The sequence below is a fragment of the Balaenoptera musculus genome, chromosome 17 (assembly GCF_009873245.2).
Source record: "Balaenoptera musculus isolate JJ_BM4_2016_0621 chromosome 17, mBalMus1.pri.v3, whole genome shotgun sequence".
Taxonomy (NCBI): Eukaryota; Metazoa; Chordata; class Mammalia; order Artiodactyla; family Balaenopteridae; genus Balaenoptera; species Balaenoptera musculus.
This window is the reverse complement of record NC_045801.1, coordinates 7,210,241-7,354,419: the sequence shown is the minus strand read 5'-3', so window position 1 is coordinate 7,354,419 and position 144,179 is coordinate 7,210,241. Positions and strand designations below refer to the sequence as shown.

Below are 144,179 nucleotides of genomic sequence, written 5' to 3'. Positions count from 1 at the left end.
TATCATATTTCATTGCATCTTAAAAAATCTGGGATTTGAGGTAGTTTTTTTAAAGCATTTTGAAGTTTAAAATACGTTATGTACACAAAGCATAAAATGTACGTATAGAGTTGAATAAATTATTGTAAAGTGAGCACCCATGCAATCACCCCTGGGCCAAGACACTGACTCTTCTGCACCCCAGGAGTCCCCTCTATATTCTACCGATGGCCGTGTTCTTGCTGTGTCCTCACATGACACAGAGAGACAGAGAGACAGGGAGAAATCTTTGTTCTCTCCTTATAAGGACACTATCCCATGATGAGGACCCCATCCTCATGACCTCATCTAAATGTAATCACCTCCCAAAGGCCCCATCATATGGTAGTTCTATTTTTAGTTTTTTAAGGCTTCTCTATACTATTCTCCACAGAGGCTGTATCAATTTACATTCCCACCAACAGTGCAAGAGGGTTCCCTTTTCTCCATACCCTTTCCAGCATTTATTGTTTGTAGATTTTCTGATGATGCCCATTCTAACCGCTGTGAGGCGATACCTCATTGTAGTTTTGATTTGCATTTCTCTAATAATTAGTGATGTTGAGCAGCTTTTCATGTGCCTCTTGGCCATCTGCATGTCTTCTTTGGTGAAATGTCTATTTAGGTCTTCCGCCCATTTTTTAATTGGGTTGTTTGCTTTTTTGATATTGAGCTCCATGAGGTCATACAGAGTGAACTAAGTCAGAAAGAGAAAAACAAGTATCGTATATTAACGCATATATGTGGAATCTAGAAAAATGGTACAGATGAACCTATTCACAGGGCAGGAATAGAAACGCAGATGTAGAGAATGGACATGTGGACACAGAGGGGGAAGGGGAGGGTAGGATGAATTGGGAGATTAGGTTTGACATAAATACACTACTATGTGTAAAATAGTGGGAACTTGCTGTATAGCACAGGGAGCTCAGCTCAGTGCTCTGTGATGACCTAGCTGGGTGGGAATGGGGTGGGGGGGAAGGAGGTCCAACAGGGAGGGGATATATGTATACATATAGCTGATTCACTTCACTGTACAGCAGAAACTAACACAACATTGTAAAGCAGTTATACTCCAATAAAAAAAATTTTTTTTTTAAAGTAATCACCTCTCAAGGGCCCCATCTCCAAATACAATCACACTGGGGGTTAAGGTTTCAGCCTATGAATTTTGGGAGACACAATTCAGTCCATAGCTCTGAGCAAAGAGGATAAAGTTTTATAATGACTATTTGGCCATTTGTCCAGCATTCTGCTCCAGTACAGCACCTATGGTAGCAGGAATATGTTCAAAACAAGGTATCCTGCACATAAAAATCTATGTACATTTTGTATGGGTGGAAGCGAGGGAAATGCAAAATTGAGGAGTGTTGAGAAATGAGGGAGAGAGACAGGCAAAAGCCAGTTTGGGGGTGGGGTGGGGGGTCCCGCATTTACAAAACAGTAGGGATTTTATCTCCTGAATGACTGGGAGCATGAAAAAATAGAGTCAATGATATAGTCACACATGCTTGGCTGTTAGCTTTAAGAACTATAAAAATGTTCATCCTAATGATCCCACTTTGGGGAATTTATCCTAAGAAAATAAACCAGAAGATCAAGAGAGGTAGGTACACAAAGACGTTTATCACATTATTTACCATAATAAAAACTGGGAGAAATCCACAAAGGAATACTTAAGTAGTTATTAAGTAAATGTTTGTTGAGTGAACCAATAAATTCTTGCTAATATAAAGTGACAATTAAACCAGCGAAGTCCAGGTTAACAGAATGGAAAAACCTTTGAAGTAGGTCAAATAAACAAAATATAAAATTATAACTACACAATAGTACAACTCTGTAAATACAGTGACAAAAGATGGACAAAACTAGGAGTAAATACAGATAAAGATGACCACAGACTATTTGTTAGGTTGGTGCAATTATGTGCCACCGACGTATCATGTCTACAAAAGATACTGACATTTTACAAATAAAAAACAACCCATCTTGTGAAAGGTAATCTGGTCAGCTTGACTGCAGTCGCAACCTCACAGGGTAGCCTTTGTTTGTAGCCAGCCTGAATAAACACTTGGCTTTCAGTGACACAAGTGAATTGATGAAATACTTGGGGTCAATACAGTGGAAAGAAGGATGTGTTTTATAATGAAGCACAGAACAACGTGGTACCTGGGGAAGCAGGGTAAAGGAGGAAGAGGATTTGAGCTGTTAAATGAACTACATGCTTCAGGACAAATCATCCATTATCTCCCATGAGCAGGATGAGAAATAGGAACCTAAACAGTGTGATGATGGCTGAGCAGAACTGTGCTTATCTTCCCTGGAAACAAATATCGGAAAGAAAGAGAACCAGATACTTAGCACTAGTTAAGACATTACTGGATTGTGCCATTATAGCTCATCGGGTAATACGTTCCCTCAAGGTAGAGCTGCAGAACTTCAGAGCTAGAAAAGGGGTTAGGTGATTCAGCCAAGGTCACACAGTTGATGTTTAACACTGAAATAGAAACACAGCCTCTCTGCTAATGGGTGGGGTTGTGTTCGTGTCTTGCTAGCTGTTTGGCATAAGGTGTCCAGCACTGGAGCTTGCTGGTCGTTGAGTGGAGCTGGGTCATAGCGTTGAGATGAGATCTCTGGGAGAGCTTTTGCCGTTTGATATTATGTGGGGCTGGGAGGTCTCTGGTGGACCAATGTCCTGAACTCGGCTCTCCCACCTCAGAGGCTCAGGCCTGACACCCGGCTGAAGCACCAAGACACTATTTACAATAGCCAGGACATGGAAGCAACCTAAGTGTCCATTGACAGATGAATGGATAAAGAAGATGTGGCATATATATACAATGGAATATTACTCAGCCATAAAAAGAAACGAAATTGAGTTATTTGCAGTGAGGTGGATGGACCTAGAGTCTGTCATACAGAGTGAAGTAAGTCAGAAAGAGAAAAACAGATACTGTATGCTAACACATAGATATGGAATCTAAAAAAAAAAAAAGGTTCTGAAGAACCTGGGGGTAGGACAGGAATAAAGACGTAGACATAGAGAATGGACTTGAGGATACGGGGAGGGGGAGGGGTGGGCTGGGACGAGGTGAGAGAGTGGCATGGACATATATACACTAACAAATGTAGAATGGATGCCTGGTGGGAAGCAGCCGCATAGCACAGGGAGATCAGCTCGGTGCTTTGTGACCACCTAGAGGGGCGGGATAGGGAGGGTGGGAGGGAGACGCAAGAGGGAGGGGATATGGGGATATGGGGATATGTGTATACATATAGCTGATTCACTTTGTTATACAGCAGAAGCTAACGCACCATTGTAGAGCAATTATACTCCAATAAATACATTAAAAAAAATACTTCATAGAAGTAAAAAAAAAAAAAAAAAGAAGAAGATCTTTAAAGGAGTTTTATTAGCTGAACTTGTGGGCATTTTTGGAGCATATTTTTTCTTTAAAAAGATGAACACAAGACAAGGTTTCAGGCAAACAATGAGCAAGAAATTCCCCTTCATCTTGGAAGTTCATTACAAATCCATTGAACACTCTGGAATGTATGGAATCAGAGAGCAAGATCCAGAAAAGTGGCTGAACGGCAAAAATTAGGAATTTGCCCATTGATCAAGGTTTGCCCTATTTCATAGTATCAGGCAAGAGTAAAATTCCAAAGTTGATATGGATGGATTTCAGAATATTTAAGGTTAAATGTAAAGTCTAAGTCAGAGGTTTTATTCTTTGGACTAACTGTGAAGAAACTGATGGAAGATTTTTTTATTATGTTATAAATAGAGTTTTGTTTACTACTCAAAATAAAGTGGTTCTCCTTAAAAAACAAAACAAAAAAACTCCCCTGTGATTCTGAATATATAAACCTTTCAAAATAGATAAAACAGTAAGACATCTATTTTTAATATTTATTACATTTTTTTCTTTTCCATTATAGTTTATTACAAGATACTGAGTATATAGTGCCCTGTGCTATACAGTAGGACCTTGTTGTTTATCTAATTTATTCCCCTCTCCTTTCCCCTTTGGTAACTGTAGGTTTGTTTTCTATGTCTGTGAGTCTGTTTCTGTTTTGTAAATAAGTTAATTAATATTTATTACATTTTAACTCATATTTAAAATCACATTATCTAAAAATATATTAACTAGAAATATTGCTTTTATCCATTTTCACTTTACCTGAAACAATATTTACACTCTACATCAATGTCTCTGGTACTACTAGAGCCACTTTGGAATACAATTTGTCATAAAAAAAGAAAAAAAAAAGAAACACAGGCTTCAGAGTCACAGGGACCGAGTCTCAAACTTCAGAACCACCGCTTTCTCGCTATCTCAATTATGCACTCCCTCAAACTACAACTCCACCACAACATGTCAAGGGCTGTCATCCTCTCCCTACCACCAGTGAAGGGGTCCTCACTGCCAGCTGGCCAGCAAGTGGTCCATCTCTAAAATCCCATTTTATTTTTAATTGATGTCCCGTTGATTTACAATGTTGTGTTAGTTTCTGGTGTACAGCAAAGTGATTCAGTTATGTATGTATTTTTTCAGACTCTTTTCCATTATAGTTCATTACAAGATATTGAATATAGTTCCCTCTGCTATACAGTAGGTCCTTGTTGTTCATTTCACATATAGTAGTTTGTATCTGCTAATCCCAAACTCCTAGTTTATCCCTCCCCTCCACCCCACCCCCCTTTCCCCTTTGAGAACCATAAGGTTGTTTTCTATGTCTGTGAGTCTGTTTCTGTTTTGTAAATAAGTTCCTTCGTATCATTTTTTTGATTCCACATATAGGTGATATCCTATGATATTTGTCTTCCTCTGTCTGGTTTACTTCATTTAGTATGATAATCTCTAGGTCCATCTATGTTTCTGCAAATGGCATTATTTCATTCTTTTTTTTATGGCTAAGTGAAATCCCATTTCAGAGTCGGCTTCCCAGGACCACTTCCAGTACCAAATGCCTCAGGCTGAGATCCCTGCAGACAGACTCTGAGATGCGGAGCTGCATGTTGAAAGTTTGTAAGGAAGGAAGGAACGATGGCAGGAACGGGTGGAGGGAGAAGTTGGGAAAACTGACACTGGCCGTGAATTGGGATGGGATACCGGTGACAGGGGGCATACTCCTGGTATAATATTTCTGGCACTAGAGAGGCATGAGGAAAATGGTAACTAGAAAGACAGTGGAATTGGCTGCTGCAGAGTACCACTGATTTGATGGAAAGAGGATATAGGTTCAGGATGAGATAAGGAGAAGGGCTCCTATTCTGAGGAGTGAATTGCAGCAGACAGGTTGTGGGGCTGAAGGTGCAGTGGCTGCTTCCTGATTATGCTGGTTTCCCCCTCGACCAGGACAGTGGCAACTGAGGCTCTGGAGCCGCCAGCTCCCTTGGCAGCTCAGGTCGGCAGTGTGGCTTTGGTTATTGCTCCTGGAAGCTCATGCCAGATCTATTTCTTTAGCCCTCCCAAAGATTCTGCCAAATGAAGGCTGGTCAATTCCAACCCAAGTCTGTTGGATTTGAAAACCCAAGTTCTGTCCTCAACACCTCGTGGTGACTGGGAGGACTGAGCTTTCATTACCTAAAATGAACTAAGTCAAGGAAAGGACACGTAGTTGGAGGGCGCTGGAGGGGGAAATGTGCTCAGTTGTAGGCACAAGGAACTTGAAATAAGACAGCTGATGGGACCATCTAGCAGAAATTTGAGGGTGAGGGGATTGGCTCTTATTAGAGAGCCTGGGACTAAAAATGTAGATTTTGAATTCTCCTAGAAGTGATGGTTGACAGCTTGGTCCTGGGTATGATTGCCTAGGAAGAGTGTAGGAAGAGAAAAGGGCTGAGAGGAGGACTGTAGGCAAGGAAAAGGATGCAGTGGAAAAAATAAAAGCAGCCATTTGGGGATAAAATACTTGGGTTCAAGTCCTGGCTCCACATCATACTAGCTGTGTGATGTTGGGCAAGTTACTTGACCTCTCTGTGCTCAGTTTAGGAGAGAGCTTTAAGCATCTCACACTCCTGGCTCCAATCTTTGGTTCTGTTTGGAGGAGAGTAGAGAAGTTGCTTGTTGCCTCATATTTGCAAAATGGCTTTTCACGCCTCTGGCCATTGTGTCTTCACATAACTGTGTTCAAGACAGGAAGAAAAGAAAGAGACTGAGTGGGAAAGAGGGCCCTTCTTTAATTTGGAGGCAGCTTTTCTCGATATTCTTCAGCAAATGTGTTCTCAAGTCTCATTGGTCAGGATCAGGTTGCATGGTCACCCTCAGTTGCATGGGAGGCTGGGAACAAGCCAAGTTTATTACTCTCTTGGAGCTTTTTTCTTGCTGGTCTCCTTAGAATGTTCTACCTCCAGACTTTGGAACGGCTTGCTCCCTCATTTCACTTAGGTCTCTGCTCATATCTTATATCTGACCTCCTTAACCTTCTCCATCACTCTCCTTACTCTTAGTATTTTTTTACAGTGTTCATTGATTGATTAATATGTTTATTTATTTAGCTACCTGAATATACGTTTACTAGAATGTAAGCTACACAAGCGCAGGGATTTCGATATACTCACTAGTGCATCCTTTTGCCTACAACGGTGCATGGCACAGAGAAGGTGCCTCTTGTTGAAGGAGTACATAAATGGACGGATGAATGATCTTTGCCAACAGCTGTATGAGTCATTGAGCATATGAGGTGTCACCCCTTTCATGACTGAGGAAACAGTGGCTTGGGAACGTCCAGCAGCTTGTCTAGGCTTTACAGCTAGCTAATCAATCACCCTGTAGATTTCTAGGATTTCCCGCCTATCTGATTCTATTAAACCACACTTAGTCTAAGAGTTAGGAAATCAGGCTTCCTCTCCTGGCTATGTGGACGATTTTCTGTATGACCCTGGGCAAATTAGAAAAGTTGCATTTTCTAAGCCTTGTTATTCCAATCATGTGAATAAAGGCAAGGTTGTTGTTGTGTGGTGGTGTTTTTTTTTAACCTCCAAGGTCCGTACCAGCTTTACCTTAACTTCAATATCAAATAATTCACACTTGTAAGTTAATCGTTGTTGTTATATTTGCTTCCTGCCTTGGAACAGAGAGTGTAATGGATATGTAGGGTGCAGCCCAGGGGTCCCACACTTACCAGCAAAGTCCATGTGGGCCTTTCTTGTTCTCCCTGGCAGGGGACCTGGTCACTCCTGTATTAGCTAGACAGCTGCGGTCCTTGTTCTTGCTAGTTCTTTCATCTTGGGCAAAATGTGGCTTCTCTGAGCTTCAAATCTTTTCTGGGAAGATTAAGTGGGATAACATACATAAGACAGAGTTGAAATTGCTTGTTGCTCGGAAATTGTTAAAATGAATACCGGCCACATAGAGACAAATGGGCCATGATGTTGTTAGGCTTTGATGATTGCTATGTGTACCTCCTATATTGAAAATATTGCTTAACTGTGTTAATATAGTAAACACAGGATCCATGTATTTTTCTGGAAAAATTTTTTAAATGTGCAACCTTGCACAGCTCATTAAAGGCAATTAAGAATACGACCTTGAACGTGGCTCATAAAATCAGCATAGCTTTTGCTGGCCAGGGTGAGGGAAGAGACCAAGTGGCAAGTACCGTGTCGGATGCTTGTAGATACACAATCCCATGTAATGCCCAATAAATATTGCTGACATAGTGAATCCCTGCCCTCCACTGGCAACAGCTCAGACATATCTGATGTGCATTTTTTATTTGTCTGTTCTTGAAAAGAAAGTCTGTTGTTTTGTATGTACTGAAATGAATAGTATTGTGTTATAGATCTCCTTTTGCTTTTACTTTTTATCACTAAGCACTATGCTTATAAGATGGGTCCACGTTCCAGGACAGATGCTTGGCTGTTGCTTGGAATGCTGCATGGAGTTGCAGTGTCCATCCTCATTTTACTCATCCTGCAGTGATGCACCTTGCGAGGGGGATATGGAAGCCCTCAGGCACCGCTGATGGGAAGGAAGGTAAGCCGCTATGGCCATTCTGGAGAACAATCTGGCAGAGTACTGGGTCACATGCCAGTCATACATCCTGTGATGTGGGTAGGTACCATGGAGAAATCTGTTTGTTGCAGTGTTGTTTATGAAATCCAAGAGCTGGAGCTGGGCAGTTGTGTGCTGGAAACTGGTATGCAGCTCACAAGGGACAATTGTTAAATTTTCAGGAATTTGATGAGTTGGTGTCTATATTCAGCCATTATTAAAAATCAAATTATATAAATATTATATGTGTTATGTCTAAATATATATTAAAACCAAAGGTAATAAGTACTTAAAATTCATCACTTCCTAATTTTTTATTATCAGTCACTGTTTGACTATCATCTAGGCCCTAGAGGTGATGACATCTACTGTATGGTAAAAATACTTTATCATATTGTACTCAACTGTCCATCTCTTCCCCTCTCTGTGTTCAGGGACATCACATTGGCAGCTTGAAACTGGCCATTGTGGGAATAATTACACCATGAAAATTAGCAAACGCTAAAACCAGGGTTTTTTTTTTTTTTTTTTGCCCTGAGAGCCATTTGTTAAACATTTACCAGTTCACTGGAGACTGGTATTATCTCTCCTTTCCAAATGAGGAAAATGAGGCTCAGACAGGTTATGAAACTTGCCCCAAATCATACAACTTTTGAGTAGGAGAAATTGGATTCAGACCCAGGTCTGTCTCAGACCTTGTACTATGATGAAAATTAGAAGTGAGTTACACCATTTAGACTATACAATTCTTACCTTATCACCACCAGGGCACTTATATTTTTAGTTTAAAAACAAAACAAAAAAACTACTGGCTGCCAGTATCTGGGTACAGTGCGAAATCAAGAAAAGCAGAGTTTCTAGCAACATGTGCTTTTACCCAGCGAGCGTCATTAACTGCTCACGTGAGAGCTCGGTCCCAAAACACAGGTGCAGTTGCTGACAGTACGGATGAAAAATGAACGAGCTGCTTTTCAGGTTTGTGTTGTGAGGCTGCATAAACTAATCATTCGACACCACAGCTAAGCTATTTTAGGTACTGTTTAACTTTATAGTATTTGTTAAGTAATACTATCTGCACACTGGAGGCCTTGACCCTGTCCTTGCCTGTTGGTGTGTGTTTACATATATGAAAGTTACTTCCTAAATTTTCCTTGGAGAGCAACTTGAAATTTAGCCACATTTTGTTCTCATTGTCAGTATCTATTTCCTCCCTCATTCAGTCATTCAGTTAGCCCTCAAAGAACCTTTATAAAGCCCCTGTTATGTACAAGACACAGGGGAAACAAGGATCAATAAAATATGTCCCTGACCTTCAGAAGCTAACAGTGCAGCATGAAAAACATACATTTTAAACATGGAACTCTGATTAAAGTCCCACAATAAAGGCAAATACAAAGGCTATGAGAATGTCTTAGTCCCTTCGGGCTGCCATAACAAAATACCACAGACTGCTTGTAAGTAACAGACATTTATTTCTCACAGTTCTGGGGGCTGCGAAATCCAAGATCAAAGTGCCGGCATAGCTGGGTTCTGGTGAAGGCCCTCTTCCTGGCGGCAGACTGCTGACTTCTCTCTGTGTCTTCACGTGGTGGAAGGGACAAGCAAGCTCCCTGGTCTCTTTTATAAGGGTACCAATCCCATTTATGAGGGCTCTGCTCTTGTAACCTAATCACCTCCCAAAAGCCCCACTTCCTGTCACCATCACCTTGGGGGTTAGGATTGCAACATAAGAATTTGGGGAGGAGAGCACAAATATTCAGACCATAGCATAGAATAACTAATTTCATAGTATAAACTGAACCTCAGGACAGTATTGGGTCTCTTTGGCCAACGAAATGGTAACTTGGGTCCTGTACCAAAGAAACGAGTATAGAAACATCTAGCTTGAGTGAGGTTACTCTGGCAGAGATTAGACTACGTATTTATCAATTAAGCAAGGGAAGGCGTACAACGCAATGAATATTCGAAGGCACTGGTTAAATTTCTGACTCTGCTGCTTCCTTACTGTGTGACCTTGAACAAGAAGAAATTTCCCCTATCTGGGACTCAAACTCTTCATCTGGTGTATTGGTTAGTTGGCAGGATAACTGCTCTGTGAGGTCATTCTGAGATATAGGTTCCTTCCATCTTGCTGTTCTGGCATTCCTGAGAGTTGCCTTATTTGTTGAAGAAGTGCTGCAGGCATGCCCGTGTTCAGGCCATAGGGAGGTGCACACACCCTATCTGCTTCCATTCCATTGATTACATGCCATACCTGGCTGCAGGGGAGACTTGGGGTACTCTAGGCCCAAGAAAAAGGAAAGAAAGGACTTTGAGAGAACCAGCTGTCAACCACAGCTTGAGACCAGAAAGTTGAGCAAACTATTTCTAACATGACTCAGCTCAACACTTTTATGCATCAAATTCTCTCTGAAATGTGAATATGAGATGAACATTACTTTTTTTTTTTTTTATCATTACATCAGTTCTCAACCTCCCAGACCGCTAAATGGTTAAGTACAAAGATGAACTGAAGTGAGGGCATATAGATACGAAACGACTGGATTTCCTAGGCTGATTTTTTTTTTAAAGTATTTTTAGTAAGGAAAATTTCAAGGGTACACCAAAGTACAGAATATAGTATAACAAATCTCTGTGTACCTACTACTAAGCCTCAACTATTTTCAACTCACAGCCAATTGTGTTTCATGTATACCCCCCAATACCTGGGCATTTCATTTATCCCATTTATATATATCTTAAGCGTATCCTCTATTCTAGACACTGTGTACTACATACATGATTCCACCAGAGCAAGCAGGCTTTCTGGTGCTTCTATAGTAATTGCCATCATTCATTTTGTAAGTTAAGGCATTTAATCTTCCAATAATCCTACGCAATAGATACTACAATTCTGCAGATGAAAGAACTAAAGCACATCCCCCAGTGGGTTAAGCACCAGAGCTGAGATTCAAACCCAGGCAGTCTGGTTTCGGTGGCTGTGCCTTTAGCCATGACACCACAGTGTATCACACAGGAATTTACATTGCTTCACTGGACACTGAACTGCTTATCCAGAGCTTCTGCATTAAAATTGTTCCTGCCCTGCTTTTCCCAAGATCAATGAATAGGACTGTCCTTAAAACACTCTTCGGGTGGTCCACCTTCCCCCAAACAAAATAACAACTTACTCAAAGCCATATTCTAATACATTTGTAATTTTGAAATGTTAGCTTCCTTTTCTTCTTCTTTCCCTTTAACTATTACCCATCACGGTTTCACAAATCTTAAAACTGAGTTTCTCTTAGGGCACGCTATTAAAATAACACATTTATAAGTGTTCTAAACAAGATTATTAATTTTAAAAGTGTTTACACTTATCCAATCTTATCCTAATTAAATAATTTATGTGAAGTGCCTAATACAGTGGCTAGTGGAGTTCACTATAAATATTAATTTCTTCATTTACTCCAATAACCATATAAAGTAGGTTGGACAGGCTCTATTAATCATATTTGACAGATGAAGAAACTGAACTACAAAGAGGTCCTATTGCTCAGCAGTTCGTTAAGATCCCCTCCAACATGAGGTCTCTTGATTCATGAGGTCTCCTGGTTCACATTAGTGCATGTTAATCAAAGCTTGCAATTCTTTGCGTGTATACAGTATTTCTTCCTAGAGAAGGAGTTGGATCGCCCCGCTTGGGCTGTGCTTGACCTGACTGCTGATCTGGAGGAAATAAGGGAGGTAGAGACAAATCTTAGGACAAACATCATCTTGAGGCTCCTGTTGCTGGTGGCGTCTCTGCAGGCAAGGGAGACCACTGTTGGGACTTCCCTGGCGGTCCAGCAGTTAAGACGCTGCACTTCCACTGCAGGGGGTGCGGGTTCGATCCCTGGTCGAGGAACTAAGATCCTGCCTGCCACTTGGCAAGGCCAAAAAATTTAAAAACAGCAAACAAACAAACAACCCCCCCCCAAGAAAACCCCACTGTCCTCTAGGAAGAGGGACGGCACTGCTTCTGGGGTTCAAGGTCCTCAGGTCTGTCCATTCAAATATCCCTATCCCACGTCTCAAGGTCTCCCGTTTCCTTTTCTGGGCCCTGACACTGATATCAGAGACTGTTAAGGCTGTGTTTGTTCTCCTTGGTAACTGTGCTGTACTCACAATTAAACCCCAAGACTGAATTTCAGCCGTCTTCCCGTAGCCGTGGGAAGGAGGGGGACATCTCCACACTGCTGTGGAAGCATTCCCAGTTGCACAGCACTCCTTGAGGTTGAACCAAGTCTGACATTTTCTTCTCCTTTAACAAGACTCCTAAAGACCAGCAGCCAAAGTCAGCCAGTTCTACATTCCTTATAATTAACATTGACCATATTATTTCATGAGTTGCGACTACATAAATCAATGCTTCATCTTCCATCTTCATCATTCCAATTCACTGCTGGTGAAAATCTCAGTAACTGTGATACTGCTGCATGCCGGGGTTAAGATCACCCCACTTATCAACATTAATGGTTTACTTATCACTATCCAATTGGTCCAATACTAGACTCCATCTGGAATGTCTTTTTGTAGAGCTGCTTGTGGTACCAAGTGCCTTAGCCTGGGTTCCCAAAGTAGCAAGGTTCAGAGAAGTACTTGCATGCATGAGTTTATTTTGGAATGTGATTCCAAGAAAAAAGAATGGGGTCTGGGAAGAGTAAAACAAGGAAGGAGGACAATCCAATTCGAGAGTGTTTTATTGAGCTGATCACTGCTGATCAGCTTTATTTTTCTGGGGACCATCTGAGGATTAATGTAGAATCAGCCACTTGAGGGTGATGTGGTGAGTATTTTTCTACTGGTTCTCATCCCCTAGTAGGTAAGTGTTGCCCCTGGGAGTTTATGTGTTAAAATTTCTCACTATGATTGTGGATTTACATATTTCTCCTTGTAGATGTATCAATTTTTGCTTCATGTGTTTTGAAGTCATATTATAAGTAGAATCTAGAATTAGAATATTTTGCTGGTAATTTGGACTTTTTATCTTTATAAAGTGACCTTCTTAGTAATGCTTTTTGCCTTAAATTCTATTTTATGTGATAATACCTACCATGGGATAACTTAATTCCATTATTTCAATCTATTGGTATTCATATGTTGGACTTTAAAAAATTTAGTTTCACAATTCTTATCTTTTAATTGGAGCATTTATTCCATTTACATTTGATCTTAAAGATATATTTTGATTTAAATCCACTCTTATTAAATGTGTTTCCTGTCTGTCTTGCCTATGTCCCTCCACCTCCTGGATTTTTGTATTTTTCAATCATTCCATTTTGGACTCACTATTAGTTGAAAGTAATACATTTTTATCTTTTTAGTGGTCCCATAAAGCAAAACATGCATTGCTGACATATCAGAGTCTAGTGTGAAGTAATACCTTTACTCTCTTCTCAGATGATGTGAGGACTTTAGTACACTTGAACTTCATTTACCTGCTTTGTGATTTGTATGCTAGCATTGCAGTGGATTTTAGTTCTCTCTAAATATTTTTAACTGTACAAGACGTTTACCACTTTCTTTGGTCTTCAATCATTCCTGCATCACTAAACTTCGATCAACTTGAAGATTATCACTAGAATTTCCTTTGTGCAGGTTTACTGGTGATAAACTGTGATTTTACCATCTGAAAATGTCTTTATTTCTTCTTCATAAATATTTTTGTTAAGTGTAGAATTCTTTTTTTTTGGCTGCCCCACGCGGCTTGCAGGATTTCAGTTCCCCTACGAGGGACTGAACCCAGGCCCCAGCAGTGAAAGCTGAGTCCTAACCACTGGACCACTACGGAATTCCAACTTTGGCATTCTTTTAGCCCATTTCATCACTGTCTTTTGGCTTCTCCTATTGCTACTGAGAAGTTTATTTCTCACTTTTTTAAAGGTAAGTGCTCCCACCCACCCCCTTTTTTCTTTTGGTCAGCTTTTAAGATTTTTCTCATTGTCTTTAGTTTTCTACAATTTCAGTATGTTGCAGATTTCCATTTATTTATCTTGCTTGACATGTGTATGGTCTGCCTGAATCTGTGGACTAATGATTCTCTCCATTTCTGGAAAATTCTCAGGTATTACGCCATACAAATTTGACTCCTCCCTATTCTCTCCTCTCCTCTGGGACTCCAATGAAACACACCGCAGGTCTTCTCACTGTATTCCTTAAGGCACTTACTCTCTTCTGTTTATTCCCCACCTCCCATCTGTTTGTCTTTCCGATCTCATTCTGTGTTTCCTTCTAATCTATCTTCTCATTCACCAACTCTCTTAAACTGTGTCTAATCTGCTGCTAAACCCCTCCAATGAATTCTAGAATTCTACTTAGAACATAGTTCACCTGTTTATTGGAGTCTGATAATGTTAATAATGAAGTCTCTGTGGGTCTGTTTTTGTGTTTCTGATTGTATGCAGTACATTGTAACTGCAAATTAATTTGTAGAAATAATTTGATGCATAAGAGGATTTTTGTTTGCTTCTTGTAGACACCTGGGGTACTTACAAATTTCAAGATTTTTTGTGTTCTCAATGACCCATGTGACATGAAGCCTGGCTAAATAGATTGATGAGTGGCTTAATTCTGGTTCCCTCTGGTTCCTAGGATATTAACCTTTTGAGTTACAGACCAAAATGGAGATTTATAGGAAGGTTCCCACCTGGGCAAGTCCTAAACATGGACTTTGTACCCATAGCCCCAAAGTGCCATGAATATGCACCTGTGACTCTTGGCTTCCTCCCTAGTTTGGCAAATTGGAGACAAAAGTGATTGTGGGGAATTCCCTGGTGGTCCATTGGTTAGGAAACCGTGCTTCCACTGCAGGGGGTGCCAGTTCCATCCCTGGTTGGGGGAACTAAGATCCCACATGCCGCGCAGCACGGCCAAAAAAAAAAAAAAAAAAAAGCAGTTGTGGATGCTGGGTTTATCATTCTAAGCTTGTACCTTTTCCTAGCTCTCAGCTGGAAATTCTTCTCTATATTATTAGTTCTTTTTTGACTTAAAGAATTATTTTGGTCCAGGTTTTTTGGTTGTCTTCTGTGGGAAGATTGGTATAAGTCATTGAGTTTTCCATTTACCAGAAGGAGAAAATCCTTCTATTATTATTATCTCCTCCCAGAGCCCATAATGGTTAAAATTCTTTGATAGGATAAAGAACTGTTCTCTATTCTAATAATACATCGAAACATGCATCTTTGATGTTGAGAGTAACAAAGAGAAACGAAAGGAGATTTTATCTTATTCATTTATTTTGGCTGTGCAGCACGCGGCATCTGAGTTCCCCAACCAGGGATCGAACCGGTGCCCCCTACAGTGGAAGCATGGAGTCCTAACCACTGAACCACCAGGGAAGTCCAAAAGGAGATTTTTAGACTCACGTTGTTTTGCCTTCTTTATCATCATAATAAAATAGCAAAAGCTGTGACTTGAATAAAGTATTATGGTTAACAAATATTTTCCAATAAAAATGGTAATCCTTAAACCAACCAGACTTTATTAACACTACCCCCCTTCTTTGCTATGGATAGGTCACACTTCTTGACCTTATTTATATAAATGCTGTTTCCAGCTCTTTTTCAAATTGTTACCTCTAAGTCTTCTTGGGTATGAACACAAGTTCCTCTGTCCATGTATCATCTGACTTAACATGCTCAACACCGTTGTGTGGCATTATAGTACTCATTTTATAGACATGGAAAGTGAGGCTTAAAGAAGCAGACTGCTCTAATACGAGCTCCTGGATCCAAATCCAGTGTTCTTCACACCCTGCCATTTTACCTGTTCACTTTGGGCAAGTCATTTCAAGACCATCCCTCCTCATTTTCTTAGAGCAAAATGTGAAGGTGAGACAATACAACCACTACAGTCCCCCCTCCTGTTCTGACACCTTTTGGAAAAGACTGGGGCTTGTTTAGCTGGTGGACTTTTGCAGCAGTTACATAAGAAGTCTCAGGGAGAAAAGTGGGCTGGACACTCTTTCGGTGGTTGGAATTCTAATCGAAACCTCCTCTCTCTGCTCTGCTGAGGACCACCCTCATATCTTTTGGAGTAATGATGGTTTAACCATTTGCATGTGTTCCACTACACCCATTTGCGGAATGTTTTGACATTTTTTGACGGAGAATAGTATCTACACATCCAGGTAATTACAGCAGCATATGGAGAGGCTTGTGAGTGAGGCGTATGATGAGGCTAATAAATTTCATGTCTTAGAAGCATAAGCTTTTCTTAAGAGAAGAAACAAATGAAGCTCTGCAGAGTGAAATCCTCTTCATCCTTAAAGAAAAATCACGCATGTTCTCACTTGAGGATGTAGTGGAAAGAGTATCTGGAATCAGGAATTCTGGATTTAGTTAAAAGTCCTCTGCTATTAATTAGCTTTGTGACTTTGAGTAAGTCACAGATTTATTTGGATTTTAATTTCCTCCATTGAAAACTGAGGATGAAATGAGATGCCGCAGATGCTTAGTAAACTCATGAATTACTCTTCAAATGTAAATTGTCATCTTTTTATAACATCAATCTAGACACTGAACAGATGAGTGATGGGGCTGAGGGGGTGGGAGGGGTAGCCAGGGATGCAGGTTCGCTCATCTTCTCCAAAGGAAGGGAAGGAAAGAGGTAGAGAGAAGAAATGAACATCTTAGGGCACTTCTTTTGCTTCCTATAGTATATTTACATTTGATATCCAGGTTTCCGACTGCCTCGTCATTGGAACACAGTAAAATATTGGGAAAAAAAATGGAGATTTAAGCCAGATGGAACTGGTCCAACCCCTATCTGTGCCACATGTCGTGTGAGTGAGAAAACTGCCTAACTTCTCCGAGACTGTCTCTGTATCTATAAAATGGGGATAGCCTTTTAGGGTAATCGTGAAGATTTCCTGAGAAACCTTATGAAAAAGTACCTAACAGTGTTTTGGACATTGTAGATGCTCAATAAATTCAAGTTCCATTCTCTCTTTTATAGAGGGGAATTGCTGCATTTACAAATTTAATTGTGTTAACCTTTTATTGAGTGTTCACTGAGGCCCATCAACGGAATTACATACGGAAGGGGAAAACAAGTAGAAAACCTCCATAGAACTTTCTGCTCTGTGATAACTATCTGGGGGAAGTAATGTGCCAATTAGACTAAAACAAGAGGGAAGCTTAAATATTATCTGAGTGATTTTGAAAACTGTGCTATACAATAAAATAATAATATACATTAGGTAACCCAGCTTCCAATTCATGCCATTCCATGTTTCATTGATTCTCATCATCCTCTAGAACTCCAATGGAGAACACTCTTCCTTTCAAGGATATGATTTGCTGTGTAGAAGGAAAAAAAAAAAAAAAAAGCAGGCAAAACGATGTATCACTGGCCTTCTTCCTGCCAGCTTTCAAATGATCCCCATTCAACCTCAGAACAATCCAAAGAGCAGCATCCTTCAGCTGAAATTTCAGCTTAAATGTTTCTATAGCTTCCCAGCTGAACTGTCACGTGTATGCCTTTTAAAAATTAATTATTAAAACCATTTCCATTAGTCTTTTGCTTGGCCTTCATGCAGTCCTTTTTCTTGTGCTGTTTAACAAGTGACGAACCACCATCATTAGCTATAAATACACGGCACCAGATATGGAGAGAAGGTATATGACTCATGCTGGACTGTTCCCTAGGGCTAACCCGGTGATGACTGTATTCTGGGAAGTGGTGTCAGGTCCACTCTTACTCTACACGCAAATTCCAAAGCAGCTGGCCCTATGAGGAGAATTCTCTTGTCAGTTCCTTCTGCTCCCCTGCTTGGTTCAAGGTGCTGGGACGCTTCATTCACTTGGTCTGTTGGTAAATTCCTTCTTCTACCTGTCCGTACTCCTGGCTGTCTGTCCGCCCATCCATCCATCCATCCATCCAGTAAACATTATTCATTACCTTACCAACCACGTGCTAACACAGGAGGCCGAAGATCAAATAAGAATGTGTTCCTGCCCTCAAAAAGAACACACCTGCAGGGGACCTTCCCCGGCGGTCCAGTGGTTAAGACTCTGCCTTCTACTGCAGGGGGCGCGGATTTGATCCCGGTTGGGGAACTAAGATCCCATATGCCATGGGATGTGGCCAAAAATTAAAAAACAAAAAAAACAAAAAACACACCTGAAATGTGGGAGAGTTGGACAAATAAATGAACTGTTACAGTGTAGTAACTTCTATGATAGAGGAATGAAGTGAATGGTCTAGGTGCCCGGACAAGGGTATCAGGGAAGATGTCTAGGAAAAGATCGTATCAAGGATGAGTAAATGCCATTAAAATAAAGATTCAGGAGGGTGGGGGAGCACCCTCAGTAGAAGAACAGCATATGCAGAGGCACAGGGCTGCAAAACAGAAGGACTCTCTGGAGAAGTGGACGTGGTTAAGAATGGCTGGATTGGAGAGTTCGTTGAGGCCAGTGGCCAAAGAGGAGGAGAGTAAGGAAGGGGGCCTTACACTAATGGCGGTCAAGTCGTGCCCTTCCCATGCTGCGAGGGACGACTGGGGAAGCAGCCTAGCAGGTGGGCTCACAGGCGTGTGCCTTAGGTTGGGCTTTGGTGAGAGATTTCTTTTTAAAGAATATGTTCCATTATAAGAAATATTTGAAAACCACTGGTCTAGATAATGAAGCGTCTGTGCTAAGTCAAGGAGTATGATCCTTCTCCTCCAATGTTCAGAAGCTTGAGTGACAGAGACGGTCTCGTTTCTGTCTCATTCCCCACAGGGCAGTGAATCTCAGCAGGAAGGGGTCTCAACAGAAGTTTAGATCAGGGCTTCCCTGGTGGTGCAGTGGTTAAGAATCCGCCTGCTAATGCAGGGGACACGGGTTTGAGCCCTGGTCCGGGAAGATCCCACATGCCGCGGGGCAACTAAGTCCGTGCGCCACAACTACTGAGCCTGCGCTCTAGAGCCCGGGAGCCACAACTACTGAGCCTGCGTGACAAAACTACTGAAGCCCACGTGCCTAGAGCCTGTGCTCCGCAACAAGAGAAGCCACCGCAATGAGAAGCCCACCCACCACAAGGAAGAGTAGCCCCCACTCACCGCAACTAGAGAAAGCCTGTGCAACAACAAAGAGCCAACGCAGCCAAAAATAAATTAATTAATTAAATTAAAAAAAAAAGAAGTTTAGATCATGAAAAACCTATGGGCTGTTTTTAACAATACAAACTACAAGAAGTGAAATCTGACAAAACTGGCTGGTGGAAAAAACAAACAAACAAAAACAACAAAAATAAAGAAAGCTGGCTGGTAGAATATGGGTTAAAATGTTACAAAGCACTGCTGGACAGGTAAACACAGGGCAGGATACACTGTAGGTGAAGGAATCTACTCATTTGGTAACTCACATACTCTCCTGACTCTGGTAACCAGCAGAGAACACGCAGGGTGGGGGAATTTACCATCTATACTTTCATTAATCTGGTCATTAAAAACCTAAAAATTGAGCAGTTACAACACTCACAGTGCCTTATGTCCAAAGTGAGGTTTCCCTTGGCTCCAGATACCACTTTTACTTGGAAAGTCGGGCTACCAGAACATGATTTAGTTCTCTTTAAAAGGCATTGCCAAACAAATGAAAATATATAGATACCTATTTTATAAGCCTTTTTAAAAAATAAATTTATTTATTTTAGGCTGCGTTGGGTCTTCGTTGCGGTGCGTGGGCTTCTCATTGCGGTGGCTTCTCTTGTTGTGGAGCACAGGCTCTAGGCGCATGAGCGTCAGTAGTTGTGGCACGTGGGCTCAGTAGTTGTGGCTTGCGGGCTCAGTAGTTGTGGCTCACGGGCTCTAGAGCACAGGCTCAGTAGTTGTGGTGCATGGGTTTAGTTGCTCCGCAGCATGTGAGATCTTCCCAGACCAGGGCTCGAACCTGTGTCCCCTGCACTGGCAGGCAGGTTCTTAACCACTGCGTCACCAGGGAAGCTCCCCATAAGCCTTTTAAAGTTAGGGGGGAAAGCCTTTAAAACCATATTAGAGCACGTTATGATAAACACCCTATTATCATCTTTGCAGTAGGAATGATGTCAGTGCTGTTGGAACATGAAACTCAACATCTACCATCAAACTCCATATATTTCAAAGTATTCATATATTGGTTATTTTATATTCATGACCCAAAAGGTAGGACACGTGACTGAGGCTCAATACACTCATATAATAAATGCATATAATCAGTGACTCATGCTAAGGGAAAAGGTATAGTATCCAGGTCTACTGAATTCTACCCCAGTGTTTCCAAACCCCAACCCCTGTCCACCCCACATCAATAACTACTTTATAAAGGATTTTTTAAAAGGTACAAACTTTCTGTTATGAGATAAATAAGCACTGGGGATGCAATGTACAGTGTATAGCTAACACTGCTGTATGGTATATTTGAAAGTTGCTAAGACTGTAGATCCTAAAAGTTCTCAAGGAAAAAGCTTGTATTTTTTTGTTTTTTGTATTTATAGCATATGATGGATGTTAACTAAACTTACTGTCGTTATCATTTCACAGTATATGTAAGTCAAGTCATTATGCCGTACATCTTAAACTTATACAGTGCGGGACGTCAATTATACCTCAATAAAACTGGAAGAAAAAATAAATTAAAAATAAAATGACAGACTTAAGCAAACACTCAAGTCAGTTGCCATCTACAAAATGTTTACATGGTTCTCTGATGTGGTGTGTTTACAAAATTATGAGAGTTACAGCATAGGCTCTATCCTGACCTTGAGGCTGGGCCTTGTTCTTGACTTCTGGAAATGAGAAGAATCTTCCGTCATTCCTCCCTGCTGCCTCAGTAACTCTCCCATTTACCCACGCCTATTTCTTGTCCTGGAACCAACTGACCGCAGAGGCAGCACACCCTGTGAGTGTTCTCATCCCAAAGACGCACACTGTTGGGCTCAACTAGGTGGGGAACCCAGTAAGTGGTCACCATAGTTACCACTTTCCCTTGCTGACAGTGTTCATTCTTCTTCACCTTCCTACTTCCAGCTATCCTCCAGGGCCACCTAAAAGTCCTACCTGTTTCGAGAAGCCTCTCCTAACTGCTCCCCTGCCCACACTAGTGTCTTCTTTCACTTATCTCCTCTACTATTGTTTCCCTTCCCCAGACTATTTAACTTTTGGATCCTAGCTTTCTTAGCTTTCTTGTAGGTTGTTTTGTTCTTTTCTCTGCTTAAAATTAATTAATTAATTTTTTAGCTGCATTGGGTCTTCATTGCTGTGTGCGGGATTTCTCTAGTTGCAGCAAGCAGGGGCTACTCTTCGTTGTGGTGCATGGGCTTCTCATTGTGGTGGCTTCTCTTGTTGTGGAGCACGGGCTCTAGGCACGTAGTCTTCAGTAGTTGTGGCACGTAGGCTCAGTAGTTGTGGCTCGTGGGCTCTAGAGTGCAGGCTCAGTAGTTGCGGTGCACGGGTCTAGTTGCTCCGCGGCATGTGGGATCTTCCTGGACCAGGACTCGAACCTGTGTCCCCTGCGTTGGCAGGTGGATTCTTAACCACTGTGCCACCAGGGAAGTCCTTGTAGGTTGCTTTTCGAAATGTGTTTTGAAGCCAGAAACAATGGGTTCAAATGCTAGCTCTGGATCCATTCGATTTTGAGTTAACTTCTCTGGGCCTCAGTTTCCATGTGAGAAACAAGGATAATACCTCGTCAGGCAAATATGAGGACAATTAATATACCAAGTTCTTGGTTCCCCCCCTACACACATAGTAGGTGCTCAATAAATGATGAATTGAAAAGAAGGGCATGAGCTGTGTCTTAGTCTTCTTTCATCTCTCATGTAACCTGGTATGGACTACAAAGACAGAGCTAGGTGAATGTTAATCACTTTGCCTTATTCACAGCTGACAGCTCACCTCTGGTCTCAGGAAACCAAGAAAGCATGTTTTTTTTTTTTCCCCTTCACAATTATAATTAGCCCACATGAGTGTCATCACAGCCAGGGTGATGGTAATACTTTTTTATACGACTCATTTACATAGTATTTTGACATTTATAAAAGGTTTCTTTTTTTTAACATTTATTATCTCATTTGATTCTCCCAGTAACTCCCTGAATGTTGGTAGGGAAGGTATCATTAAATTTTATATACTAGAAATCTGAATTCAGTGTGGTTCACATTAGTACCACTTTACCCTAATTTACAGTTTACAAAGCATTTAAAAAACCATTTTCTTATTTGATGATTACTTAAGATCCTAATAGTACTTAACTTTTTAATACCCTTAAAATCTTCTAGATATCACTGGACACTAAACTTGGCATGATCACTATGACTGCTTCAAAGAGGAAATTTTTCTTTTAAGAAATACAAATTAGGTATATTTCCTCCATTGTAAAGGGTGGATTTAGCAGCTCACCACCAGCATAAAGGAAATTAACCCCTGAGAAGACAATGCTTATAGATTGACAAAATTGAAAAGAGAACTTGATATATCTCTGGAATGTATACCATAGCCCTTATGTCTTTATGAGAATCAATTTTCAAGTTTCCACAGTTCAAAATAACTGACCCTGCCAGCACTAACATACTTCCTACAGAACAGCCTCTTTAAACAAACAAGAATTCAGCATGACCTTGGGCAATTCACCTACCAAGACCTGTTTCTTAACTGAGAACTTGAGGAATTTGAAGCAGCTGAGGTCTTTAGCACAATCATTCTATAATTCCAAGCTGATTTGTGGAAATAAGCCCCAAAAAATTAGTAAAATAAAACCTTTTCATTTGTTTTACGAGACCTATTTTTCCCCCTTGAGTCTCTCTTTTTAAGAATGAAAATCTGACAAATAACTCTTATCTTCCATTCCATTTTTTCCCCAGAGCTCACGACTATCTTAAAGTTCGAGATATCCTCCTTAGTGTTTTTTTAAGGTTTTACATATACATTTACCCATAACAATAGCTTAACTTACATAAATAGTATCATACTGTTTTTTTAATTAATTAATTAATTTATTATTTATTTTTGGCTGTGTTGGGTCTTCGTTTCTGTGAGGGCTTTCTCTAGTTGCGGCAAGCGGGGGCCACTCTTCATCGCGGTGCACGGGCCTCTCTTTGTCGCGGGCTCTCTTGTTGCGGAGCACAGGCTCCAGACGCGCAGGCTCAGTAGTTGTGGCTCACGGGCCTAGTCGCTCCGTGGCATGTGGGATCTTCCCAGACCAGGGCTCGAACCCGTGTCCCCTGCATTGGCAAGCAGATTCTCAACCACTGCGCCACCAGGGAAGCCCGTATCATACTGTTTTATCCTTCTATTACTTTTTTCACTTAAAACAGTTTGAGCTTTATTTATATCGCTATTCATCCATTTTAACTGATATGATTTCAATCTATGAAAATAACATAGGCTATTTATTTCCTACATTTCTGCATGAGTTGGTAAAAGTTTTCTGTAAAGGCCAGCTAGAAAATATTTTAAGCTTCGCAGGACACATATGGTCCCTACTGCATATATTTTTAAAATTAATTAATTTATTTATTTATTTTTGGCTGTGTTGGGTCTTTGTTGCTGCGCGCGGGCTTTCTCTAGTTGCAGTGAGCGGGGGCTACTCTTCGTTGTGGTGTGTGGGTTTCTCATTGTGGTGGCTTCTCTTGCTGAGGAGCACGGGCTCTAGGCGCGCGGGCTTCAGTAGTTGTGGCTCGCGGGCTCTAGAGCACAGGCTCAGTAGTTGTGGTGCACAGGCTTAGTTGCTCTGTGGCATGTGGGATCTTCCAGGACCAGGGCTCGAACCCGTGTCCCCTGCATTGGCAGGCAGATTCTTAACCACTGCACCACCAGGGAAGTCCCTGCATATTAGTTGTGTAAAAAGGAATCCTTTAATTAATGTTGTGTCAAGGTCTCCAAGACCACCCTCTAGTTCAATGACTCACAGAAGTCAGAAAAGTGGTTATGCTGACAGATACAATTTATAGCAAAAAGGTTCAGTTTAAAATCAGCGAACGTAAAAGGCACATAGGGAAGAGTCCAGGAGACCAGGCACAAGCTTCCAGGTGTCCTCTCTGGAGAAGATGCATGGACAGACAGCAGTTAATTCTCCCAGAAATGACGTGGGACAACACACATAGACTCTTGTGAACGAGGGAAGCTCACCTGAGACTTCATGCCCAGGGCTTGCGGTGAGGGTCAGGTCTCACAGGCATGGAGCAGCCGCGTGGCTGACCTTAGTTATTCAGCTTCCAGCTCCTCCAGAGGTCAAACTGATCCTGCGTACTGCAATGCCCCCACCAGAAATCACTGTTAGCATAATCTATCTGATGTGGCTCAAGGCCCCAGGTAAACACAGGCACTCATAGAAGGCAGGATATACCAAGAGCTTAAAGGTTATCTCCCAGGGACTTGGTCAAGGGGCAGACTTATCTTTGGAATGTGCAGGGTTTGAGTAAGCCAGACTTGCTAAGTCCTTCACTGCACACCTGTAAAACCATTCTTAGCTTACAGGCCATAGACTTGATTTGACCGGAGACTCTAGTGCTAGGGTCATGTAAGTTACTTTATTTTCCCCCTGTTGCTTCATACATTGCTGTAAGTAACATCCCTATGGATGTCTTAGTGTATAAATACACAACATATTGTGGGAATAATGACATAGGTAACTTCTCTCAGAAATAAAAACATGAAATTAGAAATATGTGACTCTCTTTAAAAAGGAAATCTATAATGCTTATCACTTGGACTTAAAAATTATGTATTTAGGGCTTCCCTGGTGGCACAGTGGTTAAGAATCTGCCTGCCAATGCAGGGGACACGGGTTCGAGCCCTGGTCCGGGAAGATCCCACATGCCGCGGAGCAACTAAGCCCGTGTGCCACAACTACTGAGCCTGCACTCTGGAGCCTGTGAGCCACAACTACTGACCCTGCTTGCCCCAACTACTGAAGCCCGCGTGCCTAGAGCCCGTGCTCTGCAACAAGAGAAGACACCACAATGAGAAGCCTGTGCACCGCAACGAAGAGCAGCCCCTGCTCACCGCAACTGGAGAAAGCCCGCGCACAGCAACGGAGACCTAGTGCAGCCAAAAAAAATAAACAAATAAAAATAAATAAATAAATTTATAATAAAAAATAAAAAGAAATAAAATAAAAATTATGTATTTAGATGTAGGACTATAAAATCTCAGCCTTTCTTAGTAAGGAAAGTGAATTTACAACTAGTGAACTAAATATAAAATCTGTGTTAGATACTAACAGATTAAAGCAAAGGTCTCAAAGAGATATTAAATTTGAGCATACGTATTTTATCATAAGCAACATGTACGTTGCTCTGTTGTGTTTTTCTGCTATTACATATGAAGGAACTTCTTTTGTCAAATTAATTTGTACACGTATTTTCTCTTAATCTGAACTGTAACCTTCGTCTGAATGAATGTCAAAGTTATGCAATGTCTTACATAATTGTGGAAAGTCAAAGCATGACCAATGTAGGAGACACTGGTAGCTCACAAACTGTATTTATTGTTAATATCTTCAAAGGTAGCTGGATTTAAAACAAAATATTAGACTTTTTTTCTATCAAGAGCTATTTTTTTTTTAATCAATGAAAACATCAGTGTGATTTCCCAGATTTTGGAAAAAGCACTTCAATCTTCTATTTCCCTGCTACAAATGTCTATAACAAGCTTCAAGTGTTCAATAATTTCTAAACCTAAGTATGATGCAGAACTTTAGTGTTGTAAAAAGACTTACATGTGGAACTGTTGTTATAAGCAATGTGTAATTTCAATTTTACTAAAGTAATGAAAAAAAGTTGTGGCTCGCGGGCTCTAGAGTGCAGGCTCAGTAGCTGTGGCGCGCGGGCTTAGTTGCTCCACGGTATGTGAGATCTTCTCAGACCAGGGCTCAAACCCATGTCCCCTGAATTGGCAGGCAGATTCTTAACCACTGTGCCACCAAGGAAGACCCTAAATAGACTGTTCTGAGTGGAAAGGAGCACTACTTATTCTTGCATATTGGTCTTATATCCCCAAACCCTCAACTTTCATATTAGTTATAATACTTTGTAATTTCCCTTGAACTTTCAAATAATTTTCTTGCCCACTAACAGTAATTGTTTCTTACTTTCCAATCCATATGCCTATTTCTTCTTTTAATCTTACTGCACTGGCCAAGGTCTCACTGCAATGTGAAACAGATGCACAATAGCCATCCTTGTCCTACTGCTGACTTTAAAGGAACATCTCTAAAGTTATACCATTAACTCGTCATGCTAAACATGGGTTTTTAGTTATCACTTATCGTACTAAGGAAGCTTCTGTCTATTCATAATCTACCAAGAGGATGTTTCATTTGGTTGATTTTTAAAATGAGTGTTGCATTTTGTTGTTTCCTCCTGCATTCGTTGAGATGATAGTATGGTTTTTCTCTTTAATCTATTAATGTGGCATATTATATGAAAAGATTTTCCAATGCATACCATTCTCCCATTTTGGCAATAAATTTTACTTTGTCACAATGAGTGAATTTTAATTGGTGAATTTGAAATGCTAATATTCAGGCTAGTTCAGCCATGTTCATAAGCGACTGAAGTATAGTATTTTTTCCCTCACATATCCCATTTGACTTTAGTATCATAGTTGAGCTTCCCCCATCCTTCCCCCTTTCTAAAAATTCTCTACTGCAACATTTATAAGGATTGTTTCTTGAAGGTTTAACAGACCACATCATAAGCCATTTAGATCTGGTGGATTACTTGGGAGTACATTTTTAAAAAGATTCAGATTTAGTGTTATTTTATATACACACAACGATCCTCATTTAAAAAATAACTAAAATTTCAAATTTATCCACATAAATTCACAAGTTTTGTCATTAAAAAATCTAGAACTATATCCTTATTCATATCTTATTTCTTTTATGATATTGCTTTTTTTATTGAAGAAAAAATTTTTTGCCAGGGTAGTGATAACCTCTATCTGATCCTATCACCATAGATTAGCTTAAAATCTTCTTCCCTTTATGCTTCTACGTGCTTTAATTGTTGCCTGCCCCAAATCATTAAGATATTCTCCTATGTTTTAATTATTTCTCCTTTCACATTTAGACTATATTCCATATGGAACTGATTTTTCTGCCTTGCGTCTGGAAGGGGTCTAGATAATTTTTTTTTTTCCTCATATGGATATCTGACTCTGCACTATTTATTGAAAAGACCATCTTTTCACCCATTGCAATGATGTCCCTTGGTCATAAATCAGATCATCTATATTTGTGGATTTGTGCCTAGGCTTTCTGTTACATTGGTCTACTTATCTATCCTTATGCCAACCAACTTTACAGTCATAATTATAACTATAGCTTTATAACAGGTCTTAATATCTGTTGGTGAAATATTTTCAGTTTTGTTGTTGTTTGTTTACCTTGGATAGTCTTGTCCTTTGCACTTCTGTCAGTTGATTTCTCAACATCCTGCTGGGATTTTGGTAACTGTGAAGTTAGATAACAAGCCAAACATTTATATCTTTTCAAATTTCTCTCAATATTATGATTTTCTTTCAAAAATTTATTTTTAGGTATTTGATATTTTACACTAGGGTAAATTGTATCATTTTAACAACTTCTATTTCTTTGTTTCTGACATCAATTGGTCTTTGTATATTGACTTTGTATCCAGCGACCTTGATAAATTATTCTGTTCATAGATTCCTTTGAATTTTCTATGCACAATAGCAGTTGTCTATAAAGTGTTATTTCCTCCTTTCAAAACTTAGGCTGTTATTTCAGGCCTCATTTCACTGGCTAGGATCTCAAATATAATGTTAAACAATAGCGGTTATTATTGCTATTAGACTTCAATGAACCAAACTTTTCGCTTTGTTGACTTTCTTTGTTGTACGTTATTTATTTCATTGACCTTAAATCTTTTTTCATTCTTCTTCTTTTTCTAGCTCCCTGAAAATAGTTTAGGTCATTGATTTTCAACCTTTTTTCTTTTCTAATATACACACTTAAGGCTATAAATTTCCCTACATACACTGCTTTAGCTGAAACAAGTTTTAGTATCTTTGTTACTGTTCACTTCAACATATTTTAAAATGTTTTTTTTTTTGATCCAGATACTGTTTTCAAATGTATTACTTAATTTCCAAGCAGTTGGGGTTTCTTTAGCCATCTTTTTGTTACTGGTTTCTAGCTTAATTCCAGTGTTAGGGAATATAGAATGAAGGCTTTTGATCTTTCACAATTTGTAGAGGTTTGTGTTATGACTCAGCATAGGGTCAACTTTGGTAGATGATTCATGTGTACTTGAAGAACTGAATTATGCCTTTTTGATCAAGTGTTCAGCATACATAAACTAGCTGAAGTTTAGTAATGGTATTGTTCAGATCTTCTGTATTCTGATTTTTTTTTTTTTTTTTTTGCTTTTGGTCTGAGTATTCTATCAGCTATTGCAGAAGCTGTGTAAAAGTTACTAACTATAATTAGGGATTTACTTATTTCCCCTCTCCTGTCACTTTTGCTTTATATATTTTACATTTGTCCTAGGAACGAACACATTTAGGATTGTGTGGTTTGTGTGCATTAATTCCTTTACCACTTTAAAATGTCCTTTTTATCTCTAGAGATGCTTCTTGCCTTAAATCTCTGTGCCCGATAAAACTATAGTTACACTGTTTCCATTTGGTTGTTTTATGTGATCTTAGAATTGTGTCTCTTGTAAGAAGTGTGTAGTGGGATATTGATTCAGCTGATAATTTTTCAACTTTAATTCAAGTAATGAATCACTTTACATGTTTGGGTTTATATTTTGCAACTTAAAAATCTGACCTGTTTTATGTTCCCTTTTCCATTCTTGCCTTCTTATATTTTATCCTCTATTAAAGTGTTAGATACACATTCTATTGTTCTTTAGTGCTCAACTCAAGATTATAACATGCCTCCTTGACTTTACAGTCTAATAACAGTATTAATTTTATCACTTACCAATTGCTAGAACCTGATAGCACTAACTCCATTTACTCTCCCTGTGTCTTTTGTTATTGTATGATGCATCTTAATTCTACAGATATTTTAAATCCCCCAGTTTTAGTTATATTTACATTTACACATCTACCATTTCCATTGCTTTTCATTTATTCCCTCATTTCTAGATTTCATCTGGGGTCATTTTGCATCCGCCTGAAGAATATCCTTTAACATTTCTTCCAGTGTATGCCTACTGGTAACAAATTCTTATTTTTCCTGGAAAGTCTTTATTTTGTCATATTTGCAGTGTATCTTGCCCTTGCCTCTTCTTTCTTATCTGGAATGTGAGCACCGCAGCTGCCATCTCTTCACGAGGATGGAAACCACGCACTAAAGATGGTGGGTCATAAGTAAAGAACAGAAAAAGCCTGGAGCCCCACTGATCTTATGGAGCTACTGTACTGGACACCTGGACAGCCAACATGTGAAAGAAAAGTAAACCCTAACAGTTTAAGCACCATTCTTACTTTGGTTCTGTTACAAGACAAATATCATTCCTGATACAATGTCTTTGATCAATTCTGGAAGCTTCTTAGCCACTTATCTCTTCCAATGTAGCTGTTAAGATTATCTGTAATTTACAGTTAAATAATCCAGCATTTGTGGCACGAGTTACTCATGTAAAGTTGTCACGTAGGTCCTGCTAGTATTCTGACCAAGAAAGTACAGTCCAGGATGATCAGCTCACACTCTTAATTAGAGAATCCATAATCCAGAGGCAACTTTCCTAGGTACTGTTGTCTGTCTCTTGACCAACATATAATGCTTTGCTAATTTACATACTAAAGGTCAGAAATTTTTATTGGTGAAATTAGTGGCCTGTTAACTAGAATGATGAACTTCAAAAATTGGCTCCCAATGGTTAAAGGTTTTCAAGATTATGTGGATCGGCTAAAAGTGGAGTTGCACACCCACCCTCCAAGAACAGGACGAAGAATCCAGCTTGGTCTGTAGCCCTTACCCTTTGGGAAGAGGTCCTAATATAATCCCCTGAAAGGTCCTCAGTGTCCAGCCATGAACACAGGTTTTGTTAAGGGTGACAGAATTCTGCTTCTTGAAGGGAACTTTCAGGCAAGGTGGTTAGAGCATCTCAAAGGGCAGAGAACAACTTCCTTAAGCCTGCAGAACAGGCAGTAAGATTTTTTTTCTTTTTTTTTTGCTTACTTAGTATCTGTATTGGTGACAGAAGTTGGTGAGAAACTGCCTTCATTATAACCTGGCTGTTAGGCGGCGATCTGGGGGCAGGAGTGTGTTTGGGGTGGGTGGGTATTCAGTGGGTACTATTATCTACCAAGGGTTGTACACGAATACATTGCCTTAGGTCAGTTCACAATTGCCTCCCCCCACCCCCCGTTCTATTTCCTCCTGCTTAAAACTCCTAAAATATATATGTACACTGGATCTTACTTGTGTGAATCTTTCATTTTTTTTCCATCTCTTTTACGCTGTATTCTAGCTTATTCCTGTCGTTTCAAAAATTATCAAGTGTCTGAAATATATAATAGTTTCTTCCCAGTGACATTAGAAGAGAGGCCCCAAGAGGGCAGAAGTTTGTTTTATTCATTGCTTTACCACCAGCACCTTACTGTGCCCTGCACATTAAGGAGGTGGTCACAATAATTTTTAAGCTAAGCTTGGATACTGTGAGAGCAAGACTGTAACGGACATTTCAGCTCTTTGTCGTGGAAATCTTCCTTTCCCTCCACCTAGTCTTAGGTTCAGAAGCTGCTTTGCAGCCCCCAGGCTGCTGTGCAGAGCTCTGCGCCCCCCTTCCTGAGGCTGCAGTACCTTCTAGGGTCTTGGCTTCCTGCAGAGGTCTCAGTCCCACCTTCCTTGCATTGTCAGGTCATGTCTCACTGTTAAAAGTCCCAGAGTTCCCTGGTGAGGCTCTCAGCCAAGATGATAATCCTGCAGGTCAGAGTTGCTTTCAGTGCCTCCGTTTACTACTTTGGCTTTGTTTTCTCTTCACTTCTGGCACTTGGTATTTCCTTTCTTTTCTTTTGCAGTCAGCTGCGTGTATAGGTTATGTTTTATTTGGCATCTTTCTGAGTTTGGAGCTATGGGATGGTGGTGGTAGCAAGGTTTATGTGAATTCAGTCTGCCACGCCACCAAGATTCCTGGAAACAAACTATGTGAGAAGGTAAAACAATAAACCACCATTTTAAGCCACTGATTTGCAGTTTTCTATTACACTGCAGTAAAATTCAATCACTAATTGATGCACTTTGAAAAGCAGAACAAATGAAGAAAACACAAACAGAGTTGGAAGAAAATGTTTATTTCGTAAAAAGGTATGAAGGTAGAAAACCAGTAAGAACAGGGAAAAGAGAACTTACAAGTGGGGGATTTTGAGTCAACTGGGAAGTGATTTGGACAAAACTTTCATAGGCCACAGAGCTTCATATACCATAACGACTACACTGAAAGGCATCTAATAACCAGCCAATTTTATCTGTGTCAGTACTACTAAGAATAATTCTCTCTACACTTCCACTTTTTCTAAGGAAAATGTAATCAGTGAAGACCTAGTTGGCTTTAATGTTTTCAGTGTGTGTCTCGAGTTATCAAAAATTAACTGTAGGAGAGTAGGATGAAGTAGAGACCTGCATTTTTGTGTTGAGAAAATATTAACCTTTAATTGTGCAACTTAATTCTTGGGTATGCCTTTGCTGTTTGATTTTTGTTTATTCTTCCCTACAACATTAGCATGATGGAAGTATAATTACTTGGTCACCACTTAACATTTCAGTTCTGTTTTTCAACATGTAACCAAGGGTACAATTAATTTAAACACTTTTAACAGTAAACACCTGTGTACATGGTAAAATAAGTTGGCTTTTTTCAAATTTAAAGGGTATAGTATCAACTGAAACTAACTCCACTCAAGAAATAATTGGGTGTCTTCTATTAAGCAGGCATAGTGCTGGTACTGCATGAATATTACCGCCTATTAATCATTCTAAGAACTTGAGAAAAGACTTGTGAAACCAGAGCACTACCAGAGGACTAACTGTAACCCTTCACACCCTGTGGTCTGTTTTTCTTGCTGTTACAAGTAACATGAAGTACTCCCACTTTGTAGAGCCAGAGAGATAAAATCATTGATCACTGTCATATGGCTAGGAAGTAGCAGATGCTATAACATGAACCCAAGGCCTTGATTCCAAGATCAGCTCTTTTATACTGCTATTATGATGCCTTTATACAATTCTTTAGTGGACAGTTTTCGCCACCTGGCAGTCATTTTCTTACTTTAATTTTTTATAAGGAAAACACTGTGAAGAAGCAAAGTAAAAAACTGATTTAATCCTTGGCAGTACAGTGGCAATTAAATAGCTGTTAAAAAAAAAAACGTGTTTTGAGAACATGCCCAGGATTTTTGAGAACATTTCTACTAGACACCTTTGCTCCAAGCTTATCTTCCATTGAGAGAGGGAGGGGACCGTATTTAAAAACAAGAATAGGGACTGGGCTTCCCTGGTGGCGCAGTGGTTGAGAATCCGCCTGCCAATGCAGGGGACACGGGTTCGAGCCCTGGTCCGGGAAGATCCCACATGCCGCGGAGCAACAAAGCCCGTGCGCCACAACTACTGAGCCTGTGCTCTACAGCCCATGAGCCACAACTACTGAGCCCACGTGCCACAACTACTGAAGCCCGTGTGCCTAGAGCCCGTGCTCCACAACAAGAGAAGCCACCGCAATGAGAAGCCCGTGCACCGCAACAAAGAGTAGCCCCTGCTCGTCGCAACTAGAGAAAAGCCTGCGTGCGGCAACGAAGACCCAACGCAGCCAAAAATAAATAAATAAATAAATACATTAAAAAAAAAAAAAAAAAAAAAAAGAATAGGGACTTACCTGGTGGCCCAGTGGTTAAGACTCTGCGCTCCCAATGCAGGGGGCCCGGGTTCGATCCCTGGTCCGGGAACTAGATCCTGCATGCCGCAACTAAAAAAAAAAAAAATAATAATAATAATAAAAATAAAATAAAAACAAGAATAAAATTTTCTTCTTTCAACAAAATTTATCATGTCAGACACTGAATTTATGAAGACAAACTTGTTCCTGTCTTCAAGGGGCTCATAATTTAAGAGGAGAACTACACGTGTAAATAAATTAGTGATAATTTTAGTACCAGTGATAGTGCTAAACTAGAAGATAGTAAAAGACATATTTATGACACAAAGAGAAGAACCCTCTCTCCCTTTTACCTGGAAGGTCCAAGATCCAGGTTATACTAAGACATTTGAACTGAGTTTTGAAGAGTGAGTTATTTCCTGAGGGCTTAGTATGTGCCAGATAGTGTGCTAAGCGATTATCTGGATTATCTAATTAAATTATCACTGCAATTTAGGAGACAGGTAACCCCATTTTACAGATGAATCCAGGTGGTTTAACCTAGAACTCAGTCTGCTAAATATTGTGAGCTACTGACATACGCAAACACACAATAAAACAGATCACTGGAGTCACAGAGATAAAGGGACTTATAAAACTGTAATGTTCTCATTTACATACAAGGCATATGAAGTGAGTATGCTTCAGGAATTCGCCAAAGGTCACATAATAAAGATAGAGATAATCTCTTATTCTCTCAAGGGCCTGTCCATCGTATGATCATGTTTCCCTGAAAATGTTATTCTCTTCCTGCTTTTCCCTTTAACTCCTTCAAACTCTCCATCACCGAAAGCCACCTCAAACCACATGCCAACTTACCAAAGGGCGAGGTCATTAAATGAATGCAGCGCAAGGACACAAGGTTTGATAGGGTTAGCCTGTATTTAAAACAAGATATTTACTGTAAATGTCAGTGTTTTATAAGCAATGATCTGAAAAGACTGAGAAACAAGTAAAACAGGTTTGCCAGCTTTTATGAACACTGCTTCTTACATACTCAACCTATTACATACGAAAATAAATACACGGCATGAATTCAAATCCCAGATACCCTGAAAACTTCAGAGAAGACTGGTACTCGGTCTACCCAGAGCTCTACCTACGACTGTACAGCACGCATTCCTGTATGGCACGGCTACATCAAGTTTTCTGAGCACGTGGATTAGTTTTCCTAACGTCAGCCCTAGGAACCTTCTACCTGCCCTGTCTGAGCTGCCTGGGATCTGTTCGATCGTTTTTTTTAAACATAAGTAAACAGTACAGACTGTTCATTGTTTAGTTTGAAACGAAGACTTTAAATGCTTGTGTGGAAACAAAAAGCTGAAATAACTTCCTTAGGGTCATAATAAAACTCTTATCATTATTCTATTTTATAACTTACTTTTTGCTCTTATTAATCTGTTTTGGATATCTTTTCATATTAAAAATGCAGATCAACATTACCTTTAACGCATACGTAAATTTTCTTAAAATATATTCTATAAATGGAATCTTTGAAATAAAAGATATTTTAAAAAATAAACTTCTTACATATATTTCCAAAACTCCAGCTAGAATTTTCCTACTTACAGTGTATCATGAGCACTAATTTCTTTTCATCTTTAATAACACTGAATATTATAATTTTTTAGATTTTTTGCTAATTTTACACAAAAAATATTATCTGCCCAGTTATGTCTTTGATTAATCACTAAAGAGATTGAAAATTATTCATTTGTCTATTTTTAAAATTTTTCTTCCATAAATTTTGTTCGTCTCTTCTATTAATGCTTCTATTAACATGTTTGCACTTTTCCTAATAAATTATAATGATATCAGATTTTTAAAAAAATCTATCATTCTTATTATATGTGCAGTTTTAAAAACATACTTTAAAGGTTCAAGGTGGACGACTATTAAGACTTCGAAAAAGAAAAAAAACAGACTGACTGGAATTCTAATGTAGATGACTCTGCTCATGGCTAGTGCACATGAGCACAGTAAACCTGTTGTGGTTTAGGTTTAACATACAGACGGAGAGAATGGATACGCAACATTCTCGGTACTACTGCGTTTATTTCCCACCTTAAAGTGAAGACCCAGTTAAATCCTATTGATTCTACAACAGTAACAATATGAAAATTGACAGGAGCCAAAGAATATCAGCAAACTTATTAATAAGAAAAGGACAAAAGTGAGCATTTATTTGGTAGCACAGCATACACTGGTTCTGAAAGGTATGAAAATTAGAATCACACACTTAATCACACACCTTTAAAAAATTAGAGATGTTCCTTTCTAGATTGACTGTATATTTGAGGGTAGATCTCTCCCATGCATTTATTTCTTTAATCTCCACAAATGCCTGAGACCCACAGCCTGCATATATGAACCACTTATGGTACCCAGGACACTTGCTCAGAGGTCAGGGATCTCCATCGCTTTAACTGCTCTGTGATTATAAGCGACTTAACTTTCCTGAGCCCCAGTTTCCTGAACTGTAAAGTATACTAATAACACTTACCCTAAACCTAAAGGGCTGCTGCAAGGGTTAGATGAGAACATTACGAAAGTAATAAGTACCTGTACCGTAATAGGTGTTCCATATACACGGTGGTATTTATGAATACTCAGACAGTAATAATGACAGATGTATTAAAATGAGTGACAAACTCAGGGGAACACCCAAGGTCTAAGGGCTGTTAACGCAAAGATGAAGAACTGATAGAACAGACTTTCCTTTTTATATGAGTTTTATGATTTAAAAAAATTGATCAGAATAAATGTCTTAAAAGAAATCTTTGGGTAACTAAAAATAAAATTTGAAATGATGAGGGCTCCTTAATTGCGGCTCCAGGGTTCCTTAGTTGTGGCTCACCAGCTCCCTAGTTGCGGCACATGGGCTCCTTAGCTGCGGCATGCATGTGGGATCTAGTTCCCTGACCAGGGATCGAACCTGGGCCCCCTGCATGGGGAGCACAGAGTCTTAACCACTGCGCCACCAGGGAAGTCCCCAGTATAATGTATTTATAATACTGAGGGTAGAATGGGCCTTCCTAAGACAACAAAACCCAGAAGTTACCAAAAATTACATAATGACTGAAAATAAAGTTTTAAAAAGCATATGACAGATTAGGAGGAAGTATCTGCAACACATTTAATAACTTAGAAAGAAAAAAAAAATCCAAAATACATACAGTTCCTAAAAAACAATAAGAACAAATTAACAAACCAAAAGAAATATGGGCAAAGGACATGAACATACAATCAAAAAAATAAAGGGCTTCCCTGGTGGCGCAGTGGTTGAGAGTCTGCCTGCCAATGCAGGGGACACGGGTTCGAGCCCTGGTCTGGGAAGATCCCACATGCCGCGGAGCAACTGAGCCCGTGAGCCACAACTACTGAGCCTGCGCGTCTGGAGCCTGTGCTCCGCAACAAGAGAGGCCGCGACAGTGAGAGGCCCGCGCACCGCGATGAAGAGTGGCCCCCGCTCGTCGCAACTAGAGAAAACCCTTGCACAGAAACGAAGACCCAACACAGCCAAAAATAAATATGAATAAATAAATAAATTTATTTAAAAATAAATAAATAAATAAATAAATAAATGAAAGAAAGAAAACCAATGAAAATGTGAAAAGATATTAGCTTCACTCTTAGACAAGGGAATGAAAATAAAAACAGATACTTCTTTGCAACCATCAGATCAGCAAAAATGAACACGAATGGTAATGCTTTGGGGCAAGGATGTGAGGAAACAGGCACTCTCTTACATGGCTAGCGAAAGTATAAACTGGCACAGACTCCTTGGAGAATAATTTTGCAGTATCTGTAAGTATTTTAAATAGACATGTTCCTTGACACAGCAATTATACCTTTACAAATGGTTTTGCAGAAATAATCACACAAAATATGAATCAAAACATTCTGTATTTTGCAAGACTGCCTAGAACAGTGAAATACTGGAGCAACCTATGGCTCCACCAATAGGGAAAAAAGTACATTATGGTATATTTATATATGGAACTAAAAAAAAAATATGTGATGCATAGATATGGAAAGTTCTCCAATGCATGAAAAAAAGTATAAGATATATATACAGTATGATTTCATGGTATTATAAATCCCACCCATATCACCAAGGTATATGTGTGTAAAAACACAACAGAGCTTGGAAGGATCACCACTGTTAATAATTCAGAGTGTAAGAAAAAGGCAGGCCGTGGTATGTGAATGTGAAGAGAATATTTTTATATACTCTTCACGTTTACTCTAAACATTACAGAATGAATGACCACACATTTAGAAAGTTATCTGAAGGGACGTCCCTGGTTGTCCAGTGGGTAAGACTCTGCGCTCCCAGTGCAGGGGGCCCGAGTTCGATCCCTGGTCAGGGAACTGGAACCCACATGCGGGCCGCAACTAAGAGTCTGCATGTCACAACTAAGAAGCCCGCACGCCACAACTAAGACCTGGTGTGGCCAAAATAAACAAATAAATAAATAATTAATTAATAAATATTTTTTAAAAAAGGAGTTATTGTTAATTTCGAAAAAAAAAAACAAACAAACAAAGAAAGTTATCTGAAAATTAAGGATTTGCCAGTATCCAGTTCCCAAACTCTGTTTCTCATTCATACTCATACCTTTACTTGAATATAACCCAGTATTCTGGTTAACATGGAATCTTTTTGTGCTACTGACTATATTACAACATAACTTTAAACAACAATTATTAAATATAAACAGGATACCCAAAACAAAAATTTTCAGAGATAACCTATAGTATAAGGAAAATTTATGTCAAAATTAAGACAACTGTATACCTTTAGCGACCTTTTATACTTTTTCAATCAAAGAAACCCTACAAAAACCCTTATTTTCCCAGGGAATTTGAACTCCTATAAAATCTGTATGAAGAACAAGTAGCAAAGAAACTTTCTCAAACTACTTTTAAAAAACAAAACAAACAGCCCAAACCCTGTTTTTAAATATTTTTAGACAGTAGGATAAATACTAAACACACAGCTTAACAGTCTTTAAAGAATCACTTTGAAATAAGCAAGGAAAAGGTCAGAACTTTTAAGCCAGTTATAATTGCATCTGGTTAGTCCCAAGACAGACAGTTAAGTGACTGAACAGGTTCTACTGCTAAGATTTTGATTCCCGGAACAGTTTTACTCAGCCTCACAGGAATAATGTGTATTAAATTATACAAACACCCTTGGGATGTGTTCTTTTCCATAAAATTAAAGGAAGTTAAGGCTAATGTTAATGGTAGAATTGCTTTTTTAAAAAACTGAAATGAATAGAACTAAAAGGTAAACTCATGTGTATCAGATTCCCCATTTTAACTGACATTTTTCGATTACTGAAGCCATAGGACACATTTGTTTGGAACCATAAAATCCTACTATTGGGAACCAATGAAATGAGAAAGATATAATGAAACAGGAAGAAGTTAAATAATTTACGCCAAATGCATAGCAAATAATTATGAGGAGAGATAGCAAATCCTCAAACTTGATAGAAAATAGTTGGAGTTTAATTTCAGAACATATTCAAATATTATTGAAAAATCCAACTTTATATTATGTGCTCTATCAATCAATTAAATAAAAAATGACAATTGGAAAATAAGGGGGGAAAATGGGGACATTTTAACATTTACCCAGATTCTGTAACATTTAAAACTGATAAGCACATGTTCATCAGAAAAAAATTTCTTTTACATTTCTAATAAATGTATGGTTTTTAAAGAAATCAAGGCATGTATTTTCTAAAGGGTGGGAGACAGCTCAGTATAACAGAATCATTTACTGTATTAACTAAAAGCAGATAAAGTGAAAAAAATTTTTTCACTCAACTATAACTCAACTTTCATGTGGAGTTTTTTCTAAGTGATAAAGTGAGGCAAAGCTGATAGCCCAAATGAGCAAAGACCCCATAATATAATCAGGAAAGTACGGAATATAAAGATATAGATACAGGGCTATTAAACAAAAGAAAAAAAGCAATAAATTAAAAAACACTATAAATTAGGAATTTAACCTATAGGCCATTTGGGAGCCTAAACCACATGATATGTTAAATATTTTTTCATATTGGAGAATATGAAAGAAAAATTTTATATTTTGTTCACTGAGGTTCAAAGGTAAACTGATGGGGTACTCTCACATATGCTTAATCTGAAAAAATATATTTCATAAAACTACCCGTAGGTTATATGATGCTTCCATAATGCACTGCAATATTTCTCTTGAAGTATTATAAATTAGAAAATAACCTAAGCACTTGACAAGTTTTAAATGAACATGTGGAACTCACTGAAATATACATTTTACATCCAAGTACATAACAGAACAGCTCCCACTTAATAAAAAGAAAATTTTAAAACTTTAGTATATTGAACAAATAGAATACAATTAGAAAGATCGCACTCACCTATTCAAGAACAAGTCTCCCTGCCTTGACTTCACATTTTTTATTTGTGAATTTTTCATAACACATATATATCTTCCAGAGGAGAAGCAGCAAACGTGAATTCTAATTCTGGATTTAGGCACAGATAAGAGTTTATGGATACTCGCCAAGCTGCTAGAAAGAATAATATGTACTTAAGTCATTTTCATTTTGTGGTTGTTGTTTGCTTTGTGTTTTACCTGTACAGAATGTGGATGTGTCACCAAAAAAAGAAAAGTAGAGCTGATTTCATGGAGTTGAAAAACAAAGTTACAGAAAATTAATTTTAAGTAGAGTGTTTTCAATAAAAGCATGAAATATGAAAGTATCATTTAAATCAAACAATTCATACCTAGAACTAGTTATCAGGTATTACCTTGTCTTTATTTACAAATGTATGGCACAACTATACTCTGAAAAAAAAGGATGACAAACACATGTTTAAAATAATAATAATAGTAATAACAATAATAGCTACCATTTTTCAGGAGCTTAGTATGTACCAGGAATTATTCTAACACTTTACTGGTATTAACTCATTTATAATATTAATCCATTTAATCTCATAACAATCCTATTAGGTAGGTACTCTTATAAATCCCAATTTAGCAGATAGAAGAAACAGAGAGAGTAATAACTTCCTCAAAATAACATAGCTAGTAAGCGGCAGTACCAGGATATGAGTTCAAGAAGCTGGGCTTCAAAACTCTACCACTAAATTACAGTGATTTCAAAGATTCAAACCATTTCCATCAAATCAGAAAGTTGGTATCATCTTTATTGCTAAAATAAAAATGAGTTAGATCTACTTTAAACATAACAGCAATTATTTACCGAACACCTAAAATATGCCATGTACTATTATTAGGCATTATAGCTGGCATTAACAACAGCTAGCATGTTAGCATTTATCAGGACTTAACGTGACAGGAACTGACTAATGAACCACTTTGCATTCATCACAGAGGTCGAGCCTTACAAGCACCCTGTGAAGTGGATACCATACCTATTTTGCAGATGAGAAAAACACCAGGGTGTGAAACAGCGTCTTTCCCTCCTCCAAATCACATACCAAGTTGACTGGCAGAGGCCAGGTGGCTACACATGTCTAACACCGGAGCCCTTGCTGGTCAGGGCACACTGAAAGGGCTACAAGTGTGATGTCACCGACCAAACAAGACATTCTTTTGCCCCAAACCCCAGAGTCTTATGTCACGTTAGAGATACAATAACACAACTGAAAAGATATGACAGTAATTAAAATTTATAGTTATTACATTAAAAAAGAAATCAAGCCTCTGTGTACTATTTTTGCCAAATCCTGCATCAATGTTAATGGTTGATATTCCAAGTCAGCTGAAGTAAACATCCACCTCCCAGCCGATCCATGTATTACAGCTGAGTGTAGGATGTTTACATGAACTGAAAACTCGGTTTAAAGCAGGACTTACAATGATTGACATAAATGAGGCAAAAGTCAAATCAAAAAGTATTTTGAGACAAAGTTTAAACTGCAAGGGAAAAGGCAGAAGTGACGTTCTTTTCACTGAAATAATTTATGGCAATGTAAGCAAACATCTTGTAAATGTTCCCGATCTAAATGTGGCTGATTTTACAGCCTCTCATCTTCCTATATCCCTCTCTTCAAAACAACTGAACTCGCATTTAGAGGAACCCGGCTGATGGCCTTGACGATGCATCAATCACCCATTCTTCCTCAGGAAGGAGATTCCTGTCTTGGGTAAAAGACAAAGTTAACAATACACCTCTGAGGAGCTCAAAGCTCAGCTGTAGCCTTCCTTTTCCTCATTTCTCTTCCCCCTCCTCGAGCCTCTCCCCATCTCCTCCCTCAACTCATAATTCAGTTAAGTTCGCCTCAGTAACATCTCTCCCATACTCTGATCTCAGTACACCTTCTACTGGCCCAAGTGTTGCTAAGTTGCCTCTCAGAAATCCCTCGTCTCTTTGCATTCCTCTGATTAAGAAAATATTACCACCGATACCTCTACGAAGCATATGTGGCCCGATCAGTACACTTGCACCAACGAAGAGGAAATCCTCAAATTTGGAAGTAAAATTAAATATAAGAACCACTGCCAGCAAATTCTAAAAATCTCTGGAATTTCAGAGGCATTCCAGGACCTTCAGGAACCTCCCGTCTCTACCTGGTCTCTCCCGTCCTCTTCGGGCTACTTCTCCTGAAGCACCAGATCTCAAGATTAAACACACACATTTTTTTTTTCTCCACAAGTATACTGTTTTCTTGTTTCAAGTATTCCACTGCAATACTATTTTTTCCTTCTGCTTTTCTTTGCAAATGTATTCAAATAGGTTTTGTGGGCTAGACAATTAATATGATGCTTTCTCTGCAAGAAAAATGGGTCTCAGGTTTCCAACAAACCTTTTTCAAAACAAACTTTTGGATTACTACATGTTTTTAAGTTGGGGATTTTATGCGTATTTTTCTTCAGTCGCTAACTGGGCATAATACCGAACAGGGAAAAGAATGTAAGATGAGCTCCGCGCTCTGAAAGCCTGGACCCAGGACAGCAGCACCAGCAGCACTTGGGAATTTAGGAAAAACAGTGCACATTCTCAAGCATCACCTCAGACCTACTGAATGAGAAGCTCTCGCAAGGCCCAGCAATCTGTATTTTAATTAATAATCCCTCCAAGTAATTCTGATACATGCTAATATTTGAAAAACAGTGGATTAAAGATTAAATTGTTTCACCAAATATGCTGGAAAGCCAGAGCAAAGATAGCAGTGAACATCAAACTGTTAGAAAGTCTGTCATATGCTACAGATTTGGGGGGCCGGGGGGGAAGGCAATGTCAAAACACCCATCACATGTCCACCCATAATGAACCAGGCTGGGGAAACTGTGGCAGAGACAGCCTGAAAAAGCATAATTTTGAAAAGTAATTAAGTTCAGACTGATACTCAAACCTGAAATTTTTTTTTTCCCTGAATACACACAGCAAATAGAGGCACATTCGCTCAGTGAATAAAGTTTTAACCAGAGGAACGGAAGGGGCCACAGTCAGAGAGCCCTCTGCATGCAATGAGGACGGCACGCTGGGATCCGAAGCTCACTGCCCACTTCCGGGTCACCCCACGCCACCTCTGCCTCTGCGTAAAAGGGACTCGGCCATCAAGACCAATGAAGGTCCGTCCAACAATGTAATTTTAACCAAGAATATTTGTACACGAGCATATCTAATTGGAAATGAACTTGAAGACAATTCTGTAGTTGTCTGGTTAAAAAAGTAACCCCTAAGGAATCTCAAAGCAAATGCTAAGGAAAAAACCTGTCATTTTCAGAAAACGGTATTCAGTAACTAAAAATGTTTTACTTTCAATATTAACTAGATCAAAATATCTTCTTAGTAAAGAATTCCTGAGGTTTCTAAGACCTGTCAATAAAGACCACACACGTCTTCCTCAATACTAAGTTAAAGAATGGGGAAATAAGCTGTTACAGGTTCACTGGCAAATACTAATGCTCTAACATTTTAAAGCATTTGTTCTGTATAGTCAATTGCTAAATTTGCAGGCCACTGGGAAGTTTGTGGTTCTTCCAAATTAAAACATAAAGAAGTCATCTGCAAATGACTAAAAGGTTGTACTGAAGTACACTGAAGCAAGGGCATCCAGAATTAAAGCTGACATGGTCTCTGATTCTCATTAGGGCAGAATAACATGGAACAAATGTTACGTAACACAGATTGTACATTAATCCTGAGCATCCAGGGATGAGTGGACGGCTGTGCAGAAGTGCCACAGCTTTGTGCAGGACACCCACCCTTCTTTTAGCATAGATCTGGGCTATCGTTTTAAAAAGTCTTTCAAATTCAGCTAGGCAAATTATTAAACTAGGCAGTTTCTATCTACCTTACTGAATTTCAAAGCTATGTAACAAAATTTTTCATAGGAAACAATGTCACCTTGTCTAACAAAATAACCCTATTACCAGAGCACTCTTTCTGCCTTTCCAGGGAACACTCCCTGGGCTCTTAGAGCAAATGGCCCTATCTGTTTGCTGCTATCTGGAACCCAAGGCCTCCAATGTGCTAAATCAGAGGGTCAGCTCTTAATAAAGCACGTTTATTAAGATTTGAGTATGAAGGGATACTTGCTGCATGCTAATCATCAAGCTTGAAAATTATACTTCAACTTGCAAAGCTACCTGTGTCTGAAGCAACTACCTATGCCACCTCCCTCCACTCTGGCCACGTAAGTCTTGTAAACTAGCACAAAGGAGCATTTAAGAATCAGTGCTGCAGCACGAATACATCTGGGCAGCTACATTATGACCCAAACTGTCATTTGCTCATCTGTATAAAAGATATAAGCAAATAGTAGACACTGCTGCAACAAAACAAAATTGTTAGTGGGGCCCCATACAGGCAAGGTGCTCTACTGGACACAGACGGCAGGAAACTGGTAATTATAAAGATATAATGTCCTCACCCTCAGAAAGCTTATGATCTAATCAAGGAAGATATGCATGTAAAAAATTAGCAAGAACTTTACCTTTTGGTTTAATTATGCACTGAACCTAACACAGTAAGATGTTTAGCAGTTTAATATTAATACATGATAAAAATACCAAAGCTTTATTGAAGAGAAAGATTTCAATAAATAGAAATGTTTCCCAGTGTCTAAAAGACAAATAGAGATAAGAAAACAAATTTTCAAAACTCAGAAAAAGAGCTGTTGTACAACTATACGTTATCAATAGTCTGCCCTGAATGCCACCTGCGAGAAAAGCCCTGTATTGTTCAGCACTGTGAGGGAACACAAAAAATAGATACAGCGCACCTGCTCACAAGGCATCCACATTCTAATGAGGAAGAGAAAAGGCAAGTGATAATACTCAGGAAAATATACTCAATAAAGTAAGACAAATATAACCAATGGTGAATGTTGCAAATAGGCTCAGTGGTTTGAAGTCCTCCAAGTTTTTAGAGGACAGTTCTGACTAGAAGCTGTGACATCATTCCGGGTGGAGAACAGGAAGTTGGGGGGGGGGGGCAGGGGGTTGAGAGGCGAGAGACGAAGTTTGTACGCTTCTTCACTACAGAGAAAACTGAAATGTCTCGGTTGTGTACTGCTGGGCGGTAGGGTGGGGTGGTGGTGATAAATGTGCTCCCAATAACGTCTCCAGAATTTCTAAAGGAGGAAGTCAGTCTTCTGAACTGTTGGGAAGTTAAACTCTAGCCTACTTGGAAAGGCAATAAAGAATGAAAGTTCACTGCCAGGGCAAAAACAGAAATAAGAACCCATAGTGGAAAAAAAAATTTTTTTAAACTAAATTCTCTAAGGCCCAGCAGCATCTTAAGTCTGGGAAGCTCAGATGGCATCTGCTACAGGATATCCTGTTCTTAGGACAGCATCCCACACTAAACTCTAGCATAAAACATGCATTCTCACAGAGAGCAGTAAATGAAGAAACCTAAAGATTCCTGGTGTTTTTCCACACATTTTATAGCCTCCCCTGTTCTGCTTCTTAGATATAACTATCCTGAAATGGTGTCTGTGAAGAGCCGGTAGCAGCAAACATCTGACTGAAAGCTTAGCTGTGTCTTACAGCTTCCAGTCGGGGATGTTTACAACAACAGACTTTCTGGACAACCAATTAACAGAAGGAATAAACACAAATGTTGCCAGTCACCATCTTTATCTAATGACTGATAGGCTTTTTAGTCCTGAACGCTATCTGTGACATCTTGGGACAAAAATGATAAAGTTAATGCTATTCATTGGCAAGAGATAAGCGGTTTATCAACAGCAATTTTTTCCTAAATAAATTACAAAAGACAATATGCATTATAAAGTTATCTTGGCAAATATGTAACATTAAAGATTTTACCCAGTTATCCTACAAGATACATTTTCTCTTTGCTACATGCAAAAATGAGGTTTTCTCTCCCTAAACCCAGAGTTTCAGAATTAATAATAAACAACACACTAGAATGACAACCCTAATGATCAGACTGACCATACATCTGCCTGAAACAGTCCCAGTTTATGACTGTTGCCCTGATATTATCATTAAAAGCGACTCTCTTCATTAACAAAAGTGTCCTAATTTAGATTGCTAATACAGTGGGTTTTACTGGTAGCGGATACCGAGTGTCTAATATTTTCTTCCCCTGTCCCCAGCTGATTTAGGTTAGGGATGTGCAGTCCATGGAAATGAACAAAGCAAAGCAGATAATAAGCAAACAGACTCATGACCTTGGCTTTGTTTATAAAACAATAATACACTGAAACCGTTTTGTTTCCCACACCACTTTCCTGAAAGAGAGACGGAAGACTAGGTGAAATATAAAAAATCTGCACTCCACTGAAACCAAGATTTGCTTTAATCTAAAGCATGTGAAATTACTGTCTCTTAAAAAAACAATTAAAACAATTAGAGTCTACAATTTTCAGTGATTTCCAAGAAATGAACATACATACACACACACACACACACACCCTGCAGGATAACTGTTGAACACACCAATATACACAATTTTGAGAGGCTACTAATTTTCTAATATTAATTAATTTCTTTGAGAAACCATGGAGTAAGTAATTTCAGTCATTGATATTTACCGTGTGATAATATTTAAAGTTGCTTTCTGAAAAAAATTTTTTTTGGTTTAAATGTCATAAATAACTACCCATTACAGAAATAATGCTGGAAATAATGAGGAAAGTGCATGTGGTCTATGGATACAAGATGACCTTCATTGTTTCTGAAGACAAATACCTTAAAAACAAAAAAACAAAAAAAAAACCCAGTGGCTATTTCCAAGGAAGGCTATTCAAGCTGTTCCACAGTTGAAAATTTCCAGATTTAAATTAGGAAAAAAATAGTTATTTCATGCCTAGGTAGGCACGTGATACTTGACTAATTAGGATGCTGCACATTAAGTTGCAATAAACCAGTGATTACAACTCTCTCCTTCAAACAATTTCCCCCTCTGTTCTCAGTTTAATTTTTTTTAAAGGTTGATCAAATGACAGAAATGTTTATCAGAGCTACTATATTTAACTCACACATAATTCTATAATACATAGAATATTTTCTTCAGGGTTATTAGGGAATTTTGTCAAATGTTATACATTTGCTTATGATGTATTTTTTTTTTAAATGGTGGTTTTTTATTTATTATATTATTATTATTTAAATTTATTTTTGGCTGCGTTGGGTCTTCGTTGCTGTGCGTGGGCTTTCTCTAGTTGCGGCAAGCGGGGGGCTACTCTTCATTGAGGTGTGCGGGCTTCTCACTGCGGTGGCTTCTCTTGCTGCAGAGCACGGGCTCTTGGCGCGCGGGCTTCAGTAGTTGCAGCACATGGGCCCAGTAGCTGAGGCACTCGGGCCCTAGAGCACACGGGCTCCAGCAGTTGCGGTGCATGGGCTCAGCAGTTGTGGCACGTGGGCTCTAGGGCACATGGGCTTCGGTAGTTATGGCCCGCGGGCTCTAGAGCGCAGGCTTAGTAGTTGTGGTGCACGGGCTTTGTTGCTCTGCGGTATGTGGGATCTTCCTGGGCCAGGGCTCGAACCTGTGTCCCCTGCATTGGCAGGTGGATTCTTAACCACTGCACCACCAGGGAAGTCCACTTACGATGTATTCTTGAAGACAGTTGAAAATTAAATGTACAGAAGTTGAATAATTAAATATATTATAAGAAAATCCATTATGAAATACATTCTGTAATTAAAAAGTATCTTCTAGACACAAACTATAATAATAATATATAATCTATATTTCATAAATGTTCTTTTTGTTCTTTTATTCATCATCAAAAACAGAGTAAGCAGGTCAAATCTAATGAAGGTATAGCTGAGGCTAAAGATTAACAATTTCTGGTGTGCTTAATGATTTCCATATTTGTCACAAATGTATTACATACTTAAGAGCTACCATTCTTACTACTAGTGTTAGCACTTTACTTTTCCCTTTACAAATTTTTATAAGAACGGGCAAAACACACATTAGATTCATACAAACAATCTGCTGTTCAGACAAAAATGGGTATGAACTGTTGGCTGGCATAGTGCTACTGTGCAGAAACTGGAAATGTTTGCCAAATCAATCTGTCAATGATAGTTTTGAGTATCCACATATAATGTATGCCAGGCCACATTTTGCCACAGATTCTGTCACACCAGAGATCCCACAAGTACAATGCTGAAAACGAGTTAGATACCTAATACATTCCCTTCAATGTGACAACCCATAATGAAGACATTATTCCTCAAAAGTACAGCTGACATTTGAACAACAGTTTGAACTGCTTGGGTGCACTTATATGCAGATTTTTTCCAGTACATACATACATACAGGATTACAAGATCCGCAGTTGGCTGAATCTGCACATACAGAAGCATGGATGTGGAGGACCGGCTATGGGACTTGAGCATCTGCAGATTTTGGAGTCTGTGGTGGGTCCTGGCACAAATGCCCCGCAGATACCGAGAGGCAACTGTATTATTACAAGGAAGTTTTCCTGGGCACAGGAACTTGTACTAGACTACGTAAGAAAATAGTTAAGAAATACCATTTTGTAACTTAAGATAAACATGCTGAAAAAAAATACCTTCTCAGTTGGCCTAGATTTTGCATCCTCTAAGAGAAATCTAAGGCAGGGAAGCTGTTTGGACTAGTAGCAGAGAGGTTATACGCCGAGTCTTAAGGGAAGCAGGGTGGGACCGGGAAAAAAAGCTGGCAAAAGGCAAGAACTCACAGACCAGTAATAAAGACTATGGAGCAGAAAACGCCCACATTAAAAGAAACAAAAAAACCCAGATACCCCAAAAGATATTCTATTCTCTTTTTCAACCTATTCAATAATACTTATCATCCTCTATATGCTTCATGTTAAAAAAAAAAAAGCAGAGATTAAACAAATAAGGAAAAGAAAATGATAAAATGATATTTAAATTAATAAACTCAATCCATTTGAAAAATTTATAAAGTGATGAGGGGCTTAGGATAGACAACATGCTTCCTGTTCTTTGAGGCTTATTTATGATTTACTCATTATTACCAATTGCCATATATAACAGAGGCTTGAACGTGTTTTCATACAGTTTCTCAAGTTAGCTTTATAACTAGTTCTAAGGTTAGTAGTAGAACAGGCATTAATTCTACCCTACAGATGAGGAAGAAGGTACAAATTGGAGAAGTGATTTGAGCAAGCTCAGCCACTGACTATGAGCCACTATCCAGGAACCACCTACATGGTGACTACCTCTGAGGACAAATAAGCCTGGCAAACTGAAGTACTTGAAAACAATCAATGAGGTGATGAAGATGAAAGCGCCGAAAAGCAGTGCTCCGTTGTAAAGTACATGATAATCATCGCCATGACATCTTATGTCTGCAGAGCATGTTCACACCTTTCATATGGATTTTCATAGTGATAACTCTGAGAAGCAGGCCAGGTGGGTACTATCATCCCTACTACACCCAGCTTAAATCAGTTCTGCTATAATAATGAATATGTGTTCTCTGGAAATAACGACCCATATCAGCTACCTTTATGTGATATTCAAATTGATTATCAAATGAAAGTTTACCTAAAAAACTTACTATATGTGTGTATATACAGTGTATATGTGCATGTGTGTGTATACATATATATGCATGTGTATAAATGACTTGTTTTTAATTCGACTGTTTTTTGTTGTTTTTTTTTTAACTTTCCCCCCATTTCTGTCACCTCTAACGGGATCAGCTGTTTTTTCTGCTGCATGATCACAGCTCAGACACACAAACACCCTTTGGGATGGTTAGTGCTTAGGCTTGTCAGCAGAGAAGCAGTTCCTTTTCCTCACAAATCTGAATAAAACACCATCACACTCACACTGGACATGGCTTGACCCCAAATCAGCAGCCTCGGCTCTACCTATGAAACTGTTAGAAAAGCAATTCTCAGGCTTCTACCCCAAACCTAATGGATCAGGAATTAGGGGGAACGAGACCCAGAAATCACTGTTTTACAACCCTTCCAGGTAATTCTGATACACACTAAATTCTTTTAACCACTGATCTAGGTTTTTACCATAGTTCCAATAACATGCCTAAAGCCCACTGACAGAAGAGCTCTCTGTTAGGGTGATCACTAGCCGTGCATTAGGGTTTGTCTGGGACTGAAAGGGACTATCAGTTTTAAAACCAGGACAGTCCTGGGCAAACAAGGACTAACCGGTCACCCTAATCGCCATTACAGATCAAAAATGAAAAAACTATTCACTTAAAATGGAGCATTGATATTATGGACGAAATGCATGTTGCCTTTTGGGTAGAGAGAGAAGGTTATATTAAAACCCCAGGAAGTGTTAATGGATAATTTAGTTTACCATTTCAGTGTAATTATGCATTTTCTCCATTAATCCTCGGAACAAAGAAAGTGTAGCTTTCCACAATAGGGGTGCCATATAGCTACATATAAGCACTGATTTGTTATGTACTTACTGAAAAAAAGTTTGCCCAGGAATGCTTCAAACCTGAAGGGAGGTAGGGTAGGGCAGTGTTCTGGATAAAATGATCAAACACTTTTTATTAAACTATAAGGCAATCAGAAATTTGTATTTTTAAATTAAAAAAAATTTTTTTTAATGTTTTTCGCCACACCGCATGGCATGCGGGATCTTAGTTCCCTGACCAGGGATCGAACCCGTGCCTCCTGCAGTGGAAGCCTGGACTCCTAATCAGTGGACCACCAGGGAATTCCCTGTAGTTTTTTAAATAAAATTCTCTGACCACAGTCAAAACTGACAGTGAGTTGAATGGCAGACAGATTTTTAGATTCTCAAGATTTTTAAGAATCCTTTCAGATTCTTCAAATACTGCCCACTGAAAGTCCTAGGTCATAAACAGGGTAAAATTAGTCACCAGTGACACAAAGCTGGCTGTGAGTGTTAAGACCACTTACATCAGGTAAGCTGAGCAGGTCTGTGGTCCCTCAGCACTCAGGTAACTGAAAGGCAGATTCTCTTTTTTTTTTTTTTTTTAATTATTTATTTGCCTAGGCCGGGTCTTAGTTGCCGCACGTGGGATCTTCGTTGTGGCATGTGGGGTCCTTCACTGTGACACGCAGGCTCTTTGTTGCAGCACGCAGGCTCAGTAGTTGCAGCGCACGGACTTAGCTGCCCCGCGGCATGCGGGATCTTAGTTCCCTGACCAGGGACTGAACCCACGTCCTCTGCATTGTAAGGCGGATTCTTAACCACTGGACCACCAGAGAAGTCCCAAGGCAGAGTCTCTTCAGCCAACAGGATGCAAGAGGCTCCAAACTCTTTTTTAGAGACTTAAACACCATGAACTGCACCCAAAACAAAACCGATAACTCACAGACCTAGAGTGCTCCCCATGATTCATATATACCATAAGCCAAACTACAATGCTGAAAATTTCCCATAATCCTGGAGGGTAGCACCATATAAATGCATCACGATGATGCAATTCACATTTCAACAAGTGTACTTCATTGTCAAAATCCACACCTGGAAGGAAAATTGCCAACTTCAGCCTCAATGTACAAGCAAAAGGAGATTTCAACAAATAAGGATCTAAGAAACCCTAACTGTGAACCTTAGTGACACAGAGAATATATATCCACACACATATATTAGACATACCTCTAAATGTGAAACCTTAAATGGATGTCATGCTTCTCACTATGTATGTCCTAATTTCAAAGCTGATTTTTTTTTGAATTTTATTTTTTTCAAAGCTGTTTTAACCTTCAGAAATTATCCATTTATATCTATTTAGTTTTAAATACTGTTTTCAATTTTTCAGGCTTTTCTAGTAAGAAATCTACTTAATGCTTTACTTGAGAAAAAAAATCCTTTTCTAAGGACAAGAGGCATAAATGACTCTCCTAGTAATTTATCTTCCATGAAGTCTGTTTACATTGTTTCCCTGAAGGCACACCTGTTCGATCAAATCCTTGCACTTCCACTGATATACTGGCTGTGTGACTTTTAAGTTACTTAACTACTCAGAATCAGTGTCCCAATCTGTAAAACAAGAAAATCCTATAATGTGAAATTAAAAATAACCCTCACAGAGTGGCTGTGAAGTTTAAACAAATAAAATTATGTGAGTATAAAAGCATATTTGAAACAATAAAGCACTCTATAGATGTTAATAGCGTTTACAGGTTTGTACCTACACTTTCTTGAAAACCTTCTCCCTGAAAGCATGAGTCTGCATCTGAAAGACCTGACAACCATGAGGGTCATGGTTTGTGTGAAGACAACAGAGTTCTACAGAATTCTCTTTGACGTGGCATTAACTTACCTGGGCGAAAAACAAAAACAAAGGAACATCAACAACTCTGGCCACTTTCACACTAAACAGGCTAACTAGGCCCATCCATCAGTAATGATATAATGACAGTAATACTGGGTTGGCCAAAAAGTGCCCTCGGTTTTTAGGTAAAACTAAAAGACACATTTTTCATTTTCACCAAGAACGTTATTCAACAACGTATTCACCCTTTTGTTCCACTACCTTCTGCCTTTTTTCAAGCAATTTCATAATTCCAACTTCCCAAAACTTTTTATCTTTTTGAGCAAAGAACTGTTCCAGGTGCCTTGTACAGTCTTCCAGGAAACTGAAAATTTCTCCGTTAAGAGAATTTTGTAAAGACCGAAATAAATGGAAATCTGAAGGTGCAATGTCTGGTGAATATGGCAGATGAATCAGAACTTCCCTTCCCAGCCAAGCTGTAACAGTTTTTGCCTGGTCATCAAAGAACATGCGGTCTTGCGTTATCCTGATGGAAAATTATGCATTTTCTGTTGACTAATTCTGGGCGCTTGTCATCAAGTGCTGCTTTCAGTTGGTCTAATTGGTAACAGTACTAGTTGGAATTAATCATTTGGTTTTCCAGGAGGAGCTCAAAATAGAGGACTCCCTTCCAATTCCACCTCATACACAACATCACCTTCTTTGGATGAAGACCAGCCTTTGGTGTGGTTGGTGGCGGTTCATTTCGCTTGCCCCAAGATCTTTCCCGTTCCACATTATTGTACAGTATCCACATTTCATCCCCGTCACAGTTTGTTTTAAAAACGGAATGTTTTTGTTACGTTTAAGTAGAGAATCGCATGGGGAAATACAGTCAAGAAGGTTTTATTGGCTTAACTTATGTGGAACCCAAACATCAAAGCGATTAACATAACCAAGCTGGTACAAATGATTTCCAGCGCTTGATTTGGATATTTTGAGTATGTCGGCTATCTCCTGCTTGGTATAACGTTGACTGTTCTCAATTAACGTCTCAATGGGATCGCTGTCAACTTCAACTGGTCTACCCGACTGTGGAGCATCGTCCAGTGAGAAATCTCCAGCATGAAACTTCGCAAACCACCTTTGACACGTTCGATCAGTCATAGCACCTTCTCCACACACTACACAAATCTTCTTTTGCGTCTTGGTTGTATTTTTACCTTTCTTGAAATAATAAAGCATAATATTCTGAAAATATTTTTTTCTTCCATCTTCAATATTAAAATGGCTACATAAAAATTCACCCATTTTGATAAGCCTTTTTTTTGAAATGCACGCTGATATGACGGCTGTCACATACAATCTAACAAAATGGTTTTGAATGAAGTTAAAGACAACTAAGTGCTACCAGAGCCATCTTACGGAAAAAACCGAACGAACCTTTTGGTCAACACAATACTATAAACACTACTCTTCGTTTTCACTTTAAAGTGAAGAAAGGTTTTAAAATCTAAAATTCTAAAAGATAAACTTGGTTTTAATTATATAGTTCATGGACTGGTCAGCCCATGGCTAACCTGAATGCTACTAAATGGGAATATCAGCACAGAAGTAACAAATGTATCCAACGTAAGTGAAGACAGAGGAGGCTTCTACCAGAAGCTGGGAACCCCGGACTGACCTCCTGTGAGTCTACCCTCACTTCTGAGTGGCAGCACCTTTGGCTGTGCTGCTCAGGCACCTGCATCATAAACTCTCCAGCAGCCCCATGGCCCCTCACCTACGTGGGCAGTGGGACGCTCTGAAGTGGGCAGCTAAAGCAGATATGCAGGTCGCAGAGCATCTTCTTGCCTGCGCTCAGCACACCACCAGTCATCAGGCAGAGACCTTAGGCTCCAGTTACTCTCAGTGGAGTCCTGGATGAGCCAGGCTCCATCTGGCCATCCCACAGGTGGAAGGCACCCACCAATGCTTCTCAACAAACCTGTAACCTATGAGAGGCAAACCCAGGACCTGTTTTTGGGAAGCCCTGGCCTAGAATATTTATGGAGTGAACAGCTGTTTCAGACACTGATCTAGCTATGGGGGAAGTGGTGGATAAAATACCTGTTCTCATGGAGCTTACCACCTCTAGAAGAGGCTCCCAGGTTGAGTGCAGCATGTTAGGGATTTAGATAATACTACAGGCAACGAGGAGCCAGAGAAGACTTTTAAGACACAAGATTAGATGCCTGTTTAAGAAAGATCAGACTGCTGCTGATACATGTGATCTAAAAGAGGGGAGCTGGGAAGAATAACTGGCTGTAAGACCGCTGCAACGGTCCAGACAGGTCGTAAAGGCCTGCTTCATGATGATGGGGATGATTAAAAAAAATAAGTAAGTAAAAGGTACAGTAAAAGTAAAAACCTTCAAAGTTTCTTATAGCTTACACAGCCGACGTGAATGGTTCACTGATAAATCCTGCATGTTTCTGCTTTTTCTTCTGAAATTTTTGGCTAAATTGCTGATTTTTTTTTTTCTCTTAAAAGCAGAGCGAAAGATATAAATTCTAGGGAAACATACTAGTTACCAAGATTCTAGTTCATTTTAGTCTGATTCTAGTTTTATAAAGGCTAGCACCTGAGTTGCTGGCTGTATCTTCTGGCAAGAGTAGTTTTAAATAGTATAGAAGGCATTAAAACTACAGAGGGAAAAAAACAGGCATCAGCTAATTAATGGAAGGAAGTAGTACATGGGGACAGAACAATTTAAAATTCAAGTCAAGGCCAGTGAGCTCCTTGAGACGAAAAAGTATGAGGATGTTCCAGACAAACCCCATGGACATGAAACCAAAAATGCTGAAGACAGGGAAGCAGAATTGTAGACACACCTAAGATGTAGGGAACTGAAAAGGGTACTCAAACAGCAGTCAATTTGAGGCAACTAAAGTTGAGGCACTGAAGTCCAAGGGAAATTTGTATAATTTCTGATGAGAAAAATAATAAAAACTTCAACAACCCAGTGTTGCCATCCTCAGTTCAGAAAAAACAAGCACCTCCACACTGTTACAATGACGGGGAACAGCGATATGTTCGGCAAGCACTGGCACGCGTGTTTCTCTTCAATCTTTTGAAATGACTAGCGTACACAGTATCCAGAGTCTTTCACTGTGACAAAGTGATCACGTGCATCCCTGTTAATCCCCAATAATCATAATTCTATGAATGTCTAGAACACCAACCCCAGAGCATTCTTTTAAAATATGTTTTGGAATCATCTTCTGATAGTCTACTCTTAGGAAGGAAGTACTGGATGATAATTAAGAACCTGAGCTTTACAGTCAGAACTAGGCCAAGCATTTAACTTGGTGACTGAAAAAGCGACTTTACTCTTCTATGGCTACTTTCCCATCTGTAAAATGAGATTTTAAAATACCTATCTGGTAGGGTTATCGTGAGGGCTGAACACGATTATGTAACACTCATCAATGCTGAGCTCTGCGGCAGGTGTAAAGCTAGTAAGCAATAAATGGAAGGAGAAAAGGAGGGGAAAAGCTTCTTCACCTCCTCTTTGCAACTTTTTTTTTCACACAGCTTTCCCCATTTTAAATTCTTTATATTTCATTTTTACAAATCCTGTTTATCCTTTAAGGCCCAGTTCAAATGCCAAACTCTCTATGAAAACTGGCCACTTAAAATGTATGATAGATATGCATCAATAATAAGAATAGTTAACACTTATCTAGTGTTCTAAGTGCTTCACACATATTAATTCATTTAATCCTCCTAGCGGCCCTGTTAGGTAGGTAGTATTATCCTCTTTTTGTAAATGAGTGTGAGACAGAAAGCAGTCTGCCCAGAGCGACACAGGAGCTGGTGGGCTGGGCTCTGAACCCCTCGCACAGGCTGGCTCCGGAGGCAGCTCTCACCTGTGCTACACGCCGTCGCTGTCAACTGAGAAGGATGAGTAATTACTGCAGAGACCTTCAGAGAGTTGACAGTTTTATATTTAGTATAGCTGGAGATGTTTTCTGTACAAGCTACGGATAGCTTATTCACCTTTCATTAAAAATACCCCTATAGCTCAGTTCCTCAATCTACACAAAATAAAGGGGGGAAAATTGTTATTCACACACAACTTGGTTTTACTGTTTTTTAGGCTGCTAACTTGAGTCCAATTTTCTCAGTGCACACTTCTAAAATTCTAGTTCCCTTCTCTTATAAGGCCCAGGAGATGGATAACGGAGACCATAAAATGGAGATCATTTTACCCCCATATGACCCAGAAGATAGAGAATGCCATATCACCTACTACATTAGAAGGTCAAAACTGGTTGTCATCTGATAATTCTGTGCAAATAAAATAGTCATCAGGAATTGATTATCTAATATCCTCAACAATGTATGCCATATTTCCAGGTTTTGATTTTATACACACACACACACACACACAAATACACACATAATGGCAAAGACACTCCTTGTAGATAAAAGATATTGATATTACTCTTCAAACTAAGGAAGGCTCAGGGGTATGAAATTGAGTTTTACCAAAAAAATAAATACAAATATGAACATTCTTTGTGTGGGAGACAAAATGTTAATATCTTCCCTTTTAAATCAAACTTTCTAACACAGAATCAGAGCAAGAATAAAACATACCTGACCAAGGGATAATGTTTGGCTTTTACAGAAAATTATAAGCTCTTGAAAGAGAAAGGCTTAAAAGGAAACTACTGTTTCTCCATAATTATAGCAGTGCTACTTTATCTACCTGTTCTCTGAATGCATTTTTGGTGCCTTATTTTAAGATCGAAAACATGCTGTAAGATCACAATGAACTTCATATGCTAGTTTTCTTAGGAATGGCCACCCCCCAACCCCAAAATAAAACACAGTCAAAAGGCAAATAAGCCAAAATAAACAAGAAAAGTCATTGTTTCTCAGTTTCCTTTAAGAACTTTTCAAAAATTAAGAATTAATAAAATCTGCATCATTTGAGAGGAGGACTATATCAAGTTCAACTATTCTTAAATTAGTCTCTAAATGGGTTTCTATTTAAAATAAGACGAGCTGTCACCGATGGCTTATCACTAGCTGTGGGTCCATACTGAGGCTTCAGGCCTCTCAAGTGGCAGAAGCAGAGCAGGGCTGTCAAGACAAGTCTTACTGGTCACATATGGACTGGTCAGATATAGTCTGACCTTTGAATTCACTTCCATTTAGCCCAGGGCTATGGCTGGGAGGCAAAAAAGCACAAGAAAGCCCAAATAGCTAAGGCAATATAATGCATACTACACTAAAAGGCGGGGCTAAGCACATCCCCGACTCTGCAGATAAACAGATTCTGAACTCAGAGCCACTTAACAGACACAACCATCACAACAGGCTAAGCTCCCACAACAGGCTAAGCTTGCCTTTATCATGCCATTTACCTTGTATGGCAACTGTTTGTTTACTTGTCCATTTCCACACTAAGGGAATGGCTGTCTGATTCATTCCAATATCCTTAGTCCAGGGATAAGTGTAAAATAGCACAGGTGTAAAATAAACGAGCAACAGAGAAGAAGGCAGCAAATATAAAGAAAACTGATGTCCCCGTCTTTTCCCTGGTTCCATATTTTGCCTCAAGGATCTCTCATCTTACACCTAGGGAGGATAATATAAACCAGGCTTATTTTATTTTTTTATGTTTATGTAATGTGAACCATTTAACCTCTTTGGATCTGAGTTGCCTCTTCTATAAAAGGAAGGAACTGAAATCAACGAATTCTTAAGTTCACTAGTTCCATGATTCTATGATGGAATCACATTCTAGTAATAAAGTTTTGTTAATATTTACTGAATGCCTCCATGTCAATAGTTATGCTTATATCTGAAACCAAAGTTGTGCCTTTACTGCTATGCTAGTCAAGTGCCATATAAACTTGTAAAAGGAAAAAAAATCCAGGCTTCCCTGGTGGCGCAGTGGTTGAGAATCTGCCTGCCAATGCAGGGGACACGGGTTCGAGCCCTGGTCTGGGAAGATCCCACATGCCGCAGAGCAGCTGGGCCCGTGAGCCACAGCTGCTGAGCCTGCGCGTCTGGAGCCTGTGCTCTGCAACAAGAGAGGCCGCGATAGTGAGAGGCCCGCGCACCGCAATGAAGAGTGGCCCCCGCTTGCCACAACTAGAGAAAGCCCTCGCACAGAAACGAAGACCCAACACAGCCAAAAATAAATAAATAAATATACAATAAAAATAAGTAAATTTAAAAAAAAAAAAGGAAAAAAATCCACAAAACACTATTTTTGAAAATACATGCAAGTGCATAACAAGTCTTAGTAAAATTTAAAAGATATAAAATGGTATTTGCTTTAGATAATGCATACTTGGCTTAGAGTCTGGCTGGGATTTTTATATCAGGGAAAATAAGTAGTTTAAAGTTTCTTGGGCAACTGGAAATCCAAGTCACACTGAAATGTGCAGCTTGCTGATGTCTCAGAGTTGGGCTCATGTTTCCAAAGGCCCACGGCAACAATGCCACCTATGATCAGCTCACTTCCTTTCTTAAAACCCTCCCAAGGCTTCCCTCTCTGCTTGGAGGAAAATGCAATCTCCTTCCTGTGGCCCTCTCGGACTTCCCTACTCCTCTCCACCAGCATTCGGGGCTCCTCTCAATTCCTCCAATTTGCCGAATCTTTCCCCCTTCAGAGGCTTTGCACTTTCTCTTCCCTGCCACACAAGCTCACGCAGATCTTCACAGGGCTGGTTCCTTCACATCCTGCTCAAACACCACCTCCTCTGAGAGGCCATCCCTGCCCACCCGCTGTGAAGGCACTCCCAACTTTATCGTGCCTCCCTCTTTGGTCTTCCTCACAGCTCTTATCGTGACTTGAAATTATGTACTTTGCTTATTCCTTTACTTGTTTACTGTCTGCTTCTCCTGTCATAACCTGCCAGGTTGGAAGCTTTATGAGAGCAGGAACCTTGCTTATCCCTTTTCCTCCTGTAATTCTAGAGCATGGAACAGTGTCTGTAGGCTTTTTTGGAGAATTTGACAAACTTCTTTTAAAATTCATTTAAAAAATGCAAATGTAAGTGTTAAACATTTGTTGAATAAAGTAATAATAGTAATGGGAGCTATTATGTTTAAAAGCACTATTCCAGGCTCTTTACACAAGGCAGCTCACGTTAACTTCACTATGGCTCCATGAAATGGACGTTATTATTCCATGTTGCAGATGAGGAACCGAGCCTCAAAAAGTTAATCAGAAAGAGAATGGCGTAAAGGTGATGCCTACCGCTCTGAAATGTTCTAGGTTCTAGACTCTAAATCCACCTACATTTTTAATCTCTAAAATATTTAAGAACTGTTATAATGCTATGATAAAAAAAAATAAAAAGAAAGATGACTCAAATGAGGTAAGACCAGCTTCTTAAAATGAAATTGCCATTTCTGTCAGATGACTCCAATAAACAAGAGAAGTGAAGTATGACATTATGAAGTACCTAAATAATTCCTATTTTTAAAGGCTATGTCTAAAAAGATGGAAGGTAATCCTACACTAGAATGAAAAGACTGCCAGTCATCTGCTTAAGGGTTGTGAAAAGGCGGCCACAGTTAAAAAACAACAACAAACTAGTGAGCTAGCAACAATCAAAAGTTGAACTTTAAAAATACATATTTATAATAGCATTAAAAATATGAAATATTTAGGGATTGTGGTGGTTGAATTTTGTGTGCCAACTTGGCTAGGCTTTGTGCCCAGCTGTTTGGTTAAACACTAGTCTAGGGACTTCCCTGGCGGTCCAGTGGTTAAGACTCTGTGCTTCCACCGCAGGGGGTGCGGGTTCGATCCCTGGTCAGGGAACTAAGATCCCACATGCCGCCCCGGGGCCAAAAAACAACACGAAACAAAACGAACACTAGTCTAGAGGTTGCTGTGAAAGTATTCCATAGATGTGATTAACATTTACAATCAGCAGATGTTATGTAGAGGAGATCACCTTCCACAATGTGGGTAGGCCACGTCCAATCAGTTGAAGGCCTTCAGAGCAAAAAACAGAGGTTTCCTGGGGAAGAAGGACTGCTGGGTCAAGACCAGGACAGAAATCCTGCCCGAGTTCCCAGCCCCCTGGCCTATCCTGCAGATGTTGGACTCAGGACTGCAACAGCAACTCCCTTGCCGGACGCAGCCTGCTGGCCCATGCCGCGGATTTCGGACTTGCCAGCCCCCGCAATCCTGTGAGCCAATTTCTTAAAATAAATCTTTCTCTCTCAACCCCTCCTTCTCCCCGCCCCCCCACCCTGACACCCCTACCTTACGATTCAGCCACTCCACTCCTAGGTATTTACCCAAGAGAAACAAGGGTGCTATGTCCACATAAAGACGTGTACATGGACGTTCACAGCAGCTTTATTTGTAAAGACCAAAAACTAGAAACAACCCCTATCAAGAGGTGAATGGATACACAAGCTACAGTATATCCATGCAATGGAATACTACTTAGCAATAAAAAGGAATAAACTATTAATAAATGCTACAAAGTGGATAAATCTCAAAATAATCATGCTGAGTGAAAGAAGCTAAACTCTTTTGAGTGCATACTGTATTCTAGGACATGCTGACTAAAGTAAAGTAAAAGAAAATAAAGAGTAGTTGCCTAGTAATAAAGGGGGGAGGTTACCAAGAGGGACTAGAAAAATTTGGGGGGTGACAGATATGCTCGGTATCTTGACTATAGTAATGGTTTTATGGGTATACACATATGTCAAAGCTTATCAAATTATACACTTTTGATATGCACAGTTTACTGTATAACAATTATATCTTAATACAGTTGCTTCAAAAAAAGATATCTGTCAGAAGTGTTTAGGAAAATTTTTAAGGCTTAAAAATGCCTTCTCAGCGAATTCCCTGGCTGTCCAGTAGTTAGGACTCAGCGCTTTCACTGCCAAGGGCCTGGGTTTGGTCCCTGGTCAGGGAACTAAGATCCCGCAAGCCCCAGAGGGGTGGCCAAAAACTAACTAACTAAATAAAAAGCCTTCTCAACAAAAAGAACAACAAAGGCCATCTCCTTCCTTGGGATCAACTGTCAACAGACAACCTAAAGAACTATTTCTCTCCTATCTTGAGTCAGCCTTTTTAAATAAGAAGACTGATCTTTAATCTGGAAGGGTAAGTAAGGATTAAGGGGAAAAAAAAAAGAAAGAAAAAAAATTGAAGCCCAAGATAGGAAGGAGACAGGAACAGAAGAAGGAATTGCTTTAAATTCATATTTATAGATTAAGAAAAATCACATCCTAAAATATATTTGAAAATTGGGTAATTTCCAAGGAATCATAAAGAAGCGCCATGAGAATGGATGTAGAATCCATGCCAAATTCTAGAACAGAGTTTTAAAAACCTGATCCATAAGGAACTTCTACAACATCATGTTTGCTCCTGGTCCTCAGCCCTTTCAAAGTCCCCCTTCCGGGACTTCTCTCTGGGTTCTGGCTCCACCCGTCCCTTAAACACCAGTGCCCTCCCGATCCTCGTTCGACTTGTATGCTCACTCCACAACCGGGTTTGCAACCTTCCATGGGAGTCATCATTCTCTCTGATAATTTGATGAAAGCTATAGCTCAGAACAATGTATGTTTACAGAAAATTTTACATGTAATTATTTCAAAGGTTTCAAGAGCTCCCAGGACCCTGGCCATGCAGTCCTTAGCTTCTCAGGGCAAGGAAATTCCTCACAGAATCCCAGCCTGGGCTTCGTCTCTAAAAACCCATGCAAAGCGAGGTGCACACAGCTGTGGCAATGGAAAATCTGAATGCTAACAAATAAAATTCAAATAGCACCTAGGATCTCATGATATTTTTCTGGGTATGTTGGAGCAATAGTTCAGCTAGGCAGATTCTTGGTTACCTAGTAAATGCTAATTAATAAGATTTATGAAGGAAGCTTCTAACAACTATTCTGCAGAAGCCCATCCTCTTAAACATTCGATTTTAAAAAGGTGATTTGAATGAGGACACAGAAAACATGCTTATCAAATTTTGGATGAGAAGTTGTGACAGTGAGTAGCTGTACCTTAGACCCAGGATCTAAAACATATCGACTAAATTCAGCCTAGGGGTGAAGTGGAGTTGGGAAAGATCCTCAACTCAAAGACCTTTTCATACACATACTCTTCTCTTCCTCAAATACAATAACTGATGGAAATTTAATGCACCCACCAAGACTGCACACTCCTTGAGATCAAAGTCTAAGTCTTATTTATCTTCATATATTTATCTTCATATAGCACCTTGAATAACGTCAGTATCACGGTCTGCTTGGGCTATATTATGCTATGCTAACAAATAGCTCCAAAATCATGGTGCCTACAACACAAGGGTTTATTTCTCACTTACATACAGTAAATGTCAATCTTGGATTGGCTTCAGCTCTGCTCCATCGTTCTGGAACCCAGTCGGAAGGCTCCATCATTCTGGGACCAGCCCCAGCTAAGGCAGGCTGGTTCCATGACAGAAGGAAAAGAGCTACCGGCAGAACCACAAGATGGAATTTAAAACATCTGCTCAAACATGGGACAGATCACTTCCTCCAACATTTTATCAGTCTAGGAAAGCCAAGTGTCCAAACCTGATGTCAGCAGAGTGGGAAACACACACAATCCTCCGACAGAGAGGACCCTGGTAGAGAGGCAACAAATACTGTGAACAATCATACAACCGACCACAGTGCCTTCGTAATAGAAGGTGCTCAGTAACTGGCAGTAATTATTTATATGCCAGGCCATAAATACCACTGGGCAGAGACTGTAATCTGTCTCGCTCACTGACGCATCAGCGCCGCACGGGGCCCGCCACATGGCAGAGGACACGCTAAATCCTTACTAAGTGAACAGGGATAAGATGAGCATGGGATCCCGAATCAAAAACACCTGAGACCAAGTACTATGTCCGCCAATTCCTGACTTAGCGGAAAGACATTTTTCTCTTCTGATTCTGGGATGGTTGTTGTAAAGATTAAATAAAGGGCTTCCCTGGTGGCGCAGTGGTTAAGAATCTGCCTGCCAATGCAGGGGACACAGGTTCGAGCCCTGGTCTGGGAAGATCCCACATGCCGTGGAGCAACTAGGCCCGTGAGCCACAATTACTGAGCCTGCGCGTCTGGAGCCTGTGCTCCGCAACAAGAGAGGCCGCGATAGTGAGAGGCCAGCGCACCGCGATGAAGAGTGGCCCCCACTTGCCGCAACTAGAGAAAGCCCTCGCACAGAAACGAAGACCCAACACAGCCATAAATAAATAAATAAACAAATACTTTAAAAAAAAAAAGAAATTAAATTGAAGTACTTAAAAAAAGATGATTAACTTTAAAAAAAAAAAAAAAGATTAAATAAAAATACATGAGAAAAAGCGCCACGAAAACTGTGCTCTTTTACACAGATGTAATTTCTCCAGATAGTCAAATGGGATGAAATTTGATAAAAAATAAACTCATTTAAACTTCTATAGTAATGCAGTACATAATATCTTGCATTTATTTTCAAAGCATCAACTGGCAAGTAAAGAATGAGAAAGATTAGACTTAAAGCAGTTCACATGAAAAAGAGACAATGTTTTAGTTGACCATAAGCTAAATATGATCAAAGGGTAATGTTGCTGCCAAAAAATGTAATGCAAATTTCAGGCTGCATTAATAGAAGGAGAGTACCCAGATAATAGCTTCATTGTATTCAGCAATGGGCAGTTCACATCTGAAGCAGCCAGTCAGTTCTGGCCACCGTATGTTAAGAGGTATACTGACAAACAGACTTTGTCATGAGTTTAGCAATGTGCATGAAAAAGGTCTGTAAACCATGTCATGTGCATATGGTTCGAGAATTAGGGCCTTTTTTCCCTTAGCGTGGCAAAAAGAAGACTCGAGTAGGATTTAACAGTCATTGTCAAACACCTTAAGAGTTAACTGTGTATAAGAAGAATAAGTTTCATATGTATTGCGCTAGACTGCCAAGGACCAGTAAGTGAAAGTTAAGAGGGGCAACAGATCAAGCTCAATGAGAAGTTATTTCTGACACTTAGAAACCTAAAACAAGGAAGGGTGGATGACAACACGGTTACAGGTGCTACTGAGGAAACTGAATTGGGTGGGAGTCGTACAAATCTTACTCACTCCTCTATGGAACCAAATATTTTTGAGGCATTTGAAAACGTCCAAACAGTATTTCTCTTTTCTGATTAAATAATAATACTATTAATACTACTAATAACAGCAACAAAGAACAAGAACTGAGGTTAAGTAGTAAAACAAGAAGTTGTTTGGCCTGACAAACACAGAAAGGCATGCTGTTGAAAGGAAATGAAATTTCAAGCCTAGATAACATTAAACATAGACACAGTGTCTAGGTCTGTACAGAGAAAATAGGCTTAGTCAAAATTGCATTTATTCTGGAAGTTGGTTTTCCTTGCATGACCTAACTCCTATCATTTTCACGGAGGTGCAAAAGATTTTTTAAAAGTTCCTACAATGGCACTTAAGCAAAAATTTGCTAACATTAAACTAGTGCTCTTGTTGCAAGACAGTACTAGCGTTATCGATCAACTTGTATAATCATTCAAACTTCCCACGGCAGACTATTACACAGAACACCACTGTCATTTAAAAATGGTCCCTCATCAATATCTTATTTTGTTTCCTTAATCTATTCAACATCCAGCACTTTTCCAGTCTCATTCGCAGCTTTCAATTCCCAAGTATTCTCTGCATACTCTGGTCTCTCTAATAGGTCCTAAGTAGTAAAGATAAATGCCCGACTTATCTTTGTATCCTGGTCCCTCTGCTTCACATCACTCACAGCATAGTAAACACTCAAAATTGTTTGTTAAATTCCTTTCTTTAATGAAATATTAAAAAAAAATAACCTAATGAACTTTTCATTATATTTTAATTGTTACACAAGAGAGAGAAATTCATAGTAGGCTGTAAGGATATACTGGATATTATGTTCTTGTTATACTAAGAAGTGAATAACCACTCTTTACAAAGTATCTTGGAATACAAATTTCTTTCTCCTTTAAAGTCCTCTTTGCATCCTAAAAGGGCACATTGAACGCGATTTCACCGTACACAGGATTTTCAGAGTACTGACACAAGATGCTAACACCCCACTTACTTCCCTCACTACAGGTACGTGTGTAAAAATTGAGCTCAAAAATCGGGTTCATTGACTTGTTAAAGTAAATCTGTATGTGCCTTTCCAGAATATATGTAAATTCAGATTTTAAAAAAATCTATTCTTCCAAGCCAAAAACGTAAAGGAAAGTGTAAAGGAGAAAAGTTCAACACCTATCCTCTACCAGGAAGTATGAAAGTTTAGGACTTACTTGGTACAGGTTAAGGCTTGTTTAGGAACTTGTCACTGGATTCCTGTCCTGTTACTTCTCTCCCTCCTCTTTTGTGGCACTATCGAGAATTGCACAGGTCATGGGGACACAATGCTCTGCTGCAGAAATCAGGAGAACACAGTTTCGCATCTCCCATGTCAATCCAAAGGACAGAAATGTCTACATTCCACTGGGAGATGGCAGAATGAGTCAGTAAGGAGATAAACCAGTTATCAGTTAAAAGATACAGTAACTAACTAAAAGTGTTAATTTTCTTTTAAATTAGATACTTATGTACTAAAGCAATTATTTTTAAATGATGGAAATGATGTACAACTAAAAAACTGTTTAAATAAGAAGCCACTAGAAATTAATTATAGCTAATATGTATTGAATGTTTTCTGTGTGTTGGGCATTCTTCTAAGTGCTCAACATACATGAACTCATGTTTACCCTTCATCACAGCCATATAAGGTAGTATCCTCATTTTACAGATTAGAAAAAGGAGGCACAAGAAGATGTGGTACATATATATACAATGGAATATTACTCAGCCATAGAAAGGAACAAAATTGGGTCATCTGTAGAGACGTTGATGGATCTAGAGACTGTCATACAGAGTGAAGTAAGTCAGAAAGAGAAAAACAAATATAGTATATTAACGCATATATGTGGAACCTAGGAAAATGATACAGGTGAACCGGTTTGCAGGGCAGAAACAGAGACACAGACGTAGAGAAAAAACATATGGACACCAAGGGGGGAAAGCGGCGGGGGGTGTGGGTGGTGGTGGGATGAACTGGGAGATTGGGATTGACATGTATACACTGATGTGTATAAAATGGATAACTAATAAGAACCTGCCGCATAAAAAATAAACAAAATAAAATTCAAAAATTCAAAAAAATAAAGAAAGAAAGAAAAAAAGAAAAAGGAGGCACAGACTAGTCAGATAACTTGCACAAATCACATAGCTAGTGACAGGCAGGAAAGGGATTGGAATTCAGGCAGGACAGCTCCAGGGCTCATTCTTTAACCTTTATGGGTAGGTATCACTATGGTATACTTTGACATTTGAAGGTCTTTTTGAGCCTATTAACATTAATCACATATAAAGAAATTTTTTCAAGACTGTATAGAATTATTATTAAAATGCTTCCACAACCAACTTTTAGGATTAGATGACCGAATCCAATACATTACTTCATTTAAACCACTAGTACCTAATCTAATTTTCCATATAATCTATCTTTTGGTTTTATTATACTTCCTGATAAGTGCAACTGGGTACCTCTTATACACTTAGCATTGTGCCTGACAATATGTCACTAAAAGTACTTTGCATAGACTAGATCTGTGATGTTTTATTCATATGAGTGTGCATTAAAGTAATTCTTCTACTTCTCAAGTACTGAATACAATTATTCAACAGACATTTGAATACTTAATGAACACCAAGTAGTATGGATACAAAGATAAATTAGATGGTTTCTGCTCTCAAGGGAGGCCACAGTTACAAAACAATGAAGCAAGTGCTTTTATGGAGAGATGACCAAGGTTCCAAGGGAACAGAGTTCCCCCAGCGTGACAAGAATGAGAGCAGTTCCATGTGCAAAGGCATGGAGATGTAAAAGAACATTTTCCTCTTGGGGAATATCAAGTTATTTAAGTAGGACTACAATGCAAACTTTAGAAGGAAAGCAAGGGAAACAGTGATAAGAGATGAAGGATGAAGTTGGAGCTAGATAAAGAAGTCTTGTAAGTCATAATATAAAAAGACTCAAGCATCTCAAGGATTTAAGTGGGACACTGATAAGATCAAATATGCTAACAACAGTGGTTATCACACTTCTTATTTTAAACAGTAGTACCCTGATTTCATGAAATCTTATGCAAACATCCACACTTAAAATTGATAAATGTAAAACTGCACTGGTAGAAATTGGAATGAATATGCTTGGAATGAACCCTTCACAGAATAGTTTCAAAACCACTGCTTTTCAAAGGAAGAATTAATATGGCCACACAGTTGCGTTTTATTTACTTTATGCCTCTCCCAATGTGATTCTAACTTCTCAAGTGCCAGGATTCATTCTCATAGTTTCTCTTCAATCATAGAACTAGGAATACATAGAACTAAGCAATAGTACTAGGCCTTCAAAATCAATGACAGAAGTTATAATATAGAAAAAGGAAGATAATCAGCTTTTTCACTTACGAGTTAAACTATAATTTAAGTGACTACATTTTCTAACCTAAAAGTTAGGATTTATGGTTGGACAAATACTAGTGTATTTATGGCCACAGAATATTCAAAACTGGTACAGTGTTGGAAAATATAGGATATATGATTGTAATTGGTATAATGTAATTTTTTAAAGATTGGTATACTTGTTTTCTTAACAATGACTTTGTATCTGAAAATGCTTCCCCATCTATCCCTTGAGAATCTGTTCTCTCACCGTATTTGGAACTCTACATAAGATCTCTGAAAATGACCTTCAGTGTGAAACTGCTTATCTTCCTCATAGCCATCTAATATGTCCCCAGCAATAACACGTAAAACTGATTAAAGATATGCATATGCCTCTCCTGCAATTTACTGGTCTTGATTCTTCACAGTGAGATGTGCTAATAAAAAAAGCAAGAATACCATTCTATGCAAAAGGTATATAATGATTAACATGTTTCATATCAAAACGATTATATTCACTTCATACAATTTAATCAAATCCCTACAATCCTTCCCTCTACCCTTCTCCTTCCCCATGGTGGGGAACATAACCACTCATACAGTCTCGAGAATTTTTAAAGTATCATCCCCTTTAAAAATAGATTGATTAGGGCTTCCCTGGTGGCGCAGTGGTTGAGAGTCCGCCTGCCAATGCAGGGGACACGGGTTCGAGCCCTGGTCTGGGAAGATCCCACGTGCCGCGGAGCGGCTGGGCCCGTGAGCCACAATTACTGAGCCTGCGCTCCGCAACAAGAGAGGCCGCGACAGTGAGAGGCCCGTGCACCGCGATGAAGAGTGGCCCCCGCTCGCCGCAACTAGAGAAAGCCCTCGCACATAAACGAAGACCCAACACAGCCATAAATAAATAAATAAATACTTAAAAAAATAAAAAAATTGATTGATTCAAAACAAACGTTCAAAACAATGTTTAACACATATTAAAAGAAAGTTAGAGAACAATCTCACTTTTCTCTATCACATAAGATACCAACAACCACCCTGGGCCACTCTTATCATGCGTTAAAAGTTCTCTCATAGCATGTGGTTCAAAGCCAACCAGTGACAATTATTAAAAGGAGCAAGAGGGGAGACAGGCACAGGATACAAATTAAATTCTTCAATATATCATTCGACCAACATGTACAATATATTCACTTGCAGACATGTTTAAGAAATGGTCCTTAAACAGAAACAATATAAATATTACTATAAGGAAAATACCTTCTCCATATGATATAGCAAACTCAGTCCAAAACTTAGTATTCAACGCATCATTTCGGGACACACTCTACACTCCCTAAATCTGCAAAAATAGCCAACTATTCTGCTATAAATTTGTTTGGGATGAAGATAACTCTCTTCATTATAGTAAAATAAATTTTATCACATGCATTTTAGGGAAGCAGCTTAATAAGTTACTCATTTATATTTCTTTCAAATATAAAAGTCTGAGGAGTCTCAAATAATCATTAAGAACAAACTGACTTTTAAACAAAAGCTTTTTATAAATAAAAATGTACTTGAAAGTAATCCTACAAAAACATACAAAGAGTCCTCATATGTAACTATCAAAACAATACCCAATATCAAACATTTAACTATACACATTTAACTACTGATATATATTCAAGTAGAAGGCTTCAGAGTAAAATTTCCGTGTCTTTTCCACTTAAGGGCAAGTTTTTTGAAAAATATTCCACAGACAAATAGATATTTTTTAAATAGACTGTACAACCACTACGTTGATTTTAACAATACCTCAAGTAAAGTTAACTTAGAACAAATACTAATAGTTAGAAATATTAAGTTTTATACAATGTTTAATTGCCCTTGCCGTAATACAAAGAAGTTCATAAATTATCTTAAGATAAATCTATATTTTTCCCTAGTTTGTGAAAACTGCAATAACCTTTCTATTAAGAATAACTTCTGATTAAACCACACTCAGTAACTGAGATTCAAACAATCTCCCAGATGGAGCAGCTGGGAGAAAATAAAGAGGACAGTTTTAAAAAAGAACTTTGATGCTGTAGATAAGATGATACGACATTAAAAACCAGTGTGACTGGAGTCTGCAAAATATAAATACATAACAGTGAAAGAAAACCCTTTAAGGCCAATGAGGAAAATGCAATTTACAGGATCATCTATGACTAAAATTCTGAGCTCAGCCTTTCTTATTTATAAAATTTTTGCCCAAATTTCTGCAGATTACAAAGTTTAAAAACTTTTAAAAATCCTATAGAGTGGACTTAAACATACTTATTAGTATTAGGTAATGTTTTATGCTTAAGAAGTCTACCAAATATTATTTAAAAATCCAATTTTACATAAAGTATGTTGCACTACTGATTGCATTTTATAGAAAAGAAAAATTAAATGACATTTGAAAGTGACATTGGGTTAAATAATGAAATTGAGAACATAAATCAGCCTTAAGTTCCAATTAAAATTTCTAACCATTATTTCTATTCTCACAGATCTTGGCACAAATATTTTTAAACTGCAGTAGTCTACTTATTTTTTTTGCATGTATTTAAAAAAATTTTAAATTACATTCCCTCAATAATGATAAATCCAAGTAATGAAATTTTTACCTATGCTCTAAATTAGCAATTCTTTGACAGTCCTTTGAAATTTAAAAAAACAAAAAACAAAAAAATGAAAAAAAAAACTTGAAAACATTTCTTTTAACACCACAACTTCAATCTTCATTTTTACTCATTTGTTCAATAGAGGAACTAACAGCCTATACTAAAAAAATCAATGGCATCATTCTAGCTGTTCCCTTAATTTTTATAATATTCAATTATGTTAAGAGCAATAAAACTGTGCCTGTTATCCCAAAGTTGTGCTCTCAACCCATATTCAACATGAAAATAATTTCTTGCTTTCTGTCTCATGCACAAGAACAAAACAAAAAACTATTAAAGTGCTCAAAAGATACTCTGAACACTTATATACTCACATGCTTAGCTCTTAACCCTTAAATCCCTTCTCTAGGAATAAGACTTCTCTAAAATTGGGGAGGAAGGGTGTCACTCTTACACAGCCAGGCATGAATAGCATAAAGCAAAGTAAATTTGACTGATTATTCTTAATTAATTTTGTGTCCAGTTCCTCCCTTTCCCCCTTATTCCACCATAAAGTTTGAGCTAACTCATAAGCAAGTTCTACTCATATTAACTCACATTTCTTTTTTTAAAGTCATCAAAGTGAAATGATTTCAGAATGAAAACTCCTCAAGTACTCCATTCAATATCTCCTGCGATTTCAAATAAACCCAACTGCCTAACAAAAAGAGAAAAAAGCTCCCAGGAAAGTTAGAGTATGCAGTTGTTCTTTTATCAAAATAGATTTCTCACAAGTGACCCAAACACAATTACAGCTTAGGAAAATCAAGCCTTTAATTCTGAAGAATAATTTGCACCTAGAGAAAAATTCAAGGTGATGGTTTTCACTGCATGTGGACTTTAGACCAAATCTATTTATTTTAACTTTGCTGAACTCTGGGTATAACCACTTGTTGGCCTATGTTGCAGGACCACCGTCCTAGTGAGAGCATCTTACAACAAGCTGCTTTTGATACCTTACTAATTAAACTACCTTGGATAGGATTCCAGACAAACCTGACCATAAAATTTTGGCATTCTGATTTGGTTTCAATGTACTCTAAATGGTACAACACTAGATCACATGGCAATTTTTCTATTCAGTTAAAACCTTAATACGTAGCATATAAGTGCCACAACTTCGAATTTAGCAAGCCCATAAATATTAACTTTGCCCCCAAACATTTTGGGGAAAGGGATAATTCAAGGAACACACTGACAAATCTTAACATTATGCCAAAAATGTTTTGTTTTTTTTTTTTTGCCATACTGCACAGCATGAGGGATCTTAGTTCACCGACCAGGGATCAAAGCACGGAGTCCCAGCCACTGGACGGGCAGGGACATTCCCAAAATTTGTTTTTAAATTGTACGACAACTGACTTTTCATAAATCAAATCACATTTGATAAGTACCATATAAATAAAAGGGATTAATTATTTGAAGGCACCTTTTAGTGAATCCTTTTTGTAAAATTTAGAAGTCTCATATAACATAACTAACCACTACTTGTTTTGTAATCTTATACTTGTAAATATCAAAGTTCTTGAAGTAGAGCATAACTGCTTTCTTGGGCTAAATACATCCCAGCATTACTGCCCTGCTCTCTCTTTCCCAAGTTTTAAAAATGTCACCCAAAAAAACAGCTATTCGTCTGTAGTAGAATATACAACACTAGGAAAGTCGAAAAAAGAAACTAAGTGATTTTTTAATGTAAAATAGAAATGTATGTACTCCCAAAGATAGGTCAACGAATTATTTTTGGCAATGATCACAATAAATGCCGAATTAAAATGATTTTAAAAAAAATCAAGATATGCATTTCTTAAATCACTTTCCCACGTGCCTTTGTCACCTGGAGGAAACTGTTCAAGAACTGTTTCTCTCCATGAACACATGACCTCCACAATGGCACCAAGGTCAACGAGACTTACAGGAGGGGGGTATGCTGAGTAAGTGCTGATTTGCCCAGTTCTACAGTTCCCTTTAAAAAGAGAGGAAGATAAATAAAAATTAAAATTTATTTATATAGTACAGGAAAGGAAATGATGTTCCAAGTCGTAACATTCAAGTACCCCATTACAGAATTGCATATAGACGTATGTCAGCAACAGCCACAGGAGCAAGATGTAAAAGGGGCATCACAGCACAGAACCAGGTACAAAAATTGCTGCACAGAAAGAATTAACAAGATACCAAACTGAAAAATCCTCCCTTAATTCTTGTACTGAAAACCTTTGGTACCCTGGCTACATGCTACAACGACTCAATTTCAAAGTGAGAGTCTCTGCTGACAGAACTTCTTGAAAAAAGACGAATAACCAAAGATCCATAAACAACCGAAGAAGCACCCGCGTATCAGAAATGCTCAGGTAAGAAGTAAATTTGTATATGCTGAGCCTGCCAGTTAATGTGAAATTCACCAGGTGTCCCAGTGTTCCCTCATTCTTTACCAAAGATCCCTTCGGACATTTCCTCAGCTGTCACAATCCCCAACCTTTCACAAACCAGAAGTTTTCTTGGATGAGATTTAAGCTCTAAAACACATTACCCACTTGGTATAATCTGTTTAAACAGGACTTACACGCAAAAAGTCCTTATCATGTGAAATTACTTTATTTCAAATTTCCAAACAACTTTCAAATATGAAACAAACATATGTCAGAGGTAGCACCTGAAAATTTAAAAGTGACTTAGCGGAGAGCAATTCAGCTATGGATAATTCATTCCAACGTTTGGTAAATAGGATGCATGCATTATAATAGTAGAAGACTAAAGAGGGGAAAAAAATCTGCAGAAGCACTGGGGATTTATTCACAATCAGCAGAGAACTGGGCTGACAGCAGTCTTCCAAGTTACTTTCAGGGAAGCTCCTGATTGGTGGGCGGCACTGGGTCAATGTGATTACTTAACCCTGGCAGTTACAACTAAACTCCACTTTGATGGGCTCCAAAGCTTATGACAAAAAGACGACTGCTTGAGCATATCAAGTACTTCGCTGTCCTGCTTCTATTTCTCTCTCACACAACTAGGGGCCTGACACCTGAAACTCATCAGAAAAACATTACCTCGTTTCGGGGCTTTAGAGTTTTGTATTTATTATTTTTAAAGTCCACTGGGCATAGATTCAGTTGGGGGTGGTGGTGGTGTGAAAGATTAACCCATTTCCCGCACACACAGGGAAGAACTCATGACCATTCAAGCAGTTCCCTCTCTCCCTAGTAACTTTTTTTTTTTTTAATATCATTTAGTCCTAAAATAACCATAAGCAACAAACATCAAACATTGGCATGGCAACGTCCACACATCATGCCCTAGTGCTACCCACAGGCAGATCTGTTCCTCTCTGGTCCCCATCCAGGCGGGTCCTCCGGGTCCCTCTCGTTTTCGTCCGGTCCAGCAAGGCTTCCCCCCGAGTTTTGCTGTAAAATCCGCCACTTTCGCTGGCCCGGGCAAAAGCAAGGAGCCTCGTCCCCAGGGCAGAGTTTCTCCCAACTCCCAGCAAACATTTCCTGAGCGCTTCCAGCGGGCCCCCCGCGCGCACCTGGCCGGGCCCCTCGCCCCCTCCCCGCACTTTACCAAGCCCCAGACATGGGCCCACCTGCCTCCCGTCGCCTGTCCCACGGCCGGGTCGCCCAGCCAACTCCTGCCCGGAGGCTGCACTCCCCCGGGTCCCGAGCCCCCATCAATCCGGGGCCGACCCCGAGGGTCAGGGGCGCCAAGAGGGGTCCCCAGACAGGCTGACCCCGCGACGCCCCCCAGAGGCCGGGTCCCGCGCGCCTGTCAGCGCCCCCGGAAGGGGTCAGGCAGCGGGGCTGAGCTCGCCGGGTGCCCTGTCCGCTCCTGACACCCTCTCCCCCCACCGCACTCACCTGGCGGTCTCCGGCCGAGGGGCCGGGCGAGGGGCTCGGGGGTCGCGCGAGGAGGCCGCCGGGCCGCCCGCCGCGGCCCCCACCCTCGCTCCCGCTCCCGCTCCCGCTCCGGCTCCCGCTCCCTCTCCCGCTCCGGCCGGCGCGCGCCCCGGGCCCGACGCGCGCCTGGAGCGCCGGGGGGGAGGGGGCGCGCGGACGCGCGAGCGCCGGGGGAGGGGGCGCAGGAGGCGGGGGCAGGGGGCGCGGCGAGAGCAGCGGCTCGGCGGCGTCAGCGGAGAGAAAGCAGCCTCGGCCGCGTCCGTCATGGCGCGCGGCGGCAGCGGCGGCTCCCTCCAGCTTCCCGGCTCCCTCGCCTTTAGTTTGACCTTTCCCTCCAGTGTGTCTCAGGGAGAGCAGCGGTGCGCGCGCGTGTGCATGTCTCTCTGTGTGTGTGCGCGCGCGCGGGGAAGGGGCCGGGTTCGCTCCCCGACGCCTGACGTCACTGCTATGGCAACGGCAGCCCCGCCCCTTGCCGCCTGTTTCCTGCCCCGCCCTCTGTGCACGTTCCGGGGCCTCACGTGCTCACTCACACGCACGCACGCACGCTCGGAGCGCGCGCGCCCAGAGCGTTGACGGGGGCGAGTTGGGAGGTCATCTGGGCCTCCTGGTAGCCTCCCTGAGTTCAACCAATCCAGTGAGGAGAAGCCGTGGGCGGGGCGGGCTCGGCTGCCAGAGCGGCGTGAAAAATTTCCCAAGGCGGAGCGAAAACCTTTCCTGAGCGACTGAGCATGCCCGGTGGTGAAAGGTGAGCGTTGCCTGAGGGTTTAGGTGGGTGGCGGGGGGAGGCGGTCCGGTAGTCGAGGGAAGGGAACTCCGGGGGCCAGTATAGGGGTGTTTAACTGGTATCGAACTGGGACTGCGTGGTGTGAGTCAGGCAACCCCGGATTGCAATCCGGCCCGGCCGCTGTTGCTGTGTGACCTTGGACGTGTTACTTAACCACTCTGAACTGAATGTCTTGAGTAAAATAGGGTTACTAAAATCTACCATAGTGGTTGTGAGAAGTAAAAGCGTGGAAAACGCCTCACCTGGCAAATTGTAGACCCCAAACACTTAGTTATTAATATGGAGTCCACGGCCTCCTTATTTTACGAATGGGGACACAGGACTCAGGGAGATTAAGTGACCTGTTCAATGTCAGGCAGTGGCAGAGACCCAGGCTTCAAGTTCAGTACTCTTTCCTACATGGCCTTCCCTCAGGGAGAGGGGGAAAAAAACACACTACAGAAAAACATGTAAAGATGTTTCCTTTGCTCTCTGTGGATCCCTTTTTAATCCACACCAATTCTCTTCCCATCCTCCCAAAAGTTTGGAACTCTGGACGTAAGGGCTGGACAGCCTTGGTGCAATTTTTGGAGGGCAGTTATTTGGCTCTCGATGATTTGACCCTGAACAAACAACAGAATGGTGCTTTCCTCAATTCCCTTGGGGAGCCTAAATTTCTTCTAAAGTTTTGGTTAAAGTGTAAACACAGTAGCAAGGAGCTCCAGTTCCTCCACAATTTCTAGCTACCTGAGGAAAGATTAACTCAGTTGACCAATGTTTACCCAGCATCCACTGAGTAGGTAAGAATGCTTCTCCAGCCCACAAAAGGCCTGTGACCTCAGGTCTGTGCAGGTACCTTATGATTCAGACCCACTGGTGACCCCATCGTTCCTTGTGCTTCTAGTCCTTTATCTGACTTAGCTCTTAATCACTTACTGTCTCATGGTATTTCTTTTTTTTTTTTAATGAATTTTTTAAATTATTTATTTATTTTTGGCTGTGTTGGGTCTTCGTTTCTGTGCGAGGGCTTTCTCTAGTTGCGGCGAGTGGGGGCCACTCTTCATCGCGGTGCGCGGGCCTCTCACTATCGCGGCCTCTCTTGTTGCGGAGCACAGGCTCCAGACGCGCAGGCTCAGTAGTTGTGGCTCACGGGCCTAGTCGCTCCGCGGCATGTGGGATCTTCCCAGACCAGGGCTCGAACCCGTGTCCCCTGCATTGGCAGGCAGACTCTCAACCACTGCACCACAAGGGAAGCCCTCATGGTATTTCTTGAATGATATAGTGCTATTTAACTCTAGATTTGCTGTTAACTTTTTTAAAGTATTTGTCTCCTTTCCTGTCTTATACACCCCCCCCTCCCCAAAATACCTAAATCTGATCTTGGTAAAGGGCATCGCCAGCTCCTCAAACATGCCCTTATATTCCCCACTTTCTCTCCAGAAATTAATTCACTTGAGCCTTTCAAATTCCACCTAAAACGTACTTGCTTCCAAAAGGTCTTGCTGGATCTACTCAGAATGAATTAGTCCCTTTTCCTGAGCACTTGGTACATTCGTTGCTTCGGACATTGTTCGCAGTAAACTTTGTTTTCTGTGATTTGTGCACATGTCACCTAGAGAAAACTTCTCTGAACATCCATATATGGGTTGGCTGTTCCTATTCCTTGCTCTCATAGTATCTTATGGTCTAATATATTGCTTCTTACCCGTTCCTTTACGGTTTGATTTATTTACCTTCTCCATCAGATGTAAAACTCTCTAATGGCAGGAAACATGTTTAGTTCCACTTTGCATTTCCAGCATTAACCTCAGTACCACAGCTACAGAACGACTAGGTATTGAATGGCTGAATGGGCTCCTTGCCTACTGCATAAAGTTCTTAGGGGCAGACTTTACTTTGTATTTATATCTCAGAACCAAGGATTTTCTGGGAAGTTATAAATCTTGGACTACTCTAAAAGGCACCAGAAATTACATGGTCACACTCATGCAATGAAGGAAGGCTTTGGCAGTAGCGTCAGATACGGAGCAGAGCAAGAAGTAGGAAATCCAGGGAGAAAGAGGTGATTTCTTAACTGCTGCTGTGGACCTAGAATGAGAGATTTTCAAATGTTGTTAAGGATATCAAGCAGATTCCTCCAAGGTGTGTCCGTGATGTTCCTCCCAGAAAAGGGGAACAGTTATGCAAAGAGGAGTCTTGGAAAAGAGATCAAGCAGTGTTTGCTTACTCTGAACTGGTAGCATTTGTTCCTTTCCCTAACTGGGCACAAGAATCTAAAGCCTGGTGCTGTTCTTGTGTGTAATATTGTTCTCCCTCTGCTACGCTATTTAACTACCTATGTGTGTGTGTGTGTGTGTGTGTGTAGATGTGCGTAAATCCTTACCAAATCTAGTCCTTTTATTCCTCATCATGTGAATGGCACTGCCAAACACCCAATAGCAGGAGTCATTCTCAGTTTATCCCCATCTCCGTTCTGTCAGTCTCTGAGTCCCATAACGTCTTCCTCTTAAATGGCGGTGGTAGCCATGAACTGCCCTCAGGCTTCATGTGAGCCCTCATATCTCTCGTCTGGACAAAGCCCTCCTAATTGGTCATTTCACCCCATCTTGGCAGGTCCAGCCCAACTTTCCCCACATCCCAGACTCCAGAGGGACTTTTCTGAAACCCAGAGAATTGACCATGTCCTCAAACAGCTTAAAAATCTTCCAGGGCTCCTCCATGCCTCCTCAGGAAAAAAGATCACACTTCAATGGTTTTTTTATGCTTCATCCTCAACCAATTTCTTCAGCCACGTCTCCCACTACTTTTGCAAGAACTCTTTTGCTCCACGGATGTTGAAAACGTGCAGCTTCTCATACATACCATGTTCTCTGTGCACACAGGTTCACCTACCTGCGATTCTCTGCCCAGGCCCTCTCTACCAGGTTAATTGCATCTGTGCTTTTTAGGTCTATGAGGACAGTCGTGCTTCATCCCTCTGGCATAGCTCTTCTTATTCTGTGTTGTGAATATACTCCATGTGCTCTCATGTCTTATCTTCACTAGAATGTGAGCTACTTGAGGGCAGGGGTCTTGGCATATTTTTTACCTGTATGGAACTCTAACACCTACCAGGGTGCCTGGCACAGGATAGGTACTCAATAATTGTTTATTGAATAAATGAATGGATTATGAGCTCCATGAAGGAAAAAAAGTATTACATTTCTTTGATTCTTCACAAAGCCAGGCCCAGTATCACGAAGTAATAAGTAGGTACTTAAAGTAACAACGAATGAATGAAAGTGTAGTAATGAGGTATTAAAAACCTACCATGCACCCCTCACCTTCCGAGATGGCCCACACTCTGTCTGTGGAGTGTCTATCTCCCCGAATAAAACTTCTTTCAACAAAACAAAACAACCTACCATGTATCAGGGACTAAACTTAATACTTTCCATTCATTGGCTCAGTTAATCCCCCAGCAACCCTATACAGGAGACATTGGTATCTACATTCTGCAGATAAGGAAATCAGAGCTTAAGGAGGGGACATGACTGGGCCAAGGTCACACTGTTAGTTGTTGGCCAAGCCGGGATTTGATTTCAAGTTCACCTAACTTGGAAATGGACTATTACGGAAGGTATTCTGCTGCTGCTGCCGTTGTGATGGTGGTAGTACTGCTGGTGAGGATGACTTTGACATCTCTTTTGTCATAACCGAAGGCTCCTACTTCTTATCAGAGAAATCAGTGCTCCCTGTGCTGCAACAGGAAGAAATGTGATTGCATTACCTGCAGTCAATATGTACAAGTCAGGTTAAATGGAGGGGTCATATTTTTTCTTTTTCTTTTTTTTTCCAGAATTATTTTTTCTGTAACTGAAATAAAGATTACTTAGTTTTAGGATACAAATGTTGCACATATAAGGATAAAATGTTTAAAATTGGTCTTTGGGATATGAAGGACCCAGCTGAGGCCATTTTGGAGGCTAGAAAATGAAAACTTTTTTGGGTTAGTAACATGGTCAGTTCATGAAGAGCTAACGTGAATCTTAGTATTTAAAAGGCAATCCTTAAAAAGTTGGGTTAGGAAAAAAGACACTGGGTAAGTACCTCATTAGGAAGAGGCGGAGAACATTTGGTTCCTGTCTGGAGGGAGTCTCTTGCTCCAGGCTTACAGTACCAAGAGGCGCCTGGAGTTGGAGTGGGGCTCCCACAGAGTTACAAGCACACCCTTGACTGGAGGGCACGCTCCCCTCTCTGGGAAGGTCAACATCTTTGACCAGAACATAGACTTGTAGGGGCAGGTGGTGAATGAGGAGGAAGCGGGGAAGGGAGAGCCCACATCTACCCAGTTAGCCAACCAGCTCCATCAGTCCTGGTGATGAGCAAGGGAAACCAGCTGTTCTACCCTCATAGCTTGTTCAGGCTGATACATTGAAATTGGCGGCTATGTGGATGCTGTACACTGCACAACCCTAGGGGGAGCTATTTACATGGGTGTCCATATGAATGACATCCTCTGTACAGTACTCAACGGGTAGCCGTCCTGACTGTAATATATTCAAGGCACATCTCTGTCTACTTTGGCAATTTCAATGATCCTGATTAAACCTTTGATAATACAAATAAATAAATATTTATTGACTGCCTACCAGTTATCTTCTCAGAAATTTAAATGACTTTTATTGTACAAAGTTATTCCTAACGATTTGGGCATATTTCAAAGTGCTTATTAGACTAATAGCATTACCATTCATTTATTAATTCTAATAAACAACAATTGAGCAGTGAAGTTCCAGGCATGATTCAAAAGGCTGGATTCAACAAATGTGTTGAACACTAACTACAAATCTTACAAAAACTATTAACTGATTCCTTCAAAAAAAAAAGCTTATGCATTTTTGCAGTTTGTCTATGCCACTTTACATATGAAGGTAGTCTCCAAAGCCTCTTTATTTCATAGACACTCATCTACTAAAACCTGGTTTTTGCATTTGCAACAATCCAATATACTAGGATACCCCAGTGAATATAAAGCTTTTACATACTTTTTTTTTTACATCCTTTTTTTTTCCCCTCCTAGCTCTATCAAGAGAAGGGCCAGAAAGTTAAGTTGGCTGCTTGAAAGGTTTCCTGGAAGCACTAGGGAAACCATTTTTCATAGAGTAAGTGTGTGACTGCATTGTCCAGGAAAGAGAGTGTAATCAGTCTTGGATCCCTGGATCACTCTGGGGAAGAATGCTGATCTCCACCTAGAAACATTTCATTTGGACTGTTAGATGAGCAAGAAATAAATGAAAATTGGGGGGTTTGTTTGTTTTAGCAGCAAGCTCTACTCAACACCTTCACTGGAAAAGGAGACAATATGGCCATGTTTGTACCCCAAATTTGCTGACTGCTCATACAAGTAACATTACATTCTTAACTTTGGAACCCAATTAAGGATGGCTCTGCCTCCAGTCTTTATTAAATTGCTTCCAAGTGTTTGGATGGTCTACCTATGTGTGACTGTCGCTACTGGAAAATTGTTATGCGCAGTTCCAAAAGCTGATAATTAGCTTAAAAAAGCCACTTAGGAGGAACAAATACACACATGCATACATAGAGTCGCACACACACACAAACACAGTAATATGCAGACTTTCAGGTAACTTTTACCATTTTAACTACTGTCATCATCAGCAGCATATTCCTCATTATTTTTTTTTTAATTAATTTATTTTATTTTTGGCTGCATTGGGTCTTCATTGCTGCACACAGGCTTTCTCTATTTGCGGTGAGCGTGGGCTACTCTTCGTTGCGGTGTGCGGGCTTCTCATTGAGGTGGCTTCTCTTGTTGTGGAGCATGGGCTCTAGGTGCACAGGCTTCAGTAGTTGTGGCACATGGGCTCAGTAGTTGCGGCACACGGGCTCTAGAGCGCAGGCTCAGTAGTTGTGGCGCACGGGCTTAGTTGCTCCGTGGCATGTGGGATCTTCCCGGACCAGGGCTCGAACCCGTGTCCCCTGCATTGGCAGGCGGACTCTCAACCACTGCACCACCAGGGAAGCCCCCCTTCCTCATTATTTTTTAAGTCAAGAGGCTTAAAGAAATCTGAAATAATAATCCAGAATATTCGTAACAACTCAGGAAGAATGAATGAGGTGACCCCAGGAAGGTAGTGGGCTGTCCTTTTTATGAATCATCGTCACAGTCTCTCTGTGCTGTTTGTCCTATGACCTCAGGTGGCATGCAGCATTATGCCAGGCATCTGTGTTTGAGTGACCCTCTAACTCCTCCAGAATTACTGTAAAGTTGAAGGTAGGATTTGCTCCTGATATTTTATGTGAGCATCGGTATGAAAGGCTGCAGCATGGGTGAGTGAGCAGTTTATTCTCGCTGGGGATGGGGCTCAGGATCCACCCCCTGCAGGCCACAATTTTGCCCTGGGGCAGACTGTTCAGTCTTTCTGTTGGACTGGCAATTTGAGCCAAGCTAGGGGCCAAAAGCCATAATGGACTAAAAACTAGGGAGGTGAGTTCTGTTAAATTACAATAACATCCAGACTTCCAGGGAAGCTGCAAAAGTCATTCCTGTCAGATGTACTCAAAATCAACAGCCAAATTACTCCTGCTAAATGCTGTGAGCTACTGAATAAAGCCCTGTACTGTTTTAAATAGTAATTCAAACCCTCTAGTCCCATGCCTCAATAATAATTATGAAAATTCTCATCAGTATCCTCTGTAATGCATGGTAATGATTATTTAATTGATTGACTACCACGTGCAAGGTACTCTTTTAGGTGCTTTATGTGTGCCGGATGCTCAAGTCTCATGACAGCCTTGCAAGGTTATAAGGAATAGCAAGAAATAAGAGTTGTTATCCCATCTTATAGATGGGGCAAGAGAAATTCAGGGCACATAAGCAACTTGCTCAATGTCACCCCAGTGGTGATATCAATGTAGTTAAAGTATATTCTTTGAAAAAAAAAAAAAAAAAAAAAGACTTCTGTATATAAGAGCTGATTCCAAGCTCAGGGACATTTTAAACAAATTTTTACTAGAAAAAAGTTACTATGGTAAACATTAAGAATAGAGAGGTGTCCTCGTCAAGCAACTCCTATCATGAATAATTTGGAATTAAAGGGTTTTGAATGATCTCTGTCTTATTTTCCTTGGAGCAGAGCCAAGTTCTTAATACGAGTTTCTACAAAAGAGGAACCTGGGGCTGAATCTTATTTATAGAGGCAAAAGATGTTTTAAATTTCAGTCTCACATTCTTGCTCTCCACTTGAATTTGCCAGTTAACACAGGAATAGCAAATGATGTGAAGACTAAGTCTTAGTTGTCTGGGTCCTGTTCCTCCTTACTGCACATCCTTAGTTTAGGTTTAAGGCAGGGTTATGCTGAGTCGTATAACTGCTCTAGTCCACAGCAAGATTTCATAGTCATACTGTGGAACAAGTATAGCTAACTTATGTTTAGTATGGTAATCTCTCAGGATCCCAGGGGATTGGTCCAGTCCTTCCACAGACACCAAAATCCATGAATGCTCAAGTCCCTTATATAAAATGGCATATCATTTGCATTTGACCTACACACATTCTCCCACCTACTTTAAATCATCTCTAGATTACTTATAATATCTAATACAATGTAAATGCTATGTAAATAGATGCAAATACAATGTAAATGCTATGTAAATAGTGCCGTGCATGGCAGATTCAACTTTAGCCTTTTGGAACTTTCTGGAATTTTTTTTTTCAAAATATTTTCAACCTATGGTTGGTTTTTTGGTTTTTTTAAATTATTTATTTATTTATTTATTTACTTATGGCTGTGTTGGGTCTTCGTTTCTGTGCGAGGGCTTTCTCTAGTTGCAGCGAGCGGGGGCCACTCTTCATCGCGGTGCGCGGGCCTCTCACTGTCGCGGCCTCTCTTGTTGCGGAGCATAGGCTCCAGACGCGCAGGCTCAGTAGCTGTGGCTCACGGGCTTAGTTGCTCCGCGGCATGTGGGATCTTCCCAGACCAGGGCTCGAACCCGTGTCCCCTGCATTAGCAGGCAGATTCTCAACCACTGCGCCACCAGGGAAGCCCCCCCCTATGGTTGGTTTAATTCACGGATTCGGAACCTGTGGATACGGAGGTCTGGAGGCCCAACTGTAATGGATTTAATTCAAATGGGGGTAGATTCATTGCTGGGCTATAGGCTGCTCATACTTGTTCACAAAGCTGACTGCACACAACGCTTCCTCATTCTGCATTTAGTGAGGTCTCACTGGTATTTTGAAATCAGCCTTTGTGGGAGTATTTACCCCATGTAAATTGGCAAATGCTACAAATCAGGACTTTTATTCCCCAAGAGGCAGTTAAACGTTTACCAGCACGCTACTGACTAGATTGTATTATTTGCTCAAAAATATCTGTTGTCTTCCCTGTGGGTCTGTATACTGCCTTTGCCTGTGAGAGGACAATATTTTTCACCTACTGCAGTCAGGCTTGACTATATGACTTGCTTTGGTCGATGGAATGTGACCGGAAGTACGTGTGCCATTTCTAAGCAGAGGAGAGTGCGCCCATTTTTTTTTCCTCTGCCACAAGCTGGCACGTCCCACATAGTGTCTGTGCCTACAATCTGAGTCCTAGAATAAAGAGGATGTGGAGCAAAATCACAGCCAACCTGTAAAGGACATAGACATAAGCAAGGGATACAGCTTTCCTGTTATCAAGATCTGGGTCTTGTTGTTACTCTGGCATTACTGAGGCTGAGCTGATTGATACAGCAATTGGGACTTATAATTGAGGCTGCCAGAGTGGAAAACCTAAGTTGTGGGGCATTAACTCTGGGACTTGGGAGTGGGAAGCAAAAAAATATGCATTGAAGGATGGAAAAACAGCAACTCATGTTATCTAGTGGCAATACATTTGGTAAAACTCTCACCTGTGATCACGGGGAGGACAGGTAAGTACTGAATGACCTTGTGGCTTTAGACAAAGAGGTTATGAAACAGAATGTTACTGACATGCCTGGGATGCTACGGTCTGCATGGGATGAAATATTATACGAAAAAGTTGAGTTTAGGAAAAAATTGTACATTTTGGAGAGATTGAAGGGAGTAGAAATGTCCAGAAATTTGAGGGCTCAGAGGAGAATGTAATTGATTCTGATTTCCATACAAAAGATAACACTGAGGACTTTAAGTGACAAAGGCTGATTAAAATTCAGCCTTGTACCAAGGATCCATAGAAGGTATGGTCCCTCTATGAAAACCTCTGAATTGATGAAGGTGACACCAATTAAATCTTTTCAACTGGACAAAATGACTCTGGGAAAAGAGATTATAAATGTGGTTCTCCCACTGAAGAAAAATAAACTCAAAATACCTGCAATTAAGTCTAGAGAGAATCATAACTAGAAAAGAATTGGGGATGTGGCCATAGGCACATGACGTTTGATTTTGGAGTCTACCACTTGCAACTAAGAGCATTCTCCATAATAAACTGCATTACAGGGTTATTGGCAGGATAAACTGAGATTGTATACATAAAACATTTAGCAAGGTAGAGTAGTTCTTTCGACTAACACGGGCCAGAGAGCAGGTAAGAAGTAGCCAAGAAATCTCAGTTAAAAGATTCAATGCTAATAATTTCAGCAAATGAAAATGATCCTGTATTGGGTCCGTGTGGTGGAATGGAAAGAACTTGGGTTGTAGAATCATATAGAGTTGAGTTTGAAATCTACCTCTGCCACTTGACAAGCTGAATGGCACCGAGCAAACTGCACACAAAAAAATTCTGGGCCTTGGTTCTCTCATCTATAAAATGGGGATAATATGGTCTCCTTGTAATGATTAACATAAATAAATAATAAAGCATGAGGCATCATTCTTGGTGTCTAGACATTCAGTATATACCGGACAGCTCTCTCCTCCAAAAGTACCGGCTACCACCACTACCTCATGCTGGCCCCTCCTGACAGAATATGATTTTACCTGTCAAAGGAAAGCAGGAGGGTTATTGCCCCAAAGCATCTTCTCCTATGATGCCTCTGACGAACAGGAAGCCTGTTGAAGAGCTGGAAAGAGGGGTGTATTGTTTTATACCCAAGGTGCTTTCTAATGAAAATTTTATGATTTTCTCAGTATTTATTATTTTGCCAGAATTCAAACAAACAAACTTGATTTGCTTCAGAAAAGAAAAGAGAGAGAATCACAAAAACTAAGAGCGGAGCTCCTGGGTAGTACAGAGCGCTGATTTGGTGAGCCCATCTCTGACGGCAGGGAGTTGTCTATCCCAGTCAGCGTGTAGCATTCCCACTGATGACCTCTGTTGTCTAAGGATGGTCATGCGCCTTCATTGGTACAATAAACTGAATTAAAGTGTATATATTCCAGTATATTCCATGCTTGGGGTGAAGACTTCTCTCTCTTGCTGGCCATGAAAAAGAAAGCACAAAGCTTCAGGACTGTTGGCTGCCATCTTGGAACTATGAGGGGAACCAGCCTTAGAATGAACCCAGATACTGAGGACAGTAGCACACAGGAATGGAAACAGCTTGCATCTGTGATGCCATCTTTGAGCTGATAACTGTACTGCACCTGGATCCCCATTCAGTCTCTGGGTTTACAGTTACAGGAGGTAATGGATTTCCTTATTTTTATGCCAGGCTATCAATGAATAGAAACTGATCAGTAATGAGAGTGGGGCAGCACCAAAGGGTAGAGTACACCAGGGGGGCTGAGGGTCACAGCCCCAAAATCTAGTCACCTGGGTTCCTATCCTGCTTCTACATTGTGCTAGCTGTGTGGCCATTGGAAAATCACTCAGCCTCTCTCTGCTTCAGTTCCTGCATCTGAGAAACAATGATAATAATAGATCTTATCTCATAGAGTTCCTAAGAGGATACATTTGCACAATTCACACAATACAGTGCCTGGCGCATAGTAAGTTTTAATATAATCTGATGCATTATCATGATTACCTCCAGATGCGAAGATCATCTGAAGATCTACAGAGTGATGCTGAACTGGGGCCCCAATTCTCTTCCTTTCTGTCCTTGACTCTGTATCTCCTCATTATGTCAGATTTTGTTCTCATTCCCTTTCTGGATCATCTTTCCTTCCCTTGTTCCTTTCACTAGCCATAATTGGCATTGATTTATGGCATTATTTGCTGTATTTTAAAATATGTAATTTTACATTTCTTCTTTTTAAGTTACAAAGTCAAAGATGGAACATTTTCTATTTCCTTCAATAAAAAAAGAACATTTAGATTTGCTTTTTTTATATCCCTATTACATTCATCTTCTTGGCTTTGGTCCAGTGTTTCACTCTGTCAAAATCATTTTAAAGCTTGACATTGCCAGTTATTGCCTTCACCATCTTTCCTGGCTTTATATCATCTGCCTTTTAAGCTTTCACCAAGTCCTTGACAAAACCTGCAATTTAGGACTACTCTATCAGTTATCAGGTTAGGCATATGTGGTGGAAAACTCTAAATCAGTGCCTCTCAAGCTTTATTGTGTATATGAATCACCTGGAGAGCTTGTTGAAACACAGATTCCTGGGCCTCAGAGCAGCTCTGTAGTGGGGACTGAGAATTTGCAGAGAAATAGTACTGAATAGGGCTGCCCTAAATAGTGACTTAATCAAGTTAGTGGTTTATTTTCTCTTATGTTAAAGAAATTCATAGGCAGGTGGTCCAGGGCTGGTACTATGGTGTCAGACCTAGGCTTCAGTCTCCTTTCTGCTGTACATGCATGCGGTTTCCTATTCCAAAATGGTTGCTTGAGCTCCAGCCATTGTGTCCACATTCAAGTCAGTAAGAATGAGGAAGGGGGTGAGGATGTCCCCTCTTTTTAAGGACATATTCCAGAAGTTGTCCATGGCACTTCCACTTATATCTTCTCAAGAAGCACTTGGTCATATAGTTAAATCACACTAGTGAAACCAGTGGGGGGGGTGGGTGGGTAACTTTGGGCTCCTGGGCACGGAAGCTTTTTTTTTTTCTGTCCTCCGTATCTTGAAGGCAAGACTCCCGCCTCCATGACCTTCCCTGAGTTCCAAAGGGCTATTTAAACAGTTGCTAATCAAGGGAGGAGCAGCCAGGAGACCACCTGAGGCAAGATTAAAGGGACCAGAGAAGCTCATCAAGATTAGGAGACCAACAATCTGAGACCCTGCACACACCCTAATCTTGTCAGCAACCCCACCCTTGAAGTATTGTTATAAAACTCATCAAATCCTCCTGGGTTGGGACACATAGTTTTTTGAGACAGGAACCTGCTGTGTCCCCCTTTGCCTGGCAAACAATAAAGCTATCCTTTTCTACTTCACCCAAAACTCTTCTCTCTGAGATTTGATCCGGCACCCATGCATAGAGGCTGAGCTTTCAGCATCACTAGTTGCAAAAAAATCTAGGAAATACAGCTTTTATGTTGGGTGCCATGTACCCAGATAAAAATCAGGGTTTTATGACAACATTAGAGGAGAACGCATTTCTGACATTACTGATTTTTCAATGTAGTCACATTCAATCTCTTCCCAACTCTCCAGCTAGAGGTTTGTGATCCAAACCCCACTATGTGCTAGGCAGTTAACTTTAAATTCTGAATTTCTAGGTCTGATCATCCTCTTGTTTGTCTGTTCAGGCTACTGTAACAAAACACCATAGACTGGGTGGCTTAAACAACAACATTTGGTTGCAGGTGAGAATCTCATCCTGGCTTGCAGACAGTGAGAGAAAGAGAAAGAGGAGATAGATTGTGCTTTGGTATTTGGTATCTCTTCTTCTAAGGACACTAATCCTATCACATCAGGGCCCTACCCTTATGACCTCATTTAACCTTGATTACCTCCTTGTAGGCCCCAATCTCTATATATAGGCACGGTGTTGGTGAGCGGTGGTTTAGGGCTTCAGTATATGAATTTTGAGGGTGAAAATTCAGTCCATAGCATCTCCTTATAGGTAAATGTTATTACTTTAATTTTAGAGTTCAGGAAATTGAGTCTCAGAGAGTTTTTGTTTTTTTTTTTTAAGATTTTTTTTTTGATGTGGACCATTTTAAAATTCTTTATTGAATTTGTTACAATGTTGCTTCTGTTTTTTATGTTTTGGTTTTTTGGCCACGAGGCATGTGGGATCGTAGCTCCCGACCAGACCAGGGATCGAACCCGCACCCCCTGCATTGGAAGGTGAGGTCTTAACCACTGGACTGCCAGGGAAGTCCCTCCTTTGAATCTTGGTTTGTGCATTTAGTTACTTTGGGACCTCAGGAAAATCATTAAAACTCTCTGAGGGTCTTCCCTGGCGGTCCAGTGGTTAAAATTTCACCTTCCAGTGCAGAGGGTGTGGGTTCGATCCCTGGTTGGGGAGCTAAGATCCTACATGCCTCTTGCCCAAAAAACCAAAACACAAAAAGCAGAAGCAACATTGTAACAAATTCAATAAAGACTTTAAAAATGGTCCACATCAAAAATATCTTAAAAAAAAAAAGATTCAAATGAATTCTGTCAAAGTTCAGGATCCTTCTAATGCATCATTCTGCATCACAGGAATGATACATTTGTTTGCAGGATGAGCCTTGAATCAGCCATATTGTTGCATAATATGCAACCACAAAAAAATCTCAGGGATAGGCATGCATTTCACTCCTGTGTCTGTGCATCATCTGGGGACCGGCTGATCTAGGCTGGGAACGACTGGGTGCCTCGAAGCTGGGGCAAGATCTGCCCCCACAAGTCTCTCATCTTCCTAGGACCCATGAGCTTGTGAGGGTCTCATGACCCACCCCTCAAGCACATTCCAACCCCTGCTTGCAGTAGGTCTGCTTCTACTCGAAGGCCAAAGAAAGTCATGTGCAGAAGACCAAGGTAAGCAGTACGCTTGTCCCAGGAGGGAGTAAATATTTTGGAATGTATTCTAATCTCCCCCAAGCCTGTAGGCATATGCATTGAAGTGGAAAGAGAGCCAGACTGAGAATCGGGAGTCCTGAGCTCTGGGTCCAGATCTGCCGTTAATGGCTTGTGTGACCTTGGACACATTACTAATCCTTTCCGGATCTCGAAGGCCTATTCAGACTTTGGCCGTAAGAAGCTATAGCTTGAAAAAACAAATCACTGCCTCTCGAACTCCTAATCTCCTCTCAGTGTAGTTTAGTCTCTTTACTTATTCTGAGCTAAAATACACACAGCTCTAGAGCCCCTTCTCAACTGCTGGGCGAATGGTCATGACTCTGTTAATGATCAAACTGGAGCACCATGCAGCAGTCCCGCTGGTCACATGAAAGCTCAGGAAGAAATGAAGCCACTGGGAAAAGCCACCGATGCCATGACCTTCTGTTCCCAGGGCTGGAGTGCAGGCCGAGCCTCTGCTCAGACAGGTGAGCTTTAATTTTGGTGATTTATGATAAAGCCTCTGAGCGCGTGGGTAAACATGCCATGGTTTATTTTGCAGAATTAATGAAGTCTGAGTAATCTTTCAGTCCCCAGCAGATTCTGTTCTGAGAAATGAAGCGAGACCATCAGGCTTTTGTGTGAATTACGGAGGGAGGATTCACGACGCGGGAATCATCCGGTATCCTCACGACGTGATCTCTTCAATCCCGAGCATCTCTGGGTGGAGGCTTTGCCATCGTTAGACGGGATGACTGCTGACTAGGGAGAGAGCCTTCTAAGAACACCATGTGATACAGTAATAGCTGCTACAGTTAATTGAGCTATTACCACGTGTCAGGAGCTCTGCTTGATCCTTCACACACATGGTCCCAATTATTGGAAAAAGCACCCGCTTTTTTTTTTTTTTTTTTTTTGTGAACGCACCTCGCATGTGAGCTCTTAGTTCCCTGACCAGGGATCGAACCCGCGCCCCCTGCACTGGAAGCTCAGAGTCTTAACTACTGGACCACCAGGGAAGTCCCAAGAGCGCCCACTTTGACTTGGATACATATTAGCTCAAATTCCGGCCTCATCATTTACAAGCTGGGTGACCTTCAGTGTGTAGCATGGGCACGGTTTTTGCCTCTCACCCTGTCTTTCACCCACAACTTCTCTGCCTGCCCACATTCTATAGCATGGATCATTCCAGCACGGTGACATCTCACACTTTGGTAGGAGAGATAAATATGTAAACAGCAAACTATATTGAAAATAAAACTCATGAACCCTTGGGTGGGTCCATGCTGCAGGCTGGAAAACTCAATTTATCTACAACACTGAGGCTAAATCTCTCTTAAAAAGAATTGGAGGTTATAAAGACTTGTCTCAAAATTTGTGGTTGCTATTACTGGGATACACAAATGAGGTGAAGGAGGTTATAATGTAATGGAAAGGGCATTGGGATAACAATCAGGAGAGCTGAATTGGAGTCCTGATTCTGTTGATCAAAATGTGTGATTTGGGGCAAGGTCACTTTTTGAGTCTTGGTTTCCTCACCGGTAAAGTGGGGAATGTTAACGCCTGTCCTGCATTCTGCACAGACTTCTTGCAGAGACCCTAGCAAATAAAAGCTGTCAATGAGGACTTCCCTGGTGGCGCAGTGGTTAAGAATCCTCCTGTCAATGCAGGGGACATGGTTTGATCCCTGGTCTGGGAAGATCCCACATGCCGTGGAGCAACTAAGCTCGTGCGCCACAGCTACTGAGCCTGCACTCTAGAGCCCACGAGCCACAACTACTGAGCCTGCGTGTCTCAACTATTGAAGCCCGAGCACCTAGAGCCCGTGCTCTGCAACAAGAGAAGCCACCGTGGTGAGAAGCCCGCACACTGCGACCAAGAGTAGCCACCGCTCGCCGTAACTAGAGAAAGCCCTCATGGAGCAATGAAGACCCAATACAGCCAAAAAAAAAAAAAGGCTGTCACTGATTAGCAACTCCATTTTACAATTTTACAGATGGAGAAACTGGGGACAAAAATGTAATGGGTGAGACAGAAGAAAGACAGGTCTCCTAGTATTTCTCCAACCTCATCTTGTACCACTGTTCTCCCCACTTACTCTGTTCTAATGATGTTGGCATTTGGTCCTTTCCTTGAATAAACCAAGCTCACTCCCACCTCACGGCCTTTGCCCTTGCTGTTTCCTCTCCCTAGAGTGTTCTTCTCCTAGATCTTCATGTTCTTCAAGAAAGGTTTGGCCCCCTGTTCTTCAGGTCTCAGCTCAGACATCACTTGCTCAGAGAGGCATTCCATAGACACCCATCAAAGGTGTTCTCTCTCCCAGGCTCCCTTTAGCACATCATCCTGCTGTATTTTCACATAGCATTTATCACTTCCTGAGATTATCTTATTTACTTGTTGGCTTGTTAATTGTCTCCCACCACTCTTTCTGCTTGAGAAGAGAGACCCTGCTCATTTTCTGCTGCATCTCCAGTGCCAAGAACAGGATTTGGCATGTAGTAGACACACAATCTTTTTTTTTAATGAATGAATTAGCATGTATAGATTTAGCTTATTCTTTTTAATGGCTTTATTACATCCCATATGGGTGTACCATAACTCACTTAACCAGGCCTTTAGAGATGGATACTCCATTTGTTTTCACTCTTTCTTTTCCACTCTTGTTCATTTTTATTAATTTTTTTTTTTTTGCTCTAAAAAACAAATGAGTATAATCTGTGCGTACTTTGTAGGTTTAGCTTTAGGTTTAGGAGTGCAAAGGGCATGTGCATTCACTAACTGTGAGATATACTGACAAATTTCCCTATATAATGTTTCCATCAGCTCACGTCCCCATCAACTGTGTATGATGACACCAGAGCAGAGTTCCCTCCAAGTCCCTGCCAATAACACATTCTTTATTTATCTATTTTTATTTATTTTTGGCTGCACTCCATGGCTTGTGAGATCTTTGTTCCCCAACCAAAGATTGAACCTGGGCCATGGCAGTGAAAGCGCTGAGTCCTAACCACTGGACCACCAGGGAATTCCACAATAACACATTCTTACTGAGAAGATGTTATTGCCCTCCCCCGTGCCCTCCGAAGTGCTCCATCTTCTTTACTCGTTACCTGAGGAGAGGCTCTGCACTGCAGCTCTGCTGTGTTTCTGTGTCATTTGAATGCTCTAGGCATGTTTTCTGCCTCTTTATTTGCATTCTACAGGCTGCTATGGCAAAAGAAGGGATATTTTAAATGCATTAGTGTCTGTAGAGATTATTTATTGTTCAGCAATATTCACTCCCTTCCCTCTACCCCCATGAGAGGAAAGTACTGTCTCTACTCCCTGACTTTGACCTTGCCACGTGATTAGCTTTGGCAAATAGGATGTTAACAGATGTGCTGTGAATAGAAGCTTGAACTATGCTTACATGCTTGGGCTTACTAGTGCTCCTGCCTTTTACCATGAGAATAACGTGCCTTAGGAAGTGCCTACACCAAGGAGGTTGAGGAACACGGGGAGCACACCTGGACTCAAGTTGCACTTGGAGCTAAACCTGAAGAAGCTCTGCCTAGATCAACAGAACTCCAAATGCCCTGTAGATGTGTAAGCGTACTGTCATATGATGCAGAGATTTTTGTTCTTATTTGTTACACAGCAAAAACTGACTGGTACAAAGCTCAGGTTGAACATGTAGCTCCCAATTTGCTGCACCTTGGCACTTGCTATGTCAAATATTAAACACCTCCTAGGACAGTGGTAGCAGAGGAATATTTAAACTACCCATATTCACTTTGTGTGGGTTTCATTGGTCCTTGAAGAAACAAAAGGCTAAGTGAGTCCTAGGTGAGGTGAGAAAGCAATACCACTGCTGGAACAGTATGAGCAAAGTTGTAGAGGAAGGAATGTGAAAGATCTGCTCTAGGACTAGTGAGCAGCCTAGATTTTAGATCACTTGTTGAAGAGTATTGGGAGGAGGCAGTACTCAGCGTATTTGGGTTAGAAACTAAGAAACTGAGGAAGTTAGAATTAGCTTTTACTCTTTAGCTACTGGCTTGAGCAGAGAAATGTAAGCTACAGAGCACCCTGGATGCTAATTGTACATCAATTACAGACAGTAAGTCACTGACATTCAGAGGTCAACTATATAATGCAGATGGGTAAGGGCCTAAGAATAGGCTGCCTGTACCATGTAGAAAAGGCTGACAGGCAACTTCATTTATAATTTCATTGTTTCCATTTAGAATATCATTATTAATTAAGCTGTGTCTAACATAGTGCCAGACCACGTTTTTGCTCCTAAAATATGGTGTGAATGTGGGTTTGTGTTTACAGAAAACAGACATCAATTTTCATACTCAGAAGTCCTCTTGAACGTGGCCTCATACTTATCTGATTTTTAGTAGAGTACAATTTAAAACATTATTCTGTGAGTAGTTTTTGGTATTTAATCAAGACAATTATGCTAACATTCGCTCACTAATTTTAAATATTTAGCATCATGAGAAGTCCTATAGATGGGTGTTTGAATTCCACATCCATCACTTACTGGTTGTGTGATGTTGAGCAAGTTACTTGATGAGACTCAGTTCTTTTCATCTGAAAAACAGGGTGAATAAAATCCATCACGTAGTGTTACTGTACTTCTTAAATGAGTTAATACATATAGAGCACATAGCACTGTCCCTGGTCCAAGACAGGGCTCAATAAATGCCATCTTCCATCATTCAGTTAAATATTTATTGAGAAGAAGAGGCAACTGTGAGGCAGGTGCTGTGCTAGGCATAGCAGAGGAAATGGGCTCCTTACCCTCGAAAATCTCAAGACCAGGAAGAAGCAAGTCAAGATTGGCTAAACGAAATGAGAAGTGAAATGAGGGCTGTGTCCTCAGTGCGGTGGACCCCCGCCTTTCTGTCTGCGTATCTCAGTAGCAGTCATGCTCCAATCACAAAGCCACCTCTTTGGCTGCCATGTTCTTACAACCTCTGCTAGAGTGACTGATCCAAGGGGGGGCACCTGACCCTAACTGGGTCCATCAGTCCTTCTCTGGGATTCCATACTTATTCTGGATGGCAAGTGGACTTACTCCAGGCTGTAGACCACATTTTTTTAAATTTGATATTTTTTGGTTGATAAGAGTCTCCCATACCCACCTTGAAAGCAGAGAGGACCCTTTCCCTTGCTCTCTCATCTCTGTTTCTCCTTGAGGGGGTGATGTGAGTTTGTTGGTCAGAGTCTGAAACACGGATTAGGCTGGGCTCATCGCTGGGGGGTTCACGGTGTGTTGAAGGTGGTAGACTGGTTTTCACGTCTCTCTTTCTGACTTCCTTTTTCCCCCCAGGGGCTGGTTAGATAAACGGAGCCCTGCCTAAGGACATTCTTCTCTCTCTTGTCCTCTTGTTTCCTCCATGGTCAACATTTTGTAGTGGAACTTTCTGCAATGATAGGCATGTTGTACATCTACACTGTCCAATATGGCATCCATTTGTGCGTGGCTATTTTTAATTTATTTATTTAATGTTATTTTATTTTTGGCTGCGTTGGGTCTTCATTGCTGCACGCAGGCTTTCTCTAATTGCGGTGAATGGGGGCTACTCTTCGTTACGGTGCATGGGGCTTCTCACTGCAGTGGCTTCTCTCCTCGTGGAGCATGGGCTCTAGGCACGCGGGCTTCAGTAGTTGTGGCACGTGGGCTCAGTAGTTGTGGCACACGGGCTCTAGAGCACAGGCTCAGTAGTTGTGGTGCACAGGCTTAGTCATTCTGCGGCATGTGGGATCTTCCCGGACCAGGGCTCGAACCCGTGTCCCCTGCATTGGCAGGCAGATTCTTAACCACTGCACCACCAGGGAAGTCCCTGTGTGTGGCTGTTGAGCACTTGAAATGTGGCTAGTGTGACTGAAGAGTTGAATTTTTATCTAATTTTAATTAATTTAATTTTAAATATAAATATCCCCATGTAGCTAATAGCTACTGTATCAGACAACACAGCTGCACCAAATAGAAAAGACTGGCAGGCAGCTTCATTCATAAACTTTATTACTTCCATTTAGAAAACCAGTATTAATTAAGCCACGTTGAACATAGTGCCTGTCCCACATTTTTGCTCCTTAAATGTGGAAGAGGCAGTGGGAGAAGTCAAAATTTGGATGTGGATTTTTGGGGAGGAAGAGGCTACACTTAGTCTGTGGTCTAACATGTTTGTTTTAATTCCTCTTTAACAGGGAATGCTGAGTTCAGGTGCTGGGTGCTGGCCCAGCTAATAACAGAAAGGTATTTTATTTCCTATGTGGCCACTCTTTCTTGTAGATCTATTGGGACCTCTACAGTGGGGAGGGGTGATTGGCAGGGCAGGATTCAGACATTCAGGGGCCCCAGAAATACTACATTTGTAACTCCATTCCAATTCCCAGCACATATTATAGCTTAGGTGGTGTCACTTCATCTCACGTGTGGCTTTATTAAATGCAATGGGATGAAGCATGTGCGACGGAAGTGCTGGCCCAGCTTGGGTTGCACAATGTCTACATTTGGGTTGAGTGGGTGGGGCGTCTTTTATCCTTGTCTGTGGTGCATCTCCAGGTAAGGGGACTCTAATGTGTCCAATGGTGAGCCTGTGGAAAAGGTTGCAAGTGTGAGGTGTCAATATTATCAGCTACACCCGCCTCCCAATTTCTACATCCCTTGTCTGAATTTTGTCCACCTGGGCCAATTTTGAAATAAAAAAATTTCTCTGGATTCTATGTCTTATGCTTTCCCTAGTACTATGTTCTATGGTATCAATTCTTTTTTAAAATAATTAATTAATTTTAAATTTTGGCTGCATTGGGTCTACATTTCTGCATGCAGGCTTTCTCTAGTTGCGGCGAGCAGGGGCTACTCTTTGTTGTGGTGTGCGGGCCTCTCATTGCAGTGGCTTCTCTTGTTGCAGAGCACGGGCTCTAGGCGCATGGGCTTCAGTAGTTGCAGCACGAGGGCTCAGTAGTTGTGGCTCACGGACTCTAGAGGACAAGCTCAGTAGTTGTGGCTCACGGACTCTAGAGGACAAGCTCAGTAGCTGTGGCACACGGGCTTAGTTGCTCTGCGGCATGTGGGATCTTCCCGGACCTGGGCTCGAACCCGTGTCCCCTGCATCAGCAGGCAGATTCTTAACCACTGTGCCACCAGGGAAGTCCCTCAATTCTTTTATTTAAAGTGGTTAACACTTTCTAAAATTGCCATTGGACTTCCCCCTCTAGGCTTGACCTCCTTAAGAGCAGGAATCTTGTTTCTCGATTTCCCCCCTTTTATTGCTAGTGGGTACAAATGTGACTTGCAAAGCAAGGGGCTCCGGGAATGAACCTGGCTTTCCTGCTTCCTGACACTTTCCTTAGTCTAGCCAGGGATACTACCTGTTTGGAGCTAACAGAACCCAGGGCCAATCCTGGCTCTGCCGCTAACTAGCCGAGGGTTGGCCAATGACTAGACTTGTCCAAATCTGTTTCCTTACCTGTAGAATGCAGGTCATCAACAGCTGCTGTGAGGACTGAATGCCATTAGGCATGTACAGTGCTTAGCATGGTACCTGGAATGTGGTAGACAATAAGTGGGGATATAACTATAATTATAATATTTATCACAGTTTGCTTTCATTGGAAATAAATGTGTATTTATTGATCCCTCCTCATTTGACCATTACCACCTTGAAGGCAGTAACTGTGCTTTTTCCTTTTTCTTTTTTAAATTGAGGTATAGTTGATATATTATACTAGTTTCATGTGTACAATATAGTGATTCAAAATTTTTATAGGTTATATTCCATTTAAAGTTAGTATAAAATATTGGCTATATTCCCTGTGCTGTACGATATATCCTTGTATCTTATTTATTTTATACATAGTAGTTTGTGTCTCTTAATCCCCACCCCCTATCTTGCCCCTCCTCCCTTCCTTCTCGCCACTGGTAGCCATTAATTTGTTCATTATATCTGTGAGTCTGTTTCTTTTTTTTTTTTTAATCTTTGAATTTTATTTTATTTATTTATTTATTTTTTAAATTTATTTATTTATTTATTTATGGCTGTGTTGGGTCTTCGTTTCTGTGCAAGGGCTCCCTCCAGCTGCGGTGAGCGGAGGCCACTCCTCATCGCGGTGCGCGGGCCTCTCAGTATCGCGGCCTCTCTCGCTGCGGAGCACAGGCTCCAGACACGCAGGCTCAGTAATTGTGGCTCACGGGCTTAGTTGCTCCGCGGCATGTGGGATCCTCCCAGACCAGGGCTCGAACCCGTAGTCCCCTGTATCGGCAGGCAGACGCTCAACCACTGCGCCACCAGGGAAGCCCTGAATTTTATTTTATTTATTTTTTTATACAGCAGGTTCTTATTAGTTATCTATTTCATACATATTGGTGTATATATGTCAATCCCAATCTCCCAATTCATCACACCACCACCCTCCCTGTTTCTGTTTCGTTATAGTCACTAGTTTGTTTTATGTTTTAGATTCCACATATGAATGATAACCTACAGTGTTTGTCTTTCTCAGTCTGACTTATCTCGCTTAGCATAATACCCTCAAGGTTCCTTCATATTGTTGCAAATGGCAAAATTTCATTCATTTTTATGGTTGAATAATATTCATATATGTATATCATATATTCTTTATCCATTCATTTGTTGACAGACACCTAGGTTGTTTCCATATTTGGGGTAAGGTAACATTGCTGCTATAAACATGGGGTGCATGTACCCTTTTAAATTAGTGTTTTCATTTTCTTCTGACATATACCTAGGAGTGGAATTGCTAGATGATATGGTAGTTCTATTTTTGTTTTTTTTGAGGAAGCTGCATACTGTTCTCCATAGTGGCTGAACCAATTTACATTCTGACCAACAATGCACTAGGGTTCCCTTCTCTCCACATCCTCACCAACACTTGTTATTTGTGGTCCTTTTGATCATGGTCATTCTGACAAGTGTGAGGTGATATCTCATTGTGGTTTTGGTTTGCACTTCCCTGATGATTAGTAATGGTGAGCATCTTTTCATATGCCTGTTGGCCATCTGCATGAATTCTTTGGGAAAATGTCTATTCAGGTCTTCTGTCCATTTTTCGATTGTGTTTTTTTCTTTTTGATATTGTTTTTCATCCTTTCCAGCCTTAGACACTCACATAGAGCTTGGGTTATGGAGCTTGTTATGCACTGAATGTTTGTGTCCCCTCTCAAATTCATATGCTGAAACCCTAACACCCAGGATGGCTGTATTTGAACACGGGGACTTTAAGGAAGTAATAAAGGTTAAATGAGGTCATAAGGGTGGGCCCCTGACCTGATAGGATGAGTGTCCTTCTAAGAAAAGTCACCAGGACACTCTCTCCCACCTGCATCCCCCCTCCATCTCCTCTCTCCCTTGTTCCCTGCCCCACCTCACACCGTGTGAGAACACTGCAGGAAGGTGACTCTCTGAAAGCCAGGAAGATGGCTTTCACCAGAAACTTGGACTTCCAATCTCCAGAACTGCGAGAAAAGGGATGGCTGTTGTTTATACCACTCAGTCTATGGTACTCTACTATGGAAGATTTAGCTGACTAAGAGAGAGCTGATTAGTACATGGTTATTGAGTTAAAGTCCCTATAATGGGAGAAGAATGGAGTGGAGGTAGGGTGGGACAATTCCCAGAGGGTGATGTAAAATTAAATCTAGTGAAAGTCAGTAGGTGTCTTTAGAAAAGCACAGGGTGTAAACTTATTTGTATATCACATTCTTTAAGGAGAATTTAAAAATTCTTAACATATTTTTTCAGCTTTATTGAAATATAATTGACATATAACATTGTGTAAGTTTAAAGCCATTCAATGTGCTGATTTGACACCCTTATGTGTTGCAAAATTATTATTCCCCTTAGCATCAGCTGACACCTCCATCACAGCACATAATTACCGTTTCTTTTTTGTGATGAGAACATTTAAGAATCTATTCTCTGAGCAACTTTCAAGTATATAATACAGTATTATTAACTATAATCACCATGCTGTACATTAGTTCCCCAGAACTTATTCATCTTATAACTAGAAGTTTGTACCCCTTTGACCAACATTCCCCACCCCAGTGCTTGGTAACCACCACTCTACTTTTTGTTTCTATGAGTATGGCTTTTATAGAATCCAAATAAAAGTGATATCATACAGTTTTTGTCTTTCTCTGCCTGACTTAGCATAACACCCTCTAGTTTCGCCTGTGTTGTTGCAAATGGTAGGACTTCCTTCTTTCTTGAGGCTGAATAATATTCCATTTATCTATATCTATAGCTATATATCTATATCTGTATTTCCAGTCATTCATTCATATCCACGAGGGATTGGTTCCAGGAGCCCCCACGTATACCAAATCTGAGGATGCTCAAGTCCCGTAGTCAGCCCTCTGTATCCATGGTTCTGCATCCACAGATTCAACCAACCATGGATCGTGTAGTACTGTACCAATTTATTGAACAAAAATCTGCGTATAAGTGGATTTTCATAGTTCAAACCCATGTTATTCAAAGGTCAACTGTATGTGTGTTTGTGTGTGTGTAAAACTGTATATATAATAGGTATAAATATATATAATATATATAACTATATATAACTGTATATATAATAAATATATAATTATAACTATATATATATGTGTTACATATCTCACATCTTCTTGATCCGTTCATCCACCAATGGATGCTTAAGTTGTCTCCATATCTTGGCTATATTGTGAATAATGCTACAATGAACATAGGGATGTGGATATCTCTTCAAGGATCTGTTTTCATTTCCTATGGATATACATCCAGAAGTGGGCTTGCTGGATCATGTGGTAGTTCTATTTTTAGTTTTTGAGGAACCTCCATACTGTTTTCCATAGTGGCTATACCAGTTTATATTCCCATTAACAGTGAACAAGGGTTCCTTTTTCTCCCCACCCTCACCAACATTTATCTTTTTTCTTTTTGATAATAGCCATTCTAACAGGCGTGAGGTGATATCTCATTGTGGTTTTGATTTGCATTTCCATGATGATTAGTGACATGAGTACCTTTTCATGTACTTGTTGGACATTTTATATCTTCTTTGGAAAAATGTCTATTCAGTTCCTCTGCCCATTTTTTAATGGTATGTTTTGTTTACTATTGAGTTGTATGAGCTCTTTATATGCTTTGGATATTAACCGCTTAGGAGATATAAGGTTTGCAAATATTTGCTCCCATTCTGTAGGTTATCTTTTCATTTTGTTGATTGTTTTTTTTTAATTATTATTTTTTATTTATTTATGTTTGGCTGCATTGGGTCTTTGTTGCTGCACGCGGGCTTTCTCTAGTTGTAGTGAGCGGGGGCTACTCTTCGTTGTGGTGCGTGGGCTTCTCATTGTGGTGACTTCTCTTGTTGCAGAGCACGGGCTCTAGGCACATGGGCTTCAGTAGTTGTGGCACACGGGCTCAGTAGTTGTGGTTCGTGGGCTCTAGAGAGTAGGCTCAGTAGTTGTGGTGCACGGGCTTAGTTGCTCTGCAGCATGTGGGATCTTCCCAGACCAGGGCTCGAACCCATGTCCCCTGCACTGGTGGGCGGATTCTTAACCACTGTGCCACCAGGAAAGCCCATGTTGATTGTTTCTTGTGCTGTGAATAAGCTTTTCAGTTTGATGTAGTCCCATGTATTAATTTTTGCTTTTGTTACTTGTGCTTTTGGTATCATATCCAAAAAAGACCAATGTCAAGGAACTTTTTCCTGTTCTTTTTTTTTTTCTCCTAGGATTTTACTATTTGAGTTCTTAGTCTTTAAGCCTTTTTGAGTTAATTTTTGCACGTGGTGTAAGATGCAGGTCCAATTTCATTCTGCATGTGGTTATCCAGTTTTTTTTCAGCACTGTTTATTGAAGGGCCTGTCCTTTTCCTAATGAGTATCCTTGGCTCTAGTGTCAAATATTAGTTGACCATATATGTGAGGGTTTACTTCTAGGCTCTATATTCTGTTCCATTGGGCTATGTGTCTGTTGATAGGCCAGTACCATACTATTTTGATTACAGTAGCTTTGCAGTATAGTTTGAAATCAGGACGTGTGATGCCTCCAGCTTTGCTCTTCTTTCTCAGAATTGCTTTGGCTAGTCAAGCTCTTTTATAGTTCCATGCAAATTTTTTTTTTTTTTTTTAAAACGGCTCTGATGTTCTGCTAGCCATCTTTTTTTTTTTTTTTAATTAATTTATTTTATTTTATTTATGGCTGTGTTGGGTCTTCGTTTCTGTGCGAGGGCTTTCTCCAGTTGTGGCAAGCAGGGGCCACTCTTCATCGCGGTGCGCGGGCCTCTCGCTATCCCGGCCTCTCCCGTTGCAGAGCACAGGCTCCAGACGCGCAGGCTCAGCAACTGTGGCTCACGGGCCCAGCCGCTCCGCGGCATGTGGGATCTTCCCAGACCAGGGCTCGAACCCGTGTCCCCTGCATTGGCAGGCGGACTCCCAACCACTGCGCCACCAGGGAAGCCCTCCATGCAAATTTTAGGATTGTTTTTTCTACTTCTGTGAAAAATGCCATTAGAATTTTCATAGGGGTTCTATTAATCTATATGTGGCTTTGGGTAGCATGGCTATTTTAACAGGATTAACTATTTGATCTATAAATAGGGGATAACATTCCATTTATTTGTATTTTTTTCAATTTCTTTCATCAAAGTCTTGTAGTTTTTAGTGTATAGATCTCAGATATGTTAGTGTTTGCTTAATATGTTTAGGTGCTTTGATGTTGACTGCATATGTATTTATGATTGTTATAGCTTCTTGATGAACTGATTCCTTTATCATTACATAATAAACTTGTCTCTTGTTACTGTTTTTGGCTTAAAGTCTGTTTTGTCTGCTATAAGCATAGCTATCCCTGCTCTTTTTTGACTTCAACTTGCATAAAATATTATTTTCCATCCCTTCACTTTGAACCTATGTGTGTCCTTAAAACTGAAGTAAGTCTCTTGTAGGCAGAATATCACTAGGTCCTGTTTTTTTTGTTTTTTGTTTTTAATGCATCCATCCACTCTGTGTCTTTTTTGACTGGAAGTCAATCTATTTACATTTAGAGTAATTATTGATAGGTAAGGGCTTACTAACTCTATCTTATTGTTTTCTGGCTATTTTGTAGTTTCCTTGTTCATTTCTTCCTTTCTTGCTGCCTTCCTTTGTGAACTGATGATTTTCTGTGGTGGTAGGCTTTCATTCTCTTCTCTTTATATTTTGTGAACCTACACGAAAATCTTCTGGTTTTTGCTTTGTGGTTACCTTGAGGCTTACGTAAAATATCTTATAGATATAACAGTGCATATTCTGCTGATAGCAATTTAACTTCGATCACAGAAAAACTCTACCCTTAAAGGAAGTTTTTGTAAATATACTCAAATGCCTTACATTGCCTAAATGAAACTGTTTCAAACACATGCAAACACTTGATTGTATCTTCTAAAGGAACTGTTTACTTAATTTGAGAGACCAAGAAAGAGTTAGGTGGCTGAGAGCTTGAAGGCAGAGCTGCCAAGAATTCCATTCTGCTGCAGATGAAAAGTAGCCCTGGGCTTCCCTGGTGGTGCAGTGGTTGAGAATCTGCCTGCTAATGCAGGGGACACGGGTTCGAGCCCTGGTCTGGGAGGATCCCATATGCCACGGAACAGCTGGGCCTGTGAGCCACAACTACTGAGCCTGCGCGTCTGGAGCCTGTGCTCCGCAACAAGAGAGGCCGCCACAGTGAGAGGCCCGCGCACCACGATGAAGAGTGGCCCCCGCTTGCCGCAACTACAGGAAGCCCTCGCACGGAAACGAAGACGCAACACAGCCAAAATAAATAAATTAATAAAAGTAGCCCTCCACCCCCTTTTCTTGATGGATGGTTTTTACTTTCTTTTGCGTGAGAGATGAAGTGTTTTTGAGGGCAAGACCCTATGTCTTTTTCAATTTTGCAGCTTAACACCCAGCATAGTGCATGAGTAGAGTAAGAAGTTTAATTTTATGTTAGTAAGGTATTTATTTATTAATGAATATTGGACAAACTGGGTTGTGTATGCTTCATTGTTTTCATTTTGTAAGGCAGGAGTTCTCATCCTTCGTGCACATTAGAATCTTCCAGGGAGATTTTTAAAATACCTGCTCAAATCTGCATCCCTAGATGATCTGACTCACTTGGTCTAGGGGAAAGCCTGCACATGGTGATGGTTATCAGCTCCCTAATTAGTCTGAGTGGTCAGAGGTGGGCTCCACTGGTAAGGAGGAAGATGTAGGGTTATGATGAGTCAGCAGAACTGAATTCTGGTCTATGTTCTGTCACCAACTTGTTGTGTGATGTGAAGCAAGTTACTCGTGACTTGGGTCTCTGCTTTCTCAGCTGTAAAATGTGAATGGTCAGTTTTAATCTTTTTAGTTCAGGAACTCATTATGAATACTGATCCCCTCTCTAGGAAAATATACCTCTGCATATTTACAGAAAGTTTGCATACTATTTCAAGGAATTCATGAAATCTCATGTATTGGTCAGGGTTCTTTTGGTTTCAGGGACCCACCTGAAACTGGTATATACCAAAAGGCAATGTCGTGGTCTGTGGTTCTCAAAAGTTTTGGAGACGCTTCAGCTTTAGGCTTGGCTGGATCCAGGAGCCCAAGGGATGCCATTAGGAACCTGTCTCTTTCTATCTTTTGACACTGCTGTTTGAGTTGTTGACTTTCTTTTCAGGAAGGGTCTCCCCAGGTGATGGCAAATATGTCCATCAGCAACTCAGGCTGACATTCCAGCAGTTGAGCAACCCCGATATAAAGGGCACAACTTTTTCTCATGGTTCTGTCAAAAGTCCAGCCCAGGTCTGATGTTTTCCCTGTGGATAGAGGGACGGATGCTGTACTGGCCACATGCCTGTCACTGTAACACGGCGAGGGCAGGCTCCACTGGAACCACATGGAGAGTGGAATGGGGTGGTTTTCTCCCTCAGAGTTAGGATATTGTTTCCATGAGATGGGACAATGCATACTGGAAAGGCAAAGACTGCAGACGTCCATCTCACATTTGAAGGCTGTGTATCTATGGAACACCTAGAGGTGCATTGCTCCAGGTTGAAAACCTCTGGACTCATGAGCCCTGAGGTCCCTCTCAGCACTAATTGTCTACAATGATAGGTAACACGGTGCTCTCATGAGCCCTATATTTGAAAAAAAAAAAAAAAAAAAAAATATATATATATATATATATATATGTAAGAAGAGCTGTTGATTTTTTCCCGTCTATGTTTAATTTTATATTCCCCTTATTTTCTGGAGCGCTAGATCTTTTAGCCCTGTGTTTTTGGATGGCAATAATGAAGATTAAGGATGCTTGGGAACTCCCAAAAAAAACCCATGGAGGAAATATAAGGACTTGGGATTTGAATCCTGGACTCCCAATTCCAAGCACAGCACTGTTTCCATGAAAATACTGCCTGATGTCTTGTCTTACATGTTTTCTCTGTCTTGAGAGATTTGCCCCATGGAATACTGGTTAACATGAATGAATTGTTCCTTCTCAATCATTTAGGTGGAATTGTTTTCCTAGTGACAGTGGCCTGGTACCCCATCATTTGGAAACAGGGTAGTTTTTGTTTGTTTAAAGCTGACCCTTTTATTTAAGAAAATAATACATCCAGTGATTTTTACCTACCTCTTGGGGCTATACTTATCTAGTTTATATTACCTCCTGTTATTCAGGAAGTGAGCCTCAGCTAGGGGCACATGTCTGCAATCAGTGAGTGTGACAATTAGGACCCTGTCGAGAAAACCCTGGGTAATTAGTGGGAGAGGAGGTTGTTAGGTTTGGCATGCTGGAACATCTTGGGGTTCCTGAATGGCTAAGACCAGGATAAACGAACTATTTTTTTTTTTAAATAGTGTAATTTCAAAGGCAGTGATATAGCCCAGAGAAAAAGGACAGGATTTTTGTCTGAATTATGAGGTCATTTAGCTATTTAACCTAGTACCTCTAATGACGATCTAATGGAACAAATAAAAAGATTCACTGCTTAAGTTGCCAAAGATTTATTGCTTAGCTTCTACAGATATTTAGAGGATGAGTCTAAAGGATGAACAAAACACGGCTTCTTAATGTGTAAACAAATTTTGCTGAAGGAAAGGAATAAAGTGAATGATCTGGAAAAAATACATTCACTTACTTTATTCGATTATAATCCATGGTAGAGTACTTGATAGATAACCATGAGGATTTCTCTAAATAGGGTCTCTCGGTCCATGTCACAATTCCGATAATTTTGTCTTTGAATTCTTCAAAGTACTGGATGTTTATTATTCATGCTACTTCTCTAACAACTTGTGCACATACTCTCCCCTCGGCAACCTGGGTTCGAGTCCCAGCTCTGGCACTTACTTAGTAGGCTGAGTCAATTAACCACTGTTCACATCTTGTGACATTTCCTTCTAATCTTTGTCTTATGCATTTTTAATTATTGACATATTATTGCATAATTTTGCATCCTGCCTTTCTCACCTAAATTAAGCTCTTCATTTCCCCATGTTATTGAAAGCTCCTCTTTATGTTTTATTTTAAATGACTGCTTATTATACATTTGCATGGACACACCATGATCTTCATGTCCCTTTCTCTGCCATCAGAGGAGTTTCACACAGCGGGTGGCACAGTTAGATTTACACTGGTAGCTGTCTGGAGGGTGACTAGGAAGGGTGCAGATTGGGAGGGACCAGGGTGACTGAGAACTACTTTTATTAAATGATTATTATAGGTGGAGTCAGAGCAGCTCTGCTGAAGAGGACCCTAAAGGTCTTTTAGTCCAACTCCCTCATTTTATAGTTGAAGAATCAATGGGAGACTCGGGTAAAATGACTTCACCAGGGTCTCCCAGCCTCACCTGGGGCTCCCTAACAGTCCAGTGCTCTTTCTATTCTGGTCCAATCACAGCCAAGTAGTGGCTGAACGTCAGCTGAAACCCACTCCCAGGGGAATGTTTCGTTAGTAAATAGAGGTCTAGTCTTGAAATACATTTGGCAGTTCTTTTTTTTTTTTTTTTACAGATTGTCAGTGTGATTAGTAATTACTGGCTGCTGGCTGAAAATAATTTCCTGCCTACCCAAACAAAGCAAATTAAGGAGAACAAATGATGTAACCCTGTTCAAAAAAAAAAAAAAAAAAGGCCATTGGAAAGCTATTATTATCTCAGACTTATAAATGGGAAGATGAGAATAGGGAGGCTGGACAACTTGTCCAAAGTGATCAGCCCAAATTAGAAGTCAGAATTCCTGATGGCTACCCAAGGGCAAGACCTCTGCTGACAGTTTAGCTTTGTTGGCTACAGGGAAGGCCAAGTTAAACAGGACATAATTAGGGGCAAAATTCCATGCTTTCTCCTGCTCTGTGACCTCCTGACTAAGAAGCTTTTGCCAAATTTCCTCACTGCTATATCAACCTTCTGACCCCCATGCAGTCAGCAAGATGAGGCAGAAACATCGGGAGTGGATAAAACTCTTCCACTGCTTCCTAACCATGCCCCACTGGGCAAGTGACTTCATCTCTCGGACCTCAGATGTCCCATCTGGAAAGGGGGATGAGAGGTAATTGCCCGCCCAGTACAGTGATCCAAAATGTAAAGTGAGAGAGTACATTTCCAAAGCACATTTGCCAGGGCTTCTTTGCTGGCAGGCGAGAGAATGCCTGTTCAAGAGAGTTTAGGCATACAGAGTGAAGTAAGTCAGAAAGAGAAAAACAAATACCGTATGCTAACGCTTGTATATGGAATCTAAAAAAAAAATGGTATTGATGAACCTAGTTGCAGGGCAGGAATAAAGAGGTAGACATAGAGAATGGACTTGACATGGGGTGGGAGGGGGAAGCTGGGGCGAAGTGAGAGTAGCATCGTCATGCATACATTACCGAGTGTAAAATAGCTGGCTGGTGGGAAGCAGCCGCGTAGCACAGGGAGATCGGCTCCGTGCTTTGCGATGACCTGGTGGGGGTGGAACAGGGAGGATGGGAGGGAGGCTCAAGATCTTGGGAGGGGATACGGGGACATGTGTATGCATATGGCTGATTCGCTTTGTTGTGCAGCAGAAACTAACACAGTATTGTGAAGTAATTATACTCCAATAAAGATCGATTTAAAAAAAAAAAGTGTTTAGGCAAAGCAGAAATGTACAGCAAGAACTCGGTGCCAGCAGTGACCACTTTTCCCTGCAAAAGTTAAGGTAATAATAATAGGACTTGCTCCCAATCCCGACTAGAGAGGGAGCCTAGGTCTTGCATGACTTGTGTCATTAAATCCTTGTAAACTACGAGATGCCTCATTTTACCAACGTTGCTTGATACTGGGGCAAACCAAGGCCTGAAGACCAGGATGCCATCAGACAGAACTGCAAGGTTGGATTACCTGAGTCCAGACCCCAGGCTCTAGGCCTCCACGCTCTTTTGCCTTCAGGATTTGAGGAAGGACAGACAGGCATTTGTAAAGCACTTGCGTCCTGGCATTGTGACAATTTTTTGAGGGAGGTATAATTATCCTCTTATCTCTACAAGAGAAAAATATTTGTCCTATCTTAGGAGTTTGGATTTAAAGGAGCAGGTGCATTATGTACTCTTTTCCTTATGGTTTGGGTCCAAACCCAGTCAGCAGGCCAGTGTGTCTGTGACTAAAAAGAAAGCAACTTGACCTTGGTCGGCTTATGCTGAAGTCCTGCAAGTTGAGGATGGTGGCTCCTCAGACCTTGAGTGTAGCTGTGTGAATAATTAATAAATGGACATTTTCTGAGTGACCTCTGTGGGTGAGGCTCTGTGCTGATCAGTCACATTTGCCTCCTCATTTAAGACTCACAGCCACTCCGTGGGATGGTATTATTTCCATTTAACAGATGAGGAAATCGAGGCTCAGAGAGTTTAAGTGACATGCCCTGGGTTATTGAGCGAGTAAACAGCAGAGATAGAGTTTGGATCCACAAATGTCAGATTCTGGATTTAGGACACTTTCTATCATTCCTCAGTGGTTTCATTCGGAATCAGCACCAGAAACCTTCTAGGTCTCTGGTTAATGAGAGCAAAACAAACCACAGAGATGCTTTATGTCCCACTACATTACAGAAAATCAGACTGGAAGGGCCATCCAAGACCAGGAAATTTAGTGGTCCTTGAGTTTTGGGGGATGCCAAAATTCTTTGACACTTTTCTCTGAAAAATGCACATAGCACAGATACACAAACTCTTGCTTACAAGTCTGGGGGAAAATTTGTCCTTTCCTTCATTTTCTTGTGCCTTCACATCAAGTGTGAATTTAGTATGATGAAAGGAAGTCGTAGTCAGTATACTTCCCAGTAGACTATGAGTTCCTATGTTAGTCATAATTCTCTAGAGACACAGAACCAAGGAGGGGTGTGTGTGTTTATCTATCATCTATCATTCTATCTATCTATCTATCATTCTATCTATCATTCTATCTATCTATCTATCATTCTATCTATCTATCTATCTATCTATCTATCTATCTATCTTTCTATCATTCTATCTATCATTCTATCTATCTATCTATCTATCTATCTTTCTTTCTTTCTTTCTGTCTATCTATCATTCTATCTATCTATCTATCTATCTGGAGTGGAGAGAGTTATCTTAATGAATTGGCTCATGTGATTGTGAGGGCTGACAAGTCCAAATCTGCAGGACAGGCTGGCAGACTGGGGACCCAGGAAAGAGTTGATATTGTAGCTTGAGTCCTAAGGCAGTCTGGAGGCAGAATTTTCTCTTCTTCCAGGGACCTCAGTCTTTTCTCTAAGACTTCAACTGATTGGATGAAGCCTACCCACATTACCAGGGGGCATCTGCTTTATTCAAAGTCTGCTGATATGAACAGTAAGCACACCTAAAAAATACCTTCACAACAACATCTAGGTTGATGTTGGCCAAACACCTGGGCACTGTGGCCCGGCCAAGCTGATACATAAAACTGACCATCACAGCTCCTCAGAGCAGAGCCTTGGTCTTATCTGACTCTGTGTCCCCAGGGCTGGGCAGTGTGCCCTGCACAGTGGGTACTCAGGACGTGCAGGTGCATGAATGAGTCAAATTCTAAAGCTCCCAGGATGACCTTGGAGGAAGCAAGGAAAGAGAAAGAACGTTATGCTCAGCTCAGAAGAGTGGATGTGAGTCCAAGAAGCAATTGGGAATCATTGAAACTTTATTTTATTTACTTATTTTTTATTGGAGTATCATTGCTTTCCAATGTTGTGTTAGTTTCTGCTGTACAATGAAGTGAATCAGCTGTATGTATACCTATATCCCCTCCCTCTTGGACCTCCCTCCTACCCCCCATCCCCCCATCTAGGTCATCACAGAGCACCGAGCTGAGCTCCCTGTGCTCTACAGCAGGTTCCCACTAGCTGTCTGTTTTACACATGGTAGTGTATATATGTCAATCCTTATCTCCCAGTTCGTCCCATCCTCCTCTTACCCCGCCATGTCCACACATCCATTCTCTACCTCTGCGTCTCTATTCCTGCCCTGGAAATTGGTTCATCTGTACTATTTTTCTAGATTCATTGAAGAGTTGTGGGTTAGGGAGGTGAACGTGGCAGTGACGTGCAGGGACCTTGGCAAAAGTGACCTTGCAGATGTAGCTCATCAGAGCAACCTTGGCGGGGATCCACGCCTGCTGAGACCTGCAGAGCGAGGGCTGGGCTGGAGCCTGGCCATCAGGAGGTCCGGTCTCCGTGCTGTCTTTGCCACCAGCAGGCTGTGGACCCTTGGTCACCTCACCTCCCTGGACTCAGGTCTTGCTTCTGTGGTTGGGTCATCAACTGGCCATCTGTAGGCAGGATCCAGGCTGCAATGGGGTTTATTGATTCAGGTAAATTTTTAAAAGCAGTTTAAATAAATGGCCAATATTTTTAAACGGGGGGCTTCCCTGGTGGCGCAGTGGTTAAGAATCCGCCTGCCGATGCAGGGGACACGGGTTCGAGCCCTGGTCCGAGAAGATCCCACATGCCACGGAGCAACTAAGCCCGTGCGCCACAACTACTGAGCCTGCGCTCTAGAGCCCGCGAGCCACAACTTCTGAGCCCACGTGCCACAACTACTGAAGCCCACGTGCCACAACTACTGAAACCCACGTGCCTAGAGCCAGTGCTCCACAACAAGAGAAGCCACCGCAGTGAGAAGCCCGCGCACCACAATGAAGAGTAGCCCCCGCTCGCCGCAACTAGAGAGGGCCCGTGTGCAGCAACAAAGACCCAACGCAGCCAAAAATAAATAAATAAATTTATTAAAAAAATAAAATAAAATAAAAATGGGTAGATTTCACAGAATATTATGGACCTATGGCTTCTGAAAAATTGTGAAGGGCTAACAACTCTGATCCTCCTGACTTTACTGGGCAGACAGGGCAGTTGCTGCCTCGCCAAAGCTGTTAGGCTCTCCCCGCTGTGATGCAGAGGCTGCAGGCAGCCACTAGTGAGCACTGAGCTGGCATGGCTGTCGTTCATGCTTCTCTATTACCTGCCAGGCCTCTGCAGGCCTTGGAGTTTATGGTCCTTGCTCCAGAGCCTTCCAAGGTCTTCTTACACTAATGCCAAGACATCCGGTGACTTGCCCCACTGCGTGTCGGGCACGGAGCGAGGCAGTTCATGTGCATCTCAGAGGCAACACTCCAAGATTCTAAAGGCATAGGCTGAGCAGGCTCGGAGCAGAGCGAGCACAGGGGTCGGGCTGGCAAAGGCTAGGGAGGGAGTAATGAGACAGACCACCTTCTCTGGCCAGTTGGATGGCTCCCAGCTGGGACAGCACTGAAATAATTTTTCTCTCATTTCCTGGGAATTCTTACGTAACATGCTTTTTAAATATACATCTCAACACCTTCAAGAGTTTGGGAAAATCTTATTTCCCCAAATTATTCAAATTTGGGGAATTTGGACTGGAAATGTACACAAATGCTTAGTTACAGCCCTTCACTGCCTTGTATGAGGATGCCCAGGGTGTAGCCTTATTACCTCCTGTAGGTGAATCCTTGAGCCCCATTCTCACTCAGAGTTGCTCAGTGAGAAGGACATTACCAAACTGCATTTTCTAGGATTCTTTAGGTGACAAGTGACAGAAAGCCAATTTGTAATGGATCAGGTACAGGGGAAAATTTAGTGGAAAGACTTTTGCTTGTATCCAGCGGTAAGAACTTCAGGGACCATAGGATTATGTCCTTGATCTCAAGGAGTGTAGGCTGTTTCCCAAGAGCAAGGGGAGCCCATAAGAAAAATAACTACATTTGATTTCTGCATGGAAAGACATGTGGGATTTGGGGCCAGGAAGCCCGGCTTAGTCGTCCACTAGCTTAGGTAATAGGGTAAAGTCTGTTTCTTCATCTTTAAGACAGCTGCCTTCCTTGCAGGATTGTTTTGAGAATTAGTACAATGCCTGGCAATGTTCTGGCACACAGTAAGAGCTTAATACATGGCACTGTGGTCGTTATTATTCTATATTCTATTATTCTAATAGCCAATCGGTGGTTCTGGAGTTGCTGAGATCCCCATGGTCTGGGGGTCTGGGGAGGGTTCAGAAAGGAGATGGGCTGCAGCTGGGCCTCGGAGGGTGGAGAGGATGTGAGTGGGCTGCCAGCAGGGCGGAGTCAGCCCAGGGGAGGGCACAGTGTGTGCAGGGGTGAGGTAGGAGTTAGCACTGGGTGCTCAGGGGAAAGGGCAGACTGGCCTGGCTGGAGAGGAGGGTTCACACAGGGGCAACCGGTTAGAACAACACTCGGCCCTTGTGACAGCTGGTTAGAACTGCCCTGTAATCCTCTCTGAAATGCCTGTCCCTTTGCCAAGTGGAAATTGGCATCCTTTGCTCTGGCCTGGGACTCTTTCTCCCTTGCCTGCGTACATGTAGCCTTGGGCAGTGGACCCAATGAATTGTCCTCATTCTCTGCCAAGTATTCAATTAAGAATTGCATACCTGGCATTGGCATTTCTGTGGAGCTGGCCTTAGGAGTGCGTCCAGAGAGTGGGTCAGCCAGGCTCAAGGAGGGCATCGTTCAGTGACCACAGAGCAGCCAGGCTGGGGTCCCTCTGACTTGGGATGGCTACTTGCCAGGCTTCTCTCCCTCTCTCTGCGCAGACATAAGGGACTGGGGTGTCAGAGCAGGATTTAGACAGCTTAGACACCCAGAACATTTTTCTTGGAGGAGCCCAGGGAAGTCATGCAGTGCCTACCAATATCATGTCCAACTTTCACTGCAGGCAACGCTGCAGCTTTTCCAACAGGTGGTTGCAGCTCTTGTTTGCAAAACTCCCAGGGGGGCAGGCGGTGGGGTGGGGAGGGGGGAGTGGGGCTGTCCCGCAGCTGCCCTTCATTCTGTTGAAAGCCTTAGCAGTTTGCAAGCTTTTCCTTACATTGAATTACGGACCAGCACGTATTCTTTTTCCGGTACTGATTTTTGTTTCATTTTTATTTATCGCCTAGTTACAAGGGTGGATGACGTTTTCTTAATAGCTTTTAACAGGGTCTAAACTCTAGGAGGGGAGGTGTGTAAATAAACGACGCAATGAAGGGAGCTGAGAGGGGAGGGAGTAGGGGCGGTTCGGGCTGAGAACAGAGCCACACCCATCTCAAGGCTCCAAACTGGACACTTGACCTCAGGGGTCCCTCTGAGGCAAGGCCAAGTGGGAAAAGACCACTCTAGTCCTGGGACAGGAGAGCAGGCTTGCTGGAGATGGCTCTTTAGGATTTTCGCTCTGTAACAACCACCCTTTTGATTTTTACTCTCTGCCAAAGAATGGGTGACTTCCTTTCATCTGTGACAGCACTTCTTTCCCTCCATGGGGTGAATAAGACAGTCCCTGCCCACAAGGACATCACAGTCTAGTGGGGAAGAGAGATCTGGAAAGGAAACTATGCTGACAGGAGTACACCCTGGGATGGGGCGTCTATAAGGCACTAACAGGAAGACGAGGGCCCTAATCCACCCTGAAGGGTCCTGTCTTTCCCACCTCACCCCACCTCTGATCCATCTCCTGTACTTTGCAGGTAGGATCAGCGGTCATCTTAATCTTTCCTATTTCTAGCTACTCTCTGTCAGTCGTACTCTACTGAATACTCACTGCACTGGGTCCTGTGCTAGAGGCTTCTCATAGATTATTTCAGTTAACAACCCATTGAGGAAAGGATTTCTCAGATACCCCCTTCATGACTGAAGAAACCGAGGACAGAGCCATGATGCAACCTGCCCAGGTACACAGCCAGAAAGAGGCAGAGCCAGAACCTGAATCCCAGCCACCTGACCGCACAGCCTACACTCCCTGCGCCCCTGATGTCAAAAGCTCTGCCTCTCTACACCGGTGCTGAATCAAATCTCAGAGACAGAGTTTTGGGCGAGGTAGAAAAGGATATCTTGACTGCTTTGCCCGGCAAAGGGGGCCTCAAAAAACTATGTGTCCCAGCCCCTGGAGGATTTGATGAGGGGTTTTATAACAATGGTTCAAGGGCGGGGTCTCTGAAAAGATTAGGGGGTGTGCAGGGCCTGCTCGCCTTTAATCCTGTCTCAGGTGGTCGTGTCCTGATCTTGATGAGCTCCTCTGGTCCCTTTAATCTTGCCTCAGGTGGTTTCTTGGCTGCCCCTCCCTTGATTAGCAACTGTTGAATCCGCGAACAGGATAGAAAAGGTTGCCACCCTCAGCTTCTGCATCCTAGGTGGGGAAAATAAAAGGAAACAAGTAAGTTAAAAACAATGACGTATACTGTAAAGGAGGTGAAGCAGGGTCAAATTCAAGAGTATCTGAGAGAGAGAGGTGGAAGGCATGGCAGGTATCTCTCGGAGAAAGAGAAACTTGAGCCGGCATCTGAATTACAAGCCAGGCATGCAAAGATCTGCAAAGGGCAATCCAGACAGAGGCTGGTGCCAAGTGTCTGAGGTGGGTGAGAGCTCGGGGAGCTTGAGGCTGAGGCAGGAGGTCCGTGGGCTGGACGGTAGTGAGCGGGAGCCAGGGACAGAGGGCCGTGTGGGCCAGCTCTGCAGTGGGCTCAGGAGCGCAGCCGTGAGATATCAGCCCCTGGCAGTGCATGGCGGGTACACACGGGACCGAGGAATCCTCCCTAGGCTGATGGGCCCCACCTGTGATTCCAGCACCTGGAAGTCATGCGATCCGTCCTTGACCTTGAGATGCAAGGAGCCTCTGGATCCCTTAATCCGAGCTCAGCCTCCAGGAAACCCAGTTATGTGTCTGTCTACCTTTCTCTTTCTCTCAAAGAAAAATCAACCAAGGGAGGGCACCTTCCAGAAGAGGAGCCCGTTGAAGGCTGTACAGAGGTCCCACACTCAGAAACTCCCGCGTCAGAGATGAAGCAACCACAGCCCGTCTAACAGTCCAGTTTTACAGGTGAAATCGGGGTGCAGGGAGCAGCTGGGGCTCCCCACCACTCAGAAGGGGCTGCCCCTGACGATGGGTTTCATGCCCTTTTCTCCACCTTCTAATGCTGGGCGTGAACTCACTGACCCTCAGCCCTAAACCCAGCCTTTTCTACTCTGCTCTGAGATGCTGGGACTGGGCCTCTGAAACCACATTTCTAGCCCCCCACGGGCTCCGCGTTAGGTTCTTCCATGGCAGGTGCCAGAGGGCGTCTATGAAGACACAGGAACACTGTATCCTTCAGTCTGTTCCTCCTCCCAGTTGTCACTACAGTTGACCCCAGGAGTCACATGGGTTGCGGTGACAGGTTCCACACTCCAGGGTCAACTTCCGTGTGCCCACGACAAAGAAAGGCCCCCACTAGCCAGCTGCAGCGCTTTCCTTAGATGTCCGTGTTCCAGCTCCACAGGGCCCCTCCTCGGAGCTTTGAAGCGTTAGTAACACCAGACTGTCCTTCCGTGTCCCAGTCCTGGGCTGCTGGCTGCTTCTGCAGTTGTGACTCTGTGATTTCCCAGTGTCCCCTTTTTTTTTCTTTTCATTTCTCTCGTACCTGGTTGATGATTCTTTATACCAGCTTCTCTCTGTTCAAGTGACTGGTAGAATTTCTGTCTCCTGATGGGACTCTGAGATGTACTACTTCTTAATTTCAAGTATAGTTTTAAAAAGCTCCTTTTCATCCTTTTCCTCCTCTGGTCCTCATTTCTTTCTTGTAAATCAGGGCTTGTTCATGTTACCAGGGAAACTGAGGCCCAGGCAGCTCAGGCCCCTCAAGTAGTAAGTGGTAGGGTCAAGTAGTAAGAAGTCAAGTGGTAACTTGACTTCAGGTCCCCTGCCATGAAGGGCACTTCCTTTCCAAGGCCTGGCTGCTTGTCCTGGTTACAAGGGAAAAATCCAGGATTCCCACCTTGACTTGTGAAGTTGAGGTTATTATGCACTTTGTTACAAGCATCATAAAACCTATGCGTTAGGGAATACCTTCCTTGGAAATAAAAAAGCAAGAACTAGAATTTGTTAGTAAGTGCCCATGATAAATTCCAAAAGGAAGAAGACATCTCAATAAAATAGGATTATTCTATGAGGCTTACAGTTCTAAAAGGAATTTACTGTGAAAATGATGTACTTTCCAGTTTATCTCTTGTTCCTCTCTATGTGACATTATATTGGTTGTATGTTTTACAGCGAGTATTTTAGTTGTGCATTTTTCTATATGTCTTGTATTTATAGGAGTTTTGGAGCACATAAAGAAAATGTGTGTTTATCCATAGTATCAGGGAATAGAGTTTCTCCTTAGGGTATTCTGTTGGAATGACTGTAATCATGATGTTGATCGACCATTTAAAAACAGAATAACGTGGCAAACACTTACACGGTATTTACGAGATCCCAGGCACTGTTCTGAGTGCTTCATGTATACTAACTTACATAATTTCCAAAACAACCCTAAGATAGGACTGTTATCTTTTTCACTGATGTCATGAAGGCACAGAGAGGTTAAGTAACTTGTCCAGGGTCACACAGCTGATAGGTATGAGAGCTGGGACTTGACCCCATGATACCTGGCTCCAGAATTCTTGTTCTCATCCAGTACACTGATCCTACTTCCAAACTCCTCCTTTTTTTGCATCTGCAGTTGCCGGCATAGTCAGGTTATATGATCTGTAAAAAATAAGAAAAGGCAAGGCTGATCCAAGTTTGTAGAGCGTGCAGTCATGGTGGCGCAGTGTTACTTTGACAAGGTGCTGCCAGCATTGGCCAGCCTCGTCGGTGCTGGAGAGGGTGATGGATGGCATGTGTTCATCCTCCCAGTTGTCCACTTCGCTCTGTATCCCACCCTTTGGAAGTGCTCTGCATGCTGGCTCTGGGACTGGCCATGCAACTTGTTGTATTAGATTCCTATCTTGCATGACCAATTTCTACAACCTTAGCAGCCTAAAACAACATACATTTATTATCTCCAAGTTTCTGTGGGTCAAGGATCTGGGCATGGCTTGGTGGGTCCTTAAAGTTCCACAAGGCTGCAATCAAGGTATCAGCTGGGCTGTCTTCCTTTCTATAGCTCAGATTCCTCTTCCACGTTCGGAAGGCTATTGGCAGAATCCAGTTCCTTGCAGCTGTAGGACTGATGTCTGTTTTCCTGCTGGCTGTCAGCTGGAGGCTACTCTCAGCATCTAGAGGTCACTCATGGTTCCTTTCCATGTGGCGCAACATGACAGCTCACTTCTTCAAGGCCAGAGGGAGAAACTCTAATGCCAGTCTGCTAACAGGTAGTCTGTTAGCAGGAAATCACTCACTGGAAATCATGTGAGTGACAGTCCCACCTATGCCATATTCTATTGACCAGAAACAAGGCACAGGTGCCATCTGTATCCAGGAGTAGGGGGTTATACATGGGTATGACTCACTGGGGCTCATCTTAGAACTCTGTCTACCATGATTGTTTTGACCAGTGGGACAGTAGCAAACTTGACCCAAGCAGAAGGTTGGAAATGTGCTTTCATGTTTCTGCTGGGCCCCTGGCATTACTGTGAGGCCATGCCTGCCTAATCTCCTGGAAGGAAGGAAGAGACATGTAAAGAAGCTCTGAGGCATCCCAATCAGAGCTTAGACCAATTTAGAACCAGTCCAACTCCAAACATGTGAAAGAGCCCAGCCAAAATCCACAGAGTTGCCTGTCCATCCTGCAGCTGACTGTAGATGCATGAATAAGCCCAGTCAAGACCAGAACCATCATCTGGTCCATAAATTCATGAGCAGTAATAAATGGTTGTTGTTTCAGCTGCTGAGCTTAGGTGATTTGTTATGTAGCACTATTGTGTCAATGCTAACCGATACAGAATTACCATTTGCTGCATACCCACTCTTTGCCAGGTGCCATGTTAGTTTTTCCATGTCTGTTTTCTCATTTAATCCTCAAAACAGCCCTGCAGGAGAGCTTGGGTCTATTCAGTATTTTCATTATTGGTGTGGGTAAGGATATTAAGGTTATGATTACTAATGGCCAACAAGCACATGAAAAGATGCTCAACATCACTAATCATTAGGGAAATGTACATCAATACATTGAGATACCATCTCACACCCAATAGGATGGCTACTATTAAAAAAAACCCCAGAAAATAATAAGTATTGGCAAGGACGTGAAGAAATTAGAGCCCTTGTGCACTGTTGGTGGGAATATAAAATGGTGCAGTTTATAGATAAAACAGTGTGGCAATTGCTCAAAAATTAAACATAGAATTACCATATAATCCCGCAATTCCACTTCTAGGTTTGTACCAAAAAGAATTGAAAGCAGGATCTCAAAGAGATATTTGTACACCCATTTCAGAGCAGCATTATTTACAATAGCTAAAAGGTGAAAACAACCCAAGTGTTTGTCGATGGATGAGTAGATAAACAAAATGAGGTATGTATATATTATATATATATATACATACAGTGGATATTCAGCCTTAAAAAGGAAGGGCATTCTGACACATGTTAAATTCTGGCTACATAGACTCAAGTATTCTGACACATGCTACAACATGGATGAACCTTGAGGACATTATGCTAAGTAAAATAAGCCAGTCACAGGAGGACACTGTATGATTCCATTTGTATGAGGTATCCAGAATAGTCAGATTCACAGAGAGAGAATGCAGAATGGTGGTTGCCCGGGGCTGGGGGGCAGGGAGGGGGAGGGGAGTTAGTGTTCAATGGGCACAGAGTTTCAGTTCTGGAAGATGAAAAGAGTTCTGGAGATGGATGGTGGTGATGGTTGCACAACAGTGTGAATGTACTTAGTAGCACTAAACCGTAGACTTGAAACGGTTAAGACGGTAAATTTTATATTATGCGTATTTTCCCACAATTTAAGATTATGATTACTGTCTCATCTGCTTGCAATACAAATCCTCCTGTCAAGGGTAAACAAGGCATGGAAGCTGCCGAGCCCTTACACTCATAGGCTCTGATGGGAGCCTAGCTGGGTTCAAATCTGGGCTCTAGCTGTGTGATGCAGCGGTACGATCTTGGCAATGCTACCTAAGCTCTCCAAGCTGCAGCTGCCTCCTTTGCAAAAATCAAGATAATAATAGGACCTAACTCCTAGCATTACTGTGAGGGTTGAGTGATGGGATACAAGGAAGATGCTGAGGGCAGTGCCTGGCAAGAAGAAAGCACCCGGTAAATGTCAGCTGTTGTTGGTACCTGATGAAAGATAACACCCACCCCAGGGATCCTAAAAAACCACCCAATACCTACTCATCATTATGCAGAACATAAAGAACATAATTAAGAATCTTGGCAACTGAAAAACAGCATATGGTTTTATACCTACTGTGTGATCATAAGAACAAACAACTTGTTCTTTTCCCTTTGGGTTAGTATTTAAAATTAAGGGAAAATTGCCCACAATCAAGTCTGGGCATGATGAAAATGGGTCACAGTACAAAGCCTTCCACAGTCAAATGATTCAGTTAGTGTTGAAACAGCCAAGCCACAGCTCTGGATCCTCTTTTCAACTCCCTCCAGCTTACAGACCCCTTTCTCCTCTGAAGCCCTGAGCCTCTCTTGAAGGTCTTGGGATGGGATGTCTCACATCTGGAGCTACATCTGATTTACCCTCCAGTACATCACTGTGCTGCTGACGCTAAGAAGGCCTTTCTGAGCACCCAGAGGATTGGGTTCCTTTTGTCCTGAGCACCTGGGGGACATAGTTAGAGGTTCCCTAAGAACTTGGAGATAAGTTTACACTTAGAGTATTCAACTGTAAATCCCGCCCATAATGGATTACAACAGAGATGCCAAATGTGGCCATTTAAGCATGAAGACATCCAGGTCACCTAAGACCTCAGTATCATCCCCTAAAGAAAAAGCATGTCCATAAGTGGGCAGCCTTAGCTACTGGTGGTGGTGTTGGTGGTTACTCAGCCTTGGAGGAATGGAAAAGGGAGTCATAGAGGCAAATATTATCAGGACCAGCCCAGCTCTCATCAGGGAAGGAGTCATACCTGCGTCCATTGGTTCAGCCATGTCCATGGTGGAGGTGCACACCCTGGACTGTGTTAAGTTTGACGCCATTGTGGTTCCAGTTTCATGCTCACCAAGCCTGTTGGGTAGACCTGTCTACAGGGAAATAACATATTCGTTATATGAACTCAAGTATTCTTGTTCCCATATGTGGTAGGCAGAATAATGTCTCCACCCCCAAAGATGTCGGTGTCCTAATTCTTAGAACCTGTGACTATGTTATGTTAAATGGCAAATGCAAATTAAGGTTGCAGATGGCATTAAGGTTGCTAATCAGCTGATCTTAGAATAGGGAGGTTATCCTGGATTATCTGGGTGGGCTGCATGTAATGACGAGGGTCCTTAAAAGTGGAAGAGGGAAGCAGTAGCAGCAGCGTGAGGTCAGAGCGATGAGTTGTGAGAAGGATTCAGCCAGTGTTTCTGGCTTTGCGAGGGCAGCAAGCCAAGGAATGCAGCCACCTCTAGGGGCTGGAAAAGGCACGGGAACAGATTCTTAGTGCCTCCACGGGAACGCAGCCTTCTGACAGTTTGATTTTAGCCCAGTGAGACGGGTGCCAGACTTCTGGCCTCCTGAACTGTAGGATAATAAATTTCTGTTGTTTTAAGCCACTAAATTTGTGGTGATTTGTTACAGCAGCAAGAGGAAACTAATACACCATGGCAGTGATTTCTCAACGTAAATGAATAAATTGGCATTTTGATTTATGTTTCCGTTTCAGGGTATGTGGTTTAAACTCTCCATGGGCTGACAAAATCAGCTTTCTGACTCTGCAAAGCTAAGAAGACTCTGCTCCTGGAAGGCCTCTCCACTGACAGACTGTAAGATTAATTTCCATATTTTGAGAACGTCTATGTGTGGAGTGCTTTTGGTATATTTCCTAGAATTCTCTCTACAGCCCTGTGAGCTAGGAATGCTTACGCCCATTTTATAGATGAGATAACTGTGGTTCAAGCTGGACCAAACAACCTCAAATGATCTGGATTTACACCCCATGTGGGTGTCTCTAACACGCATACCTCACCGCAGTGCTGTTCTAGAGAAGCTCCATCCCTTGGAGAACAATCCATCTGGTCACGCCTCATGAGAAGAGGAGCTGGGCAGAAGCAGGACGGCAAGCGTTCTCGTCTTCATGCTCAGCTGGGGCTTTTACCATTCTGTAGGGAGAAGGGGCTGGAGTGAACCCCACACACATTCTGTTATTTGCAAAGTGCTGCCTATCAACTTCTGAGCACTTTCTGTATGTTAACTGTTTTACAAACCGTATACAGTTCATCACACTGTGTGTTCTGTTATTCTCAATTATTATTACTATTATTTTTGTCTTAAGGATTTCTGAGTGAACGAACTCCCTTAGGTAACCTGAGCCAGATATATTTACCCTGAACCAGGTGTGGTTTTCCCGAACGAAGAGTAGGCAACCGACAAATGGTCAGAGAAAGCAGCCTCGGAGCCCGCCATCCTGCATAGCTGAGGGTCTCCTTTTTCTACACAAATCTCTTGGTGGAATGCTCATAGATATAAAATCAGTGCCAGCAAACCCTCCTGGTTTCTCCTGTGCCTCCAGGAATGTGATTGGTCTACAGAACAGAGTTGAGAACAGATGTTGTTTGATCACGGTCTGCTCCAGTGGGTCTACATGACATGGAACATGTGACTGCCACTCCCCGAGCCTCCTGACTCACTTGGTCCAAGAGGGGACTTGCCCTGAGGGTTGGGGCGATGTGCCCGAAGTCCTGCAACTACAAAGTGGCAGGGCTGGGATTCACACCCAGACTCCAGGCTCCAGCATTGCCCTTCCAGCTGTATCCCAGCCTCTGCTTTCCCCACGGCGCTTAGCCTGGTGCCTGGCGTGGATGAGGAGCCCCGAGGAGCTTCCTGAATGAAGCTGAGGCTGTACATGAGGGAGAGAAGCGTGACTTCCTCTCCTTGTCTGCCGGGGGTTTTGCTGGGTGACTGTAGGAATCGCTCGCCTGGCTTTCATCATCTACAATTGGGGGTATTCACCTCTGGAAGTCATTCCGTCACTTGTGTTCTCAAGTCAGTCCAGAGGTAGCTTGCTGGGGCCTTGCAGCTTTGCTCCGAATTTTCCATACAAATAAGCACGTAAGTGGAGAAGCCCCTGATTCCAGCCAAACCCCAGATTGCTGCTCTCTTTCCCAAAGGAAAGAAAGGAAATGTGTCTCGTGCTGCAGCTGGGCTGCCCGAGCGAGTCAAGAGCTGGGAGGCACTGATCGCTTTGGGACCGGCATCTTCCTTGATTTCATCTTTTCATTTTTCTGCTGGGCTTGAGGAGACCCGGGTCTTATTATTATCATGCGCCTCAGCAGAGATCTCGTCCTTCCCACCTTCTCCACTTACGGTAGGCCCAGCGAATTCAGTTCAGCCCCAGAGGCACCGATTGTGTGACCATCACGCCCGAGCCCTGAGTGGGGCAGAAGGAACACAGAGATGAGTGAGGGGCGCCTTCTCCAGGGAGGACACACTCTGGCCGGTGACCAGCCGGGGAGGGGCTGGCACAAGCAGAAGTGTCTGTCTTCCCGTGCGGCTGGGGAACTCACAGTGGGGGACCTGTGTCAGGTGCTTCCCTGTGTTACCTGCATCCTTGCTGTTCCCCCCGCTGCACAGACAGGAATCCAGGCTCGGAGGCAGCGGCCAGAGCACGGGAGGTGGCAGGTTCCTGAGGACCTGGCTTCCAGCCCGGTCCCGCCACTCCCTATGCCTGTGACCTTGGGCGCTTTCCCCAGCTTCTCTGAGCCTCAGCTTGGTCACCTGTAAATGCAGAGGTACAGGGCCACGGGGCTCAGTGAGAACGCAAGGTTGGAAGGTTCAGTGCAGTATCCTCAGCGCTCCTGGAGATCAGACAGCTCCTTGGGGGCGAGCTCAGGTGCTGCCTCCCCTCCGGCTGTCTGCTCCGTTCAAGAAGAGCTGGGCTCCGTCACCCCAGAGGAAATGCCTGCGTGGATCCCGTAGGAATGGGTTTAGTGGCCTTGTTCTTCATTATTAGCCTCCCCAGAGGGACGTGTGCCTTGCCTGCCTGGCCGGTGTGGAACTGATGGATGAGAGGGGAGGGCAGAGCGGCCCGATGGGTCTTCCCTGCAGGAAGGAGCCTGGCCCTGAGGACAGCCACCCACGCAGCTCTGGCTGCACAGCCTTCCAAGCTCCGACCCAGACCTCCACTCCTTTTGCCCCCCTTGGGAGGAGGTGGCTGGAAAGCTCATTTGCCGGGACTGCAAGACGCTGTGTGGCCCTGGGTTTGGTGAAGGTGGCAAGGGGCCTACGTGGGGTATATCTATTGATTCCAGTGGCTTTCATGTCCTTCCTTGTTTCTCTCATTTTATTTTGTTCCAGCAGCGGCTTTCTTTTTGCTGCCTCTGGGAAGACCCTTGGGAGAGGCTGGCTCGGGGTCTTCCTCGCAAATGCACGTCTGGCTCAGGGCTGCTTTGATGGCTAGAGGGCAATTCGCCTTGGAAATCGGCTGCAGTGTTGGCAATTCCGCGGGACATCCATTACATTCCTCCCGGAGAGAGCTTTTCCGGGGGGGCCTCGCAATGGAGTGTTGCTGCTCACGAGGGGGTGGGGAAGCAGAAGTAACCTAAAAGGAAAGGCATCTATTTTAATGTTCTCGCAGAGCTGCGTCTCCTGCATATGGGTCCAGCCCACTCTTGTGAAGCGGCTCCTTTTGGAAAACAGGGGACTTGCAAACGGCTTGTTAAAGCTAAGGAAATGAAGAGGAGAGGAAACAGAAGCGTGTGTAAGCAGAACCCAGCGCCTTCAGCTGGATTGGCAGGCCCCCGAATCCAAAAACCCTTGGTTTTCATTGGAGCCCAGAGAGACCTCACTTATCCTCATGGGATGGAAAGTGCCAGGTAGCCGGGAAGAAGGGGGCACCGTCACCCCCGCTGCCCTCTCTGAGTTGACAGCTTTGCTAGGGAGACATACACAAAAAAGCCCTCTTGATATAAGAGAGCAAGTATGCCTAATAATAACAGCTAACATGCTTGCTGTATGTCGGTGCTTTAAAAGCATTAAGTAATTTAAGTTCACCAAAACCTTGCGATGCAGATATTATGATTATCATCTCCATTTTACAGATGAGAAAACGGAGGCACAGGGCAGTGAAGTAACTTGTCCAAGGTCATCTCTAGTAAGCAGAGGAGCTGGAATCGAATCCATGCTCTCTAGAACCCATGCTTATGTTCCTGACTACTGCTTGTTTCTGTCTCTTGCTCACCTTGGGAAATCCGGGCAACTCCGAGAGCTTTAAGTGGTGCATTTGCTGGCTCTTAAATCCCAGATCCCTGTTTGGTCGGCTTGTTGTACTTTTCTCCAGACTCACTTCTTTTTTTTAAAAAAAAAAGTATTTATTTATTCATTTATTTTTCACTGCGTTGGGTCTTCGTTGCTGCACGCGGGCTTTCTCTAGTTGCGGTGAGCGGGGGCTACTCTTCGTTGTGGTGTGCGGGCTTCTCATTGTGGTGGCTTCTCTTGTTGCAGAGCACGGGCTCTAGGTGCGTGGACTTCAGTAGTTGCAGCACGAGGGCTCAGTAGTTGTGGCTCACAGGCTCTAGAGTGCAGGCTCAGTAGTTGTGGCACACGAGCTTCGTTGCTCCGCGGCATGTGGGATCTTCCCAGACCAGGGCTTGAACCCTTGTCCCCTGCACTGGCAGGTGGATTCTTAACCACTGTGCCACCAGGGAAGCCCTTTTTTTTTAAATTTATAAATTGAAGTATAGCTGATTTACAATATCACTTAAGTTTCAGGTGCATAGCACAGCGATTCAGTTATGCATACATATATATGTGTGTGTGTAACTTTTTCAGATTCTTTTCCCTTATAGGGTTCTACATAATATTGAGTATAGCCCCCTGTGCTATACAGTAGGTCCTTGCTGGTTATCTATTTTATGCATAGCAGTGTGTATATGTTAATCCCAGACTCCTAATTTGTCCCCCCACCCCCTTTCCCCGTTGGTAACCATGAGTTTGTTTTCTGTGTCAGCAGACTCACTTCTTCTTGAACCCTGGCCTTCTTCCTCTTGTGTGACTCACCTCACTGTGGCCGAAGGGCAGAGTCTGGAGTCAGCAGGGTGCAGGCTGGGAAAGCAGAGGGTCTGGTCCGGGGGCAGTTGTGATCTTCATCTCAGAAGCTTCTGCCTGGCAAATAGGAGCTTGCTCTGAGCCGGGCTCTGTGCTGGGCACTGGGGATACACCTGGCCTTCTGGATCTTGCCATCTACTTGGGGAATCAGACAATAAACGAATCAACATATAGAAACCCGGGTGAACGCTACACAGAGCATTGCAACTGGCTCACGTGTTCAAGAGTGATGGGTGTCTGTTTCGAGTTGGATGACCAGATGAGGCCTCTCAGAGAAGTGACACTGAAACTGAGATCTTAACGTCGAAATGGAGCCAGCCATGGGGTGATCAGGGGAGAGGTGTTCCAGGGAGAGGCACCTGCGTGGCTCAGGGCCCCACTGTGAGGGCAGGATGGGTGTGTGTGGACAGAGGCTGTGTCGCGGGAGCGTGGCGGGTGAGGAGCGTGGCAGAGAGAAGGTAGGGGAGGAGGCTGGAATGCAGGTCTTCGTAGGTCACGGTGAGGCGCTACGCTTTCATTTAAGTGCATTAGAGAGCCACGGAGGCTGTGAGAGCGGGAGGGACAGGATCGCATGAAATGCTGCCATTTTGCTGACACCAGCCCCTCTGCTGTGGTGCACGTGTCAGCCTCAGACGCCAGTAGTGTGGCCTGATGGTTAGAGCTGCGGTCATGGAATGAGAACAGCTATTCCATTCATCCTCTTGTTCTTCATCCAGCAAGCGTCCTTGGGCACCGACCACGGCCCAACACTTTGCTTGGCACCGATGATACAAAGTGGGCTGGGGTACATCCCCGGCCTCCAGCAGTTGCTGCTATGGGGACACAAGGAAAGTATTGGCCCAGCACTGGTCAGCAGAGGTTGAAAGTCAGCTTCCCCGAAGGGTACAGGACAAAAGTAAATGATCCTCTGGTCTTTTACGAGATGCACCTGAGACATATTAGAAAATAAGTAATTTTCTGACTGTTAAGAAATCTTAATTAAAATAACACGAATACAATCCAATGGAATAAATATTAACGGAACCACTAAGTTTGTCTGGTTATGGGGACTCAGAGAGAAGGTGGTCCTGGAAGATGAGGAGGAGAAAGGGTTGGGGGGAAATCTGGGCAGAGGGAACAGGGTGCTTGGCCTGCGTGTTCTGGACCCTCTTACTAGGAGTGTTGGGGGAAGGAAGGGAGCATGACGAGGTCAAACTTGGAAAAAAATCCTCTGTCATCTCTCCTTGCAAATGTTACAGCCTCACATTTCAGTCAACACCCTTTCATGGGTAGGAACACTAGCCACGCTCAGAAGTAGCCAAGTTCCCAGCAGCTAGAAACTTACAAGACCTTGCTGACAACTGGGCCTGGTAGAGAAAAACCAAAACCAAAACCAAAACCAACTTTCTTCCCCTAAATCCCAGTGCATGTTATCGTGCCCTCCGGTGGCTCAAAGTGAAATGACAATCCCGCAGATCCCAAACAAAGCGCTCCATTGTTCTCTACTGTTTACTAAGTAACCAACCTATTTATTGTGCTTCACCCCGTGTACCTACCATTCGCAGACCTGGCAAATGTTGTCTCTTCCATGATGTTCTCCTATATTTCCATCCGCAAATAATTTCTGCCTACTCAGTCCTTATTACTCATCCATGCATTTTTCACTTATCTTTTGAGAAACTATTATTATATGCTGGGCTTTTGAACATCTGCCTTGAATTCGAGTTCCCCTGTCTTCCCAGGCACACCAGGAGCTTCTGGAAGGTGGAGAATCAGACTGAGTCCCTCTGTGTTTGATAGAGGGGAAGAACATTGATTAGAACCAAACCAAATGTGGCCACTTGTACCTGCAAGAGGGGTGTGTGAGACACAATTTGTGTGAGACGCAAAAAGGGACATACAGTTCTTTTTTTCCCTGTGTTTAATTAAAAAAATTTTAAATTGAAGTATAGTTGATTGGCAATGCTGTGTTAGTTTCAGGTGTACAGCAAAGTAATTCAGTTATATAGAGAGCATTATATACATATATATGTGTTCTTTTTCAGATTCTTTTCCATTATAGGTTATTACAAGATATTGACCATAGTTCCCTGTGCAATACAGTAGGTCTTTGTCATTTATCTGTTTTATATATGGTAGTGTGTAGGGACATACGTTTCTATTCTGACCTTTTTCCTTTGCTGAGCTTTGCTGGAGAAGAAGCAATTGTCGCGACTGCTCCTGATGCAGGGCCAGCTAATGTACTGAGTGCTTAGGAGACCTGAGTGATTAACCTTTCTGCACCTCAGTTTATTCCTCTGTCCAGTGGAGATGATAGTACCTCTTGCATAGACAGCTCTGTGAGCGTTAGCTGAGTTTCTGCATGTGATGTGGTTAAGAGCCGCTCTGCTATTGCCCAGAATGGGACTGGCTCGTGGGATTACAATAGAATAATGACTGCCTTCTCGGTCTGCTGCGAAGATGACATTTGATAATACCTGTAAAGTCCTAGGACATGGCCTGGCATCATGAGATACAGTCAGCCCAGAGAGGCATCCATCCAACCGAACGGGAGATTTGAACATATAGACTGGAAAAACGCATTTGGAGACATTTGTGATTAACTGAACACAGGCTGGCTATTAGATGACATTGGGAAAGAGAAAAGTGGTCCCTGACATCCAGGAGCTGGCCTGATGCTCTCAGCCTGGCCTGGCTGTTGTCATCTATTCTGTCTGTTTTTTGTGGCTACTGAAGTCTCTGTTTGCTTAGCTTAGTTGTGTGCTCATAACTGGACAGTTATTTCCTGAAAGGCCGGGTCCAGTAAGTCGCCCAGACTATGCCAAAGGGCTTTGTGTGTGTGTGTGTGTGTGTGTGTGTGTGTGCTGGTGCCTGCCTTCAACACCCATTCACACAGGTAACAACTCTGCCTACGCCTTCACTTCCTGCTTGCACAAAAGCACGAGGGCAGCCGGAGGGGTGTGCTCAGGGCCTTCCCGGGGCTTTCCTGAGCGTGAGCACAGCCCTGTGCGTGCGTGTGACCTTCTAGGTTCCTAGGAGCTGTGTCAGAACTTTCCGAAGCCACCTATGAACATCTCACTCCCCTGTTTTGTCAGCTGGTTGCTTCCCCAACCCTCCTTGGGCAGCTGTCACGTGGGACATTTGCCATGAAGTGTTTCTCAGAAATGTCCCAGGAAAAAGTCTCTTCCCACTTGGCGAGCTCTGAGTCAGGTCAAATAAAGATAGGCCGTGAAAATGGAGAGCTCCAGCAAACGGCCAGACAGGTCCCAGAGTGACCATGCTTGGAGAAGGGGGCTTTGGAGGGGCTTCAGTCCCACCCTGCCCCCCTCCACAGGCTGCTGGTTTCCACTGTGACTTAGGGCTGTGGTTTTCAAGCCTATTGTGAAGCTGTGGTTTTCAAGCCTATTGTGAAGCTGGAGAGGAAGGATGGGAACACGGCAAGTGAAGATGCCACATGGCTCAATTTTTTTCAAAAGAACGGACTTAGCCTTTTTTTCTGAAACAACTGTTTCCCAGATCGGTCGTTGCGTTTATGGAGGAGCGGATTTTTGAAGGGCCTCACTCCACCTCATTCCCATTGACGTCATCCTCCCAAGCCATTTTTAGGAATAATTAATCTAAGTCATTTGCATTATGCTGGTGCAATCACTCCTGTCTTCTCTCCTCACATATTCAAACATTCTGCAAGAAAGCCCCACGCCTTCCGCAAGTACGCTTCTTTGTACAAGTCAAGAGGAAGGGTCTAGGGTTATATCTGGGGCAAGAGGATTTAAAACAGGGACAAGAAGAAAATAGAAGCTGCCCTTCTTCTATTTCTCTGTCTTGCCTCTTCTCCCAAATTCTTGGGGAGATTGCCCTGGCTGTGGGACTCAGAGTAATTTCATTTAAATTTCAAAAGACTGAGAACAAGGCAGATACCTGGGATGTCCCAAAAGAACATTTCCTGAGCGCATACGGCAGCCAGGGGTTGGGTATCCAGTGATGAGTAAGACACAGACTCTTTTGAGTATCTCATAGTTCAGGGGAGACATAAAGGTATATGATTAAGGGAGATGAGGCAGGTGCTATGGAAGAGGAATCCTGAAATCTCAGTTGTTTAACACGAGGCATGTTTCTCGCTCACCCCCAGCCCCTCCCCTTGGTGATGCAGGCTGTGGCAGGGCGGGGACCCAGGCTCCTTCCACCTTGTGGCTCCTTCCTCTGTGGATCCTCAGAGTCCTCTCCATTCAGCCTGATGGACGGGGGTGGCGGGAGGGGGGGAAGGGGGTCAGCACGTGGCTGTGATGCGAGCTTGGAAGGGCTGGGTGTCCTAAGAGAGATCACGGAGGTTCTGGGTGGGGAAGGACTTCTAACTGAGCGCTCTGGGATAGTGGTTTTTTTTTTTTAATTAACTAATTTATTTATTTTTGGCTGTGTTGGGTCTTGGTTTCTGTGCGAGGACTTTCTCTAGTTGCGGCAAGCGGGGGCCACTCTTCATCGCGGTGCACGGGCCTCTCACTATCGCAGCCTCTCTTGTTGCGGAGCACAGGCTCCAGACGCGCAGGCTCAGTAATTGTGGCTCACGGGCTTAGTCGCTCCACGGCATGTGGGATCCTCCCAGACCAGGGCTCGAACCCGTGTCCCCTGCATTAGCAGGCAGATTCTCAACCACTGCACCACCAGGGAAGCCCTGGGATAGTGTTTTTGAGCAACCGATCTTTCAGCTTGGCTTCAGTGGCCCTGGCCTCATGCTGTAGACAGGAACACAGGTGGGCGTGGGCCCTTCAGAGTTCAGCTTAGGCATCTCTGGGGGAGTCAGGATACTCCCTGAGCCATCATGGCAGCTGGGAATCAGCAACATCAACACACTTTCTGTCCTTTCTTTACTTGTGCATCGGGCTGGACTCTCAGCTTCAAGGGACAGAAGTAAAGCGGGTGAGGGTGGGAGATGGGTGAAGAGGGTCAAAAGGCACAGACTTCCAGTTATAAAATAAACAAGTCACAGGATGTCAGGTACAGCATGGTAACTGTAGTTAATGATGCTCTATTGTATATTTGAGAGTTGCTAAGAGAGTAGATGTTAAAAGTTTTCATTGCAAGGAAAAAACTTTGTAACTATGTGTGGTGATGGATGTTGACTGATTGCAGTGACCATTTCACAATATAGACAAATGCTGAATTATCATGTCGGGTACCTGAAACTAATATAATGTGGTATGTCAATTATATCTAAAATATATATAATATAAAATAGTTCATATTATATAATATACAATGTTACATATATACTATATATGTATGTATACTATATCCATATATCCATATATTCATACATATATTATACAGTACATATACGTATACTGCCGTGGTCACAGGAAGTATAAATAAATCAAGTACAGGTGAATTAAAAAAAGAAAGAAATTAGTTTAAGCAAAGAGGGGATTTATCATGTTGATAAATTGTATCAGTTTAGGTTCTAGTGGTCAGGATACAGTCAGGAGAGAAAGAACCCAGTGCACAGAACAGGGCAAGTTTGATGGAAAGAAGCCTTCATTGTAACGAGGGATTAGAGTGATGAAGGATTGGCCTGAGGAGGGCAAGAGAACCGTAAAAAGATGTAGCAAGAGGTGATGTAAGGAGCAGCCATTGCCCCTCGGGCTGAGATAGGGCGACCAAGGGAGGCCCAGACTGCACTGGACACGGACGGCGTGTCTTCGACCCTCTGAATGGCAAGAGAAGTTGCTGTGGTGCTGGGCCGGCAGAACTTACTGGAACTTGCAAGAAATCTGCTTTCTATGAAGTCAAGGAAAGCTGTTCACAGGGAGGTGTCTCACCAGGCACTCTGCGCTCACCCTGAGGGGGCTGCCAGGGAAGCTGCTGGCCACGGCGCCCTGCAGGAGCCTGGGCTGGGGGAGTCACCTGGGCTGGGTGGAGGAGCCCTGTGGCCCTAGGAGCTTGCCTAAGATGCCCTGGAACCAGGGGAATGTCCCCTACACCTGTAGCGTCTCTCCCATGCCCTCTATTGACAAACATTAGCGTTATGCCAACTGGCAAAGGAAAAATATTTAAAGGATCCAGGTCTATTTCCCCAGAGCCGGTGATGAAGACTGAATTTGGAGCTGAGAGGCAATCAATGGTTAATTGACACAGTGGTTAATGGTGATTTGTGGCCTTCAGGGAAGGCTGGATCCAGAGGTAGTCCAAAAGACATAATAAATTCTTTTCATCTCTTTGTTCTGCTTGTCTCCTTATTTCATTTTCTGGTTTTTTCCCCATGGGTCAGGCTAGAGAGCTTTTGGCAGCGCTGGGCTCACAGCCTCCCAGTTTAGGCCCCTCATAGGAAGAGGTCTCTTCTATCTGCAGATTAATCCCAGGAAAGACTGACTGGCCCTCCTTGGGCTGGACCCCATCTCTGAGCCAGTAATGGAGGCTTTGTCAGCCCGGGTCACATGGCTACCCTGTTCCTCACCACGACCAGGAGCTCACAGGACCACACAGGAGAGGGGGAGGCCCCAGGAGCCAGTGACTTAGGTTTAGCCAGCCCAATGCTCTACTCCAATCCTCCGCCACGCCACCCTACCCACACATCCCCCCGTTTCAGTTACTGGCACCACCATCTGGTTGTTCAGACCTCTTGAGATCCCTTTTGCTTTCAGGCCTAATCCAGCAGGGAATCCTCCACTGCCGCCTCCCCCATCCACCCCGCCCCCTCTACCTCAGATGCTCCTGTCAGCCCCCAGCCTGCCCCTGCCTCTCTTTGCCCTCTCTGGTCTATTCTCAAGATGGTAGTTACAGTTTTCCTGTAAATAGTGAGTCGGACACATCACTGCTCCCGTTATTCCGCGCGGAGCGAGCACCAGAGCCCTAACAGGTCCCAGGTCCCACCCACCTGGCGTTCCCCTCCCATCTCATATCTGCTCGCTCTACCTCTCACCACGCCCCTCCAGGCACACCGGCCTCCCTGCGATTTCTCAGAACTTGGCCCCAGCTGTTTCATTCTCCAGGAACCCCTCTTCCCCAATCCTTCGTCAGACACCAGCACCCAGTGGGGTTTCCTGCTCACCCCTGGTAAAACTGCAACCCTCCCTGGTGCGTGATCCTCCGTTACTGGGTTCCATTTCCCCCATGGCACTTGTACTATCCAAAAATATGAAATCGTTCACTTATTTACTATTTTTTTTTTTTTGAAGCAGTAGCTCTGTCCTGCTAGGTATTAGCTCCACAGGGCAGGGATTTTTGCCTGTTTTGTTTCTTGCTCTATCTCCAGAATTTAGAATGGTGCCACATGCATGGTAGCCCTTAGTAAATATCTGTTGGATGAATGAATGGATCAGAATAAAGGCGGTGAGAATGTGGGCTGGGCAAAATTATCCCACCCACCGCAGTGTATTCCTGTCCCCACCAGACTCTGCCCCTCGACAGCAAAAACACGTCCCATCATCATTTATTTGTCAGGGGCCAGAAGATTCTCACAGGTATAATGGATGCCAGCTTGAGGACATCTTCTCTGAGGAAGAAGCTTATGACTGGTGCTTGGAGCAGAAGAACAAAGAAAGGAAGTCAGACTCAAATTCAGTGGACGTTGACAGAGCACCTACTGGTAGAGACTCTATGTTTGGTCTCCCGTCCTTATCACCTCCTGTCCATCCTTCTTGGTAGAGGACTTTTGAACCCAGCTCCATCCTTATACATGTTGTTGGGATATTACAGAGTCAACTTAGTAATTCATATTGAAGTGATTAATTCAGGACTCTGATGTGTCAGGGGGCTAGGGACTAGGATGCAAGGATGCACAGGGCAGGTGGTCCCAGGTCTCATGGATTTGCCGTCTAGTGGGGAGACAAGTAAACATGGACTTAGGGTGCAGTGTAGGTTCTATGTGCTGCTAACAGTCAGAGAAGGCTTCCTGGAGGAAGTGTCATTTCAGCTGGGTCCTTAGCAATGAGTGGAAGTTAATTAAGAGAAGAGGTGGAGGGACTTCCCTGGTGGTGCAGTGGTTAAAAATCTGCCTGCCAATGCAGGGGACATGGGTTTGTGCCCTGGGCCGGGAAGATCCCACATGCCGCGGAGCAACTAAGCTCGTGCACCACAGCTACTGAGCCCGTGTGCCACAACTACTGAAGCCCGGGCACCAAGAGCCCATGCTCCACAAAGAGAGAAGCCACTGCAATGAGAAGCCTGCACACTGCAACGAAGAGCAGACCCCACTCGCCGTAACTAGAGAAAAGCTGGCGCGCAGCAATGAAGACTCAACGCAGCCAAAAATAAATAAATAGAGTATAATCCATAAAAAATATCAAATCACTAAGTTGTACACTTGAAACTAATACTGTAAATCAGTGATACTTCAATTAAATAAACAACAAAATAAATATTTAAATAAAACTATAAGAGATTTTGTTGTTGCTTCTCTAAAGATGGCGTCTTGATAGTACTTTTGGTAGCAAGGACAACCTAATGAGGACAACTGCTGACGTCTTTTCCTGGAGCAGTCGGGCTCCTCATTCCCAGCCCATTCCAGAATAGGGTGTTGGTCCTACCTTAGCATGAGCACCACCATCACGATTGCTTTTATTATTATTTTTTAAATGTAAATTTATTTATTTAATTAATTTATTTTTGGCTGCATTGGGTCTTCGTTGCTGCGCGTGGGCTTTCTGTAGTTGCGGCGAGCGGGGGCTACTCTTCGTTGTGGTGCGCGGGCTTCTCATTGCGGTGGCTTCTCTCGTTGCGGAACATGGGCTCTAGGCACGTGGGCTCAGTAGCTGTGACTTGCGGGCTCTAGAACACAGGCTCAGTAGTTGTGGCTCACGGGCTTAGTTGCTCTGCGGCATGTGGGATCTTCCTGGACCAGGGCTCGAACCCATGTCCCCTGCATTGGCAGGCGGATTCTTAACCACTGCACCACCAGGGAAGCCCTATTATTATTATTATTGCTATTATCGTTTGGTGGCAGTTCGCTACCAAAAGTACTATCAAGATATCTTTAGAGAAGCAACAACAAAATCTCTTATAGTTTTATTTAAATATTTATTTATTTGGTTGTTTATTTAATTGAACTATCACTGATTTACAATATTAGTTTCAAGTGTACAACTTAGTGATTTGATATTTTTTATAGATTATACTCAATTTAAAGTTATTACAAAATATTGGCTATATTCCCTGGGCTGTACATGACATCTTTGTGTCTTTTGTGTTTCATATTTACTTGTTTGAACATCTTAATCCCCTTCCCCTATCCTGCCCCTCTTGCCATTCCTCTCCCCACTGGTAACCACTAATTTGTCCTCTGTATCTGTGGGTCTATTTTTGTTTTGTTATAGTTTTAAAATGACAGCTTTCTCAGTCTGTCTCTATCTCTCTATTCCTTCCTCCCCTCCACCAACTTCATTTCCTTTTTTTTTTTTAATATGGAAAATTCCCAAATCTGTATGAGAGCAGAGAGAAAAGTGTAATGAACTCCCATGGACCCATCAATCAACTGCAACAATTATCACAATTTTGTCAATCTCATTTATCTATACCCCATCCCTCTTTGTGTCTTTCACCCCATGCTGGGATATATTAAAATAAATCCCAGACAGCAAATTATTTCATCTATAAATGACTCAGTATGTGTAACAGATAAAGTCTTTAAAAAATATGATGACGATACCATCATCACTCCTAAAACTTAAAAATATTTCCTTAATAGCATCAAATATATAGAGCGGTTTCAAATTTCCCTGATGGACTAAAAAATCTTTTCACAATTGCTTTTGTTTGGATAAGTCCATATATTGTATTTGTTTGATGTGTTTCTAAGCTTCATTTAATCTCGGATAATTTCTCTCTGTCTCTCACTCTTTTGCTCTCTCTTACTCTTGTCAATTTCTTATTAAAGAAATCAGGTCACTTATTGTCTAGATTTTTCCATGTTCTGGATTTGATGGACTGTACCCTAACATATTCCTGTATCTTCCGTATTTCCTATAAAGTGGTAATTAGATATAGAGGTTTGATCAGATTCACATTTAACATTACGGCAAGATAAAAATGACATTTTTTTCACTTCGACCCATCAAGGTTTTGCACAGTGCACAACATTACGCTAGTTAGGGAACTCGGGAGAGAGGCTAGTTGGGTGATGCTTCTGTGTTTATTATGAGGCTGGGTTTTGCGTGAAGAGGGGCTAAGGGCTATCCCAGGCTAGTGATGCAGGGAAGGGCCAGTGCTTACAGACCCCCCCCCCACCTCAACCCCCATGCAAAGGGAGCAGAATTAACATGCATTTTCTTTCATCTCTGTCTTCTCATTGGACATGTCTGCTCATGGTCTCCTGCAGACTGATTGTACTAGGGAAACAGAGGCAGCTTAGAACCTAGCATAGGACCCCCAGCAATAATCAGGCCTTTGAATGATGACATTTACCCTAGAAGATCTTTTTGATGACATGAAAGATATTACACCGACTCAGGAGCATGTGTTCACCATCATTTGAATGTTTTTCTTGGCCTTAGCCTGACTTCCTCCCAATGCAGAGCCTGACCTGAGCTTGTGTACGTGTAGTTTCTTTAGGACAGTGATCCCAAGGAAGCAGACGAGGATTTGAGAAGACTGAAACAGAGAAAGAGAGGAAACCAAAGCAGGTGAGCAACTGAGCTGGTTGATGCTGTGGACAACTGGAGCTCAGTTTTGCTGAGGACTCTCAGGAGAACTGTGCTGAATGCATTCTGGAATTTTCCACCTGAGAGGTGAGAATGAGCGTCTTCATCACTGGCTACCACCTCCCATTCATGAAGAGTTGACACAGGGGACGTCCACGTGCACCTTCCAGGTTTGCACATGCACCAGAATGGCTGAGTTAGACCTCAGCTGTGTCCCACAAGAAGTTGAAAAAACTCTGCTGATACAGAAAACCAGAGTTATATGGTCCAACAAAGGCAAGGCGCTGTCCAGATGTACCTGCGTGCTGCCGTTTGCTACATCTTGAATTAAAAGGTGGGCCATCGACAGGCATGTGAAAAGATGCTCAACATCGCTATTAGAGAAATGCAAATCAAAACTACAAAGAGGTACCACCTCACACCAGTCAAAATGGCCATCACCAAAAAGTCTACAAATAATAAATGCTGGAGAGGATGTGGAGTTAAGGGAGCCCTCTTGCACTGTTGGTGGGAATGTAAATTGATACAGCCACTATGAGAACAGTATGGAGGTTCCTTAAAAAACTAAAAATAAAGTTACCACATGGTCCAGCAATCCCACTCCTGGGCATATATCCAGAGAAAACCATAATTCAAAAAGATACATGCACCACAATGTTCACTGCAGCACTATTTACAATAACCAAGACATGGAAGCAACCTAACAAGCTACTGGGCAATGCCTTTGGTGACTGTCCTTGGACAAAACTTTGGAACTAGCTACACAGTATCTGACCGAATCTGTCCCCAGTACTTAGTAATTGTCACCTGGTAAACAGTGGGTAATAGCTAAATTTTCACTGGATGGATTAAAGAATTATTTCAACCTAATCATAATGTTGACAATAAAAGCCAATATCTGAACTTTTAGTATCTGTCAGCCACTGTGATTTACATTAATTCTACCTAGCACTGTGTGAGGAACTTAAAATCATTATTCCCATTGGGCAGATGAGAAAACCCAGGCTCAGAGAGGTTGAGTGATTGTGCTGAGGCTGAAGCCAGCATGTGAACACAAAACCTGGGCCCTGAACATCTGTGGTATCCAGACTCTCAATGGGAGGGGCTATAGGTTATACTTCTGTGTCCCTAGCCAACTTGTAAGGGAGTTTTTTGAGTATGTTTTGGGCCCTCCATAATTTCTCTTATTTCATTGATGAATTGCATTTAAGTCAATGACATAGTTCACTAAAGTAGAAAGAGTTACCACCTTGCTCTAAAGCACAGATTTCCAAGTAATCAGGAGGGAAGATTCTCTTAGTTGGGTGCTTGGAGGAGCGTCACGGAGCCTGAAAAACTCTAGATTGAAGTTACATGCAGCATGTTGCTACCTATAACATTGGTGCATTTTCTGGGAGAACAAACCCACAGACTTCACTAGATTCTCAGTATGTGAACTCAGAAAAGCTAAGAACAGGTGCTTTAGACAATTAAAACTAGCTCTATCAAGAATTATCCTGATGGATATAATTTACTCTCCAGAATTGCCAGAGAGAGGAAGTAATTTTGAACATGTGGGAAAAAGGGGCAGGATTGCTAAAGAGGGGTTGACCTGATTACGAACTGTCAGGCACTGTGGGCTCTCTCTTCTAGCTTCTACCAGATCCTGCTGAATCCTTTGTGTCATATCACTCTTCTCCCGTGAGACGGGGGCCATGTCCTACTCATCATCGATTCTGTGAAGCGTGGCTTGGTGTCTGGCACACAGCAGGACTATGAAGATGTTAGTGGAACTATTAGGTCTGGGAAGCAGTAGGCCTTTCTCTAGAGTTCGATTTCCCACCAAAATGAGGTCGGGCTCTTGTGCATTCTGAGTCTCGGATGATGGGGAGATGAAGTTGTCGTCTTTTAGTCTACCACTAGGCGGCGCTATTGGTCTGCAGTTGGGTCCCTCCATTGTCTCCTTCTGCTCTGTAACAATGCATTATTCAAAAGGATGATTGCTACCAACAGTTAGACTTACAGTGTATAATGTCACATAAAAATGATCAATAACGAATGGGATGGGGCCGATGATTAGCTGCATCCCAACTCCCTAGCACTTGCTTTTGCGTGGATGGTACCTGCAGGATCGACACCACCTTGCCTATGCTCTGAAAGATTCATAGATTTGTTGTGAGAACCCACAGGTTGCTGCCAACTATTTCAAAGGGATTTGCCTTCCTCGCTCCATATGCTCGTCATGAGGAGGATGGAAAATGATCCCTCTCGTGCAAGGTGCACCTATTTCCAGTCTCAATTTTAGGTTAGCAACATCAGATTGTGTAACTTACAAGAGTCTCCCCTGGAGGGACGTGCAGGAAGTTTTACGCGTGCGGGCAGCAGCGGGAGGCAGAAGTAAGGTGGCCCCCAGCTAGGCTGAGCAGTAGATGAAAGGTGCCTTTGAGGATGCTCTCTGAGCATCCCTCCTTCCCCACTGTGGTCCTGCCCTCGCCCAGACAGCCTGCCTTCCTTCGGTCCTCTTGCTCTAAGCTCTTGCCTCTAGGGGGTAGCATGGCATAACGACAAGCACTCTGGAGCCTGGGTCAGGGCACTGGGGTTCTAGCTAGCGCTGCTTTTGCCTGGAACTTCTGCTGTGTGATTTTGGGCAAGTCGCTACCTGTCCTATAGACAGTCTTTGTTTCCTCGTCTACAAAATGGAGATGGTGATACCTGCTTATCAGAGCGTGTGAAGGCTCTTCCTATACTGTGCTATGCTCTCTCAGTGGGAGGCATCTAGAGGATTAGAAAAACCCAGGTTCTAGGTCCTTTTTAAATTAATTAATTAATTAATTATTTTTAAATTCAGCAGGTTCTTATTATCTATTTTTTAAATTAAAAAAATTTTTTATACTGCAGGTTCTTATTAGTCATCCATTTTATACACATCAGTGTATACATGTCAATCCCGATCGCCCAATTCAGCACACCACCATCCCCAAACCCCGCTGCTTTCCCCCCTTGGTGTCCATACGTTTGTTCTCTACATCTGTGCCTCAATTTCTGCCCTGCAAACCGGTTCATCTGTACCATTTTTCTAGGTTCCACATATGCATTAATATGCGATATTTGTTTTTCTCTTTCTGACTTACTTCACTCTGTATGACAGTCTCTAGATCCATCCACGTCTCAACAAATGAGCCAATTTCGTTCCTTTTTATGGCCGAGTAATATTCCATTGTATATATGTACCACTTCTTCTTTATCCATTCGTCTGTCGATGGGCATTTAGGTTGCTTCCATGACCTGGCTATTGTAAATAGTGCTGCAGTGAATATTGGGGTGCATGTGTCTTTTTGAATTATGGTTTTCTCTGGGTATATGCCCAGCAGTGGGATTGCTGGATCATATGGTAATTCTATTTTTAGTTTTTTAAGGAACCTCCATAGTGTTCTCCATAGTGGCTGTATCAATTTACATTCCCACCAACAGTCCAAGAGGGTTCCCTTTACTCTACACCCTCTCCAGCATTTGTTGTTTGTAGATTTTCTGATGATGCCCATTCTAACTGGTGTGAGGTGATACCTCATTGTAGTTTTGATTTGCATTTCTCTAATAATTAGTGATGTTGAGCAGCTTTTCATGTGCTTCTTGGCCATCTGTATGTCTTCTTTGGAGAAATGTCTATTTAGGTCTTCTGCCTATTTTTGGATTGGGTTGTTTTTTTCATATTGATCTGCATGAGCTGTTTATATATTTTGGAGATTAATCCTTTGTCTGTTGATTTGTTTGCAAGTATTTTCTCCCATTCTGAGGGTTGTCTTTTCATCTTCTTTATGATTTCTTTTGCTGTGCAAAAGCTTTGAACTTTCATTAGGTCCCATTTGTTTATTTTTGTTTTTATTTCCATTACTCTAGGAGGTGGATCAAAAAAGATCTTGCTGTGATTTATGTCAAAGAGTGTTCTTCCTATGTTTTCCTCTAAGAGTTTTATAGTGTCCGGTCTTACATTTAGGTCTCTAATCCATTTTGAGTTTATTTTTGTGTATGGTGTTAGGGAGTGCTCTAATTTCATTCTTGTACATGTAGCTGTCCAGTTTTCCCAGCACCACTTATTGAAGAGACTGCCTTTTCTCCATTGTATATCCTTGCCTCCTTTGTCATAGATTAGTTGACCATAGGTGCGTGGGTATATTTCTGGGTTTTCTATCTTGTGCCATTGATCTATATTTCTGTTTTTGTGCCAGCACCATACTGTCTTGATTACTGTAGCTTTGTAGTATAGTCTGAAGTCAGGGAGTCTGATTCCTCCAGCCCTGCTTTTTTCCCTCAAGACTGCTTTGGCTATAGGGGGTCTTTTGTGTCTCCATACAAATTTTAAGATTTTTTTGTTCTAGTTCTGTAAAAAATGCCATTGGTAATTTGATAGTGATTGCATTGAATCTGTAGATTGCTTTGGGTAGTATAGTCATTTTCACAATATTGATTCTTCCAATCCAAGAACATGGTATATCTCTCCATCTGTTGGTATCATCTTTAATTTCTCTCATCAGTGTCTTATAGTTTTCTGCATACAGGTCTTTTGTCTCCCTAGGTAGGTTTATTCCTAGGTATTTTATTCTTTTTGTTGCAATGGTAAATGGGAGTGTTTCCTTAATTTCTCTTTCAGATTATTCATCATTAGTATATAGGAATGCCAGAGATTTCTGTGCATTAATTTTGTATCCTGCAACTTTACCAAATTCATTGATTAGCTCTAGTAGTTTTCTGGTGGCATCTTTAGGATTCTCTATGTATAGTATCATGTCATCTACAAACAGTGACAGTTTTATTTCTTCTTTTCCAATTTGTATTCCTTTTATTTCTTTTTCTTCTCTGATTGCCATGGCTAGGACTTCCAAAACTATGTTGAATAATAGTGGTGAGAGTGGACATCCTTGTCTTGTTCCTGATCTTAGAGGAAATGCTTTCAGTTTTTCACCATTGAGAATGATGTTTGCTGTGGGTTTGTCATATATGGCCTTTATTATGTTGAGGTAGGTTCCCTCTATGCCCACTTTCTGCAGAGTTTTTTTTTTTTTTTTTTAATTTTATGTATGTATTTATTTATTTATTTTTGCCTGTGTTGGGTCTTCGTTTCTGTGAGAGGGCTCTCTCCAATTGCGGCAAGCCGGGGCCACTCTTCATCGCGGCGCGCGGGCCTCCCACCATCGTGGCCTCTCCTGTTGCAGAGCACCGGCTCCAGACGCGCAGGCTCAGTAATTGTGGCTCACGGGCCCAGTTGCTCTGCGGCACGCGGGATCCTCCCAGACCAGGGCTCGAACCCATGTCCCCTGCATTGGCAGGCAGATTCTCAACCACTGCGCCACCAGGGAAGTTCCTTTGGAGAGTTTTTATCATAAATGGGTGTTGAATCTTGTCAAAAGCTTTTTCTGCATCTATTGAGATGATCATATGGTTTTTCTTCTTCAATTTGTTAATATGGTGTATCACATTGATTGATTTGTGTATATTGAAGAATCCTTGCATCCCTGGGATAAATCCCACTTGATCATAGTGTATGATCCTTTTAATGTGTTGTTGGATTGTGTTTGCTAATATTTGTTGAGGAATTTTGCATCTATATTCATCAGTGATATTGGTCTGTAATTTTCTTTTTTTGTAGTATGTTTGTCTGGTTTTGATATCAGGGTGATGGTGGCCTCCTAGAATGAGTTTGGGAGTGTTCCTTCCTCTGCAATTTTTTGGAAGAGTTTGAGAAGGATGGGTGTTAGCTCTTCTCTAAATGTTTGATAGAATTCACCTGTGAAGCCATCTGGTCCTGGACTTTTGTTTATTGGAAGATTTTTAATCACAGTTGCAATTTCATTACTTGTGATTGGTCTGTTCATATTTTCTATTTCTTCCTCATTCAGTCTTGGGAGGTTATACCTTTCTAAGAATTCGTCCATTTCTTCCAGGTTGTTCATTTTATTGGCATAGAGTTGCTTATAGTAGTCTCTTAGGATGCTTTGTATTTCTGCGGTGTCTGTTGTAACCTCCTTTTTCATTTCTAATTTTATTGATTTGAGTCCTCTCTCTCTTTTTCTTAATGAGTCTGGCTAATGGTTTATCAATTTTGTTTATCTTCTCAAAGAACCAGCTTTTAGTTTTATTGATCTTTGCTATTGTTTTCTTTGTTTCTATTTCATTTATTTCTGCTCTGATCTTTATGATTTCTTTCCTTCTGCTAACTTTGGGTTTTGTTTGTTCTTCTTTCTCTAGTTCCTTTCGGTGTAAGGTTAGATTGTTTATGTGAGATTTTTCTTGTTTCTTGAGGTAGACTTGTATAGCTATAAACTTCCGTCTTAGAACTGCTTTTGCTGCATCCCATAGGTTTTGGATCATCGTGTTTTCATTGTCATTTGTCTCTAGGTATTGTTTGATTTCCTCTTTGATTTCTTCAGTGATCTCTTGGTTATTTAGTAACGTATTGTTTAGCCTCCATGTGTTTGTGTTTTTAATGCTTTTTTCCCTGTAATTCGTTCTAATCTCATAGCGTTGTGGTCAGAAAAGATGCTTGATATGATTTCAATTTTCTTAAATTTACCGAGGCTTGATTTGTGACCCAAGATGTGATCTATCCTGGAGAATGTTCTGTGCGCACTTGAGAAGAAAGTGTAATCTGCTGTTTTTGGATGGAATGTCCTATAAATATCCATTAAATCTATCTGGTCTATTGTGTCACTTAAAGCTTCTGTTTCCTTATTTATTTTCCCTTTGGATGATCTGTCCATTGGTGTAACTGAGGTGTTAAAGTCCCCCACTATTATTGTGTTACTGTCGATTTCCTCTTTTAGAGCTGTTAGCAGTTGCCTTATGTATTGAGGTGCTCCTATGTTGGGTGCATATATATTTATAATTGTTATATCTTCTTCTTGGATTGATCCCTTGATTATTATGTAATGTCCTTCCCTGTCTCTTGTAACATTCTTTATTTTAAAGTCTATTTTATCTGATATGAGTATTACTACTCCAGCTTTCTTTTGATTTCCATTTGCATGGAATATCTTTTTCCATCTTCTCACTTTCAGTCTGTATGTGTCCCTAGGTCTGAAGTGGGTCTCTTGTAGACAGCATATATATGGGTCTTATTTTTGTATCCATTCAACAAGCCTGTGTCTTTTGGTTGGAGCATTTAATCCATTCATATTTGAGGTAATTATCAATATGTGTGTTCCTATGATCATTTTCTTAATTGTTCTGGGTTTGTTTTTGTAGGTTCTTTTCTTCTCTTGTGTTTCCCACTTAGAGAAGTTCCTTTAGCATTTGTTGTAGAGCTGGTTTGGTAGTGCTGAATTCTCTTAGCTTTTGCTTGTCTGTAAAGCTTTTGATTTCTCCATCGAATCTGAATGAGATCCTTGCCAGGTAGAGTAATCTTGGTTGTAGGTTCTTCCCTTTCATCACTTTAAGTATATCATGCCACTTCCTTCTGGCTTGTAGAGTTTCTGCTGAGAAATCAGCTGTTAACCTTATGGGAGTTCCCTTGTATGTTATTTGTCATTTTTCCCTTGCTGCTTTCAATAATTTTTCTTTGTCTTTGATTTTTGCCAATTTGATTACTATGTGTCTTGGCGTGTTTCTCCTTGGGTTTATCCTGTGTGGGACTCTCTGCACTTCCTGGACTTGGGTGGCTCTTTCCTTTCCCATGTTAGGGAAGTTTTTGACTATAATCTCTTCAAATATTTTCTCTGGTCCTTTCTCTCTCTCTTCTCCTTCTGGGACCCCTATAATGCCAATGCTGTTGAGTTTAATGTTGTCCCAGAGGTCTCTTAGGCTGTCTTCATTTCTTTTCATTCTTTTTTCTTTATTCTGTTCCACAGCAGTGAATTCCACCATTCTGTCTTCCAGGTCACTTATCCATTCTTCTGCCTCAGTTATTCTGCTATTGATTCCTTCTAGTGTAGTTTTCATTTCAGTTATTGTATTGTTCATCTCTGTTCTTTAATTCTTCTAGGTCTTTGTTAAACATTTCTTGCATCTTCTCGATCTTTGCCTCCATTCTTTTTCCGAGGTCCTGGATCATATTCACTATCATTATTCTGAATTCTTTTTCTGCAAGGTTGCCTATCTCCACTTCATTTACTTGTTTTTCTGGGGTTTTATCTTGTTCCTTCATCTGGTACATAGCCCTCTGCCTTTTCATCTTGTCTATCTTTCTGTGAATGTGGTTTTGTTCCACAGGCTGCAGGATTGTAGTTCTTCTTACTTCTGCTGTCTGCCCTCTGTTGGATGAGGCTATCTAAGAGGATTGTGTAAGTTTCCTGATGGGAGGGACTGGTGGTGGGTAGAGCTGGCTGTTGCTCTGGTGGGCAGAGCTCAGTAAAACTTTAATCCACTTGACTGCTGATGGGTGGGGCTGGGTTCCCTCTCTGTTGGTTGTTTGGCCTGAGGCAACCCAACACTGGAGCCTAGCTGGGCTCTTTGGTGGGGCTTATGGCAGACTTTGTGAGGGCTCACACCAAGGAGTACTTCCCAGAACTTCTGCTGCCAGTGTCCTTGTCCTCATAGTGAGACAAAGCCACCCCCCGCCTCTGCAGGAGACTCTCCAACACTAGCAGGTAGGTATGGTTCAGTCTCCCCTGGGGTCACTGCTCCCAATGCACACACTACTTTGTGTGTGCTCTCCAAGAGTGGAGTCTCTGTTTCCCCCAGTCCTGTCGAAGTCCTGCAATCAAATTCCGCTAGCCTTCAAAGTCTGATTCTCTAGGAATTCCTCCTCCTGTTGCTGGACCCCCAGGTTTGGAAGCCTGACATGGGACTCAGAACCTTCACTCCAGTGGGTGGACTTCTGTGGTATAAGTGTTCTCCAGTTTGTGAGTCACCCACCCAGCAGTTCTGGGATTTGATTTTACTGTGATTGCACCCTTCTTACCATCTCATTGCAGCTTCTCCTTTGTCTTTGGATGTGGGGTATCTTTTTTGGTGAGTTCCAGTGTCTTCCTGTCGATGATTGCTCAGCAGTTAGTTGTGATTCTGGTGTTCTTGCAAGAGGGAGAGTCTAGTTATCTATTTTATACATATTGGTGTATATTTGTCAATCCCAATCTCCCAATTCATCCCACCCAGGTTCTAGGTCTTAATTTGCTGTGGCATCTTGGGCAAATCTCTCTGGGCCTGAAATTGCTGATCTGAAGAAGACAAGGTTGGAAGAGGTGATGCTTAAAGCCTTTTCCATTCGAACCGTTTATAAAATCTACCTGTCCTGTGTTTTATGCCTTCACAGCCTTGACCTGGAAAGCAATCAGGGAAACTAAAGAATTATGGAAGGAAATACATGAATGGGCCGTTAGGATGACCTGGTTTATTCGTCTTGCATAATTCATTTTTTACTGGGGGACGAAAATGTCCATGATACTTTCTTTTCGTGGTTTGCTGGTCTTACTACTACAGCTCAGAGACTACCACCCCTCCCCCACAAACATTTTCTAATATCCCCAGGCAATGTCAAGGCTTTTTGATTCTGTGAATTCTCATTGCCACCTCAAGACACATGTGTATCTTTGAATTGAGTCTTACTTTTTTATTGCTTTTATAGCATGTTATAGATAAAACTTATTTTCATTTTGTAATTATGTGTACATGCTTGTTTCACTCTGTATCTGTAATGGGGTTGCCAATAATTTCTGTGCTCTCAACAGGTAACACAGTGCCTGGCACGTGTAATCACTTGAGAAGAGATATTTAGATGAATGAATGAGTGGAGAGAGTTGATGGGAGACAGAATTGATAAATGAATAAATGAATGAAGTGTCTCTAATAATGGGTTACAGGGTCCCTGGCAGTGCTGTGGATGAGGATGGATTTTAGAAAT

The 144,179-nt window shown here is 41.8% G+C and overlaps 3 long non-coding RNA genes across 3 annotated transcripts; 2 read left to right on the top strand and 1 right to left on the bottom strand.

Moving 5' to 3' along the window:
• Positions 1-32,915: 32,915 nt before the first annotated feature.
• LOC118883692 lies at positions 32,916-73,732 on the bottom strand. The gene is made up of 3 exons (XR_005017075.1): positions 73,628-73,732; positions 33,708-33,766; positions 32,916-32,939 (listed from the first exon to the last, which is right to left on the bottom strand). It is a non-coding gene; the product is annotated as an uncharacterized LOC118883692 (long non-coding RNA).
• Positions 73,733-74,347: 615 nt separating this feature from the next.
• On the top strand, positions 74,348-122,990 carry LOC118883771. Its single transcript, XR_005017091.1, has 4 exons — positions 74,348-74,411; positions 84,779-85,022; positions 119,383-119,482; positions 119,992-122,990. It is a non-coding gene; the product is annotated as an uncharacterized LOC118883771 (long non-coding RNA).
• On the top strand, positions 88,139-89,178 carry LOC118883773. The gene is made up of 3 exons (XR_005017092.1): positions 88,139-88,255; positions 88,576-88,764; positions 88,867-89,178. It is a non-coding gene; the product is annotated as an uncharacterized LOC118883773 (long non-coding RNA).
• Positions 122,991-144,179: the final 21,189 nt, after the last annotated feature.